This window comes from Phascolarctos cinereus, unplaced genomic scaffold (genome assembly GCF_003287225.1).
Source record: "Phascolarctos cinereus isolate Bilbo 61053 unplaced genomic scaffold, phaCin_HiC Scaffold_9;HRSCAF=440, whole genome shotgun sequence".
Lineage (NCBI taxonomy): Eukaryota > Metazoa > Chordata > Mammalia > Diprotodontia > Phascolarctidae > Phascolarctos > Phascolarctos cinereus.
In genome coordinates, this window is record NW_027556402.1 from 264,429,655 (window position 1) to 264,570,651 (window position 140,997).

At 52.0% G+C, this 140,997-nt stretch overlaps 1 protein-coding gene and 1 pseudogene across 1 annotated transcript; one reads left to right on the top strand and one right to left on the bottom strand.

The window, feature by feature from the left end:
- Positions 1-1,869: 1,869 nt before the first annotated feature.
- Positions 1,870-59,500, bottom strand: MUC2 (mucin 2, oligomeric mucus/gel-forming). The gene is given in 60 exon segments (XM_078148897.1): positions 1,870-2,263; positions 2,632-2,758; positions 3,692-3,731; positions 4,154-4,282; positions 5,154-5,249; positions 5,940-6,062; positions 6,465-6,505; positions 7,319-7,423; positions 8,276-8,453; positions 9,048-9,079; positions 9,178-9,278; positions 9,652-9,721; positions 10,330-10,508; positions 11,703-11,925; positions 13,009-13,192; positions 14,899-15,146; positions 15,565-15,739; positions 16,710-16,894; positions 17,202-17,400; positions 17,403-17,494; positions 19,260-20,600; positions 21,304-23,701; positions 24,341-25,221; positions 25,644-27,294; positions 27,605-28,026; positions 28,029-28,296; positions 28,969-29,033; positions 29,551-29,747; positions 29,813-31,466; positions 32,113-32,136; positions 32,625-32,822; positions 33,513-33,556; positions 34,929-35,076; positions 35,537-35,668; positions 35,943-36,099; positions 37,138-37,377; positions 38,374-38,553; positions 38,788-38,898; positions 39,216-39,354; positions 40,004-40,155; positions 40,784-40,884; positions 41,585-41,637; positions 42,071-42,323; positions 43,059-43,185; positions 44,243-44,337; positions 44,985-45,149; positions 45,256-45,393; positions 45,897-45,966; positions 46,901-47,011; positions 48,641-48,779; positions 48,919-49,036; positions 49,614-49,739; positions 51,143-51,356; positions 52,585-52,691; positions 52,789-52,879; positions 53,218-53,332; positions 56,530-56,794; positions 58,102-58,442; positions 59,263-59,336; positions 59,450-59,500. Coding segments are annotated over 60 exon segments (15,915 nt in total). The 3' UTR covers positions 1,870-2,031.
- Positions 59,501-74,120: 14,620 nt separating this feature from the next.
- On the top strand, positions 74,121-74,849 carry LOC110202983 (kallikrein-14 pseudogene; annotated as a pseudogene).
- Positions 74,850-140,997: the final 66,148 nt, after the last annotated feature.

A 140,997-nucleotide genomic window follows, 5' to 3' on the forward strand; every position in this document is an offset into this window, starting at 1 on the left:
TGTCCACTGAGGAGATGGGAAAGTGTTGGAGTCTGAGGGGCTTCCGCTGCTCCCCCTCCCCTGCCCCAGCTCTTGGATCTGCATCCTCTCCTTTCTTTGTGCCCTTGGGCCTAGCATGCTGCCTGGTACACAGCAGGCACTTAATTAGTACTTGTTGAACTGGATTGGCCTGCTAGCTTGCTGGCCCTGGCTGAGGAGCTAGGTTTGATCCTAACATCTGAGGGCAGCAGGTAGCCCAGTGCCAGGCAGCTTGTCTGCCTCCCCAGGGGAGGGGCAGGGACAGGAGGAGGCTTCAGGTCTCGGCTCCTTGCCAGGGGTGACCAGAAGGTTTGTAATAAGAAAGTTCTTGGTCTGGCAGGCAAGGACCAAGGCAGACACAGCTCCTGGCTGCTGGGAGATATGGGGCGCCCTTGTGGCCTGGCCCCAGGCATCTGAGATTCAGAGCTGAGCCAAGACATGGACTCAATATGGGCTTGTTTCTCCCCAAGGGAGGGTAAGAAGGAGGCTGAAGCAGGCCATGAGTGCATAGCTCATTCAGGCGAAGGGTTCATTTCCCCCATGGGAAGCCACGCCTTCATACTCTACTCACACCGGCTCTTCCCCTTGGGTCTACTGTGGATGTCCACTGGGAGCACAGACAGGCACCCACTTAAAGCTGGGGAGCAGCCTAGCACTGGGAGGGCAGGCTACAGAGGAGCCTCCTGCCAGAGGCTGAGTCCCAGCAGCACCCCACTTCCACCCCTGATCCCCTCCCTAGAGGCTGCCCTGCCAGGGTGAAAGGGACAGACATTGCTTCTGCTGCCTAGCCATGGGTTGCCAGGAATAGAGAAGCCTAGGGATGGGGCAGAGAGCATCCTGACTTAGCATGGACCAGGCTAGATGCCTCTGAGGTCCTTTTCTTCTCCAAAGTCTGGGATTCCAGAGTCCTGTGGGTGACATCTAGTGGCTGCAAGGAGACATCCCCTCACTGTCCACTCAGCCAGTATTTCCTTAGCACATGCCGTAGGTGAAGGCACCGGGGGGAGGTGGGGGTTACAAGCTCAGTTCTGACCCCCATAGACCCTCTCCCTTTGACCAAATGGATGATGCAGACTGAGCACCTTCTGCAGTGAGAGCGCTGGACACAGCTGTGGGCATGGGGAACACTTTATGAAGAACTCTAGACAGCATCCAGAGGTGATTAATAGAGACCTGGAGAAGAGAAGGCTAAGGGGGCTTATATCTGAAGGATGGTCCGGGGTGGGGGGCCTTGTCCTGCTCGGCCCTGAAGAGCAGGGCAAGAAGCCAGGAGAGGAGGTTGCTGAGAGAGCCAGAGTTCACCATTCTTAGGTTAGAGACTGGCTCGGTAAAGTCCTGTTAACATCTCCACCGGGCCCCTCAAGATTCTGGGAGCACCTCAGCACCAGGGCTGAGGGCTACGGCCTACAACAGGCAGAAGGTGTGCTGCTCCTTCCCTGAAGAAGTGCAGACCCATAGCGGGAGTGCAATCACACAGACTCAGGAAAGAAGGGCAGATACCCGAGAGCCAGACCAAAGCCGTTAGAGGATTCCAGCTGCCCCTGTCCTGGGAGCTCCAAAGCGGGGTGGTGGCCAGCCAGAGCTCCCTGGAGCTTGGTGGGGCCTTGGCAGCTGATGAGGAGAGAGCCTATGGGGTGCCCCTTGGCATGCCTGCCTGCTTGGTGAGCCCCCCCCCCAGGCTCCTCTGGGTCATCCTGTCCCCACTGCTCTCTGTGGGGGAGAGGGCTGCAGCATGGTCTGGCTCACGCCATCGCTGCCCCTGCCTTCTATCTGGGCACAGGTGGCAGGCCCCTCCTCTCACCCTTACCCTTACCATCCCTCCCCTTACCCCAACACAAAACACTCTCACACTGGCTCTCTCACGATTTTATTAGTTAAGAGTAAAAAGAGTTTGACAAGATCAGAAAATAAATATTTTCTTTAAAAGAATAAAAGGAAAGACGAGAAAGTCTTGAGGATTCGGGGATGCAGAGACAGAGGCTTAAGAGGACGACTGAGTGCCCAAGCAGGCGCTCACACTCTGGACCTCCGCAGGGCTCGGCGGGCGCGACTCTGAGAGACTGTCCCATCGCTCTCCAGAGGAATTCCACAGACGGTGTCCTGACATCCACAGCTCTCGATGTAAGTGTAGTTGTGGGCAAGCTTGCCCCCTCCCTCACAGTCCAGTTCCACCACCTTCTGGCTGGTCTTCACCTCCTTGCAGCAAGAACATTGATGGTCCATGCTCTGGGCCTCCTCTGAGTACCTGGAGGGGGGGTCACCAATGGCTAAGTCACCATTTCCGGGGCCCAGGAAGAGAACAGGGGCTAGCCACCCCTTCTCCACCAACCTTGCAGGTCCTGACAGACTCTTCCATGCAGCAGCTAAGTCTCCTGGATTTCTTCCCACCAAATCCCAAAGAGAGCCAAAGCTCTGCCCCAACCCCAGGCTCTCTTTCACCAGGGGAGATGGAAGAAGCCCTAGGCACAGGAGCTGAGTTCTAATGCTTCCTTCAGGCCCGCCTCCTCAGGGTTTCCTGGGCCAACCCAGCCTACCAAAGGGGCACTAGAGGAGCCACTGTATGAATGGTCCCACCCAAGGCCAGGGGTGCTCACCCTCAGTCCCTCCACTTACCTGGCAAACGTCTCACAGGCACCCTCGCAGTGATTGATCAGCAGCTCCCTCATGCAGTTCCCCACGGAAATCACCTCCTTTTTCGGCACCATCGAACAAGGTACCATGGTCTCATTTCGGAATGTGCCTTTGAAGGGAGGGAGGGGGAAGGACAGAGGAACAGATACTCAGGAACTGTGGAGTGTCAGAGAGGTGACAGAAGTAAAATCCCTCCGGGCTCTCCGGGCCCTCCCTAATCCCCAGCATCCCCCAGTCAGCCTTCCTGCTTCTGAGCTTGCCCAGCTAAACACTGGCTTAAAGGTCCACATCTCAGCTGAACGGGGCATTGTCCCCTGCACACACCTAGCATGGTGCCCTATGGACACAGAAGTTACTTTAATATTTGAGGAAGAAAAGCAAAGTAGGAAGGAACAGAGAGACGGAGGGAGGGAGGGAGGGAGGAAGGGAGGGAGGAAGGCAGGAAGGAAGGCAGGAAAGAAGGAAGGAAGGAAGGAAGGAAGGAAGGAAGGAAGGAAGGAAGGAAGGAAGGAAGGAAGGAAGGAAGGAAGGAAGGAAGGAAGGAAGGAAGGAAGGAAGGAAGGAAGAAGGAAGGAAGGAAGGAAGGAAGGAAGGAAGGAAGGAAGGAAGGAAGGAAGGGAAAGAGGAAGGAAGGGAGGGAGGGAGGAAGGGAGGAAGGAAGGAAGGGAGGAAGGAAGGAAGGGAGGGAAGGAGGGAGGAAGGAAGGGAGAGAGGGAGGAAAGAAAGAAGGAAAGGAAGAAGGAAGCAAGGAAGGAAGGAATAGGAGGTGGCTGCTTCCAAGGTGAAAGACTCATTTGACCCACAGAAGGCGAGAGGGGTACCCATCCCCCTCCTGTCCTGGACCTGTCCACATATCCTCCAACTTGCACTTGGCTCAGCCCTGCCCCCATCTCAGTCTGGCAAATGAGCAGGCAGCTCTTTCCCCTGCACCCCCCACCCCCTCCCAGAGACAGACTTTGTCCACTTGTGCCCAAGTCCAAGCTGGCCAGTCAGACTGGCGGGCAGGCAGGCTCCTTCACACCAACAGGAGCTGGGTACTCACATGTCTTACAACAACCATTAGGCATCAGCTTAATCGTGCCCTAGAAAAGAAGGTAAGAAACCATATCTGACACCCCCAAAGGGCCAGGAACAGAGTTCCCACTTCTATGCCTTAAGGGGCCTGGAGTGTCCTTTGAAGGAGCATGGGGTCTTTCCTCTGGAGGGGAACCAAGTTGTGTAAAGGAAGAATGAGGCTCCTTCTGCTTGGCACTGGAGGACATAGGTCCCTTCTAATGCTGAGATTCTGTGATAGTTTGCCAAGGAAGTGACCAGAGCAGCAGGCAGGTCAGGTTCTCATCCGCCTAGACAGGGTCCTCCCTCGAGCATCCCCAGACAAGGCGAGGGAGGGTCTGAGCCCCTATGAGCATCAGGTGCTCTACCTCCTATCCTACCTTAGCACTTGGAAAGGGAATTCTGGGGAAGGGGGCAGCTGGGGCTGGGGCTGGGGCCAGGGGACACTCACAGTCTGGCAGGATCCCAAGTCCAGGTCAGGACAAGTGATTTCTGAGACAGACGAGATGAGAAGGTCTTGAAGCTTCATACAGCTATAGACGGTGCAGTTGTCCTTAGGGTCATTCTGCATCTCACCAGGCTGTATGGGCAGAAAGGAGGGGAGGAGAAGGGAGGGGAGAAGGAAAGGATAGAGGAGAGGAAAAGATCAGGGGAAGGGAGAAGGGAGGGGAGAAGGAAAGGATAGAGGGGAGGGAAGGATCAGAGGGGAGGGGAGAAGAAGGGAGGGGAGGAGGAAAGGATAGAGGGGAGGAGAGGGTCAGAGGGGAAGAGAGGAGAAGGTAGGGGAGAAGGAAAGGATAGAGGGGAGGGGAGGAGAGGGGAGGGGAGGAGAGGGAGGGGAGGAGGAGGGAGAGGAGAAGGAAAGGATAGAGGGGAGGGGAAGATCAGAGGTGAGGGGAGGGGAAGATCAGAGGGGAGGGGAGGACAGAGGGGAAGAGAGGGAAGAGATAGAGGGGAGAGGAAGGGAAGGACAGAGGGAAGGAGGAGGGGAGGAGGAAAGGATAGAGGGGAGGGGAGGATCAGAAGGGAGGGGAGGAGAAGGGAGAGGAGAAGGAAAGGACAGAGGGGAGAAGAGGATCAGAGGGAAGGGGAGGGGAGAAGAAGGGAAAGGAGGAGGAAAGGATAGAAGGGAGGAGAGGATCAGAGGTGAAGGGAGGAGAGGATCAGAGGTGAGGGGAGGAGAAGGGAGGGGAGGAGAAGGGAGAGGAGAAGGAAAGGATAGAGGGGAGGGGAAGATCAGAGGGGAGGAGAGGAACAGAGGGGAAGAGAGGGAAGAGATAGAGGGGAGAGGAAGGGGAAGGACAGAGGGAAGGAGGAGGGGAGGAGAGGGGATTAGGGAAGAGATGCAGTCTGGCTGTCAGCTTTGTCTCTTCACATCCCCTTACACCTAGAGCTTTTCTGCACATTTGCCAAGCCCGTTATAATGATTGGGGGGGGGGGTCCACACTGACCTTGAGAAGGATTAGGTTGCCAGTCTGTTGTATCACACAGTGGGTCTGCTCACACTTGGGACAGCACTGGTCTGTCACTTTCACAGGTTCAAACCCCTAGGAAAGGCCCAACACAGAGCATGGGGGTCTGGCCCACAGCCCAGGGGCAATATGACAGGCACAGGTTCCCCTCCCCCAAGTCCAACTACTCTCCTCTCTTGAATTCCCAGGGAGGAGGAAAAAGGAGTTCTGACTTATCCAGTAGTCTGTGAGGTCAGAGGTGCAGGTGGTCTCCTCCCATTTTACAGATGAGGAAACCGAGGCTCAGAGAGATGGAATGCCTTGCCTGGACTTACAGGTAGAAAGAATCATAACTGAGACTGAAATCAAATCTTAGGCTGAAACTTCAATTCCACAGTCTTTGTGCTGTACTAACAAGCCAGTCTGGAGGAAAGGAAAGGAAACCCAGAGCCCAGGCTCAAAGTTAGATTTGGAACACATCGACTTTCACACATGAAAACCTGGGAGGAGGGAGGGGGTAGAAAACTGGTCAGGAAATGAGGTCCAAGGGAAGAAACTGGCTCAACACTTGTGGATCAGCCCTCTACCCCTGGGCTCAAGGTTGGATGTCCTAAGTCAAATATAGAAATTGTTCCCAGGAAAACAACAGGGCACCAGAAAAGCAGAGAAGAGCACAATGCCAGGTCTGCTTCCCTGGCAGAAAAGGTTTAGGGGCTTGAGAGGGACACTAGGACAGGTCAGGAGACCCCCTGAGTGTCAGGAAGCCCCCTGGCTGCTGACACTCACAGGTTGGCAAGAGTTGTTGCAGGGCACGTGGCTGCAGGAAATGATATTCAGGTGAGTGGAGTCATTGACCATGTTGGTACAAATACATTCTTGGCATTTCTCAGAGTACACTGGAGATCCCGGCTGTGAGGGCAAGAAGGAAAGAGAGGGAGAGTGAGAGAGGGAGAAAGGGAGAGGGGGGAGAGAGAGAAAGAGAGAGAGAGAGAGAGAGAGAGAGAGAGAGAGAGAGAGAGAGAGAGAGAGAGAGAGAGAGAGAGAGAGAGAGAGAGATAGCTGTGAGCGGCTGGAAGGAGGCAGGGCACTCAGTGCCCATTCAGAAGCTGGGAGTATGGTGAGAAGCCACACCCCCACTGGTACCACATCCGGCCCCCTCAAGCCCACAGGCAGGGCTGAAGGGAAACTTGCCTCTCAGCTGAGCTGGGGCTCCCAGCCCCCCCCATCCCCCACCCCCCCACCCCCGTCCACCCTACTTCCCCTCCTGAGGTGGCCTGCCCTGTGCATTTCCAGGGATACTGGAGAGCTCACCTTGTATTCAGCCTGGCCCAGGACACAAACACCCTTGGGCTCTAGAGGAAGGAAGGAAAAGAGGTCATCAGAACACATTGTTTGCAGATGCTTGGTCAACGGGATCCAGCCCACCATGACCTTAGCTAATAATACTCCAAATTAAGTCTAGAAGGAACTGGCCCCAGGTTTCTGTTTTCTGAGCTCCCCACTCACGGACATTCGGCAGTGCCCTCCAACACCTCCCAACCCCAAACAGGGTAGATACTGATGACTGGGGGAGACTGGTGGTCAAACTGCTTGCAGTTCCTTCCATCTCCAAACCATTTGACCAGGGTGCCCTGTTGGCCCTGAGGCCTCCAATGACCAGAATCTCCCCGGAGCACTTGGCCTGGGTCTCTCCTCTGCCCCAGCCACTCCACCCCTTGTGTTGATCCCCTGCTCTATCAATGGGGCAGGAACCCTCCCTAGGGGCAGCCTTTGTTGGGCTTTTGTCTCCAGGTCACCAGTACCTAGCCAGGGCCTGGAGAAATGCGTGTTGTATTGAAATATATTAAATGTTGTCCAATTGTTGTAAAATGGGGAGGGAGATGGGTCACTGGGCCCACCGACTCTGCCTGCCCTCAGTGGCCTTCTGTCATTAGATCTCAACAGTGGCCATGTCCCTCCACAGATGTCATCACCCCAAGTCCCTAAGCCAGAATGGCCCAACAACTGCCTATTCCTTCGCTGGAGACCACCCGGGAGCAGAGGCCAGGCTGCCTTGCTCAGCCTCTCTCAAGCCGCTGGCATAGCCAGTACAGCTGGGAAGCAGCAGAGAGGGGACCCTCTCCCCCCTACCCTACCTCAAGCAGGTCCTGGCGAGGAAGACTTACCACAAGAGTGGACAGGGCAGCACTTGTCAGGGACAAGCTGTGTCTTTAGCTCAAATCCCACAGAGCACACAGGCAGCTCGGTTTGGCATAGGCTCATATCGCATTCTGTGAGGGCAGAAAGAAATTCAGAAGAAAGGTGGAAATGGCCCTGGTAAGAAGGAGCAGGGAGCCCTGCCCCAGGGGCTCCTCCATGCCAAGGCGCCTGCTGTCTCCAGCCCTACACCCATCGCTGCCACAGAATACGGATGTCTGACCTCATCTGTCCAGACGGAGCCACTGAGGCTGGACCAGCCCTGAGCAGAGCCTCTGGCTCCCCCCAGGGTTTGGACAAGCCACTTGGCATTGGGGATCCAATGGGCACGGGGCTGACAACCATAAGAGACAGAAGGAACCGTCTCATTTGGCTTCGAATGGGGCTCCATGCCAAGCAGACCACCAGCCCTCACAGTCCCTCCCCTCCTGGCAGCAACTTCCTGTCCTCAGCTCGGCCAGACATTTCTAGAAGTTGTGCCCTATGAGAGCATGGCTCTGAGAAATGACACCTAAAGGGAAGTCACATGTGTGTTCACAGGACCCTGTGCTTGTTAGCATGCCATGGTGAACAGGGCATCCTGCTACCATGAGCCCCAGAGTAAGGCACCAGGGGACTTGGGTGCAAGTCCTGACTCTGACAGTCTTGCACTTCTGAGGCTTACCATCCTTCTCTATAAAAAGGGGAATGAGAATTTGTGTTACGGCTACCTCTGAGGGCTGCTTTGCAGAACATGCTTTCTATCGAGGGCAGTGCTCTGGCTATCCACTCCACAGGAAGGGTTCAAGTAAGCTGAGCACATCTCCAGGGTGATGTACATATAGCAAGCTCCCCAGAGCCCAGGGGAGGGACCCTGCCCCTCAGAGAGGGTTATTGGCCACCCCCAGACTCTTGGCTTGGCCAGCCCACGCCCAGCCCCCTCTTACTGCAGTAGGTCCTATTGCAGCAGGTGTCGTTGGGGTCCACCTCAATGACAGGGTAGGTGCCCTCCTCCTGGCATGAGTCAGGCTGCAGCTCACTGCACTCCCTGGCCTCACACACGATGCCACTGCCTCCTTCCAGGCAGACACAGGTGTTGCAGTCAAGCTCAAAGCTTTCCCCAAACTAGCGGGACAAAAAGGACACGGTAGGTGATGGAGGGAGGCAGGGAGGGACAGAGCAGTGAGGGGTGGCCCTAGCAGGGCCACTGGCTTCCCTGGGCTCTGGTTCCAGCACCAGGGCACAGAGCCAGAAGGCTGAGGCCCACAGGCTGACTGACCTCCACGCCCCTGCTTGGACACACCAAGAGCCTACTGAGTCCCCCACTGGCCAGATTAAAGACATGGTGGCTTTGATCTCTTCCATGGAAATCATTTCCAGTTCAGCCTCCCAAGACCCCTCCATGTAATTGAAAGGGATAGGAGCAGAGAGGAGGTGGGGCCTGGAGGAGGTCACCAGTCTGCCGCAGACCCAAGACCTAGCACAGGCAGTAGGAGACAGCTGGGACTCAGCACTCTCTCAGAAAAGGCAGCATTTCCCCTTTAAGGGGGAAAGATGCCAGGTTTGCCCCAGTGAGACAGAGTGCCAATCCCCACAGCAGTGTCTACACAACATGGCCAACGACTTCAGTCTGGATTCTTCTATGGGGGTGCCAGCTTCCCCCGGCCCCTCACCCCAACCCATGTACAAGATTACAAAGGGCACGGAGCTAGGACAGACCTCTCTGGGCACGTTGTCTGGTCCCACACAGCCTGGAGAGAAAGAGAAAGGAATTGGCTTATGGTGGTGGGGAAAATTCACAGTCCCAGACTCCACACAAAGCTTCCACTCAAAAGCCCACCCAACCTACCACAAGTCTGCACACAGACATCGATGCCAGGGGCAAAGCTGATGGTGCCATCAGGACAGAAGCAACCTTCTATCATCCTCTTGTCCATGGTCGCCTCTGAGCTGGAAGGAGAGCACAGAGAGGGTCAGGCCATGCCAGGCTCCCCTGGCTTCGGGCCCGGGGCCTAATGGTGTCTCTTCAGAGCCTTCCTGCCTTTCCGGCCAATGTCCTAAGAGCATCAGGCCAACAGCTTTGGAAAGGAACACGGGCTATGTCAGGACATGGAATAGTCAGAGATTTTAGATAGGCTTTGGGAGGGGGGAGGGCCACAGGACGCTGACAGAGGCCCCGAGCCACAGCGGCTGGCAGGCCCCTCCAACACTGGGCACCATAGCTGTGGCCACTAGCAGAGGGGCCAGGAGGAATGGAAGGGCAGAGGGCAGGGAGATGGGGCAGAGGACGAGGCTGCAGCCTCCTCCAAGAAGGGCCCCTCACCTGGATTTGCAGGTCTGCTCCTCAACAGGACTACACGCCTTATACTCTTTATGAGATGGGCATGTCACATCTGGGGGGCAGAAGACAACCCCCCAATGCTGACATTGCCCAGGAGAGCAAGCTGCCAAGCTTTCCCCTAGCTGGCCCAGTCCAGCTTCCTCCTCTTGTGAGAAAGAGGCCTCCAGTTCCAGACCAAGCAGCCATCCCAGTCCTTCGCCCACCCACCCACCTGTCATCTTCCCAGTTCTCTGCTAACTCATCCATTCACCTGTCTATCCCACCATGCATCTCTCCATCTCTACCCAGAGCCATGAGAGAGAAGCTCAGCAGACCATGGACACACGTGGCCCTGACATTTCCCCTCAGGCCACCTCTGTTCAGAGCCAGCAGGCCCTAAGCTCAGACGAGGCTGAGACAGAAGGAGGCGAACTCAGACCCACCTCCCTCTCCTTCCTTCCCAAATCTTTCTGTTCTCACCTTCCCCTCACCCTGAACTCTTCTCCCCATGGGCCTGAAAGGACACCCCACCCCCACCCCCACCCCAGCCGAAACGGGCAGCCCTCTGATGGGCTGGGCACAGGCTGGGATCCCCAGCAGGCAGCGAAGCCCAGCCACAGGGTCTGGGAAGGCAGTGATCCCAGAGCTCAGCCCCACCTGCTGCTACAGAGCCCTACTCACCACAGACGCCGTCAGTGTGCTCTCGCCAGCTAATGCAGATGCCCTCCTGTGCACAGAGGGCTGCATAGGTCTGCAGACTGGCACACTCCATGCCAGAGTCAGGCACAAAGCAGCTGTCAAAGATGCAGGCATCATAGTAGTACTGGGGTGAGGCATATTCGTGGCACTCGGCAAATAGGCTGAAGGGAGAAACAGAGGTGCCTGGTCTGCCTGCCTGGTGTCTGCCTCAGACACCATGCACTGGAACCCTCAAGCTCACTCCTAAGTGTGGGACCCACCCCAAGCTGACATCACCTTGGTCGTGCCAGGCACATCGTCCCCAGAGCACTGGGGAGGCCAGGAGACATGCCTGGCAGACTTGTCTCCCCCAAGGAATGTGGGGGCCTTTGGGGAAGCACAAACAAGCATGAAAGGCAGGAAAAGGGACCTGAGAAAGTGAGAGCCCAAGAACTTCAGACCCTGAATTCTTCCCCATTGAGGCTGTTGGGCAGCTGGAAGGGCCCCCAAGAGCCAGACAACACTTGAATACTTCCCCCAATGGGCAGCTCAGCACTTCACCCCTACCTCATTGTCAGAAAGTCCTTCCTTACACTGAGCTGGTCTGGTTACCACAGGCTCCCCCACCCACCACTGCCTTCCCATGGCCTCCAGGCTGAATCGCCCCCAATCCTGGTCAGTGGCATGGGGTAACTCAGAAAGAATGTAGGCCCCCTTCCCTTTCCTACTTCTCAGTCTCCTCCTCTGCCAAATTTAGGATTTGATGCAATGTCCTCTCACGGCCCTCCCAGCTCTAAATCTCTGACCTGATGAATTTTTCAAGTCCGCCCCTAACTCTGAGTGACCTCGGCCAAGTCCCCTCAAAGCTCTGAAGCTCTATAAGATGAATCCCAGGTTTCGCGGAAGCAGGAGCCCTGGACTCACTCCAGGACCAGGTACAGGCCGCTGACCTCCCTAGTAAGATTTCCCATCTGTACATGGGTTCCTGACGCTGAGATACCTTATGCCATAGGGATGGTAGGTGGACAGAGCTGAGGACCCCAACCGTCCTTCAGAAGGAAGGTGCAGAAGCGCCAGCCAGATGGGGAGGGAGGGGGCCAGCAAAGTCACAGCCCCACCTCCTTCTGTCTTCCCACCACCCTATGAGGCAGGAAGGCTGCAGGCTGCCACAACTGTACCCATTTGCAAAGCAGAAAACTGAGGCTCAGCCCGGTCAGGGGCTTGCCCAGGACCACTAGATAGTGGGTGACCTGGCATTACAGCTCAGGGGTCTCGATTCCCTGGCATTGGTGCTTGGTCCTCCGAGGGAAAGAAGGGGCAGGACTGAGAAGGTGGGGCCTGGAAGAGGCAGCCGGGGGTCAGGACCCCGCGGTTACCTGCCCTTGATGAGCTCACAGAGAGGCGATGGGATGCAGTCCGAGGGGAGAGGTGTTACTCCGGGCTTGGGGGCAGAGGAAGATCCACTCATTAAGCCAGTGTTGGGGCAGTAGGGCTTCGAAGGGTCATTCACCACCCATTCATTGGCCATGATTTCACAGTCAGAGATGACCTCTCCACTGGGCAGCATGCAGTCATCAGTCTGGTTGTTAGTGCAGGTGCCTGGAGTGGGAGAAAACCCTCCAGGATTTCAAAAGACAAGGCCTGGAGCTGGCAGCTCCTCCCCAGGGGGCCAGAACATACCCAGCCAGCCACTGGCCCTTCGGGGTTTGCTGGCAGCCTGCCAGGGGCTACCACTGGGCACCACGGCCCGAGGTCTGCCTCCACCCAGGTTCTACTCGGTCAATGTCTGAATGGATGCATAGGAAGGAAGGGGGTTGGAGGCCACAACCTGGCCTCGGGGGCTCCCCATGGTGACCAGGTTGCCTCAGGCCCACTAGTGGGTGCCTGCAGAGTCAGCCCTCCCTCTCCTTTGGGGCAGAGCAGCCCAGGCAGCCACAGGGCACAGGCCACAGTTCCAAGGCCCTTCCAAAGGTGTGGCAGGGGGTCCCAGGGGCTTCTTCTAGGATGCTCCAATGCCGTGCTCTCCCCATCCCCAGTATCTCCCCTGGGCCTAGCACAGGGCCCCCATTGGATGCATCCCCATCAGCCTAGAAGGCTCCCCATAAAAAAGTCAAAGGAGGGGAGAAAATCTTAGAGCATCTAACAGCAGATACCTCAGTGGGGAACACTGAGCCGGCAGCTAGATGGGAGCCAGGCCCTTTGGCCATGGGTCAGAGCACTGGGGTCCTGGGCATCATTTGGCAAGAGACAACCTCTCAGCCCCCTTTGGACCTGCTTGCTCCTAATCTCCGCTGGTGCTCACTTGTCCCTGACCCTGCCTCCCATATCATGATCCCAACAGGCTATGCCAAAGGGTAGCCAGGAAAAGAAGCTGACCAGAAACCTTGGAGGGAGAAAGCAAGAGGAAGTCCATACCCACGCACGCACATCCACACATGTACATGTTTACACACGCCCACATATGCACACACAAAACCCACACTCACATATGTGCTCGCATGCACATGCACACGCACACGTACACAACCAGACCCATGCTGTATTCTCCAGGCTGGGAGAGAGCTCAGAGGTTCTAGTCTGACCTGGAGCTGCTGAAAATCCCCAGGGAGGAGAAGCCCACCCCACCCCCAACAGCCCCTTCTGCACCAGGAGGCCCCCGAGGCTCAGGACAAATTTCCTTACCACACTGGCCTTTGGTGTTGCTGCCAAATTTGTTATAAGGCATCTTGATACCAAAGGAGAGACCATTGTAAGACACCAGCACGTCAAGCTCCGGGATGTACACCTCATAGTTAATGCCAGCCTCGTAGACCTGGACGCCGTACTTCTCATAAGGCAGCGCCACCGTCTGATTGTTCACCAGCACCTGCAGCAGAGAGGAGTCAGGAAGGGGGCCAAGGGCTCACCGAGCAGCTGGGCCAGGGCCTTGGAGGGCCTGGCTTTGAAGCGCAGCTCTGCCTCTCAGGTGCAGAGAGACCACCCTGAGCAGTCCCCTCATTCTCAGATTCGTCTGCATGAAATGAAGGGGGTTGAACCCAATCCAAAGTCTAACACACACTAGCAGCCCAGCCGGGGGGGGGGGGGGGCTGGCTCTGCTGACCTGGCTGTTTATTGTTGGGTAATGAGGGAGGCAGGCAGGCAGCTCCATGGGCCCCGGGTTCTGAGGAGCCAACAATGAGAAGACAGGCACTCCTGGGTCCAAGAGACAGCCAGTGGAAAAGTGGGTGCTTTGCCGTGGGAAGCCCAGGGTTCAATATTCCCAGAGAGATCTCCTTGGAGCTGTCCCTCAGGAGACCCAAATGGAAAGGCCCACAAGGCTGCCAGCTGCCCCACCCAGCTCTCAGGCCACAGTTCTCCCTCACCCTTCCTTCCCTGCCTCAGTGGACATACTCCACTCTTTGTCTGACAGGCAGGCGCCCCGGAGGAGGCGACTTCCACTCCCCCCTCCCCCTGTCCCCTTCCCCAGAAGTCTAAGCCATGGACAGACCTCACACCAGCTGCTGACCTTGTCCCTCCACTCCACTCCCCCAGGCTCTGAGGAGCCCCCTGGGCTACGCTTGGCTTCCTGGGGGTCTCCCTAGGGAGAGACTGCAGTCTCTTCCCCCTCCCAGCCTGCCTCTCCTAAAGAGCAGGTTAGGAAACCTCTCTTGCTTAAGAAATTTCACTGCCTCTGGAATTGAACAGGAATGCCTCTGCTGGTCACTAAGCTTCTTAGAACCTTGGTCCTTCCCTTTTCAGCCTTCTTAACATAGTGCTTCTCTTCCTGGACCCTGCGGTCCAGACACACTGACCTCCTTGCTGTTCCTCACACAGGACACTGATCTCCCACTGCCATGCCTTTGCACCTGCTGTCCCCCATGCCTGGAAAGCCTTCCCTCCTCACCTCCACTTCTTAGAACCCCTGAATTCCTTGAGACTTGACCCCAAGTCCCCCTTCTGCAGAAGGCCTTTCTGGTCCGCTCCCCCTCAACTGCTAGGGGCCTTTCTCCCCTAGGACACCTTGTATCCACTCTGAATGTATCCTCTATGTACCCACTATGTATGTCTCTTGTATGTGTCCATTTTGCATGTGTCTTATATGTATCCACTCTGCATGTATCTTGTATGTACCCACTATGTATGTGTCTTATATTTATCCACTCTTCATGTATCTTACATGCGCCCACTCTGTATGTATCGTATAGGTATCCACTTTGTATGTGTCTACTCTGTATCTTGTATGTACCCACTCTGTATGTGTCTTATATGTATTCACTCTGCATGTATATTTTGTGTATCTACTCTGTATGTATCTTGCATGTACCCACTCTGTGTCTTATATGTACCCACTCTGCATGTATCTTGTATGTACCCACTATGTATGTGTCTTATATTTATCCACTCTTCATGCATCTCATATGTGCCCACTCTGTATGTAACTTAGTATCCCTAGCACCCAGCACAGTGCCTGGCACGCAGCAGGTCCTTCATAAATGTTTGCTGATTCACTGAGAGTCCCTCGCCCAGCGGAGTCGCCCTTGCCCCATGCCTTGGGCACCAGACGTGGGCAAGCTGAGCCATCCCACACCGCACCTGGACCTTCATGGGTGCCATCTGGATGGTCTCGAGGAGAACCTCATGGGTCTCGTGCCTCACAATGAGGGTGCGTGGGCAGGACACCTTGTCGTTGACGTCACAGTTGTAGTTGTCGATGTAAACACCGAAGTTGTCCACGGTGGGAGAGATCTCTTCCACGAGCACATAAGTGCAGTTTCCTTGGAAGCTGTAGTACAGCCCGTCAAAGGTGGTGTAATGGGGGTCTCCCCAGCCAGTACAGTAGCCTGAAAAAGCAGCATTTGCCCTCAGCTGGCACCAGGGGGAGCCTCTCGGGGGGTAGAAGGGGAGGAGGCCCCCAGATCCTCATTTGGGGCAGGGGCATCAGACACTATTTGCATATGAGGTGGCCGGGTTAGCTCTTGGCCTGAGAAATGCTCTCCCCAAACTCCCCAAAGGAGTCCCCCAGTCAGTTAAGCTCTTGTGGGGCACTTAGTACTTCATTTTTGTCTTTGGAGGTCTAGCACCAAAGACAGTTCCTGGCACACAGTGGGTACGTCACTTACTTGTCAATGCCTGTTAAATTGAATGAGATCTGGCCCCCCTGCAACACCACCTGTCACTCTTCCGTCTTGGGGGATGAAAGGCCCGGCCTCCAGAACAAGCATAGGGGACAGCTGATGCAGGAAAGGGCTGGCTACTTACAATCACACTCCCAGTGGCCACAGCAGCCATCAGGGTCCAGGACCCACACGGGGTTGAGGCCATTGCTGCACACAGGCTTGGGTGGTGGGTCGCACACCTTCTCAAAAATCTCCACTGTGTTATCGTGCTTACACATAGCCATGGTACAGTTGCATAGCCACCAAATTTCATTCTTCTACAACCATGGGAGTGGCATGGAAGGAAAAAAAAAATCAGCTGGGATCCACACTATGGGCTTGGGACCAGGAGATCTGGGACCCCAGCCTAGTTCTATCCCTGACACTCCATGGGGACTCTGGCAAATCCTTTCTCCTTTCTGGCTTCCTACAATATAGAAGAAAGGGCCCTGTCCCTGCAATCAGTGCTGAGCTGGAGGCCAGTCCCTTTCCCCCTCCATCTGTCAAATGGGACTAATACGGGCACCACTAATACCTGGGAATGGTGTGGGGGCACAATTGGCGTGAGCCTCTTTTGCTTGTTAGCAGTAATCTCCCAATACCGGGCTGTGAACTTCAGGAGGGTAGGGCTAGCCACACCTCAGCCAGGCCTGGTAGCCCAGGGCTCTGGACCCAGGAGCCCCACTCACATGATAGAGATAAAATCAAAATGACTTTGGAGGCAACATATAACACTATGTTTATCCCCATTGTTTGAGGGGAAGAATGGGAAGGATCCTTTCAACAGACTGGAGCCATAGTCTCTTTCAGTGGGTGAATGAGCCTGAATCCTGAGCTTGGGCCCTTTCTGGGCCACTTAGCTTGGAAGTGACTTGGTCACAGGCCATACCCCACACCCTGAGCACTCTTATAAAAAATAAACAAACAAACAACTTTGAGCTCATGGGCATAGAGCTGGAAAGATCTTAGCAGCCACCTGGTCCTGCTCCCTTATATTACAGAGGGGTGAACTGAGGCCCAGAGGAGGGAAGGGACTGGTCAGGCTCGTTCACAAGGAGGCCAGGAGAGAATGGATGGATCAGCACAAATCTATTCCCATGCCCAAGAGGAAAAAGACTCAGGGCAGCTGGTGAAGCAGAGGGCTCATCTTCGTACACGAAGATGACAAATTCCTACACACTCTTCAAGGTCTGGGAGTGGTGTGTGGTGTGGGCACTGGCCCCGTCCCTAGCACGAGCAGCCACCGACCTGCCGTGGCGGCACAAAGTTAGGGCAGGCTGGAGAGGGTATGGTCGGGCTTGACTGGCTCGGTGCTGGGGTTGAGGGCCGGGGCGTGGAAGGGCAGGACCAGTTGAAGATCTCAATTGTGCAGTCCAGAGAGCAGTTGACAAAGTAGCAGTAGTCTCCGTGTGTCCCGCTGTATATCACTTCGCCTGCCGAGGAAGAGAACCGCACCCCCCCCCCGTAACCGTGAGGCCAAAAGGCAGAGAACTGGAAATGCCCAGCAAATCAGGTGTGGACAAGGCCCCTGCAGGCTGTGCTGCACCAAAGCGCCAGGGCAGCTCCCCTCCCCCAGCCCACCACAGGGCCTGGCTCCGGGGGCAGCCGTCGGGGCTCGGGGCTGCAGGGATACCAAGCCGGTACACAAGCCGCACTTCGCAGCTGCTGCCCTGGGAACGGCAGCACGCTTAGCATCTCCCCAAGAAGCCTTACAGAGTGAAGCTGCTCGTTGCTTCTCACCTCTCCCATAATATGTGTCATTCAAGAAACAGCAGGACTTGGAGTGGGATGTCGGTATGCTGGTGCCAGTGCTGATGCTGACTATGGGAGCCGTGAGCGGGCTGGCGGTGGCTTTGGTGGAGAGCCCCGTGCTGTGCACTGGGATGGAGGTGGTGCACACTGTGGTTGGGATGCTCACACTGGAAGTGCTGTGGGGAGGCTGAGTGGGCATCGTGATCTCCGGGGAAGTGGGGGAGGTGGGGGAGTGGAAGGAGGTGGGGTCCCCCTTGTTGTCGTCATTGTGGGGCTCGTGCCTAGAAATAGAAGGTTCAAAGGACATTCATTAATCTCACCCACTAAAGTCAAATCAAGGTAAGGCAGAGGTGGGCTGGCTGGCAAGTCTGACCAGGAGCTGGAAAGAATCAAGAAATGACCTGAAAGTTTTCAACTCTCTGCTGGTTCTTTCAGCCAGCCCAAGCACACCCCATCCTAGCCAACTGGCCGCCCAGGGCATCAAGTTGAGAGCATGCTCTTGGATCTGTCTATATGTCTCTGTCTACCTCCCTTCCCCGACACAGCCATGCATCTCCCCACCACCACTAGAGATGGCTGGAGTTTCACTGGGCTCAAGGCAGGTAGGGGCAGAGGCTCCTGTGGAGTCTTTCAAACCAGCCATTCTCCAATGCCAGGGTCACTAAGTATGTTCCCCAAACCATCGGTGGTTCCCAAGGCTCTCTGGGCAGCCTGCATTCTGGACCCAGAGGCTGCAGTAGGAACATGCCAATGAGAGCCCAGGCCCCACATCACCCTGGAGAGAAGAGGTGGACAGGCACTTCGATGCAGTTACCTTCCCACTGGAAGCATATTCTGTGTTCCAAGAGCTTCCTTTCTATGCCACTGACTCTAAAGTGCTAACCCCACCTGTCCCAGCTCTGTTCCCACTGAGGAACAATAGAACATCTTGCAGAGTGATCTCCCAGAATGCAGGGGTGGCTTAGGGAAGTGGCCTTTTGGATCTGTGCAAAGAGCATAGGACTTGGAATTCTACTCACTAGCTGTGTGATCTTGGGCAATACCCTGAGGCTCCTTGAACCTTGGTTTCTTTATCTTTCCAAAAAGAGCATTTGACAAGAAAGTTTCTATACTGGCACCCTTCTAGAAGTCCTATAAAGCTAGAATTTTCTGCCATGACAAAAGGGATTCAGGTGGAGAGAAGTTTGGAAACCTGTGATGAGTTAACCGCTTCCCTTTGTACTCAAAAAGCCTTGAGGATGAGACTAGGCAGAGGAATCGGGCTCAGTGGGCAGGGAAGGGATGAATAAGATGAAGGGAGAGTGGCCTTTGAACGAAGCCAATTCACAAGATACGTCATCCCCAAACCCCAGACCTGTGCCTCTTGTACAACCCATACCTGAGCACGTATGGTCAGGACTCTCCTTTACAACCTTCCAACAACGGGCCATCCAGCCTCTACTAAAAGACCTTCAGTGAGAAGCTCATCACCTTTTGAAGCAGCCTATTCCACTAACTCTAATTGTTAGGAGGTTCTCCCTTATATGAGGGGTAAATCTGCTTGTTTGTGAGCCTAGCCCCCATCGCACCTGCTCCTGATTATTCCCTTCCAGGCCAAATAAAATGAAGTTGATCTCTCTTCCACAGGACAGTCCTTCCAGTTTTTGAAGGCAGTTCTCAGGTGCCCACCAAAACTTTTCACTCCCAAGCTAAACCTCTCTTGAACATCACCAAACACCTACTCAAATCTCCAATACCTTGGTAGGTTCTGAATCTAATTGGAAAGCTGCACTCCAAGCAGTGAGATAGAAACAGTTACCTGGGAAATGTGATGCCCTCAAATATCTGGAATCCTATGGGATTTTGTGTTACAATATTGTTCCTCTATTGAATGAACAAATGGGACCATTAACTCTAAGAGAATTAAAGGAAAGGCTTCTTCGCTCATTTTTACCTGGAATGGGAAAGTAGGCAATGACAGGACAGGCACAATACTTAGAATGAAGTTTAAAGTGCAGGGAAACTTGGGTGCAGGGAAAAGGGAAAGGCCTAAAAGAGGTACCTCACCTGGAATGCTTGTTCCTGTTGGAGTTGGAGTCTCTCTTGTAGTTCTGGATGGTGTCTCTGCGGTGCTCATAGTTGGGGTTGTAGTCTCTACAGCTATGATTGTTGTTGTTCCTATTTCTTTTGTGGTTGTGGATAAAATTGAAGTTGGAGTCCCCCTTCCGGTGGTGGTTGGGGTGGTAGTGGGTGTCTCTGGGAAGGAGGTGGTAGTTGTGTGAGGTGTTGGAGTCCTTGGGGTGGCTGTGGGATGGGGTGGAGTCTCGGTGGTTACACTGGTGGTAGGTGTTGGAGTGGAAGTCTCTGTGGCAGTAGTGGTAGTGATGGGTGTGGGTGTTGGAGTTGGAGTCTCTGTGGTAGTGGTGGTTGTAGAGGGTGGTGAACTCCCTATGGTAGTTGTGTGCGATGTGGGAGTTGCAGTCTCTGGGGTACTTGTGTATGGTGTTGGACTTGGGGGCCTTGGGGTGGTGGTTGTGGTGGGTGCAGGTTTAGGAGTCTCAGTGACAGTGGTGGTGGTAGAGGAGGAAGGTGATGGGGTCTCTGGGGTGGTTGTGTGGGGTGTCTCTGCGGTGGAAGTGGTGGTATGAGGAGGTGTTGGGATCTCAGTGGTGGTGGTGGTAGAGGATGGTGAAGTCCCTGAGGTGGCTGTGGGTGGGGGTGGAGTCTCTGGGCTTACACTGGTGGTAGGTGTTGGAGGGGAAGTCTCTGTGGCAGTAGTGGTAGTGATGGGTGTGGGTGTTGGAGTGGAAGTCTCTGGGGTAGTAGTGGTAGTGATGGGTGTGGGTGTTGGAGTGGGAGTCTCTGTGGTAGTAGTGGTAGTGATGGGTGTGAGTGTTGGAGTGGAAGTCTCTGGGGTAGTAGTGGTAGTGATGGGTGTGGGTGTTGTAGGTGGAGTCTCTGTGGTAGTAGTGGTAGTGATGGGTGTGGGGGTTGGAGTGGAAGTCTCTGGGGTAGTAGTGGTAGTGATGGGTGTGGGTGTTGTAGGTGGAGTCTCTGTGGTAGTAGTGGTAGTGATGGGTGTGGGGGTTGGAGTGGAAGTCTCTGGGGTAGTGGTGGTAGTGATGGGTGTGGGTGTTGTAGTGGGAGTCTCTGTGGTAGTAGTGGTAGTGATGGGTGTGGGGGTTGGAGTGGAAGTCTCTGGGGTAGTGGTGGTAGTGATGGGTGTGGGTGTTGTAGTGGGAGTCTCTGTGGTAGTAGTGGTAGTGATGGGTGTGGGGGTTGGAGTGGAAGTCTCTGTGGTAGTAGTGGTAGTGATGGGTGTGGGTGTTGGAGTGGGAGTCTCTGTGGTAGTAGTGGTAGTGATGGGTGTGGGTGTTGTAGGTGGAGTCTCTGTGGTGGTACTGGTAGTGATGGGTGTGGGTGTTGGAGTGGAAGTCTCTGGGGTAGTAGTGGTAGTGATGGGTGTGGGGGTTGTAGTGGCAGTCTGTGTGGTAGTAGTGGTAGTGATTGGTGTGGGTGTTGTAGGTGGAGTCTCTGTGGTAGTAGTGGTAGTGATGGGTGTGGGTGTTGGAGTGGGAGTCTCTGTGGTAGTAGTGGTACTGATGGGTTTGGGTGTTGTAGGTGGAGTCTCTGTGGTAGTAGTGGTAGTGATGGGTGTGGGTGTTGGAGTGAAAGTCTGTGTGGTAGTAGTGGTAGTGATGGGTGTGGGTTTTGTAGGTAGAGTCTCTGGAGTAGTGGTGGTAGTGATGGGTGTGGGTGTTGTAGTGGGAGTCTCTGTGGTAGTAGTGGTAGTGATGGGTGTGGGGGTTGGAGTGGAAGTCTCTGGGGTAGTGGTGGTAGTGATGGGTGTGGGTGTTGGAGTGGAAGTCTCTGTGGTAGTAGCGGTAGTGATGGGTGTGGGTGTTGGAGTGGGAGTCTCTGTGGTAGTAGTGGTAGTGATGGGTGTGGGTGTTGTAGGTGGAGTCTCTGTGGTGGTAGTGGCAGTGATGGGTGTGGGTGTTGTAGGTGGAGTCTCTGTGGTGGTAGTGGTAGTGATGGGTGTGGGTGTTGGAGTGGAAGTCTCTGGGTAGTAGTGGTAGTGATGGGTGTGGGTGTTGGTGTGGGAGTCTCTGGGTAGTAGTGGTAGTGATGGGTGTGGGTGTTGTAGGTGGAGTCTCTGTGGTGGTAGTGGTAGTGATGGGTGTGGGTGTTGGAGTGGAAGTCTCTGGGGTAGTAGTGGTAGTGATGGGTGTGGGTGTTGTAGTGGCAGTCTGTGTGGTAGTAGTGGTAGTGATTGGTGTGGGTGTTGTAGGTGGAGTCTCTGTGGTAGTAGTGGTAGTGATGGGTGTGGGTGTTGGAGTGGGAGTCTCTGTGGTAGTAGTGGTACTGATGGGTTTGGGTGTTGTAGGTGGAGTCTCTGTGGTAGTAGTGGTAGTGATGGGTGTGGGTGTTGGAGTGAAAGTCTGTGTGGTAGTAGTGGTAGTGATGGGTGTGGGTTTTGTAGGTGGAGTCTCTGGAGTAGAGGTGGTAGTGATGGGTGTGGGTGTTGTAGTGGGAGTCTCTGTGGTAGTAGTGGTAGTGATGGGTGTGGGGGTTGGAGTGGAAGTCTCTGGGGTAGTGGTAGTGATGGGTGTGGGTGTTGGAGTGGAAGTCTCTGTGGTAGTAGTGGTAGTGATGGGTGTGGGTGTTGGAGTGGGAGTCTCTGTGGTAGTAGTGGTAGTGATGGGTGTGGGTGTTGTAGGTGGAGTCTCTGTGGTGGTAGTGGCAGTGATGGGTGTGGGTGTTGTAGGTGGAGTCTCTGTGGTGGTAGTGGTAGTGATGGGTGTGGGTGTTGGAGTGGAAGTCTCTGGGGTAGTAGTGGTAGTGATGGGTGTGGGTGTTGGTGTGGGAGTCTCTGGGGTAGTAGTGGTAGTGATGGGTGTGGGTGTTGTAGGTGGAGTCTCTGTGGTGGTAGTGGTAGTGATGGGTGTGGGTGTTGGAGTGGAAGTCTCTGGGGTAGTAGTGGTAGTGATGGGTGTGGGTGTTGTAGTGGCAGTCTGTGTGGTGGTAGTGGTAGTGATTGGTGTGGGTGTTGTAGGTGGAGTCTCTGTGGTAGTAGTGGTAGTGATGGGTGTGGGTGTTGGTGTGGGAGTCTCTGGGGTAGTAGTGGTAGTGATGGGTGTGGGTGTTGGAGTGGAAGTCTCTGTGGTAGTAGTGGTAGTGATGGGTGTGGGTGTTGGAGTGGAAGTCTCTGTGGTGGTAGTGGTAGTGATGGGTGTGGGTGTTGGAGTGGAAGTCTCTGTGGTGGTAGTGGTAGTGATGGGTGTGGGTGTTGGAGTTGGAGTCTCTGTGGTAGTGGTGGTAGTGGTGGGTGTGGGTGTTGTAGGTGGAGTCTCTGTGGTAGTGGTGGTAGTGATGGGTGTGGGTTTTGTAGGTGGAGTCTTTGTGGTAGTGGTGGTAGTGATGGGTGTGGGTTTTGTTGGTGGAGTCTCTGTGGTAGTGGTGGTAGTGATGGGTGTGGGTTTTGTAGGTGGAGTCTCTGTGGTAGTGGTGGTAGTGATGGGTGTGGGTGTTGGAGTGGAAGTCTCTGTGGTGGTAGTGGTAGTCATGGGTGTGGGTGTTGGAGTTGGAGTCTCTGTGGTAGTAGTGGTAGTGATGGGTTTGGGTGTTGTAGTTGGAGTCTCTGTGGTAGTACTGGTAGTGATGGGTGTGGGTGTTGTAGGTGGAGACTCTGTGGTAGTAGTGGTAGTGATGTGTGTGGGTTTTGTAGGTGGAGTCTTTCTGGTAGTGGTGGTAGTGATGGGTGTGGGTTTTGTAGGTGGAGTCTTTGTGGTAGTGGTGGTAGTGATGGGTGTGGGTTTTGTTGGTGGAGTCTTTGTGGTAGTGGTGGTAGTGATGGGTGTGGGTTTTGTAGGTGGAGTCTTTGTGGTAGTGGTGGTAGTGATGGGTGTGGGTTTTGTAGGTGGAGTCTCTGTGGTAGTGGTGGTAGTGATGGGTGTGGGTGTTGGAGTGGAAGTCTCTGTGGTGGTAGTGGTAGTCATGGGTGTGGGTGTTGGAGTTGGAGTCTCTATGGTAGTAGTGGTAGTGATGGGTGTGGGTGTTGTAGGTGGAGTCTCTGTGGTAGTAGTGGTAGTGATAGGTGTGGGTGTTGTAGGTGGAGTCTTTGTGGTAGTGGTGGTAGTGATAGGTGTGGGTTTTGTAGGTGGAGTCTTTGTGGTAGTGGTGGTAGTGATGGGTGTGGGTTTTGTTGGTGGAGTCATTGTGGTAGTGGTGGTAGTGATGGGTGTGGGTGTTGTAGGTGGAGTCTTTGTGGTAGTGGTGGTAGTGATGGGTGTGGGTTTTGTAGGTGGAGTCTCTGTGGTAGTGGTGGTAGTGATGGGTGTGGGTGTTGGAGTGGAAGTCTCTGTGGTGGTAGTGGTAGTCATGGGTGTGGGTGTTGGAGTTGGAGTCTCTGTGGTAGTAGTGGTAGTGATGGGTTTGGGTGTTGTAGTTGGAGTCTCTGTGGTAGTGGTGGTAGTGATGGGTGTGGGTGTTGTAGGTGGAGTCTCTGTGGTAGTGGTGGTAGTGATGGGTGTGGGTTTTGTAGGTGGAGTCTTTGTGGTAGTGGTGGTAGTGATGGGTGTGGGTTTTGTAGGTGGAGTCTTTGTGGTAGTGGTGGTAGTGATGGGTGTGGGTTTTGTTGGTGGAGTCTTTGTGGTAGTGGTGGTAGTGATGGGTGTGGGTTTTGTAGGTGGAGTCTCTGTGGTAGTGGTGGTAGTGATGGGTGTGGGTGTTGGAGTGGAAGTCTCTGTGGTGGTAGTGGTAGTGGTGGGTGTGGGTTTTGTAGGTGGAGTCTTTGTGGTAGTGGTGGTAGTGATGGGTGTGGGTTTTGTAGGTGGAGTCTTTGTGGTAGTGGTGGTAGTGATGGGTGTGGGTTTTGTTGGTGGAGTCTCTGTGGTAGTGGTGGTAGTGATGGGTGTGGGTTTTGTAGGTGGAGTCTCTGTGGTAGTGGTGGTAGTGATGGGTGTGGGTTTTGTAGGTGGAGTCTCTGTGGTAGTGGTGGTAGTGATGGGTGTGGGTTTTGTAGGTGGAGTCTCTGTGGTAGTGGTGGTAGTGATGGGTGTGGGTGTTGGAGTGGAAGTCTCTGTGGTAGTAGTGGTAGTGATGGGTGTGGGTGTTGTAGGTGGAGTCTCTGTGGTAGTAGTGGTAGTGATGGGTGTGGGTTTTGTAGGTGGAGTCTTTGTGGTAGTGGTGGTAGTGATGGGTGTGGGTTTTGTTGGTGGAGTCTTTGTGGTAGTGGTGGTAGTGATGGGTGTGGGTTTTGTAGGTGGAGTCTTTGTGGTAGTGGTGGTAGTGATGGGTGTGGGTTTTGTAGGTGGAGTCTCTGTGGTAGTGGTGGTACTGATGGGTGTGGGTGTTGAAGTGGAAGTCTCTGTGGTGGTAGTGGTAGTCATGGGTGTGGGTGTTGGAGTGGAAGTCTCTGTGGTAGTAGTGGTAGTGATGGGTTTGGGTGTTGTAGTTGGAGTCTCTGTGGTAGTGGTGGTAGTGATGGGTGTGGGTGTTGTAGGTGGAGTCTCTGTGGTAGTAGTGGTAGTGATGGGTGTGGGTTTTGTAGGTGGAGTCTTTGTGGTAGTGGTGGTAGTGATGGGTGTGGGTGTTGTAGGTGGAGTCTCTGTGGTAGTGGTGGTAGTGATGGGTGTGGGTGTTGTAGGTGAAGTCTCTGTGGTAGTAGTGGTAGTGATGGCTGTGGGTGTTGTAGGTGGAGTCTCTGTGGTAGTGGTGGTAGTGGTGGGTGTGGGTGTTGGAGTGGAAGTCTCTGTGGTAGTAGTGGTAGTGGTGGGTGTGGGTGTTGGAGTGGAAGTCTCTGTGGTAGTGGTGGTAGTGATGGGTGTGGGTGTTGTAGGTGGAGTCTCTGTGGTAGTGGTGGTAGTGATGGGTGTGGGTGTTGGAGTGGAAGTCTCTGTGGTAGTAGTGGTAGTGATGGGTGTGGGGGTTGGAGTGGAAGTCTCTGGGGTAGTGGTGGTAGTGATGGGTGTGGGTGTTGGAGTGGAAGTCTCTGTGGTAGTAGTGGTAGTGATGGGTGTGGGTGTTGGAGTGGGAGTCTCTGTGGTAGTAGTGGTAGTGATGGGTGTGGGTGTTGTAGGTGGAGTCTCTGTGGTAGTAGTGGTAGTGATGGGTGTGGGTTTTGTAGGTGGAGTCTTTGTGGTAGTGGTGGTAGTGATGGGTGTGGGTTTTGTAGGTGGAGTCTTTGTGGTAGTGGTGGTAGTGATGGTGTGGGTTTTGTAGGTGGAGTCTTTGTGGTAGTGGTGGTAGTGATGGGTGTGGGTTTTGTAGGTGGAGTCTTTGTGGTAGTGGTGGTAGTGATGGGTGTGGGTTTTGTAGGTGGAGTCTCTGTGGTAGTGGTGGTAGTGATGGGTGTGGGTGTTGGAGTGGAAGTCTCTGTGGTGGTAGTGGTAGTCATGGGTGTGGGTGTTGGAGTTGGAGTCTCTGTGGTAGTAGTGGTAGTGATGGGTGTGGGTGTTGTAGGTGGAGTCTCTGTGGTAGTAGTGGTAGTGATGGGTGTGGGTTTTGTAGGTGGAGTCTCTGTGGTAGTGGTGGTAGTGATGGGTGTGGGTTTTGTAGGTGGAGTCTCTGTGGTAGTGGTGGTAGTGATGGGTGTGGGTGTTGGAGTGGAAGTCTCTGTGGTGGTAGTGGTAGTCATGGGTGTGGGTGTTGGAGTTGGAGTCTCTGTGGTAGTAGTGGTAGTGATGGGTTTGGGTGTTGTAGTTGGAGTCTCTGTGGTAGTAGTGGTAGTGATGGGTGTGGGTGTTGTAGGTGGAGTCTCTGTGGTAGTGGTGGTAGTGATGGGTGTAGGTGTTGTAGGTGGAATCTCTGTGGTAGTGGTGGTAGTGATGGGTGTGGGTGTTGGAGTGGAAGTCTCTGGGGTCGTGGTGGTAGTGATGGGTGTGGGTTTTGTTGGTGGAGTCTTTGTGGTAGTGGTGGTAGTGATGGGTGTGGGTGTTGTAGGTGGAGTCTCTGTGGTAGTGGTGGTAGTGATGGGTGTGGGTGTTGTAGGTGAAGTCTCTGTGGTAGTAGTGGTAGTGATGGGTGTGGGTGTTGGAGTGGAAGTCTCTGTGGTAGTAGTGGTAGTGATGGGTGTGGGGGTTGGAGTGGAAGTCTCTGGGGTAGTGGTGGTAGTGATGGGTGTGGGTGTTGGAGTGGAAGTCTCTGTGGTAGTAGTGGTAGTGATGGGTGTGGGTGTTGGAGTGGGAGTCTCTGTGGTAGTAGTGGTAGTGATGGGTGTGGGTGTTGTAGGTGGAGTCTCTGTGGTGGTAGTGGCAGTGATGGGTGTGGGTGTTGTAGGTGGAGTCTCTGTGGTGGTAGTGGTAGTGATGGGTGTGGGTGTTGGAGTGGAAGTCTCTGGGGTAGTAGTGGTAGTGATGGGTGTGGGTGTTGGTGTGGGAGTCTCTGGGGTAGTAGTGGTAGTGATGGGTGTGGGTGTTGTAGGTGGAGTCTCTGTGGTGGTAGTGGTAGTGATGGGTGTGGGTGTTGGAGTGGAAGTCTCTGGGGTAGTAGTGGTAGTGATGGGTGTGGGTGTTGTAGTGGCAGTCTGTGTGGTGGTAGTGGTAGTGATTGGTGTGGGTGTTGTAGGTGGAGTCTCTGTGGTAGTAGTGGTAGTGATGGGTGTGGGTGTTGGAGTGGGAGTTTCTGTGGTAGTAGTGGTACTGATGGGTGTGGGTGTTGTAGGTGGAGTCTCTGTGGTAGTAGTGGTAGTGATGGGTGTGGGTGTTGGAGTGAAAGTCTGTGTGGTAGTAGTGGTAGTGATGGGTGTGGGTTTTGTAGGTGGAGTCTCTGGAGTAGTGGTGGTAGTGATGGGTGTGGGTGTTGTAGTGAGAGTCTCTGTGGTAGTAGTGGTAGTGATGGGTGTGGGTGTTGGAGTGGGAGTCTCTGTGGTGGTAGTGGTAGTGATGGGTGTGGGTGTTGGTGTGGGAGTCTCTGGGGTAGTAGTGGTAGTGATGGGTGTGGGTGTTGGAGTGGAAGTCTCTGTGGTAGTAGTGGTAGTGATGGGTGTGGGTGTTGGAGTGGAAGTCTCTGTGGTGGTAGTGGTAGTGATGGGTGTGGGTGTTGGAGTGGAAGTCTCTGTGGTGGTAGTGGTAGTGATGGGTGTGGGTGTTGGAGTTGGAGTCTCTGTGGGTAGTGGTGTAGTGTGGGTGTGGGTTTGTAGGTGGAGTCTTGTGGTAGTGGTGGTAGTGATGGGTGTGGGTTTTGTAGGTGGAGTCTTTGTGGTAGTGGTGGTAGTGATGGGTGTGGGTTTTGTTGGTGGAGTCTCTGTGGTAGTGGTGGTAGTGATGGGTGTGGGTTTTGTAGTGGAGTCTTTGTGGTAGTGGTGGTAGTGATGGGTGTGGGTTTGTAGGTGGAGTCTCTGTGGTAGTAGTGGTGTAGTGATGGTGTGGGTGTTGGAGTGGAGTCTCTGTGGTAGTAGTGGTAGTGATGGCTGTGGGTGTTGTAGGTGGAGTCTCTGTGGTAGTGGTGGTAGTGATGGGTGTGGGTGTTGGAGTGGAAGTCTCTGTGGTAGTAGTGGTAGTGGTGGGTGTGGGTGTTGGAGGTGGAGTCTCTGTGGTAGTGGTGGTAGTGATGGGTGTGGGTGTTGGAGTGGAAGTCTCTGTGGTAGTGGTGGTAGTGGTGGGTGTGGGTGTTGGAGTGGAAGTCTCTGTGGTAGTGGTGGTAGTGATGGGTGTGGGTGTTGTAGGTGGAGTCTCTGTGGTAGTGGTGGTAGTGATGGGTGTGGGTGTTGGAGTGGAAGTCTCTGTGGTAGTGGTGGTAGTGATGGGTGTGGGTGTTGGAGTGGAAGTCTCTGTGGTAGTGGTGGTAGTGGTGGGTGTGGGTGTTGGAGTGGAAGTCTCTGTGGTAGTGGTGTAGTGGTGGGTGTGGGTGTTGGAGTGGGAGTCTCTGTGGTAGTGGTGGTAGTGATGGGTGTGGGTGTTGGAGTTGGAGTCTCTGTGGTAGTGGTGGTAGTGGTGGGTGTGGGTGTTGTAGGTGGAGTCTCTGTGGTAGTGGTGGTAGTGATGGGTGTGGGTGTTGGAGTGGAAGTCTGTGTGGTAGTAGTGGTAGTGATGTGTGTGGGTGTTGTAGGTGAAGTCTCTGTGGCAGTAGTGGTAGTGATGGTTGTGGGTGTTGGAGTTGGAGTCTCTGTGGTAGTGGTGGTTGTGGAGGGTGGTGAACTCCCTGTGGTGGTTATGTGTGGTGTGGGAGTTGGGGGCCTTGGGGTGGTGGTTGTGGTGGGTGTGGGTTTTGGAGTCTCAGTGGTGGTGATAGTAAACGTGGTTGTTGGAGTGGGTGTCTCTGTGGTGGTTGGCATGTTAGCTGTACTACAGTCATACTGCTCACAGCAATAAACCTTGACTTCATAATTGAGACAGAAAGCCATGTGTATATATCCTGGCCTCTGATCTTCATTTTTACATACCAGTCCCACTGAGGCATTACACACTACAACTTGTCCCAGTTCTTCAATTGTCTTGTCTGGAAACATCACGGCTCTGCATGTGATGTTGGCTGCCCAGCCAGATTCCTTGCAAATATCTTTAACCAGTTCAAAGTCACCAATACCATTTGGCTTCCTTGAATCAACCCAATCAGTCCACTCACAGACAGGCCCAGAATCACATTGTGGATGGGTTGGGGTCTCTCTAGTGGAGATGGTGGTGGGTGGAGTGGTGCTTGTTGGAATACTGGCAGTCTCACTGGTGGTGATGACAGTTGGAGTGGAGCTTTCTCTGACAGTAGTAGTGCTGGTGGTGGTGGAGGGTGGTGGAGGCACTGAGGTGACTGTGGGCGGGGGTGGAGTCTCTGTGGTTACACTGGTGGTAGGTGTTGGAGGGGAAGTCTCTGGGGTAGTGGTGGCAGTGATGGGTGTGGGTGTTGGAGTGGAAGTCTCTGTGGTAGTAGTGGTAGTGATGGGTGTGGGTTTGTAGGTGGAGTCTTTGTGGTAGTGGTGGTAGTGGTGGGTGTGGGTTTTGTAGGTGGAGTCTTTGTGGTAGTGGTGGTAGTGATGGGTGTGGGTTTTGTAGGTGGAGTCTCTGTGGTAGTGGTGGTAGTGGTGGGTGTGGGTGTTGGAGTGGAAGTCTCTGTGGTAGTGGTGGTACTGATGGGTGTGGGTTTTGTAGGTGGAGTCTCTGTGGTAGTGGTGGTACTGATGGGTGTGGGTGTTGGAGTGGAAGTCTGTGTGGTAGTGGTGGTAGTGATGGGTGTGGGTGTTGTAGGTGGAGTCTCTGTGGTAGTGGTGGTAGTGATGGGTGTGGGTGTTGGAGTGGAAGTCTCTGTGGTAGGAGTGGTAGTGTGGGTGTGGGTGTTGGAGTGGAAGTCTCTGTGGTAGTAGTGGTAGTGATGGGTGTGGGTTTTGTAGGTGGAGTCTTTGTGGTAGTGGTGGTAGTGATGGGTGTGGGTTTTGTAGGTGGAGTCTTTGTGGTAGTGGTGGTAGTGGTGGGTGTGGGTTTTGTAGGTGGAGTCTCTGTGGTAGTGGTGGTAGTGGTGGGTGTGGGTGTTGGAGTGGAAGTCTCTGTGGTAGGAGTGGTAGTGGTGGGTGTGGGTGTTGGAGTGGAAGTCTCTGTGGTAGTAGTGGTAGTGATGGGTGTGGGTTTTGTAGGTGGAGTCTTTGTGGTAGTGGTGGTAGTGATGGGTGTGGGTTTGTAGGTGGAGTCTTTGTGGTAGTGGTGGTAGTGGTGGGTGTGGGTTTTGTAGGTGGAGTCTCTGTGGTAGTGGTGGTAGTGGTGGGTGTGGGTGTTGGAGTGGAAGTCTCTGGGGTAGTGGTGGTAGTGATGGGTGTCGGTTTTGTAGGTGGAGTCTCTGTGGTAGTGGTGGTAGTGATGGGTGTGGGTGTTGTAGGTGGAGTCTCTGTGGTAGTGGTGGTAGTGGTGGGTGTGGGTGTTGGAGTTGGAGTCTCTGTGGTAGTGGTGGTAGTGGTGGGTGTGGGTGTTGTAGGTGGAGTCTTTGTGGTAGTGGTGGTAGTGGTGGGTGTGGGTGTTGGAGTGGAAGTCTCTGGGGTAGTAGTGGTAGTGATGGGTTTGGGTGTTGTAGGTGGAGTCTCTGTGGTAGTAGTGGTACTGATGGGTGTGGGTTTTGTAGGTGGAGTCTCTGTGGTAGTAGTGGTAGTGAAGGGTGTGGGTGTTGTAGGTGGAGTCTCTGTGGTAGTAGTGGTAGTGATGGGTGTGGGTGTTGTAGGTGGAGTCTCTGTGGTAGTAGTGGTAGTGATGGGTGTGGGTGTTGTAGGTGGAGTCTCTGTGGTAGTGGTCGTAGTGGTGGGTGTGGGTGTTGGAGTGGAAGTCTCTGTGGTAGTAGTGGCAGTGATGGGTGTGGGTTTTGTAGTTGGAGTCTCTGTGGTAGTGGTGGTAGTGATGGGTGTGGGTGTTGTAGGTGGAGTCTCTGTGGTAGTGGTGGTAGTGAAGGGTGTGGGTGTTGTAGGTGGAGTCTCTGTGGTAGTAGTGCTAGTGATGGGTGTGGGTGTTGTAGGTGGAGTCTCTGTGGTAGTAGTGGTAGTGATGGGTGTGGGTGTTGTAGGTGGAGTCTCTGTGGTAGTGGTGGTAGTGGTGGGTGTGGGTGTTGGAGTGGAAGTCTCTGTGGTAGTAGTGGCAGTGATGGGTGTGGGTTTTGGAGTGGAAGTCTCTGTGGTAGTGGTGGTAGTGATGGGTGTGGGTGTTGTAGGTGGAGTCTCTGTGGTAGTAGTGGTAGTGATGGGTGTGGGTGTTGGAGTTGGAGTCTCTGTGGTAGTGGTGGTAGTGGTGGGTGTGGGTGTTGTAGTTGGAATCTCTGTGGTAGTAGTGGTAGTGGTGGGTGTGGATGTTGGAGTGGACATCTCTGAGGTAGTAGTGGTAGTGATGGGTGTGGGTGTTGTAGCTGGAGTCTCTGTGGTAGTAGTGGTAGTAATGGGTGGAATAGTGGAGGTCTTGGTTGTGGGGGTTGATGACATAGTTGAGACAGTGGTTGGAGTTGTAGCAGTAAGCGTCGCAGGTGTCGTTCCGGTTGTAGGACTGACGGTTCTCACCGTAGTCGTCGTACCTGGTGCTGATGTTGGGCAATGATCCATGGGCAGACAACAGTTGACCCGGATTTCATAGTCAAAACAACGGTCAAATGGTTCATTTTCAAGCTGGTCTTCATTGTTGCAGATGAGTCCAAAAGAGACATTACACTGTACCTTCTGACCAAGCTGGTCCCAGCTCAGATGGGGTTCCTTTGCTAACCTGCACTCAATGTTTTCAGGGGCACTGCATACTCCATCAAATCTTTCCCAGTCACCATCATTGTCGCCAGTGCTGGGATGATCCTCATTAATCCAGTCAGACCAAAAACAGCAAATTTCTAGGAAGGAAAATAAAAGTCACTATTTGATATTTGCACCTGGCTGGGGGTGGGGAAAGGGAAGAGAACCCAAAGAGGGGGGAGTAGCTTGTGCCCTTAGTATACTGCAAGGGTCTTTGCCACATCATGGTAAAATGGCCCCCCTTCCAAGCTTTTGATTTCTCACAGACTCCTAGGACCACAGAGGTCATCTAGTGAAAGCCTTTCATCAGACAAATGGGGAAACTGAGGCCCATTCCAAAACTACCACTTAAGGATTCTAGTAAAACCCAGCTTCCCTGTCATGGAGCTGAGCCTCTTCTAGCACCCCCGCCCCAGCTTCAGCATCACCTGGTTTGCTTTTATTTAGAAGTACGTTGTGGCCTCTAAGGCTAGGTGTAGAGAGATTCTACTCTCAACAGGGGGTTGGGCAGGGGGATTGTTGGCTACATCCTCCCTTCCTTGCACATTATCAGTCATCAAAAGCTATGGGGGGGGCAGCTAGGTGGCCCCGTAGATAGAGCACTGGCTCTAAAGTCAGGAGGACCTGAGTTCAAATCCGGTCTCAGACATATAACACTTAATAGCTGGGTGACCCTGTCCCTTAACCCCAATTGCCTAAAAATTAAAAAAAAAAAATTAGAACACTATCCTGAATGTGACTTACTTAGAGTAGTAGATGGAGGAGAGACTGCAGCCAAAAATAAAAAAGGAAAAGAAATAACATTGTGTCACACGCATGTCAGAGCTCTGCAATGGGCCCAGGTCATCCCTTCTCCCCACCTAGGGCACGCTGGCCATGGGACAGAGCTCAGACTCCAGCCCGATGTGTGGCCCTTCAGCTCTCACAGACAAGCCCACCCCTCTGCCTCTCCCAAAGTTTTCAGCTTCCTGGACCATTCATGGGGACCACCCAGAGCTGCTTCCATTAAAGGCCTTCTCTAGGGTTGGGGGCCTGGAGCCCTGGCATTGCTATCTCAGCTGGAGAGTCTGGAGACCAGAGGGATCACTGACACTGGGCTAGGGATGTGGAGATTCCCAGACTCTGACCTTCCCCTCCCCCAACCTCCTCCAAGGCTCACCTCATGCCTGTCTCTGCCACTTGAAGTCACTGGGCACAGCCCTGCCCTCAGAGAACCTCTACCCCATTCACCAGGTGGCAGGAGATGGGGACTATACCTGTGCTGGTGGTGGTGGTGGTGGTGGTAGGGAGAGACGTGGTGGGAGAAGTGGTGGTCACCGAGGTGGTTGACACAGTCGAGATGGGAGGAGGTGAGGTTGGAGCACAGATGTTGAAATACTGTGTCACAGTGCCATTGGGACCACACAGCTCCCAAAAGCAGAAGGACCCGTTCTGAGTCTGGTTAATGACTGCCCCTAAGAGAACAAGATGCAAGAAAGGAGCCGACTAAGAGGATGCTGCCCACCAGTCTTCAATCAGGCCATGGCAAAGCCAGATGCCCTCACAACACATTCAGCCCAAAAAGAGTCCCTCCTTCTCTCCTGTGCAGACCTTGAGGTCCCTCAAACCATAGATCTGCATAATCCTGAGAGTAAAGGCAGAGCCAGGACATAGAGATGCTTCAGGACACACGTGGGACTGGAGGGGAACCCTGGACAGGAATAGCCTGAGGGGCAACTGAAATGAGGAAGGACCCTGAGGCCGGCAGAGGAAAGGGCCTGTTCAGAGGAGCAGAGGCTAAGAGGGCCCAGGGTCAATCCCCTTGATTCACTGATGTACATCGAGGTCCAACACAGATAGTCTCAGTGGCCAGGCCTCTGGCCCACAGGCCCTGACTTCAAATCCCAGACTTGGGAGGAAGATGCTACCAGAGAGATGGAGCACCTCTGATCCCGGAGCCTGCTCCCTGGGGCTGTTCTCAGCATGTCACCTTCCATTCTCTCAAGGCATTGTTTTCAATTACTCAGTTTAGCTGCTGGTGCTACAGGATGGGGTGGAGCCCCTCCTCAGGTAGACCATTCATTCATTCATTCATTCATTCATTCATTCATTCATTCAGCCTATGGGCAGTAAATTCCGCATGGAAAGATGGAAAAGCACATTACCTATCTCCTCCTTACATGCGACCTCAGAAGATGACGTGCAAATGCTGTAAAGAAAGAAAAGGATTCAGAGAGCCCAGGCTCTGGGCCCCAAGTCTGCCAGCTGCCTGGGGTTCATGCCAGAAGGCCGGCATTCCCCTGAGGCACCAGAGCAGGCTGCAGCCAAATGGCAGAGTGGACAGAGTGCAGCCACTCACTGTGGCTGGCTTTCTCACCTCCTTTCTCACTCCTCAGCCACCTCCTGGCATTCTCTTTCCATTCCCACCCAAGATATTCATTTTTTCCTCTGGCTTTCCAAAGACCCCACTGCAGCCCTCTACCCCGACCTGTCCTCCCTCAAGTGCCCAGTTCCAGTATTCCCCCTGTCTCCACATCCCTCACTCCTCCTACTGCCAGTTCACAAATCTGATAACTTGGTTGGTTTAATTCACACTAAGGAGTTAATAATGTTAGATAGCTTTAATTTAACAGTAATGACTTTATATATATATATATATATATATATATATATATATATATATATATATATATATGTATATATATATGTATATATATGTATATATATGTATGTATGTATGTACGTATGTATGTATAATACATTAGATAATACAATACATTATTATAGAATAATATATTAATATAATACATAATAAATGGTAATAAACTTTAGACTTCGCCTCCAGAAGGTGCTGGCAAGTGGCTCTTTAACTGGTGGGATATGAGGAGGAGATCAGCTTCTTGAAGCTACAATGGGATAGCCGAACCCAAGCTGGGCAGACAACTTGTAAAAGGCTGTAGACCCTCGGTCTCAGCCCTTACACGTACAGTCCTTACCCATTGCTCTCAGCCTCCACTTGGCACCTGCTGGAACAAGAGGTCCCCGGCGCCCGATGCCCCAGGGGTCATCCCCCCGACCCCACCCCTGGCTTTTCTGCCTCCTTGGTATGGTGCTTCCCTCCCTCCCTATGAGTGGAAGCTCTTGGGGGGCAGGGACGGTCTTTCTTCTTATTAATTATATCCCTATCGCTTAGCATGGTGTCTGGCACGTGGTACGTGCTTAATAAATGTTGATTGGGATGGAATGAAATGACAGAGTAACTGTGACTGGGGTTACAGGCCCCCTCTACTGCCCATCAGGAGCTCTGGTTAATGGATTCTCCCTTGCTGCCCACCCCCCACCTCCAATGCTCTGCATTGGGAAGCAAGTTGAGCAGAAAGGGACCAAGGCAACTAGAAGCTTCTGCCCATCTCCCCTTTCTCTGCGTCCAGGAGGCAGTGGGGGACAAAAGGGGACAAGAGGCGGAAGATGGGAGACTTGGAGGGGCTGGGGGAGGCCAACTTCCCTCCCAGAAAGGGCCTCAAAGAAGGGACTGAGGCAAGCTGATACTGCAGGCCCAGCACAACAGGCAGCTTCCTCACCAAGACTGGCAGACATCCTCTGTGGGGACCTTCTCATTGACTTCATAATGCTCATCATTCACGTAGCAGCCACACTGGTGGGCAGGCACGCACTTTTTCTTGTCTTCATCAAAGATAGGCCTTTTTGGAGGGCACCTGGGATAGCAGCCTACGGGTGACAGAAGGCAGAAGGAGCCAGGTTTGTGGCTCACACAATGAAGGAAGGGGAAGGGCCTCCTTTGATTCTCCGCTGAAACTCCTCATCTACCCATTCCTGAAAATACATTCCTGGAGGGTCGCCCTGCATGCGTGTTCTGGTCACTGTTCCAAACTGCTGTCCTCCCAAGACATCACAATGCTAGACATTACCCCTCCACTCCCAGGATACAAAGGGGATCTCTCTCCTCCGGCCAGGGAGACTTTTCCCTCTCACTGAGGAGGATTCTGCCTTGGCTTTCCACCCTCCCTGAGCAGGCTGAGGATGGGGCAGGGGGTGGGGATGCCCCTTCAGCAATCACCCCCCAGGTGGTAAGAAGTGGGGAAAGAGTGCGGGTTGACAGCCCCCTCCAGCCCCAGAGTCCAGGCCTCATCCCCAGCAAGGCCCTCAGGGTGGAAGGAGGGGACTCTACCTTCCAGGAAGGACAGGGAGATGTTGGAATGGATGCCATTGACAGTGCGGCACGTCTCAAGGATTCGGCTCCCACAGGGTTCGTAGTGCCATTCACACTCGTTGGGGGGGTTGTAATAGTCACAGAATATAGCTGGGAGGGAGCGGAGGGAGAGAGGAGCTAGTCACCAAACTGTGAGCAGCCGGAAGGAAAAGGACCCCGCCACGGGACCCGGGAGGGTGGGGAGGAGGCGAGGATAGAAGCGGCCACGACTCGCTTCCACCCTGCCAGCCTCTAGGGGCGAACGTCCTTGTTCCTTAGACTCAGAAACCCAGGCATTGACCCACAGAAGGGACGATGGCAAAGCAGCGCCTCCCCCACCTCCCTGGGAAGGAGAGGTCCCCGCTCCACGGAAGCCGGAACTTACGGCACAGGTCGGGGCTCCGCCAATAGACACAAGCCCCCTCCTTGGTGCACTCCTGGGCGTAGGAGGCCACGGCGGAGCAGAAGCATTCGCAGTCACCCCCGGTGTCGCAGGAGCAGGAATCATAGACGCAGGCCTCGTAGAAAGGAACGGGATCCACCTGTCAGCGAAACATTCCTACGCGTCCCTCCAGCGCCGAGATGCCCCGGGATGTCCCTCCCTGGACGCCCAGGAGTCCCGGCGTCTGACTGCTCCAACCCTCCTTCTGAGCCAATCCACTACTCAGACTCCAACTTGTGTGAGACTTATCTGCTTCTCACCCCGTCACCTTTCTCTGCCCCTCCCCCTTCTCTGTCTCTGTCTCTCTGCCTCCCTCTCTGTGTGTCTCCATCTCTGTGTGTCTCTGTCTGTCTCTCTTTCTGTCCCCATCTCTCTTTCTCTGTCTTTCTCTCTGTCTCTCTGTCTCTCTCCCCCTCCCTCCCTCCTTTCCTCCCTCCCTCTCCCTCTTCTGTTTCCTTCTGTCTCTGTCTCTGTCTCTCTCTGTCTCTGTCTCTGTCTGTCTGTCTGTCTGTCTGTCTGTCTCTCTCTCTCTCTCTCTCACACACACACACACACACACACACACACACACAAAATGGTGAGCTTGAAAGAAAGAACTGTGTTGTTTTTCCTTGAATTGAAAGAACGGGATGCTGCCTCCAGATGACTCCCAAAGTCTCAGCAGCCAGGGTAACTACCAAGGGGGCCAGCAATAACGTTTCTCTGGCCCAAATCTTGCCCATCTTATCAGAGGGCAGGTCAAGCATAGTCTCCAAGATCACATCAGGGTGACCATCTATCCATGCATCCTCTTCTTTCAGAATTCAGCATGAAAGGTCTGCTTGTGGTGTGCAGAGCACAGTGTCCTAGGCAGTGAGGGTGATGGAGGATCTCCAGAAATGGTACCTGCCCACTAGGACATGTGGTAACTGTGTGATGACTGCCTGGGCCCTGAACAAGCTCTTCCTTAGACTCTAAGGCCGAGGAGACTAGTCCACAGCCAGGGCATAGAGGTTATGGAGTAGCTGTCCAGCCACGTCTCCCTTGGCCATCTGTGTTGATGAATTGCCTTCATCATCCCCCCCGCACTGGGGAAGTGGGGCAGCAACCCGTCCTCCTTCCCATCCTGCCTGTATTCCCCCCAGGACTGCCCACCCACCTTGCTGTGGCAGACACCAAATACTTGGCTCTTCAGAATGCTGCACTGTTTCTCTGCCCAGGATTGGCGGTGAGGGTTCACAGTGCATGGTTCAAAGGTCTGGTCCACATCTGAACAGGTGTGGGCCTCCTTCCAGCTATTCCCGAACTCCAGGACACTGGTGACAATCATGTGATCCCTTGTGGTGAAGTCATTGCTAGAGCGGTCATCAAAGTTGCCACACAGGCCACACACGGTATTCTATGAAGGCAATCTGGGGTCACCTCAGGACTATGCACATGTGTGTATGTGTGTACATGTGTAGTCTTGTGTCAGAAGCCAGGAGGGGAGGGCAGGGAGGAATTCTGGTCTCGCTCCCAGTTTCAGCCTCTGTCTAGCACATGTCAGCCGTCTTCTTGCCTGGACAGTCATGTGGCCAGAACTGCAGCCCACCCTCACCTCCTGCTCCTCTAGTGCACATTCCCCCTCCAGGCCCATCCCTCCTGAGGGCCCAAAGTAGCCCCTGCGACATGCCCCAAGCTAGATCAGGAAAGCTGGGCTCTTGTTTTGTGGCAGGGTTAGTCCATGATGGCAGAGAGGTCAGATGCCCATTGCCCCAAAGTGGGGCTGCTCTCAAAATGGGTCAGGCTCAGGGGGAAGGCCTTTCCTTCCTCATCCTCCCCCAACATACACATTCCTCCTTTCATGTTGGTGGGGCCAAGAAGCAGGGCTTCCCTGATTGCACACCATGAGATGGGACATATCTTTTGGATTAGCACTCTGCCAGTACGACATGCCAAGGTTAAAGGGGTGCCTGCATTTGGAATCAGAGGGCCTGGCTTCAAATATCACCTCTGCTGCTTACTTCCTATGTGACCCTTGGCCAAGTCATCTCCTTCTTCAGGTTTTGATGTGCTCCTCTGTAAGTTGTGGGGGGTGGCACTCAATGGTGGCTGAGGTCCCCTCAGCTCTAAATCCTGAGGTAGGACTAGGACTAACACTGATGGAGGATAAAGTGAAATTCTCAGAGACATAATGGGATAAATATGTCACTGAACTTGGACTCAGAAAGACCTGGGTGCAAATTCTACCTCAGACTCTGGGCAGGCCTTTAGCCTCTCAGGACGTCAGTTTCCTCATCTGTAAACTAAGGAGTTTGGGCTCAATGGCTCTCTATCCCTGGTCCTAGGGGAGTCTCCCCCTTGGGGGAGGCTCAGCCTCAAAGAGGAGGCTCAGCTGAGGTTCTGAAACTCTCACCTTGAAGGTCGGGGCAAGCTTGATGAACATAGTCGTCCTCTTGTCCCAGATGACAATGATGCCATTGCTGGCCTCAATGACCAGGTACTGGCCCACCTCCCGGGTGATGTAAGACACATGCTCCCCAACGTCCCGGTGAATCACCCATAGATGCTTCTCCTCCAGTTTTAGCTCAGTTCTCTGCAGGGCACCAAGTAGAGCAGCTTCATTGGCTGGTATCAGCAGGGGCGCCCCTTCCCCTCAACACACACTGAGGGCCCCCGGGAGACAGAATGCACATGTGCATGCACACACACACACACACACACACACACACACACACACACACACACACACACGAGCACCCCTGGTGGACAGAGCCGAAAGGGCCACTGCCTTGCTCCCATGTCTGAACCACAGCACTGCAGTACTTACTCCCAGGAAGATCTTAATGGCTTTCGAGCAGGTCACCCCTGTGGTTCCACAGGGTACATTTTCTGTGATGATGCTGAAGGAGCCCTGAGAGTCTTTCTGACCACAGTAGTCCTTGAGAGGGAGGAAGTCAGGAGTGAGTGAGAGTGGAGGCAGCACCCTCCCTGATGTGCTGGGGGGAAGGGGAAGGGAGGAGCGCAGTTGGACAGGGGAACATGGGCACAGCCAGGCCTTGTGGCTGTCAGCTGGCCAAAGCATGCCTGAAGCAGGAGGCTATGCTCCTTGGCAGGCTAGAGACAACCTCTCATGTTTCTTTATATCTCCCACCACCACAAAGTAGGCGCTTAATGGATGCTTGTGGCCCTGGCTTGGGCGTGCTAAAGAGGCCCTACCTGGGCAGGCAGAGAACTCATCCTGCTTCCTGGCCTCACCTGGACTGCCACGTAGGAGCAGTGTCCATCGAAGTCATAGTACTTTCCGTCAAATGTGATGTAATGGCCGCTTCCATAGATGGAGCACGTCCCATGGCACACAGACTTGGTGCACACCCAGCTCCCTCTCTGGCAGGTGCTGGGGAGACAGAGGAGGCTTAAGGGGTCCAGGGAGCCAGGCCATGCATCAGCTTGGAGGGAAGCACTGGCTCCTCTCAGCTGGGGAGAAGTGCGGCCTTCGGCCTCAGCTAGGAGCCCCCATTTCTTGGGCATACCAAGATTCACACAAGAGCCCTCTGAGGTCAGGACTGCAGCTGGCATGGTCTCCATCTCAGGGATGGGGGAACTGAGGCCTTGTCCAAGGTCACACAGTCAGCAATCGGCACAGCCGGGATCCTAGCCCAGCGCTCCTCTGGCTTTACAGGAAGCCTGTGTGCATGAGACCTTTCCACGGGCAGGCCAGGCAAGAAAGTGTTCACCATCTCACAGGCTGCCTGCCAAGCCCACTCCACCAGGTGCCAGGGGCAAAGGTCCCTATCCCCAGGCCTGGAAGTGTCTGCTTAGGGGAGCCACTCCTAGGACCCTGCCTTGCCCACAGGCTTGGCTCATACCAGTCAACTGAGCTCCCTGGGAAAGGGCTGGATCCTGGCCCAGTCAGTGATGCAGAGGGAGCAGAAGCAGGGCTGGGGAACTCCTCTGTCCTTCCAATGGGAGGGCCCTGACTCAGGTGTGCTACCGTCCCATTAACAGGGTCTCTGAGGTCTGGAGGCAGCCCCCGCTTCTCTCACCATGTATTACAGTCCACGGTGATGTTCTGTCCAGGTGAATAGAGCTCTTTGTTGTGGACACACGGGCACTCTTCCTCCACGACGCAGCCACCTCGGCCGTCATCGATCAGCCCAGGGGGGCACATGCAGCCACTGATGCATTCGGTTTGGTACTAGAGGATGGGCAAAGGGAGCCCGAGTTACAGCCCCCTCCAGGGAGGCCACCAAGCTGAGCCCAGGCATCTGTCCCCAGGAGAGGGCAGCTCCTGCCGGGGCACCCCACAAAACATCCAGCTTCTAGGCAGAAGCCTGGGCCTAATGAGCATCATGCAGACCTTTTGTCCTAGCCCGGCCTGGGCTCCCTCTGCCCTCAGGCCCTCAGGCTGCCTGAGCTGTACAGAACCAAGGGAACTTTCAGGAGGATTGGCCGATGAGAGCCGGCCCTGCAGGATGCTAAACGGGTCTGGACTACGGAGCACTCCACCATGGGGCGGAGAGGCATGTGGGAGACCCTGTATAACCTCCCTGCAGCAAAGGACAGGTCTCCGCCAGCCCCATGTCCCAGGTGTCCCAGACATCAAGACTGAGGCCAGTGGGACCCCAGGACTGCTGACAGAAGCTACCTCCTACCCCTCTACCCCAGTCTGAGCCTCGGGCCTCCACCAGGAGCAGCAAAAACAGACAAGAACTGGACTCAAGGAGTGAGAAAAGCCCAGCTGAGGAGCAAAAGGCCAGGGCGACTGGAGGAGCCCAGGTCTGGCCTGCTCAGGAGGCCGGCGACAGCGTTTTCTCCCAACTCACATAGCCGCCCCCCAGGCTCTGGCAGCTGATGGGGTGAGGCGTCCGGGTGGCCAACGCTGTGAGATTGTCACAGTCTACGTGGATCTTGGGGAAAGCACAGCCTGTCGTGGGGAGAGAACTGATCAGATGGAGCCCAGCCTTCAGGCCTTGGGGATGAGAGGGCACCAGGAACAGGAGAGGGAGAGCCAGAGAAGTGGGGGATGTGGGCGTGAGGGCACCTGGGCATGAGAAGGGTGGTCCCAGGGTGCCAGAGAGGAGCAGAATGAGAGCCAGAGAAGTGGGGGATGTGAGCGTGAGGGCACCCGGGCATGAGAAGGACGGCTCCCAGGGTCACAGAATGGAGGAGAGGGAAAGCCAGAGAAGTGGGGCATGTAAGCATGAGGGCACCTGGGCATGAGAAGGCCCCCAGGGTGCCAGAGAGGAGCAGAATGAGAGCCAGAGAAGTGGGGCATGTGGGCACAAGGGCACCTGGGCATGAGAAGGATGGCCCCCAGGGTCCCAGAATGGAGGAGAGGGAAAGCCAGAGAAGTGGGGGACATGGGCATGAGGGCACCTGGGCATGAGAATGACAGCTCCCAGGGTCCCAGAATGGAGGAGAGGGAAAGCCAGAGAAGTGGGGGGGGGGGCATGAGGGCACCTGGATGTGAGAAGGGTGGTCCCAGGGTCCCAGAAAGGAGGAGAAGGATAGCCAGAGATGTGGGGGTTGTGGACAAGTTGGCATGAGGCCCAAGAGAAAAGAAGGAGCATGAACAGCCAGGGGAGCCCCATCAATAACTTCCCCAGGCTGAGGTGCCTACTTACTCTGACCAATAAGCTTCACTTGAATACAATGCAGCCTCCCATTCTGACAGACACTGGAAAGAACAAAGGACCATGAGTCAAACAGATAGAAGGAGCAGCCACTTGCTCTGCACCTCCAAACCAGCAGCAGAGAGGAGACAGCCAATATCTCAGCTCCTCCCACAAAGACCTGACGCAGTGCCCTCTGGATCCATCCCTGCCCCCACCCTGGTACCCAGAGGCAAGAGCAGAAAGAATTTCACTGGGCCAGGCTTGAGTTCCACTTCTCTGCTCACTAGCTGCAAGACTGTGCCACAGCGGTCCTCACAGCTCTAAGCCAAGCTATACTGAGGCAAAGTAGAGCCAATGGAGAGGGGCCCTTGCTTCTCCCTGCATTCTCCCCCAGTCAAACCTCTGTCCAAGTAGCTACCCCAAGGGACCCTCTCTGATTCCCTTCTCCCAGCCCAGGTGAAGGATGACTGGAGCAGAGCCCAGCAGGGCACCCACCAGCGCTCATCCTGCTTTAGAACCACTTCTCCTGCTTCCAGGTACAAGCCTCTGTGGTAGCAGGAGCATTTCGAGAGGAGCACACAACGCCCTTTCTCATCCATGTAGGTGCCATCAGGACAGCCACAGCCATCCACAGGAGCAAAGCCCCTGAGACAATGCTTGTCTGCCTCTGAGAGTGAGTGGCAGGTCTGGCATGTGGTCAGGTTGTACAGGAAGATTTGGGAATTGGGGCAAGATGTGACGTCCTCGTCTGGGTGGGAAAATGGGAAAAATAGTGAGTGATCCAGAAAGTAATTGATACCCAGCCTCCAGACTGAGCCAAGCACAGCAGCCAGTCACCTACATCTCTCTCATCTCTGAATCTAGCAGAAACATCACCTGCCAAAGGGATAGGCCAAGCTAGGATACTACCAGACTTTTCTCCATCTCATCCCCACAGAGGCGAGACGGAGAGCAGAGTCAACTCTTTCGCGTTCGCACCAGGGGCCCCCTGCTCTGTCTCCCTGCACCACAAGCCTCGGTCAGAGAGCATCATGCTGGGGTGGGGTTGGGGGGCTCATGGCTGAGAAGCCAGGGCCAGGGGCCAACACTCAGGTCCCTGAGGATAGAAGCTTAAGTCTCATTGCCACCTTTCTATCCACACTTAAAGCACCTCTCTGCTTTTCCCAGAGTGGAACTGAGACAACGCGTCTCTGGCACTTTGGGCGTTATACCTGCAAGGCTGCCTTAACTCCACTTGAGCAGATTTGCTTTCTAGGACATCTTTAGAAATCCCTGCATGCTCCAGCAAGGAAACATGAGGGCTTGCACATAAGCGAATGGCATTGGGCTTCCCGGGAAGCTCTCAGGTGTGGCCTTCCTCTCCCCCACCCCCATGCCCAAAAACTCAGGTCAGTGTCTGTGGCCACGATGGAGCCTCAGACGTCACCGTGTCCTCCCCTCCCCCGTCGCAGCCAGCCGGTTGTGGATGGAGCTGCGCACTTACTGCAGACTAGCTCCCGCCAGCCCCACAGTACAACCCCCTTGGTAGAGCAGGCTCTGGCATAGGAGAAGAGAGCGGCGCACATGCAGTCCTCATTGTTCTCACAGTTGCAGGTGTCATATTTGCACCTCTAGAATCACAAAACAAGGAAAATGAGGGTTAAGGACCCCTGAGAGACGGAGGATAGAGGAGCCGAGGGCTAGGAAGAATTGCGGTGACCACCAAGAGTCTTTCTTCCCTTTTCCCTCCCTGCCAGGCTTAGGTTTCTGGAGGCTGCTGAGCCCCCTAGGATCAATACAACACTGGAGAGAATGGGCAGACCCAGCCACAAACAGGTCGCCTTCCCTGCCAGGGGGTGCAAACAGCCCAGCCTCTCTGCGGCTGCCTGCCCTGGCTAGCACCTCGGGCAGAGCACCCTGTGCCAGTCCCTCCCCTGCTGCTCGGCACCTCATCCCGACACAATGCTCATGGAGGGGAGCTCTCACCCAGATTCTCTGCACTGTCTGGAGTGTGTCCCCCCCCTCCCCCTTGTGCCGGGCCTGATCCTCTGCCCCCTCCTTCAAGGGCCATCTCAAGGGCCACTTCTCCCATGAAGCTTCCCAGATTCCCTCCTCCGTGAGCCCAGGGTCAGTTCACTTTGCTCAGTCCCAATTTCTGCACCGTGTAGTGGATAGAGGACTGGACCTGACACCAGGAAGACCTGAATTCGAATCTGACCTCAGACTCTTACTAGCTGGATGACCCTGTGCAAGTCACTTCACCTCTGCCTGCCTCAGTTTCCTCAACTGTAAAATGGGGATAATAGCAGCACCCGCCTCCCAGGGTAGTTGTGAAGATCAGACCAGAGAGTATTTGGTGCCACTCAGCACAGAGCCCAGCACACAGTAGGTGCTTCATAAAGTCCTGTTCTCTCCCTCACGCCAGACCTTGTACTAGTGAAGATGGGGAGGACGGAGACATGATGGGGTCCCGGGTCATGTTTGTTTCCGTCTCTCAGGATAGCGCCTCCCACCCTGTGGCACTCGGGTCAATCACACAGCCTTCCCCAACCCAGCCACAGCCCTCACTCTGCGAGGCCTGCCTTCCGCCTAATAATCATCCATAAGTGTCTTCAGGACCAGATCCGGTCAGATCAGCCTGGCCCGGCCTCAGGTGAGCTGTCGCAGATTGAATCCCAGACCTCTCACCTTGTAATATTCCACAGGATCCACAACTGAGTGGCACCTGGCAAAGGGAGTTTCTGTCTTCTTCAGCAGCGAGCACCAATGCTCTGCATAATTGGCTGAGGAGGAAGGAGAAGAGTGGAGGGAAGGAGTGGTTAAATTTCTCAGGTCCACCGAGAGACCCAGGAGCTCTGAGAACCCCATTCTGTTGTTACAGCACACTCATCATCTTCAGAGATGGGGGGAGGGGGAGGGAGAAAGAGGAGAAGGAGAGGGGAGGGAGAGAGTATAGTGAAAGTGGGTATAAGTGTGAAAGTGTGTGTGAGTGTGTAAGGATGGGAGTCTACCCTGGGGGTGGGGCAGAAAGCAGGGCAGACACTGTTTCAGGTCCATCCATTCCGGGAGAAGGAAAGGGGCACAACACTCCTCCTCATACTGCGTCTGTGGCCCAAGAAGCGCATGCACTTGGACTGGCCCGGGTCCCAGCCTCTCAGCTTGTGCCCCTTGGCAGAGCACCCTCTGGGCTCTTCTCTACCCCTATGTGCCAAAGGAGGCCATGGGGACAGGAAGTGCGGGCAGACAGATCTGTAGAGTTCAATTATGAACAGAAAGCTTGCCCACCACCCGCTTCTCCTGGACAAACCACCCTGGCCCAGACCACTTGCCACCCCAAGTGGGCATCCACGTGCTTGGCAGCTTGCTGGAGATAAAGGACCCAGAGGTGAAGAGAGGCAGACAAGGGCTTGGAAGGCAGAGCCAACCTTACCATTCTCAATGCTGAGAGAGCAAGGGTCATCCAGCCAGTCTAGTTTGTCCTGGCAGCTGGACTGGGCCTTCCAAGTGTTAGCAAAGCCAGAGCCAGTGGCCTCAATGAGGCCTCCTGCCGTTTGGAAGTCATCACTTTCTAGACCGTTGAAATTCCCACAAAGACCTGACGCAGAAAAGAAAGGAAGCAAATGGGCGGCAGTGATCCAGGAGGGAAGCCCCCAGGCCCAGGTTTGGGGCAGACTACAGAGAGAATGCCTGAGAGCCCCCACCTTGAACTTTGCCCTGGAAATCCTGGTCCATGGTCACAAACAGCTGCATGAGGGGCACCAGCTGGATCTGCAACCTGAAGCCATAGGCTGTGTGCACGATGAGGTGGTAGGAGGAGGGCTGGAAGATGGAGAAGCTTGCTGCAAGTCAGAGCAACAGGGGAAAACAGGAGTCACTCTTTGAGAGGGCAGTAAGCCAAGGAGGGAAGAAGGCACCGGCCTCGCACTGGGGGCCTCGGCCTGAGTCCTGCCTTCGGGACCCTGGACAAGCTGGCTTCTCTCTTTTGGCCTCAGTGGAGGTGACTTACCTTCCCCAACAGCCCAACAGCTGTTGATGCTCCCTCCCCCAAGCAACAGCTGGGAAGGCCTACTTGAGGAGCTGTGGACAGCTTCAGAGTAATGCTGTGACACTTAACACTTACTAACTGTGTGACCCTGGGCAAGTCACTTAACCCCAATTGCCTTAAAAACAAAAAAAAAGAGTAATGCTGTGGATGTCCAAGATGCATCCTGAGGAATTCCCCAAAGTCCTTTCCCCCCTCACTAGGATGGGGCTCCCCTGCCCCATGTGCCTTCCCTGCTTCTGGGCTCTGCTTGGCAGAGGGAATAGAGACTTTGCCCCTGCCTTCTATGGCCAGGCTCACCAGTGATGTGTGGTAGGTGGACTTCCAAGTCATTCAGGAGCACGCTGCCATCAGACTTGAACACCACAATCTGCAGGGAAATAGAGGAGGCAGGAAAGTGCTCGTGTGGCCAGCATCCCCTATTGCACAGCCCCAGGGGAAGGTCTCGTGTTTCAGTTCCATCTACTCCAGGACTTTGGAGGAGGGAAGGAGCTTGAGGAGGTGAGTGATGTCCTTGGAAAAGGACAGCCTTGCATTGGAGATGCTTCACTGAGCTGAGCTCTCTGGCTCTGAAGCGTTCAGAGAGATGCATAGACATGGCTCACCACCAGGCAATGCCCACCAGGCAGCCTGACACATGGGTATCCTGGATACTGAGTTCAGGTGAGAGCCTGGCCACTGAAATCTTGCCACATCGCTGCAGCATAGCCCCTTGGGCTCACCCATCCCATAAGATCTTAACACGTTAGATTACACAGCCCCCTGGTAGCTATGTCTCCTGCAGGGTGGGTATCACCCTAATTAAACACCTCCAGAGGTTTTATAGGCCACATGGTATCTGATAAGGGCCTGCTGTACTGAAGTCCAAGGAGGTACCTGCCCTGTATGTCCTGGGACCCCACAAAGCTCCTGTACTGGTCCCCGAGTGGCTGGACAAGGTTTGGCAGCCTCAGCCCCTGGGAGCTAACTCTGTTTTTTGTTTGTTTGTTTGTTTTTTCCTTAATATAAATTTATTTATTTTTAGTTTTCAACATTCACTTCCACAAGTTTTTGAGTTCCATATTTTCACCCCATCTCCCCCCTCCCCCACCCCAAGATGTCATGCATTCTGACTATCCCTTCCCCTACTCTGTCCTCTCTTCTATCTCTCTCCCCTTCTCTTATCCCCTTCCCCTTCTATTTTCCTGTAGGGCAGGATAGACTTCTGCACCCCATTTCCTATATTATTTCCCTGGGAGCTAACTCTGGAGAAGCCAGCCAGCTGAACAGGCTGGGGCCACCCATGGGCAGAGAGGGACACTCACGTTCTTCTTCTTGTCAGTCAGCAACACAACCGTCTTCAAGCAGGTCTGCTTGTCTGTGGAACCACAAGGCACCAGCTCTCCCAGGAGGGCATAGGAGTCATTGCTGTCCCCCTGCAGCCAAGGTGAGTAGAGGATGCTGCTAAAGCTGGGACCCATGAGAAGCCCTGCGTGGACCCAACATGTGCCCTCTGGTCCCCACGGGTGCCCCAAGAGATCCAGGCCTGGGCCCCTGCCCTAGTCAAGCTCCTGGTCATTCAGGGATGAGACACAAACACAATGACCCATGATCCCAGCCTCCAAGAGGGGCAAGCACAGTCCTCTGTGCAGGGCTGAGCACATAATCCTTAAAGGGTGAGTAAGGATTCACCAAGCGAAGAAGGGCCAGGGAGGGCATTACAGGTGGGGGGATGGCCTGAACAAAGGTGTAGAGGTGGGGCAATGCAAGGTATGTTTGGGAGGCAAACGGTTCTCCTGTTCAGGTGGAATCTAGTGCATGTAGAGAAGTTTTATAAAGAAGGCTGGTGCCAGGCTATGGTGGAGAAGAGATGCCAAGCAGAAAGTTCAGAATGTAACTTGAAAACAATTGGGAGCTGCTGGAGGCTTCTGACCTGTAGGAAGCCTTTCCAGTCAAAAGACATTTCATATTTCTGCCAAGGAAGTATTGTTCTGTCTAGGACTTTTGGTCACCAAAACTTTCTTAGACATCAGAACAGAAGGATCAACCTTGACCATCATCACAGGAGTTCCCAGAGGGCACTGAAATGAGCAATGTGTCCATGGTATGGAAGATGAGGGATAAAAGTAAAGGTGACCTTCCTCCCCAAAATGTGGCCTCCCAGCTGGCTGGCCTCCCAACAGCTCTTGTAGGGAAGGGAAGGGCAGAGGGAATATGCATTTATACAGCACCTATTATATACCAGGCACTGTGCTTAGTACTTTTTACAAATATGATCTCATTTGGTCCTTACAACAACCTGGGGAGGTAGATGCTATTATTATCCCTATTTTTCAGTTGAAGGAACTGAGGCAGACAGAAAATAAGTGACTTGCCCAAGGTCATACAACTAATGTCTGAGACTGGATTTGAACTCAGATCTTCCTCACTTCATCTCTCTGTGTACTGTGGTACTCTCTAGCTTCCCCATGCCGTACTTAAGTAGAGTCAACAAGGTGGGCACAGCAGTCTCCTCTAAACTCTGTGATCCCTCGATGCCTAATGATGCTTTGGACCCAGTGGTCCAAAGTGAGGGACCAGTGGTTCCTTCATCAAGGTTTCACTGGATGGATGGATGGATGGGTGGGTGGGTGGATGGGTGAATGAATAGACAGACAGATGGGTGGATGGATGGATAAAAAAAAGCACTGTATAGTTTGCAAAGTGCTTTACATACGTCCTTTCATTTGACCTAGATGACATTGTTAGACTGAATAAATGTGGACCAAACTCCTGCCCACAGACTTTGAGGAAGGAAGCTGCTACCTGTTACCCCAGAGCCCAAAGTCTCAGGACCCCCATGACTCACCCTGAGTGGTCTCTGGGCCCTACATTGACTCTGGGGCGGCCCAAGCCCTGTCAGCTCCCAGTATTCCCAGGGTGAGTGCCCAAGGCTCTGTGCAGCTGAAAGGTGGGCAGCCACATGCTGGGATCTCTCAAGGCCCTGAGCAAGGATGGAGTGCTCAGAGCACTCCAAGCCATCACTTGCTACACCACCATCCAGGCACATAGGACTCCCTTGGTACCTTGGTCAGAATGTAGTAGCAGTCTCCATGAAAGGTGTATTTCTTCCCATCAAAAGTGGTGATGTGGGCTCCACCTTCCAAGGCACACGTGCCAGGACAAGACAGGTCCTTGCACACCCACCGGCCAGCATCACAGATGCTGCACAGATAGACAGCAGAAGGGGGAGTCAGCAGACCGTCACTCCCACACCCTGATGCCCCCTCTGCCTCTGCTCCCTGGCCCTCACCTCCGAGGCCAAGAACAAGGCCCGGGAAGGGCAGCCCCATGTTGTACTCACCACTCCTCACAGTTGCTGGTAATCTGCTTCCCGGGGGCATAGATGTGTCCATGCAGTTTGCAGCCGCACTGACTCACCTGGATGCAGCCTTTGCCCATGATGTCATCATACACAGTTCCTGGGCAAGGGAGAAGAGGGCTGAGCTGAGCCTAAAGCCTGCAGCAGGCAGGGGGCAGCTGAGGCCCTTCTGCTGGAGGCCTTGCCCCAGGGGGCTTCAAGGGAGCCTCACAGGGCTGCTGAGAGAGAGCCAGCCCCTCAGCATAGGCATCTCAGTTCTTGGGACTTTGTCTCACCCTGTTCCTCCTCCAGCACCACCACCTCTAGTGCCCAGACTCTCTGCACATACCAAGCACTCAGGGAATGGTGCTGAAATGACAAATCTCTGATCGTTCATGATTAGGAAAGTCAGGCACCCAGATGTAGGGAGCCAAGGACTTGCTGCTTACAGGTTAGGCATTTCTCTCTCTCTTTATAGCAAGTGGGCACTCAGGGATAGAAGGAGGGGGCTGTTTAAAGGCCCTCCCACCAGTTCTCTGGATTTGGGCTCTGCCTCTCTGGAGCAGTGTGGATAGCCCTGGAAGGGATCCTCCCAACAAATGTGGGCCCTGTCTTCAACGCCAGCCTCTTCCAGGCAGAAGCAGCCAGAAGAAGATGAGACTGGGTACTAGGAGCCCCACCCACTGGCAGCTGCTCACCCTCCGGGCAGAAGCAGCCATCCAAGTAGTGCTCCTCACAGAGGTTGCTGACCTCCAAGTGGGAGCAGGTGTCCATGCAGGGAGAGCCACTCTCCAGGTAGACCATGTTACCAGGGCAGGTCTTGGCTGGAATGCACAGAGACAAGGCCTAATGAGTTTGGGAAACTCAGTGGGCACATTCTTGTGGACTCTACCTACATGACGGGCTCCTGAGGCTGAGCATGGAAGCACGAGAGCCAGGTGCAGACTATGCCAAAGGAAGAAGCCTTCATGGTGTATAGGTCTCCATAATTGGGTAACAAGCCTCAGGCAGGAGTTGGGGCCCGAGAAGTCATGTCTCCCCTGAAGCTCCGGGCTGGTCTGGGATGGCCAGCTCAGCCAGCTGGCATAATGCCGATGAGGCCAAGCTTAGAGACATCATCTCCACACAAGCCTGTCAACTCCCAGACTTGGAAAAGTACTCTCAGGTCACAGGCCACACCTCTTCCCCAGAAACCTTCTTTGCCGGTCCTCCAAGGCTTTTGTAGCCCTGGAGACTCACCCCAAGGCTGGCCCACTGCCAGCCCACCCACAGGGGTCTTGGTGTAAGGACCATGGACAGCACCAAGCTTCTGCCTCTTTCCCTCCCTGCCACCCTGGGAATTCACCAAAAATGCCTACGTATCACTCACTTGAGGCCCTCCCTGGGAAAACCTGACTGGTTAAGGAAATGGCCCTGCAGATTTACCCAGCCACAAACAAAGGAAGACCAAGGAATGTACCCTCCAAAGAGGCCAAAGTCAGGGATACAATTCCCATCTGCCCATTCTAGTCCCTTTCTTCTCCCTCTACCAGAGGTGTAAGCTTCTCTCTAGACCAGTTCTAGGTCCCCTCCCCCTCCAGACCCAGCTCAGTGTTCTAAGCTGCCCTCCAGAGACAAAGGAAAGAGGAGAGAGTAGAATAGTCATCATTCCTCCTACTGGGAAGGAGGGAAGTTGATATTCAGGGAGCAGCAGCAGCAGTGCCAGGATCAAGGATTATTCCTGGGAGCAGCAGAGAGGGCAAGGCTCCCCCTCAACCCTCTACAAAGCATCTTCTCATGGGCCTGCTTCTCTGCCATGCCTTGGGGGCAGGGATCTGGTCCTGGGTCAGGCAGGTTGGGGGAGAGCAATGGGGGAGCAGAAATGAAGGGAAGGGTCTGACTGAGCCATAAGAGGAGCTGCTGGCCCTTCAGCTGGGGAGACCCCCCCAGAACCCACAGAGTGCCCGAGCCACATCTGGAATGACTGCGACATGGGAGAATGGGCTTTTGTCCCCATACCTGTACTGCCTGGTGTAGACAGCCAGACTGGGCCCTTCAGAACCCAAAGGGGAATTGTGGGCCAGGAAGAGTGAGGCCAGCTGTCTTCACTGTCTCCAAGACACAGAGACACTATCCAGAGAATGGACAGTTGCCCCAGCTCTTCCACCTCGGGCAGTAGAGATTGCTCAGCCAGTGCTCCTGAAGGGCTCTCCCACGGCCCCAGCCCTGGCCCTCCATGGACACTTACGGCAGAATGTGTCATTCCTCCAGGTGTGGGGCTGGCCTCCAGCATGTGAGCACTGGCGGGAAAACTCTGAGACAGTACTACACAGGCAGAAGGAGGTGTTCTTCTCACACTGACACAGGTCCTGCATACAGGCCTGGACGTACATCTCCACTGGTACAACAGCCTGGCAGTCGTCAAAGGCCGCTGACATCAAGAGATTCTCACACTGGGTGTGCTGGTGGAGAGAGGGGAGGACCACATTCGTAAGTCTACTCCGTCCTTGAGCTGACCCTAGCACCTTTCTGGCTCCTGCCTCAGCAGAGCTTTTAGCAGACCTAGGCCCACATCAGGGTGTAAGCTCTCTGCTGTTCCTCCTTGGGCATTTTGGAGAGGATGGAGGCAGGTAGGCAGGCAGGCAGGCAGGAAGGAAGGGAGTTAGGAAGGAAGGGAGGGAGAAAGGAAGGAAGGGAGGGAAAGAGAGAGAAGTTAGGAAAGAAGGAAGGAAAGGAGGAATGGAGGGAGGAAGGGGGGAGAAAAGGAGGAAAAGAGGGAGTTAGGAAGGAAGTGAGGGGGGAAAAGAAGGAAGGAAGGAAAGAAGGGAGGGAGGGAAGAAGGGAAGGAGGAAGGAAAGGAAGGAAAGAAGGAAGGGAGGGAGGGAGGGAGGAAGGAAGGAAGCAAGGAAGGAAGGAAGGAAGGGAGGGAGAGAGAGTTAGGAAGGAAGGAAAGGAGGAATGGAGGGAGGAAGGGGAGGGAGAAAGGAGGAAAAGAGGGAGTTAGGAAGGAAGGAAGGGAGGGAAGGAAAAAAAAAGGAAGGAAGGAAGGAAAGAAGGGAGGGATGGATAGTGGGAGAAAGGAAGGAAGAAGGAAGGAAAGAAGGGAGGGAGGGAGGAAGGAAGGCAGGAGGAAGGAAGGGAAGGAGGAATGGAGGGAGGGAGGAAAGGAGGAAGAAAGGGAAGAAGGGAGAGAAGAAGAGAGGAAGGAAAGAAGAAAGAGAAGAAGGAAGGAAAGGAGGGAGGGAGGAAGGAAAGAAGGAAGGAAAGGAGGGAGGGAGGAAGGAAAGAAGAAAGGGAAGGAGGAAGGAAAGAAGGGAGGTTGAGGGAAAGAAGGAAGGGAACATGCACACAAGTGTGTAGGAGCCATCTTCAACTACCTCACAAGAGCCAGTTGTTAAATTTTCAGTGTGAGCATTTACACATCAGAAATTGACAAATTCTCTAAATCAGGACTTGAATTGGTGTTCTATCGATGGTCTAGATTTTAGGAAGTGATGAGAACATGTTAATCACAGAGACTAAACCTAAAAGTGTTTCGCCCCCAGATTTTATTTTTGGAGAACTGGTTGTTAAACATTCGCCAGCACACCTCTGCATCGCCATCTCGTCGGCTCCCCCCGCCACAGCCTTCCAGGAGTCCTGGCCATCCACCAGCCCAGCCCCCAGACTCCTCCTCCAGGAATTGCTTACGTGCTCTGAGCAGTTCTCAGGGGCCTTCTCTTCTGGGTCCTCACACACATCATCCGGCTGGTTAATCTTCTGCATGTTCCCAAATTCTATGGGGCTGAAGATAAGTCCTGGCGGGGAGAGCGGGGAGCCGCGTGTATCTGGGCCCCCCTCCCTCCCTCTCCCGCCCCTGCTGAGCCCCCTGGGTGGGGGAGGGGGGCCACCTACCATCATCGTTGAACTGGGAGTCCATCTGCCTGCCGTCGTAGTCCCCGCACAAACCACAGGTATGGTTGCGGAATTTACCGTGCAGCTCGAGCTGAGCAGAGCAGAAGGAAGAGCAAGAAGTGGAAAAAGAAGACAGAGGCAGTAAGACTGGCAGCCCGCACGCAAGGGACGGTCAGCTCCCTGCAGCGCTGCTGGCTGGAGCAGGCCTGGGGCAGAGAGAGCGAGAGCGACACACTCCAGCGTGCTACCCATCCCCCACCCCGAGGCCACTGGCCCCTTCCAGGCCTTCCCCTCCTGCTCTCCTGGGGTACGCTGATGCACTCCCCTCTGGGAGCCTTGCTGGCAGGCTTCCCCTCACCTTCTCTTGCCCTGAGCATCCTGGGGACTAGTGGCCAGGGAAGCTGCTGTGCCCAGAGAGAGTTCATTTACCATGAGGGAATCCTGGAGGTTCCACATGAGGGAAAAGCCCACTCGGGCGTAAATCTTGGTGTAGACATCATTCTTCTCAATGAGGAGCCCGGAGCTGTAGTAGGGCACCTGGACTCTGCAAGAAAGCATTACAGTGTATCTGGGCTGAGCCACACTGAGGAACTCCCAGAAATTGTGGGCCCCAGCAACTGGCCAAGGCCCCCGAGCCTCCCAGGAGATGTGGGGAGATGGGGCAGGGGAGGCTGGGGGAAGGGAGTCCTTGGCCTGGACTCCTAGCTGCTAAGACCTTTCCTTGGAGGCTCATCCGCATGACAGAAGTGGCAAGGGCAGCTGGGTGATTTGGGTTATCAGGTACTGCCATGGGCAAGATGCTGTTCTCTCATTGCCCCAATAAGAGGCTTCTCTGTTTTCCCCAGTGGGTCTGCTGCCCCTCCCCACCACTGATCTCACACACCTGGGCCACAAGCACACCAGCCCCTTGGGGGGGCCTCTGGAAAGTGTCTGTCTGCTCCCAGCCTTCAGCCTCCTCCCCATCCCAACCCTTGAGCCTGATTTCCTCCCTCCCTCTTCTCTCTCTCTCTCTCTCCCCCACCACTGTGTTTGTTTGTCTCTCTCTCTGTCTCTCTGCCTCTCTTCTCTCTGTCTCTGTCTCTCTCTGTCTCTCTCTCTCCCCCCCATTGTATGTCTGTCTCTCTGTCTCTGTCTCTGTCTGTCTCTCTCTCTCTTTCTCTCTGTCTCCCTCACTGTGTGTGTCTCTCTCTTTCTCTGAATCTGTCTCTGTCTGTCTCTCTCTCTCTTTCTCTCTCTCTCTCCCCCACTGTGTGTCTGTCTCTCTGTCTCTCTTTCTCTCTCCCTCGCTGTGTGTGTCTGTCTCTCTCTGAATCTGTCTCTGTCTCTGTCTCTCTCTCTCCTCTCTCTGTCTCTCTGTCTCTCTCTCTCTTCTTCCCTCCCTCCCTCCCTCCCTTGCACTAAGCCCAGAGCTTAGGGAAACTCAACCAGGATACCCCAAGGTCTTTAGAAAGCAAAGGAAAGTGGTGCCAGGCTTCCACCGCTCTTTTTTTGTCCTTGCCAAAGATTTCTTTCTGGAGACTTATTCTTGGACATTGGTTCCTTCGGGTATCTACATTAGCTTGGGCAAGTCACTCCCTCTCTTTGGAGCTCAGTTTCCTCCTCTGTAAGATGAGAGAGCTAGAGAGACCATGTCTGGTGCCTCAGGTTCACGCAGGCTGCCTGCTGCTGCGGCTGTGGCCTCACTGCTGATCCCCACCCTCTGCCGCCTCAGACTGGGCCCAGGCTTTCAGCTGTTGTGCCCAGTCCCTTGCTAGTGATAGCTGGAGCTTGTGCACACAGGCAGATGGAGCAGGGCAGGGAGCAAAGAGGAGTCCTTTCTTTGTCCCATGCTGGCTACCCCGCCCCCATTGGCTAGAACCCACCACAATGCGTGGACCTTTTTGCTAGGAGCCAACATCTAGAATGCGAACCAACCCCAGCGGAGAGCATTCATTCTAGAGAGCCCAGGCCATGGTGTCTGAGCCCCGCACACGGTATCTGGGCAGTCTAGAGCTGGGTCTGCAGCCTCAGCTTTCTCATCTAAAGTGGAGAGTTTATAATCCCTGCTCTGCCTGCGACACCCATGGGAAGGCAGCCGAAGAGCTGCTCTGGAGAGCAAGGGAAGAAATTCTGTGTGGAAGGGGTTTCGACACAGAAAGTTGCTCTGTAGGTGTGAGACATTCCTGGGAAATCCGTCTTTTCCCATTTTCGCTCAGCTCTCCATGCCTAGGGAAAGTCTCCTTGGCTGGACCATGAAACTAGTCAAACCCAGCCCACCACCACCACCTAGTGGCAATTGCCTGAACTGCAGGTCTTGGGCTGGGGGGCAGGGGAAGGGGGGCGGGGAATGGCATCCTGCAAAGGCTAGCCTTCACATGCACAAGTCAATCAAAGACCAGCACTCGCTGATATTGCTACAGCATTGTAAGGCTGACAATACATTCCTCAGCACAGTCCTGGAGACAGATGGTGCACACGCGATTATCCCTATTTCACAGAGGAGGAAGATGATGGTGATCCAAGGGAAATGACTTGCCCAGGGCCACCCGGTTGACCCCTTCCAACACAGACCAACAGAGTCATTCACCAGCTCAGGAGCGATGTCCCACAGCTGGGAATTTAAAGGGGGCACGGAGAGCTGGGGTCGCAGCTTCCAGGGCATGACAATGGATGCCCTTAACAGCTTCCATCTGGACGGGGAGCCCAGCCTCATCCCATGACCCCAGCAAAGGTGCTGAGGGCTGCGACACGAGGACAGCAAGGCAATGAAATCTTAGGAAAGAGATGCTCCTCCTGCTCTGGCCAGCCAGCCCAACGGGTCCACAATGAAGTCTTTGTCTTAGGAACAATCTCGAGGCCAGGAGAAGGTGGGAGCTGTCCTCTGCTCTTTGTCCCTTTAAACAGGACACTTCCTTGGTAACTTTACCTCGGTGTGAATTACACCAATCCCTTTGTCCTTTACAAACAGCCATGTCTGAGGCCAGCACAGCTCACAGAGCAGGAATGGAGTCCTGGGATTGGGCTTCATCCCTGCCCCTCTTCCTCATCTGCTCCTGAGCCCCACAACCCTGCCCCAGGCTGTGGAACAGCAGCGATTTCCAGAGGAAGCAGGGAGCACGCTGTACCTCGATTCATTGGAGTTGAGACACTCACCTCAGAGGCAGCAGAGAAAAATACAATTGATGGAAACAGTCCGACAGATGACGCACACACAGCCCTGGGTCAGCTACCCATTGATGCTGTGTGACCCTGGTCAAGTCTCCTCCCCATTCTTTTTGGAGATTCCATTTGCTACTCTGTCAACTAAAGGCCTTTCTAGCTCTGCCGTCTGAAGAGCCTAGGACCTGCTTATCTCTGAAGTCGACTTTTCCCCTGGCCTGGGATATGGTGGGGTGTGGTAGAAAGGCCCTGGTTTGAGAGCTGGATATCCTAGTTCAAACCCTGGTTCTGCTCTGTATTAGCTGTGAGATCCTGGACAAGTTCCCCACCACCACTCCCGCCCAGGCCTCCTCCTCTGTAAAGGGACAATATTGGATGAGACAACCCCCAGTACCTCCTAACCAGGAGCCCAAGCCTGTCTCCAGGCCCCAGGTCTAGAACCAGGTCTTCCTGCCCATGGGCACCAGGTATGGGTGCTGTCGCGGTGATGTGTGTGGTGGGTAGATGCCTCTTTGCTAGGATATTGGGTGGGGCAACAGGAACTGAGCACGCCAAGATGGCGGCCTCCACTCTCTTTTCAACCCTCCCCCTCCCATGACTCACATTTCCCCATCTACAACCACGAGCTGGTAGGTGAGGTAGATGGTGACGTCCTTGACTGTGACCAGGATGTAGGCGATATGGGGGTGGCCATCCTCATTCAGGCCACGCTGGATGTGGACAGCAAACTCCTTGTATGTGTCAAGGCAGTCCGAAGCAAAGTTGTATTCACAGAGTCCAGGGAACTGGTAGACAACCCCATCAAAGGTCTTGTAATGGTTGTTGCCCCAGGTGCTGCAGACATCTTGGCCATGGTTGAGACTCCTGCCTGCAGTAAGCCAGATTGAAGCTTGAAATCAAAGTCTGCAGAGCTGGTGGGCAGGTGTGTCCCTCAGATGGCCTGGGGTCTGGGCCAGACACTGGCCTCCCGTGGGTACATCCCTAGCAACCCTGAAGACCAAAGCCTTATGGGCCCCTGAGGGGATCACAATGAATACTGGGGATCCCCAAAGTCAAGGAGAGGGGGATTCCAGAAAGTAGTCTGAGCTTCCTCTTTCCCTCCTCAGCCTGGCATCCAGGCTTCCCCTCCATCTGTCAGGCTGCAGGGTCTGTAGGCACAGAGCACACTCCACATTCCCCAAAGCCTCCAAATAGGCACTCGAGGCTCCTCCCATACCTTCCCCCAGTCAGCAGGGAGGATCCCCTTCCTTCTGTTCAGGCTGCAAAGCCAAGGGCATTTGGGGGCCTCAGACCTGTCTTGCACTGAGGTTTCTGCTGTGGGACCCCATTCTGGTAAATGCCTTGTGAATGTGCATTAAAAATACAGCAGCCCGGTTCCATATACAGCCATACAGCTGCCACCCTATCACCCACTTCTGAAGAGACGTCTGGTGGGTTTCTAACACATGTCAGCTCCCCTCAGCCACCCCAGGATACCACTTCCTTGGAATGAAGCCAAAGCCTATGGGCTGGTACTGCCCCAAGCCAGTTGGCTAGCCAAAAGGTAGCCCTTCTGCCAGACTCACTGCCTTGCTAAGTGCCAGCCACCCAGCCCACTCCTGCAGGGTCCCCATCACTCCTGCTGTTAGCTGTCTCTCCTCTCCCCTCAGGCTGCCCCCCATTCCACTCCCTCTCTCACTGGGTTGGCAGAAGCCATGAAGGGCCTGAGTCAGAGGAGAGAGCTATAGAACTTTCAAGGTTGTGTCTAGCCCACCAAGTTCCTTCATTTCATAGCAGATTAAAGTGGGAGCCCAGAGAGAAGGGATTTTCCTGAGGTCACAGAAGGACCAAAATTTAAAGCCAGGCAGGTGGTCAGGGGTGGTACCCAAAGCCAGACCCCTCACACTAGCCCAGGACTCCTCACACCTGTCTGGAGCCCTTCACACCAGCCCAGGGCTCCTGACACCTTTGCTGGGGTCCTCACACCAGCCCAGGACTCCTCACACCAGTCTGGGGCCCTTCACACCAGCCCAGGGCTCCTGACACCTTTGCTGGGGTCCTCACACCAGCCCAGGACTCCTCACACTAGCCCAGGGCCCCTCACAACAGCTGCACATGGGTCTTGGCTCTTTGCCAGCCCACAGGGCTCAGGATCCAGGAGGGCATGCTAGGGCCAGGGGAGAGATCCAACAGTGCCTCTGATCAGGCAGGCAGCACAGGAATGGCACCAGGGCACCTGCACCACCTCAGAAGAGGCTGCTTTCTCCTGGTCAGTGGGCACGGCATCAAATTCCCAAAGTCCCAGGAAGGGATTGTCTCCCAGCCTCCCCAGTGTCCAGGCCAGGATTGTGCAGTAGCTGGCGTCAGTCACTGGGTGATGGTTACAAGAATATTCATCAAACTCACCACCATGGGCTGAACTCTGCAGTGTTCGGACCCCACCCATCCACCCAAGGTCAAGCTCACTGGCTGGCGCCTTAGGATGCTGGGATCTACAGTCGAGCAGTGCCTTAATGGAGACCTGGTCCAGCCCCCACCTTCAGCATGTGGGAAACCGAAAAGACGTGAAAGGACAAGGCTGCCCACCTCCCCAAGGAACTGCCCGTGGCCCTGTCATCTGGAGCTTCCTCAGAGCCTTTACTGAACCTGTCTCCAATTTCATTCTGTGGCTTACCCTGGAGCGGCAGAAGAGAGGATGCAGGAGGCAGGAACCTCGAGACTGTTCACTCACCACCATATAAGTATGCACTAGTTCCTTTTCAGTCCTGAATGTCCCTGTGGCTCTGGAGGGCCTCTTTGGAGCCTCAGATGAGGATCCCCTGAAGCCGGAAAGGATTCCCCCCCCCCACTTGGTTTCCATCATGATTTTAATATTTCTACTTTTCCTGTCTCAGTCACCTTCCCAGGCTGAGGAGCCCTCACAACTTTGCTTCCCAGAGGACCAACTGCCCAGGACTCCTTATGAAGGCTGAGAGCCAGGGACCAGTCCCCCAGGGCACAGCTCCTGCCTATGCCCAGCTCCAGGTCACAATGAGGTGAGTGATGGTCCTGAGAGCCAGGAGGGAAGGAGGAGACCTGCTGAGAGCCATGTTCTCACCTTTCCTGGGAGTAAGCTGCCCCCTTCCTATCTGCTATCCCCCTCCTGCCTGCCCTCCCCTGCCCCAGACTCATGCAACACTCCAAGGTGACTGACCTCCTCACCAGGAGCATCACCTCCTTCCGGGAGACCCAGCTGACCTGAGGGAGCTGGTGATGCCTGAAGCCCAGTGAGGCTCGGCAGCTCTGGGCTGCCACCCTAGGCTCCGCTCTCTTCCCCCTGCCTTGCTCTGCTAGCCCCCCACCAAAGATTCACTTCACCTGATGACCAGGGAGTGACTAGGGCAGCGGGCAGGGCCATGACAGCCCCAGCCCTGGTCCAGTTCCTGAGGAAGCTGTGGGCAGGCGACCCACAGGGGAGGAGAGCCCCCACTCTCTTGCTTTCTCTACCATGGGACCACCCAGTGGCTTTGAAGGTCTTACCTTTCTGAAGGTCTGCTGTCCCTACCGAGGACAGAGCCAGCCAGACTACCAGGAGACTGGCTAGGCTCAACCCCATGTTGGCTCAGCTGGGTGGGCTGGCTGGAGAATGACTTTGTGGAGGGGCGCTGGCTTTATATTCAGGCTACTGGTCGGCCAGGTGTCGCCTTTAGAGGGGAGGGGAAGGGGAAGAGGAGGGGTCAGGAATGGGTGTAACATTTGCCAGATTAATGAGCAAACAGTAGTGGGGCTCGTGGGCTGGGGTGCCAGCTCGGCTTTTGTGGGCAGTGGTGGGGAAATATTGGTTCAGTTATCAGGTAATCATCTTTTATAGCTCTCAGTAAACCAAGTAATGCTGCAGGATGCCCCAGGCCCAACTGCTCCAATTCCAGCACACGCCCAAGGAGAACCTGCCCCTCTCCTCCCAGCGACTAGCGGGCAAGCAGCTGGTGGCACAATGACCTTGGCAGGGCCCCTGAAGGAAGTCAGACACCTCGGCTCAGTCCAGACCATGCCTCCATCCCTCCCCAGGGCCACCCTCACTAAGGGCCTGAAGGGCCTCTTCTACGCGCAACTGAACAGTTCCTGGGTAGGTTCTGCTGATAGAGACCCCAGGGGGCGGACTCTGGCCCAGCCTTTCCTGAATCAAAGGCCCAAACGGGCCCATCCTGGCCCCAGGCTCTGCTGCCTCCTCTTCTCTCTGGGGAAGACTTGGATGACTGCCTCACCCCCCATGCCTGTCACCAATCTGACTGACATTTCTCCCACAATAAGGAGAGGTCTCAGGCTTTCTCTAAGCCTGCAGCTCTGAGTCTGCCTGGACAGTGCAGCTGCAGGGGAAGCGGGCAGGGCCCTCCTGCTGCTGCCCAGACCCACAGATTTCTTTGTTGACATGCAGCGGGTCTTCAATCCTCTCTGGCTGCCTAATCCCCTCCAGAATTACATGTAATCAAAACTTGTCAGAAATGGGCAGGGAACCCAGCTTAGGGACACAGCTGCCCACTAGGGCACAGAATTCACATGCAGCTCAAGGATTTTTCTTCCAGCCTCCCCATTTTGCAATTGAGGAAACTGAGGCATAGAGGTGAAGCGACTTGCTCAGGGTCCCAAGTCCAGGGCTCCCAACCAGCCCTGTCTTCACTGGAGGCTTCACAGGCCAGAGAAGGGAATAATCCTGGACTGACCAGAAGTCAAAAGCACAGGTTCAAGTACTGGGTTGGCTGGTGAGCAGCTGCAAGACTTTGAATAAGTGAGCTCCCCTTTCTGGGCCTCAGTTTCCTGCTCTATCCCCCAGCACCTTCCTCCAGTTGGGCTCCCAACTGGGCTGTTGGGAGGATTAAATAACACAGGGAACAGAGACCTCTCCAGACATGGCCCCGCTGAAATTGACAATGCCTCAAGCCAGAAACAATCTCTGCTGTGTTCCCTGGGGCCCCTCACCTTCCCCTCTCTTGGCCCTCAATGTTGTCCTCCTTCATCGTGCCTGGAGGCAGGTGGCTAAGGAGGCCGAGTGGCATGTCCTCAGAGTCAAGGAGGCCTCCAACAAAGTCAGGGCTGACGCCCTCAAAAGCAGGAGGATCCTCTGAGAAGCCCACAACTAGCCTGGTGGTCAGCCCAAGGGTTCTGGCCTCCGTGCTCAACATTCTTGGGTATTGGGATTCAGCATCTCTTCTAGGGAAATGAGAAGAAGGGTCCTGGGTCTTTCTGATGTCCCTGCGCTGTCAGATGACATGGTTCACAAGCTGCTGTGTCCACTAAGAGTCCATCTAAAAGCCCCACTTAGGGGCACTTGTGACCAGGAAAGGAGGTTAGCTCCCCGAGGATGCTCCTCCATGCTGCATGGGTCCCCTTGTCAGAGAAAGGAAGGCAGGAGTCTCGGGGGGCAGCTTAGAGGAGGTCAGTACCCTAGTAAGAGCCACAAAGCATGAGAAGTCCTAGGAGGGTGCCCTTCTGTGCTTTTGGAGAAACTATCCACTCCAAGTTGGTCACCAAGTCTCAGAAGATGAGTGAGATCAAGAGACAGACCTTCCTAGGACACCACCTTCTCCCCAGGGGAAGTATCTCTCTGGAAAACCCTAGATAGGCCACTAAAGGCTTCATTTACCAAGAGGAACCCCAGTAGCCCAGAGGAGATGGGAGGAAGGACGCAGCATTTGTTTTAAGAGGTCCTGGATTCAGCTCCCACTTTTGCTTCTTACTCCCTGTGAGACCTTGGTCAGGTCATTCCTCTTGGGTGATGCAGTGCCCTTTGTGGGCACAATACTCTCTCCATGATGAGGCTGAGAAGCCAATGTAGGTCCAACTTTGGGGCTGATAAGCAGGGCACAGGGGGCCACTGAAAGAGGACATTCCCAGGCAGGATCAGACCAAGGATTCAGGGACCCAGGACAAGGACAAGGAGGTTCCTGGAGCTGGTGACCCTTCACCTGTGGAAAATCCCAGACCCTTAAGGGCCCTGGGAAAGCCTGAGAAGGTGGCATCCTCAGGTTTCCTTGGTGCCTCTAAAGGGCTGGGAGGGAGAAAGGATACAATAGGTCAGGAGCCCTGCTCATGTTACTACCTGGAATTCAGATCCCAATTTCCTCCTCAACCATGAAAGTGTTAGCCTTTGTAAAGGTGCTGCCCTTACCAGCCAGGTGAGCTCAGAATGAGGGTGCTTTGGAAGAGGAAGGCTGCATCAAAGGATCACGTATGTGGGTCTGGAAGGGGCCCTAGAGACTGCCTAGTCCAAAAATCTTTTATAGAAGGGGAAACTGTGGCACGGAGAAAGAAGGAATGAAGAAAGGAAGGAAGGAAGGAAGGAAGGAAGGAAGGAAGGAAGGAAGGAAGGAAGGAAGGAAGGAAGGAGGGAGGGAGGGAGGGAGGGAGGGAGGGAGGAGGGAGGAAGGGAGGAAGGAAGGAAGAAGGAAGGAAGGAAGGAAGAAGGAAGGAAGGAAGGAAGGAAGGAAGGAAGGAAGGAAGAAGGAAGGAAGGAAGGAAAGGAGAGAGGAAGGCATGAAGGGAGGGAGGAAGGCATGAAGGGAGGGAGGAGGGAGGGAAGAAAGGGAAGGAGGAGGGAGGGAAGAAGGGAGGGATGGAGGAAGGAAGGAGGGAGGAAGAAGGAAGGGAGGGAGGAGAAAGGGAGGAGGAGGAGGGAGTGAGGGAGAAAGGGAAGGAGAGGAGGGAAGAAGGGAGGGATGGAGGAAGGAAGGAAGGAAGGAAGGAAGGAAGGAAGGAAGGGAGGAAGGAAGGAAGGAATGGAGGAGGGAGAAGGAAGGAAGGAAGGAAGGAAGAAGGAAGGAAGGAAGGAAGGAAGAAGGAGGAAGGAAGGAAGGAAGGAAGAGGAAGGAGGAAGGAAGGAAGAAGGAGGGAGGAGGAAGGGAGGGAGGAAGGGAGGAAGGAAGGGAGGAAGGGAGGAAGGGAGGAAGGAAGGGAGGAAGGAAGGGAGGAAGGAAGGGAGGAAGGAAGGAAGGAAGGAAGGAAGGAAGGAAGGGAGGAAGGAAGGAAGGAATGGAGGGAGGGAGGAAGGAAGGAAGGAAGGAAGGAAGGAAGGAAGGAAGGAAGGGAGGAAGGAAGGAAGGAATGGAGGGAGGGAGGGGGTAGGGGGACAGAGGGAGGTAGGGGGAAAGGCGGAAGGAGGGAGGTAGGGAGGAAGGAAGGAACGGAGGGAGGGAGGGAGGAGGGAGGGAGGAGGGAGGGAGGGAGGAAGGAAGGAAGGAAGGAAGGAAGTAGGGTAGGAAGGAAGGAAGGAAGGATTTCTTAAGTGCCTACTATATGACAGGTTTTGTGCATTTTAGGAATATCTTATTTGACCCTCACAACAACTGTGAAAGTTAAATGCTATTAATATCCCAATTTTACAGATGAGGAAACTTAGGCAGGCAGAAGTTAAGTGACTTGCCCACCATCACACAGCTAGTAAGTGCCTAAGGTGGAATTTAAATTCAGGTCTTCCTAACTCCAGACCCACTGTGCACTGTGATGCCCCCTATCTGCTTCGAATGACTGAAAGTATGAGCGGAGAGGAAGGCACTCAGTCTACTGCTCTTGTGGGTCCTTCTTTTCGAAGAGGACCATGACATCAGGAAGCTGATACCATGACATGCAGGCGAACTGGCTTTAAGTGGGGCAGGGCTGGGCACCGTCACCAGCCTCACTCTCTTCTCTGGCGCCAGCTGGGTCCAGTGGCCAGACACACATCAGGTGCCTGGAGACAGCCCCGGATGCTGGGGGAGCTCTGCCTTTTTAAATGAGGGTCTTTCCCAGATCTCAGTTTGCTTGCTAAGCACCTGGAGAAGGAAGCCAGCTCCTCATGTCCCCAGGATGAGAACAGTCAGAACAGTCCTGATCCAGCCCCCCCCCCCGCCTTCTATGGCCAGGTAGCCTCTCAACTCTTCACCCACCCTCCCACAGCCTCATTGCCAGCTCCAAGCTGAGAGGCCTTTCTAGGACAAAATGAAGTCAGGTGCACAGGCTGCTTCCCTTTGTCAGGAAAAGTCCTTGTGGCCCAATATAACTGAAGGTCACAGTGGATAGAGTACTGGTCCTGGAGTTAGGAAGACCTGGGTTTGAATCCTGCCCTTGATACTTACTGTGTGACCCTGGACAGGTCACTTCATGTGCCTGAGCCTCAGTTTGCTAATCTGTAATATGGGGGTGATAAATCCCTCATAAGACTGTAGTGAGTCCCAAGTGACCTCGTGTGTGTAAAGGGCTTTGAAAGCATTGAGAGTAATGTAGGGATGTCCAGTACTCCTGGAAAGGCTGATCACAGGCTGCACCAGGCCTGGGTACACGGCTCCCCTCCTCCCCTGGAGGAATCTCCCTGCTGTGTCTGCTCAGAAGATAGGTGTCTGTGGACAGTAATATCAGGAGGGAGGGGACTGGAGAGGAATAACAGTCATCAGGAACAACAGCCAGCCACCCCTGGGATGATGACTAGCAGACCCTTGGCTCGCCAGGAACAGGTCAGATAAGTCCAGCAGAGCCCAGAGAGCAGGGCTCGTGGAGGGGGGCTCTGTTCCCTTCTCCCCAACTGGCCAAGCCACTCCCTGCCCTGTGCTCAGACTCCCCCAGCCCAGTGTAGCCTGTAGCCGAGCGTGGGCTTCAGACACTCCCACTGCAGAGAGACGCTTCCTGATCTGTGCCAGGGAACGTGGGGAGGGGGAGAAGAGGCCTCCTGACCTGTTCATCAGGGGGCCACTCACAGCAGACACTCATTGGGAAATGGGGACAAAGGAGGCCACGCTGACAACCCACCCTGCATGCAGGACAGATCTGGTGTTAACGGCATCTTGGGACAGCCAAGCAGGAGAGATGCAAATACTGGCCTCAAGACTGCAAAGCCCAGCCCCCAGCCCCTCCTCAGATGCCCCAGTGCCATGTTCTGTGGCAGGAAGGACCCCGTGGCCCAAAGCTCACTCCTGCTTAGGTAACTCTCATTATCTCTCCAGAACGCCTCTTATCTGATTCCTTCTCACCAGTGACCTGGCCGTCCTCTTTGCCTTTCCCCTGGACTGTTATGATAGCCTTTTTAGTAGTTTCCCAGCTTCTGGCCTTATCCCTCTCCAATCCATCCTCCACATAGATCCAAATATAATCTTACTAGGGCACAATCCCACGTTGCTTCCTCCCCTCAAGAATCTCCCGTGGGGAGAAGGGGACAAGAGAATAGAGGGATGATAGAGAGGAGGGCAGATTGGGAAAGGGGGCAATCAGAAGCAAAAACTTCTGAGGAGGGACAGGGAATAGAATAGAATAAATTGGGGGGGCAGGATAGGATTAAGGGAAATAGAGTTAGTTTTCACATATCCACTAAGGAAGTGTTTTGCATAACTGCACATGTATAACCTATATTGAGTTGCTTGCCTTTTCAATGAGGGTGGGTGGGGAGGGAGGAAGGGAGAAAATTTGGAATCCAAAGTTTTAAAAACACATGTTTGAAAAAAAAATGTATTCACATGCAACTGGGAAATAAGAAACACAGGAAATGGGGTACAGAAGTCTATCCTGCTCTACAGGGAAATACAAGGGGAAGGAGATAAGAGAAGGTGGGGGAGAGATAGAAGAGAGGGCGGACTAGGGGAAAGGGTATTCAGAATGCATGCTATCTTGGGGTGGGGGAGGGGCAAGATGGGGTGAAAACTTGGAACTCAAAATCTTGTGGAAGTCAATGTTGAAAACTAAAAATAAATAAATTTATTTTTTAAAAAAATCTCCCATGACTGCCTAGTGCCCTTAGTAAAAAGTATCTTATTGTCTGACTTGGTATTTAAAGCCCTTCACAGTCTGGCTCCAATCTGTCTGGAAACAGGCTTGTTGCAGTCCTGCAATGTCCTTTCACACAGGCTATGCTACAACCAAAATCCCCTCCTTAAACTTGGCATCCCATCTCCAACCTCCAAGTCTTTGTCCAGGCTGTCACCCAGACTCCTCCTCACCTACACCCATTAGAATCCAGCACAGTTTGGTTGCTTCCTTCTGAGCAAGATCCTTCAGGCTCTTCCTCTACCTCCAACTCTCAGCTATTCAGGCTCTCTTCTCCTTCCAATTATTTTGTTGAGTCTCATATAGATGCCTGTTATACACCTGATAATATAGATGCCTGTAGTACACCTCTTCCCCCTAGAACGTAAGCCCCTTGAGGGCCTGGGCAACACTTCAGGATGGAGCACAGGGCTTTGTATACAGTAGGTGCTTAATGAATGTGTACAGGATTCAATTGATCCAAGTCTCTCTGAGCTGGAAGGGGCTTCAGAGTCTTTGGGGTCAGATTGTATATGACCAAGAATTCCTTATCTCCAATTTCCCTGGCAGATGGGTATCCAGCCCTTGGCTGCAGACCTGGGGGTGGGGGGAGGCTGCCCCATGCTAATTCATATAGGAGGGTTTTTCCTTCTATCATACTAAAACCTGCCTTTCTGTGGCTCACTCAGTCTTCTCTCTTCCCCCCAAATGCTTCCAGCTCTGCCTTCCAGGGCTGAACAAAATCCCTCTTCCATGTGACAGTCCTCCCAATGCCAAATCACTTTGAGCAGGTGCATTAAGGTTTGAAGAGCACTTTTCTTACTATGACCCCATGAGGTTCCCAGTATACCCTGTGGTTCTATGATTTTACAAACGAGGGGAAAAGTGACTCACCCAGGGTCACCCAGCTAATAAGTGTTGGCATCATCAGGACTCCAAATGCAGAATTTCTCCTGGCTCCTTTCCCACTGCCCACAAATTTGTCCCTATCTCTCTCATCCTTAAAAAACTTTCACTTAACCCTAACATCCCTCAGGCTATTATTCCTTAGCTCACCTCCCCTTCACTGCCAAAGTGCTGGAAAAAGCTGCTACTCACTCCCTGAGTCCTTGTCCTTCTGGACTCCATCTCTGCAGCCCACTCAATCAGTCAGTCAATAAGTATTGACATGAGCAGCTCCTTCTGGATCATCTCTCCTCCATCAGACTTCCAGGGAGAAGGACCACCACGATCATGGTGCCATGATACTGCTGCCTGACCAATTCCTCCTTATCTTCCTTTGCTGGCTCATCATCCAGGCCCTGCCTCCTTTACCTGGGGACCCCACACACACCATAGTCCAGGGCCCTCTTCACCCCTCACTCCACACTTTCTCTCTCAGTGACCTGGCAAGTTTCTATGGCTTCAAGTATCATCTCTGACTGACAACTCCCATATCTACCTATTCAGGTGTCATCTCTCTCCTGAGCTGGAATCTTCCATCACTGGCTGTATGCTACGCATATAGCCTACAAGCATCCCAAACACCACCAGTCTGAAACAATCCATTATCTTCCCCCAACAAAAAGCCCTCGCTCTTTTTCTACCTTCCTTAGTTCTCTCCTGGAGGTCATCGTTCTCCCAGGCCCCCAGATTGGCCATCTCTGAGTCAGCCTCTGCTCCTCACTTCACATGACCAATCAGGTACCGAATATTACCATTCCACCTCCCCTCCCAGCCACTGCTCTAGTTAAGTCTACCTCCACCTCTCACCTGAACTATTGTACTAGTCTCCTCACTGGCCTGCCTGACTCTGGTCGCTCCCCTCTCTGGTCCATCCTCCACTTGGCGACCATCACAACTTTCTTAAAGCACAGGTGTAACCAAGTCACTCTCCTCTTAAAAAAGCTCTAATGTCTCCCCATTACCACTAGAGAAAACAAACTTTTTGGTCAGTTATTTAGAGCCCTCGCCAGGTTGGCTCCATCTACCTTCACAACTGTACACACATCACTCCACCAAGCTCACTCTGCATGTCAGTCTAACTTGCCTCCTTACTGTTCCTCTATCTCCAGTCTTTGTCTTTGCACTGGCTGTCCCCTATGCCTAGCATGCCTTCCTTCCTCATCTCTGTTCCCTGGAAGCTCTGGCTTTCTTCAAGACACAGCTAAGAGCGACTTTGTGCACAGGGCCTTTCCTGCCAAGCCCAATCTCCCTTCATGCTCTCCCTATCCTCCCAAGTGACTTTATGTTTATTCTTAGTGTCCATTGGATCTGATTATCTGTGTACCTGCTGCTTCCCTAAGTAGAACTGCCTGAGGGCATGGGGCTGGTTAGTATTGGTTGGCACTCAGCATCTCGAGGGCAGGGGATTCCTTCACAGCAAGTCCTTTGGTGCATTTTCTAAGGTTTGGGAGCTTGTTCTCTGAGATGTTCCTAGCAGCCCCTTGGAGAAATCCCCTAGCCTACTGCATGAGTGTCCGTGGAACCTAAAATCTCCCCTGAACCTCAGCAGTGGAGCAGGAGCTACGCAATGCCCTTCAGATTGACTCTTGACTGGAAAACTATGCCCAGTTCAGAGCCATGCTCAGTACCAGGGACAGTGCCCTGCTTACTTTACTCTTGGATTTCCTACAGAGTCTTTGACAGGGCTAGAATGAAGCCCAGACCATCCCAGGCAAACTAATTAGGGCAAGGGCACTGGAACTGGTGGGAAAAGTGAGGGCAAATCTTCTCTCATGGAAGGACCATACATCAAGAAGATGGCTAAAAAGCTATGGGTGGGAGCCTCCGACCACAGCCAATGACTCGGCTGACATCAATCATGGCATATTCAGAAAGAACTTGGGAGAGCATTCAGCCAGCTCCTTCATTTTACAAGGGAGGAAACTGAGGCCCAGAGAGGGGCAAAGCCTTTCCCAAGGTGGGAGAGCAGTGAGCTGTGAAGCCGGGTCATCTTCTGAGGCCAAGTCCAGACTCTTTCTGCTAGGCCACATGATCCCTCTCTCTTCTTGTCCATCAGAGCTCAGTAAAGGAAAGCACCTGAAAGCCAAGACACCAAGAGCTACCTACAGGACATTGGGCTTGGAGAGATCCGAGTTTCCTGTGGTTGGGGCTCACTGCAGCTGGGCTGGCACCCAGGGAACAACAGGAGGGATCTATCAAAGCCCACCAAAACCCAGAACCTCTGGGGTTCTGAGGAATTGAGGGGTGGGAAAGCTGTGTGCAGGCCGTGAGGAAGAGGCTGCGTCCTACTGTGTGAGAGCTTAGGCAGGGCCTTCCCCCACAGAGGGCAAAGAGTAGGGAGAGATCTGTCTGCTTAGTGACCCTACACGGGTGACATGGATGAAGCACCAAAAAAACTCCTTATGGCCCAAAAGCATCCTGACTGGGTGGCCCCCTCTGAGACTCACTTTCCACATCTATACAATGGGAGTCATAATGTTCACCCTACCTATCACACAAGGGGGCTTCAAGGAAGGTGCTTTGTCACTTAGGCATTGTTATTATTTCCATTTTACAGGTGAGGAAATGAGGCAAAAAGAGGCTAAGTGACTTTACCCAGGGTCACAGGGTCACATCACAGGTCCATCACAGGTTACAGTGTCTGAAGCTGGATTTGAACTCGTCTTCCTGACCCAAAGTCTAGATCTCTATTCACTGAACTACATGGCTGTCATATCTATATTACTCAGCCATCTAATCAATATTTCTCTGCTCACATATTGCTGGCTGAGTTCATGGGAAGGTTGCTCATGGAGAGCCTTTTGATTTCACACTTGGATCTTACTTGCATGTTACAAACCCAACGTCCTTTGCTCTTGATTTGTGAAATGAGATCTGTTGGTGCCAAAAGTATTTGTGTTCATTTTTAGCCTGCCTTGGGATGACAGTCTCTGCATTATATGAACATCGTACAACCTTGTATTTGAACGACTTCCAGATTCATTTCACTTTGCTTCTAGCATATTCTGGCTGGTGTTGGACAAATGTTAATTGCTCTAAACGTGGTTTTCCTATTAAGCTTTGGCCATCAAGTGCCAAGAGTCAGTCACTTGACTCACACAAATAAGGATTTGAATAAGAGATCATGTGAAGCATTTTGCAAACCTTGAGTGCCCCATAAATGCTTGCTAGTTACTAGCTATTATTCCTTTTCCTTAGTGCACATTAAGAAGTTCATACTTACCAAGTCCCAGTGACATTTTCATGTCATTGGAGAAAGTTTCCATCAGACAAAGTAGCTTTCCAGTGGCGCCATGTTCCTAGATGTCTTCCATGGGCATTAAGTCACCAATGTGAGGTTTGGGTATTTGATGTTACTGCTCTTTTTGTGGGTACTGTAATTGCTAGTATCTCTCAGCATCCCCACTGATGCTCCTTTAAACTCGCTGGCCTCCTGGCTCCTCAGCCTTTTGAGATCTCATGGTATGGTCCTTCACTCCTGCCACACACAAGGACTGTCATCCATCGGAGTTCACCATAAGTGCCACGCTTCCTTGATCAAAACTTCTGATGGTCCTCCATTTGACCTTGATCTCTTGTCATTCCATCTCTAGGTCTCACCCCTCCTAAAGTTCTTCTTCAGCTTCATGAGGAACTCTCAGCCCTCCATCCCTCACTTCTTCCTTGGATCAATAGCCCTGCTTTGAGTCATTCCAACCCTATACTGTTTTCTGCTTTCAAATCCCTCACCCCCTTGACCTATAATTGCTCACCACTTGCCAAGGCCAGCCCTGAGTTACACCCACCATCTGCTTCCTTTGTTTCTACTCACACACAGCTTAACAGAGCTGGAGAAGTCACACAACTGAACTGACAGAGCCCATGACCAATTGATGTTATCTGAACTCATAGTAAGGCAATCTCTTCACTCCTTTCTAATTGATTTACTATCCCATTCCCCACAAAGGTTCATCCAAATCTCTCATCTCCTCAAGAACTCCCCTCAGCCTGCCTTTCCATTTATCTTAACATTATCTCCCACTCTCTTCTCCTTTTCTTTAATCCCTGATAATGATGTAGCTCTTTTTCCTGCCAAGGCCAACCCCTATATATGAGCCCTTGGTCCCATCCCTTCCAACTTGTCCAGAAGATTATCCCCTCAATCACCCCACCTCCCTTTCTAAGTTTCAATTTTTATCTGCTTGTTCCTTCCTTCCTTTTCTCAAATGTGGCCATCTCCACAAGCTTTAAAAATTCTTCACTTGACCCTACCGTTCCCTCAAGCTATTATCCTATATCTGTCCTCCCTTTCTCAGCTAAACTCCTAGAAAATGCTGCCTCTTCTTTCTCTTCTCCCCTCACTCACTTCTTAACCCTTTGTGACCTGGTTTTGACCTCAGTATCCAACTGAAACTCATCCATGCAAAGTTGCTGAAAGATCTTTTAATGGCCAAATCAGACAGCCTCGTCTCAGTCCTCATCCTTCTTAATCCTCTGCTGCATTTGACTAGACCACCCTCTCCTCCTGCATACTTTCCTTTCTCTGGGGGACAGAGACAGATGCAGAAGCAGAGGCAGAGAGAAGAGAGGAGAGAAGAGGAGAGGAAAGGAGGGGAGGGGAGGGAAGGGGAGGAGAGAGAGAGAAGAGAGAGAGAGAGAGAGAGAGAGAGAGAGAGAGAGAGAGAGAGAGAGAGAGAGAACACAGACTGAGACACAGAGAGAACTTCAATAGAGACTCATGGTTATATCTAGGACTATTTATCCAGTGGTTCCCCTTCCCCTTAATGTGGTTTACTCATTCATGCAAATGATCATTTAAGGATACAATAAAAATTACTTTGTATTTACCTGGAAGCAATACCCATTATAAAAATGAAGACATATTTAAGGAAAGAAGGAAAACCAGAAGCAATGCCAGTTCACCAGGAAGCAGTTGGGAGAGGAGGAAGAGAAGAGGGGAATCCATTTACTTGATTCCAGTGCAGCAGCAAATTCTGACTAGGCAGATCACTCTTGAATCAAATCAGTGTGCCAAACAAGGGGCCAGATGCTCATGATCTTACTCAGTTCAAGGTAGTAGCATCTTTCTCTTGCAAAGGGCTGGTCATGTGGCCACCTCCATGCTCCAGCATGCTCAGGGTGTCCCCATCCCATGAGGCTTCTGCTTCCTATGATCCTTCAGTTCCTCCTTCCAGGTGGAAAACCCATGTCAATAAAAGGTTACATTCATTATCACCATCCTCAACCTCACCATTATTCTACCAGAGTTCCCAGTTGGTCCAATCCTAATTCTGTGAGGAGCATTTTTGGGTTGGGAATGTCCATCCCTATCTAGGCGCATGAGCTCATTCAAGCCTAGAAGGTAGTTAAGAAATTATTTATACTTTGTCCATCTGGGGGGAGAGGGGAAGGGGGTTCCCTTGTGTGCCCTGGCAGGTGACTTCTGAATCTGCAGCTTCTCTCTTCACTTGTAAACCAACGCTGGAGGGCAAGACAAGCCTGGTGAGCTGGCAAAGGAGACGGGGGGGGCAGTCGGAAGGGGGGCAGGATAGTGGGGAGCCAGGACAGAACAGGGTCATGGCAGCCAAAGCTGGAGAACATACCCAGGAAGATGGGGATCAGATAACTGTGCCAGAAGCTCCAGAGACACCAAGAAGAGAGAAGCTGGGGAAAGCCATCAGATCCAGCTGCTGAGAGATCCCTGGGAACCTTGGAGACAATCATTCCAGTCAATGGATGGAGTCAAAAGTTGCGTTGTGAGGAGCCAAGAACTGAGTGACAAGTGAAGAAACAGACAAAAAGCACGTAGCTGACCCTCTCTTAGGGAGATTTCAAAATCAGGTGAAGGATTTTTAAGAACGGGGGAGATCTGGGCCTGTTTTTAGACAACAGGTAAAGAGATGAAGAGACTGTACCACAGCCTCCAGGCATCGCCATTGGGGGGGGGGGCACAAGTTGAACCTGAATGGTGTCAGCCCTCCCACACTCCCCAATCCATCTCCATCTTCCTTTTAGACCATGCAGGTCATTCGGGCGGGGCATCCTTTGCTTCCTCGGCTTCTTCCCGAGTCCTTCTCTGTCCTCATGGCAGCTGTCCAGGGCACCAACCTCGGGGCTCCTCCATCAGCATGTAAGTGACTTGAGAGTAAGGATGGCTTCAATCTTTGTATCTGGATCTCAGTAGCGCATGCCTAGCACAGTGCCCAGCACACAAGTGGTATTTAATCCATGCTTGTCAGCTGCCCTCCGGCTGATTTCATTTATTTCTGATTCTTCAGAGACTTCCGCATCCCATTTCTCACAGCCGAGTGACCATGCTAGACTGCTGACAGTCATTAAAGGACCTTTTATTTTCCCAAAGGCAACCCAAGCCCCCTCTATCTTCTGTTTAATTTAGGCCCTGATTCCTTGGTAGTATGTCTTCAGTGTATATATACACATGTGTCATGTGTGTATATACACATGTATAGGTGTACATGAGTGTGTATATACATGTGTGTCTATATACACATATTCTCACGTGCATGGGTGTGTTTATGCACACTGTCATGTATGTTTGTATATATGCATGTGCACAAGTTTGTGTGTGTACATATGGCATGTGTGTTTGTCTATGCATGTGTGTGTACATGCACTGTGTCATGTGTGTTTGTCTATATTTATGTGTGAGTATATTCATTGATCCCTCTAACTTTTTGTCATTGAATGGACAGTAATCATCCTTCTCCAGTTGGTCTTTCCTACGTGGCTGGTCAGGCCAAGCTCTCTCCCAGAAGTCTCTGCAATGGTGCTGGGGCCATATCATCAGCCAATGTCATTCACAAACAACCACGTCTGGAGGACCTCACCGACCCACAGGGAATCCCTTTTCAGCCTAGACTTTGCACTGAATCTCCTCTATGTCAGTGCTGACCATCTCTGGCTCACGCACGCCTTCCTGTCTTATACCCAGCTGGACAGTAATATAGCCATGGCTTCTCTTTTATTACATCTTCCAAGGAATCTTGCTTAGCCTTCAATGCTCTTAGGGTAACTTTGTTTACTTGGGTCTCCCAACAAGCTTTTTAAAAACTGGCCCTACAGGCTGCTTCTTTCTGTCTTATGAGATGCTGCTGCTCCCATCTCTCCCCATCTTTTTCCATCAGATTTTATAAACAAGTCCAGGTTCTAAGCCAGTGTTTCTCTGCCACCATATCTTTCTACTTAGTGAGCAGTTCATGTGTTTGCTGATAGTGATGGTTTTTGGGTTCCTTTGGCTTCCTGATTCTAGCAGTTACTTATGTGGTTTAAACTTTTGTGTCAAATGATTGTAAGGAGACAGAGAAAGAGCCTCCCCTCTGCCAGACCTTCTCTGCTTTTCTTTTCTCTGAATGTTGACCTCTATCTGCTTGTCCGGCCTCAGTCTCCTGGTCTCTACAAATCTCTCCATGGGAGCCAGGCTGTATCTTCTGTCTAGGGCACCATCCCTCTGCCTCTGCTACTCTCTTTGTCCCACTCCATCAATTTTTATACCTGTTTCTGTCACTTACTTTTTCTCTGTTTCTCTCAGAATGTCCCCTCCATCCCCCTTCGATAGGTTGCTCCTGATCACATCACTGCCTCTCCTATGGGTCACTGCCAGAGCCAAGGGAATTGAAGACAAGATCATTGGTGGCCAAACGTATGTTCCCTACTCCCAGCCCTGGCAGGCTGTGTTGTCCATCTATCAAAGGTTCCACTGTGGAGATATCCTGCTGTCCTCACTGCAGCTCCCTGGGCCCAGGGAGATTTTGGTGGTGGTCCCGAGGAAACACAACCTCCCACGCTGGGAGCCCCCACAGCAATTGGTCAAAGTGGACCACCTAGTGCTGTACCCCAAGTATAACCCCCAAACCAACAACCATTACCTCATGTTACTCTGCCTCGAGAAGCCAGTGAATCTGACCTTGGAAGTTTCAGGAGGCAAAAGACTGTGCCAATCTGGTGTCAGACTGGGGGACCATTTCCAGTCCTTTCGCAAATTTCCTAGCACCCTACAATGCGTGAACATCAGTATCTCATCTGAGGGAAAATGCCAAAATGCCTGCCCAGAAGCCATCACTCCAGGCATGGTCTGTGTTGGGGACAAGAAGGGTGGGAAGGATTCTTGCCAGGGTGACTCTATGGGTGCTAGGGAGGCCCCTTGGTATGCAATGTGTCCTGGGACATAGAACACTGCACCCTGGCCAGGTATCTTGGTGTCTGTACCAACCTATGCCATCACCAGACCTTGGATCCAAAATGAAATGCAGAAGCAGTGACATGCCCCGCAGCCCCCAACTGCCAGTCCTGCCCTGAGGGACAGGTGGCCCTGCACCCTTCAAAGGAACCCAAGCATCCTGATCTTCAACCCAGCTGATCTCCCCTCCCCCAGGGACAGGACTCAGGTCTTCCTGACCATGGACCTTTGGTGGACCCAGGGTTCCTAGGCCCCATCTCCATTTAGACTTTGATGTGTGGGAAGGAGATCAAAAGGATTTAGAGATGGAAAGGACTTTAGAGCACAAAACAGCAGGTCTGGAAAGAACCTTTTAGAAAGACTATGTATATACTGCAATTTTTACAAATGGGGAAACTGAGGATAAAGTGACTCCTAATGTCACATAGCAAGGATATAACAGAGCCAGATTCAGGACAGTGTTCTCTCCCTGATGCAGGGTCTGAAGGCCCAGATCTAGCCTCAACCTCCCAGTACCCAAGCCCCTTTCCCCCACTGCTCACACATCCAAAGTGACAGACACACCAAGCTGGTCCCTCCCCATGGTCACCCCTCCTCCAACAGCCTTAGATTAATGAAACCTACAACACATGAAAAAAAGAAATTATTTTAAGTGAGATCTGTGCCATTCCTCCTGCCATCCTGTATTCCATTATTAATAACTTGTTAAGTATGTTCTGACTGGAGTTATTTTAACTCCAATGTATGCTGTATCTTTCTCTTATTTTTATTCTTTCTTCTGGACTTGTACTGACTTTTATCTTTGTTCTAAGATGTCGGTGGTCTAACTACAAGACCCAACCAAGTAATCCAGGAATTGTTCCCACCTCAGTAAAGTCATTTCCTGTTCAAAAATAATCGATTTCCCTTATGATAATGTCATTTGGTGCCCAGAATAGACAGAGAAATTACCTTGAAACCAGTCCACCTCTGACACCCATGGGCTGTGTGACCCTGAGCAGCTCTTTGTAAGTTGCAGAGGTGTTGCTGACCTGCACTGAAAGAGGGACTGTCCTTATCTGGCAGTTCCCGATACCAACAAAATCCCAGGTGCAGTCTCTGTCCCTATTGTTATCTGGTGCCTTCCAATCACTTTACCCAATAAAAGTCTTCATGATGAAAAGGCTTCTGTGCGTTCCACGAGGCTGTGCCCTCTCATTCCCCATCCTCACCCATTCCTGTATCGTCACTGGAGTCCCCAAGCATCAGAGTCTGCTGTTACTGTTGTTGACTCATGTGACCCTGGGAATCATCCAAAAATCCCAGGATGCATTGCCATTTCCTTCTCCAAGGAATCCAGGCAAACGGAGGTGAAGTGACCTGCCCAGAGTTACACATCCAGCGAGTATCTGAGGCTGGATTTGAACTCGGGTCTTCCTGAGTCCAAGCCCAGCGCTTTCTACCCTAAGTCACCTCAATACCTTCGTTGCTAGCTCTCAAAATCACTCAGATGTATAATGCATTTCTCTCTATTCTCCTGCTGCCCTCCTCTCTTTCATGTACAGGCATACCTCAGAGACTGTTGTGGGTTCGGTTCCAGATGACCACAATAAAGCAAGCATTGAAATAAAGCAAGGCACATGAATCATTTGGTTTCCCAGTGTGTATAAAAGTTATGTTTCCGTCAGACTGTAGTCTATCAAGTATGCAATAATATTATGTCTAAGAGAAAAACAATGTACATATCTTAATTTAAAAATACTTTATTGCAAGTTGTGAATTGATCCAACCATTCTGGAAAGCAATTTGGAACTATGCCCAAAGGGCTATAAAAATGTGCAATCCTTTGACCCAGTAATATCACTCCTAGGTCTGTATCCCAAAGAGATCATACAAATGGGAAAAGGACCCACATGCACAAAAATATTCATAGCAGCTCTCTTTGTGGTAGCAAAGAATTGGAAATTGAGGGGATGCCCATCCACTGGGGAATGGCTGAGCAAGCTGTAGTATATGAATGTAATGGAATGCTATTGTGCTGTAAGAAATGATGAACAGGCTGACTTCAGAAAAACCTGGAAAGACTTGTATGGTCTGATGCTGAGTGAAGTGAGCAGAACCAGGAGAACATTGTACACAATAACAGCCACGTTGTGCGATGACTAATATTGATGAACTTAACCCTTCCCAGCAATACACGAATCTAAGATATCTCCAAAGGCCTCGTGATGAAAAATGCTATCCACATCCAAAGAAAGAACTATGGAAGTTGAATTGCAATTTTTTTTTCTCCTCTGTTGAGTTTTGTTTCCTCTTTCTGGTGGTTCCTCCTATTGGTTCTAATTTTTACTTACAACATCACTAATGTGAAAATTTTAAACTCAAAAGCGTATGGAAGTGATTGTTGATAAATGAAAATAAGTTAATAAAAATTTTTAAAAATACTTCATTGCTAAAAAATGCTAGCCATCATCTGAGTCTTCGAGTCACACTCTTTTTGCTGGTGGAGGGTCTTGCCTCGGTGTTGGTGGCTGCTGACTGATGGTGGGATTGGGGGGTTTGCTGAAGGCTTGGGGGACTGTAGCAATTTCTTCAAATAAGACAAGGAACTTTGCCACAGCAATTGGCTCTGCCTTTCACTTGAATACTTCGAGGCCATTGTAGGGTTATTAATTGGTTAATTTCAATACTGCTCTGTCTTAGGGGCCAGTCAGTGGAGCAGTCAGAATTCATGATACCCCAAAACAATTCCAATAGTAACGTCAAAGATCACTGATCACAGATCATGATAACAGATATGGTAATAATGAAAAAGTGTGAAATATTGAGAGAATTATCAAAGTATGATGTACAGACATGATGTGAGCACATGCTATTGGGAAAATGGCACCAATAGATTGGCTCAACGTAGGGCTGCCTTCGATTTGTTTAAAAAAAAAACTAAACAAAACAAAGTTCAATAAAAGGAGGTCTGCCTATACACTGCTATGTTGCAATGTATTCCCACAAAAACAGTGATTCATGGGGCAGCTAGGTGATGCAGTGGATACAGCACCAGTCCTGAAGTCAGGAGGACCTGAGTTCAATCTGGCCTCAGACCAAACACTTGACACTTACTAGCTGTGTGACCCTGGGTAAGTCACTTAACCCCAATTGCCTAAAAAAAAAAAACAGTGATTCATTTATAGACAGGGGTTCTATCCATCATGCACCAGGCCCACCTGTTACCTGCACCTGACTTCTGCCTTCACCCCTCCCTCCTTGTGTACATTGGGAAAGCAGTCTCTTACTGGTCTCTCTGCTGTCCTTGGTTGCTGCCAAAGGACATTCACTCCTCCTGCATTTCTGTTGTTTGGGGTGTCTGAGAAGCCAGTAATCTCTACAGGTCTAGTTTCTTTCTAAAAATGTTTCAAACACCTCTTTATTATTAAATATGTACTTTTTTTCATTTACAGTTAAACTCAGATTTGCAGGGTAGGTCACCCTGGGCTGTATCCTGAGCTTCATTGATTTTCGGAATACATGATTTCCTTGTGGGTGAAGAATATCTTGTGTTATTCAAATTTCCTTTTCTTTCTCCTGTTTCCTTGCAGAATTTGTTTCTGAATTGTTCAATTTGACCACTATGTGTCTTGGAGTTTTCAGCCTTAGGTTTCTGCCCAGAGGTGATCTAGGAATTCTTTCTATTGGCTTTTCATTTCTGTGTTCAGCAGTTCTGGGCAGTTTTCTCCTGCATTGTGGTGGGGAGGGTTTTTGTCCTGTTGTGTTCTGGGGGACCAATGACCCTTATATTATCTCTCAGCATTTCTCTGTGATCAGCATGTTTTGCTTGCACAATGAACAGATTTTCTTTTCTTTTTCTTTTTTTTTCTTTTAGCTAGGCAATGGGGTTGTGACTTGCCCAAGGTCATACATCTAGGAAGTGTACTAGCTGCCCCAAGCAGATTTTCTTCTCACAACACTGCCCTTTGCTCTCTTCTGGATTGTCTTTCATTTCTATATATTTGCATTCACAATCCATTGTTCTTTCTTTCATTTTTTTGGTGAAGGCCATAAATTCTGCTTTCATCCTTCCATTTTTTTCAATCACTCAAGAATCAAAGTGCAAATGCTGCCTTAATTTGGATGGTCTGATTAGGTTCCTTATAGAATTTCTCTTCCTTTATCCTCTGCACTAGATGTGGGTCCATAAGGTGAAGTCATCTGGTCTCTTTGTGAGTGTTGACCAGTGAGGAGAGATGACTGAGTGCCCCAAAAAATGTTACTGCTTGTTGCTTTGGATACATGATAAAGCCAACTTTGCCCACTCCTTTATTTGCCTTTCCAAGGAAAACGTGTGAGTCACCCTTCCATCAAGGTGCAGCTTCCTTCTGTCTTTTGGTTTTATTTATAGCAAGAAAGTCAAGATTGATTCCATTCTGGTCTCATGGCAAATAAGTGCACTCACTGGGCCTCAGACAAGGATCTCACATCTGAATCTCCCACTGACAGCTATGTTAGAATTCCTAGGGTCATAGATGACTAACATCTCTTGCTCCTTTTCTACCAATCTTTTATTGGTTCTGTAGAAGTGGCCAAGGTCCACAGAGGAGGGTCACTTTGCATTTTCTTTTTTTGTTTCATGGGTTTCAACGGCTGAAGAAGTCATGGCTAAGGGGCCAGTCTATCACCAGTGCTGACTGAGGCATTATATTTATCAGATCCTTCAGTCTCCCCAAGGCAGTTTTCTTTCCAGCATTGTTCAGAGGGTAGACATTATTTTCCTGGTTCTATTCCCCTCACTCACCTTCACTATACGGTTCTTCCCACATTTCTCTGGACCACCCTCTTCCTCAGTTCTTACAGTACAATAATGCTCCATCCGACTCATAGACCAGAACCGGTTCGGTCATTCCTCAGGGGATGGCAGCCTCTCAGGTCTTTGCCACCACAGAAAGAAGTGCCTTCAACAGCCCCATGCCCTTTTCCTCTGTTCTTTATCACTGTGGAGAACAAGCCCAAACCTGGGTTTTCTTTGAACAGTTCCTGTTTCCTTCCAACAATCACCACAAGCATTTTTTGACAAAGTCTCTGGTCCTCTGTGTGACTGGGATGAAATGGAAGACGGCAGCAGCCTTTTAAATTCTATTTTCCTTTAAAAAGAAAAGATCTTTATCAAAGCAGCTCAGTACAAATATTATTCCCATATAGACATATACATACATATATATATATATATGTATGTATGCATGTATGCATGTATATGCATGATCTTTGAGCTCATTGATGAGGGCATTCTCTCTAATGGCACAGCTCATAGCCCACCCATGCCCTCCTATCACATGCCCCTCTTGCCCAAGCCTTAAGTTCGGTGGAAATCCATCACTCAGTCAACAAGCAGTTTATTAAGCACCTACTACGTACCAGGCACTGTGCTAAATACTGGGGGTACAAAAAGGGGCAAAAGCAGTCCCTGACCCCCAGGAGCTCACAACTTAATAAGGCAGATGACTTGGAAATGTCTGTGTACATACACTATGGGTACAAGGCCAGTGGAAGTCTCTTGGTTACACAGGTCCCTTCCCTGAATTCCCACTAAATTATACTCACTCCCACTTCTGAGTCTTTGCTTGGGCTCCTTCCCCTCTCACCACCCCTCCCCCAGTCCAGCCTTCCTTCTTGGCCCAATCTCCAGTTCTGCCTTCCCCCCTCAAGTCTTCCCCAGCTGTGGACATCCCTCCTTTCCCTGAGCTCCGGGAGTACTCCATGCCACGGATGCATTTTAACTATAGCTCCCATAGAAATCTATAGTCACTGGCTTTGCATCTGTGCATTTTATCTTCCCCACAAGAATGTAAAGTCTTCAAAGGCAGAATTCCCATGTCCTCCAGAGATCCTTGTACAAGGCTGAGCATCTAGTAGGTGGTCAATAATTTAATTCAAAATTCCGATTTATCCAATATTTATCAGGTGCCTCCAACACACAGGGCTCAGTGCCAGGAGCCAGAAGCACAGGGTGACCTGAATAGGCTCAAATTTTCACAGTTAGTGAGCCTGAGTGGGCTTCTGAGCACAGGAATGGGATTGCTGGGACATGGCTTAAAATATAGGGATGGCAAATTCTTGTCTCTGGGTGGAGCAAATTAAGCAGGACCAGTAAAAATAGATCTGCCTGGAGTTGGGTGACTCTGAACAAGACTGGTTTTAAAACTGTCTGACCTCATTGATGTGATGTGCCTGGTGGCAGGAAAGCACAGCGGCTACTGCACAGCATAGAATGAAGGAGCAGGAACTCAAGGCAGTCAACATCCAGGAAGACTGCCAGCAATGCGCCAAGCATCAGCACCGCCCAGAAGGCCCCGCGGAGGCTCGTGCCCTCAAGCTGCATTTCACCTTCACGGTCCCCTTCATGGCTGCTACAGCTAATCCAGCTTTCTTCCTGTTCCTAGTACATAGTACCCCATTTCCCATGCCATGCTCTTGTACTTCTTCTTCCCCACATCTAAAACAAACTTTCCTCTCCCCTGCTTGGAATCCCTTGTTTCTGGTGACACTCAACTGGAACACTCCCTTCCAAGAGAACCCCTGGCACCCAAACCATCCTCAATTAATAGATAATTGGGAAGAGAGAGAAGAGGGGATAGGAGAGAGGCAAATGGAATGGGATGGGATGGGATAAGCATTTATTAAGCACCTGCTATGTGTCAGGCACTATTAAGGACTTTACAAATATTACCTCATTTGAGAAGAGACAGAGACAGAAGCAAATACGCAGAGGCAGGAAGAAAATATTCAGCGAGAACTCTCAAGCGCTGTGAAGGAGAATCTGAGCTCAGAACAAACATGCCCCATTGGAGATGCCCCCCACAGACTGACATAGACCTGTAAGACTAAGGCGCAAGCTCCTCAATCCACTGGCCTTCAAAGGATACAAAGGATGTAGGATTATAAAATGGAAGGTATAAATGGGCACGGCCACACCAAGAGATTTTAAAATAGCTACTGATCTGAAGAATGCAAATGAAGATTACCTCAAGAAAGCCTCTCAGCCCTGGGGTAAAGAGGTCTTTTCAAACACAGACTAGGGGAATAAACCTCAGGTGGGGCCAGAGTTTGGGGAGCCTGGTGGAGGAGGGCCCCAAAGGTCAAATAACTGAGCAGACCTTTCAGGCCAGCGACTGTGGGTCAGGATCTGAACGCAGGGCTCATTCCCTGCCCCAGAGCATCTTTTATCCTCCCTTATTCCTGGCTCCTTCTCTACCCTCTACAAACTGTGCTATCTCCCCATCTTAAAATAAACTTTCACTTGATCCCCTTAAGGGGATCTCTTCTTCCTTTTGCAGCCAAATTCCTAAAACAAACTGTGCGCACTTGGCACTTCCTAGGTCTCACCTCCCACTCTCTTCCTATCATCTGGCTGCTGGCCTCACCAAGACTCTCTCCCTGCTACACACACACACACACACACACACACACACACACACACATACACGCATACACACACGTACACTCATGCATACACATATACACACATACACATACATAACACACACACTAACAATCTCTGGGTCTGGACAGCTTTTGACTGCATCAACCTTTTCTCCTCCACTCCAACTAGATCCAATCCAAAAAATGGCTTGGGCACCTACTGTGGGCAATATACCTCTGGGCCCCAGGGATGCAAAGACAATTATTTTAATAATCCCATTCTCCTCGGAGATTCCACTCTACTCTGAGACAAAACCTGGAAATATCCCACAAGTCTGTGAGAGGGAAAGAGGAAGCACAAGAGCAGGGATATGAAAGGTCCTGAATTGAGCTTTAAAGGAAGCTGGGGGTTTTAGGAGGTAGAGGGAGTGCAGCCTGTGTAGACAGGATGGCCCATGCTGAGGCAGAAAATGGAATGAACACCAAGCCGATGCTCTGATTGGAATGGGAGGACATGAAGGGGAATGATGTGCAATAAGCCTAGAAAAGTCAGCTGGAGTCATACTGCAAAGGTCTGCCACACCACAGCCTGGGTATTTGATCCAAAAGCCAATAGGGAGCCACCAAAACTTCCCACAGAGAGAGGGGACCTGGTCACACATGTGCTTTGAGAAGGTCATGGTGGGGCGGGGGGGAGTGAAGAGAGGCAGGAGGCCAGAGGACCACTAAAGAGATCATTGCAATGTCCAAGAGAGCTATGATGAGGGCCTGGAATCAGGGAGTGGCCATGTGAGGAGAGAAGGGGTGCATTTTGGCAGGTATAGGAAGAAGGAAAGGGGGATTTACACAAAAAAGAAAAATAGCTCAGAAACTAGTCCAAAGCAAAACAAATTCCATAATTAGGAAAGGAAGCATGAAAAGAGAAATAAGAGAAAGAAAAGAAGAGGAAGAGGAAGAGACAGAGTAAAAACTTATGATCAAGGTCAGGACATGGAGAAGAGAAGAGAGTCAGTGGAACAGAAATAGATTGCATCATTCAAAGATATCATTAGGCAAACTCTTCTTTCACCACTTTCTTCCTCTTTGTAAATAGTGGGGCAGAAACAAAGAGAAGAAATAGTACAAGAAAGTAGGATGGAGGGAAATACATAACTGACAATCGTGACTATAAAGGTGAATGGGATGAATTTACCCATAAAAAGGAAGAAGTTAGCAGAATGGATTAGCAAGTTGAATCCAACAATATGTCGTTTACAAGATAATTTGCAATATGCTCTTTACTTCTCTAAGCACAGAAATGCAGCTGATAGCCATAATTACAGCTCTGAATTTAAGGATCATGAAGCATTTCTCTAAAAGACTTTTGGAGGGAGAGAGTTCAAGGATTATTGTTCCCCATTCTACAGGGAAAGAGATATGCATTTATTAAATGTCTGCTACGGGCCAATGGGGTGTTCAGGAAGGACTCGCCCCTCTGATATTAAAGCTTGCTAAGCTCTTTTCAGGGCTGCTCATCCACCTTTGGTGTCCATCTTTTACCCAACTCTCACCTGTGGCTCCAAGAAGCTGTAGCATGCACAGTGGCCACACCCTAAGAAACCGTCTTGGCAGACAGGCTAAACCAGATTGTGGGTAACTGATGGGCCTCAAATATGTTGGTGAGTTAGGAGGATGTCTACCCCAAGCATGTGAAGACTTCCCCCAGTGGAATGAGTGGATAAGAACAATTTGTTCCAATGGTCATGAAGGTGCCTGAAGAAGGTGATGTGGAGTGCTTAGAGCTTGGTCAGACATAGAAGATGCCAAGGTCATCCACTACATCCCAGACCATCACCAGTCATCTTGATTTTTGTCTTGCTTCTGGACTTCAACGACTCTGGAAAAGTGAGGCTGATAACTTTGTGCAACTCTGCCTCACTTAAACCCAATTCAGGTGCGAGTCAAGATATCACCCCATGACATCATTGGTCCTTTTTGAAACTGAAGGATGAACAATACCTATGTGCCAGGCACTGTGCTAACCACTTGACAAGTATAACTTCATTTGATCCTCACAACAATCCTGGGAGGGAGACACTATCATTATTCCTATTTTACAGTTGAGAAAATGAGACAAATAGAGGTTCAGTGACTTGCCTAGGGTCACACAGCTAAGGAAGTATCTGAGGCTGGATTTGAACTCAGGTCTTGATGATTCCAGACCCACCACAGCCACTGCACCACCTAGCTGTCTCTAGATGATAGATAAATTAGTTTTAAAAAGTAGAGTGAGGGACAGCTATGTGGTGCAGTGGATAGAGCACCAGCCCTGGAGTCAGGAGGACCTGAGTTCAAATCTGGCCTCAGACACATCACACTTACTAGCTGTGTGACCCTGGGCAAGTTACTTAATTCCAATTGCCTAAAAAAAAAAATAGAGTGACCTGACCAAGATCAAACAGCTAGAATGGGAGGTGATATTTGAACCTAGGTATTTATAGAAGCTGGCATTTCCTTGGTGGTGACCTATGGTTAGGGGTAGCATGTTTGCCATGTTGTAAAGTCCTCTGGTCCTCACATAAAACCATATGCACGTCATGGATGTCATGTGCTGGGGAGAAGGCACTGAGCCAAAAGCCACCTGCTCATGCAGCACCTAAAACAGGGTAGCAGAGCCTTCCCAGAGATGACTCACAGTAATTGTATTATTCATCATAGGTACAGTAGGAAATGACCAATTGTTATATCTATTCCTTGCCCCAGGAGCAAACAAAGCCATGTTTCCTGTAGCTCCCTACAAGACCAATTTAATAGCCAATTAACAAGTTAGGGTGGCTCAAGGAAGGCACTCTAGCCTGACAATGGGCAGGGGGATAGACAAGGTGACCTCTGGAGGCCCCTTAAAGTTAAAAAACTGATTCTGAGTCTGCTGAGCCTTGTGGAGGTCCCTAGATTCAGAGGTGTGACGAATATTGGGACATCCTTTCCAGCCACAGACCACCCACCACCATATACTTCACTTGTGTTAGAGGGCCCTGTCCAAGGTGCTGAGTGACTGCCCTGCTGCTCACGGTGGTGAATCTGCCCAAACATGGGGAAGCCTGCGGCAGGCCAAAGAGAGCACAGCTTCAGACACATTTCATAGGCAGGCTTCACAGTAGCCACAGTGAAGAACCTGGGCTCAGAAGGCAGAGACTGATGAGCCAAGGGTCACACACTACCCTAAAGATGAAGGAGGAATAGCCGGTTAACTAAACTTCAAGGCATAAGTATGAAAGACCTGCCACTGCAGGCCCACCAGGGGAACCCCCAAAGAGAAGCTAGTCAGAAACATGTCAGAGAGTGTGGAGAAGGATGGAGCGTGGGCTGCTGGGAAGGGCACTGGGTTTGAAGGCAGAGGATCCAGGTCCAAATCCCTACTCTGCCACTCATCTACCCCCACCCCTGTGTGATGGGGGACAAGCCCCTTCCAGCTTCCTGATCTGGAAAATGAGGACCTTGGAAGCTCCCCCAATTCTCCATTCAGGGATAGTTGGCTCATTCTTCATGCCCCCAAACCACACTGGCGTCATTGACCAATGCTTCCTGGAGGAAAAGCAGTGATTTGTGAGGAGTCTTGAAGATTCTGAAAAGGCTCTGAGCATGACAGCGTAGTCATTAGGACTCTGCAAGGAAGCAGCTGCTCTGGTCTGGCTGGAACTCAGGTTTGTGAACCATGGGGAGGTGGAGAAGTCACAGTTAGGATGTCAGGCCTTCCTTGTCCCCCTGCTGGTGACCTCCCCTGTGAGCCTGAGCCTGGCAGCTGCCCTGCCCCTGGCATCATTAGTCCCCAGCGCAATAAAGGGGAGAAATGGTGCCTTAGTGTCCTCATCTGTAAAATGAGAATGAGCATAATTTATATATATACATACATATATGTGTGTGTGTGTGTGTGTGTCTGTGTGTGTGTGTGTGTGTGTGTGTGTGTGTGTGTGTGTGTGTAGCCCTCTAGGTCCTCAAGTGTATCCTTTTGACTGAATCTTAACTTCACAGAACAAATCCCCTTCATAAAAGGATTTCTTCAGTAAAACTTGGACTCAGTGGAAAAGCCACACCCACAGACCTATTGGGTCACATGCGGCCTCGAGGCCGAAGGTTCCCCCCGCCCCAGTTTACACTAACACATCCCTTGGTGGACCCTCAAAATCCTCTCCAAATGGGAGCTACTGCTGAGTATGCTTCTTCCCAGCAGCCTGGTGGCTCAGCAAGAGGTCCTGAGCCCCCATCCCTTCTGGGTTTTGAGGGACGTTCTGGGGAGATACAGAAAAAGAGGGAAGGCCGAGCAGCCAGAGGGAGCAGGGGCGACAACCGGGCCTCTGTCCAGCCCAGCGTTGATGCTTCTGTGCTGGGTGAGCCTGGGCAAGGCCTGTATGAGCCTTTGTTCCCTACCTGCAACGAGAAAAGTGGGGCTGCCTCCCGGGCTTGTGCTGCTATGTCCACGAAGGACTCTCTAACCCTTAGGAGGGTGGATGAGACTGCTCCACTGCCCCAGCCTCATCAGCACCCATGCCCATCCCCCAGCTTGTCGGGAGCCATGGGAGCCATTCCGGCTGATGAAGCCCAGTTGGGAGGCAGAACCCGAGATGGCAGCCAGCTGCGTGCAGCCCTGCAGCAACTCAAGGGAAGGCAGGAGGAAAAAGCCATTGTCCACCAACCCTCACTCCTTGGTAGCTAGCAGTGGTAGGTACTGGGCTGCAGCTGGGGCTGCGGCTGGGAGCAGGCTAAAGAAACTAGCCTTATATTCCTTGACAATGCTGCTTGGATCCTGCCTGGAATCCCTTGGAGGTGATCAGCCAGAGCAGGGCTTCATAATGCTTCCCCCCCCCCCTCCCCAGTGGATCCTGGGACATGCTGAAGCTGTGGGAGCTTGGTGTTTCCACTCAGCCTCCCAGCCTGGGTAGCAGGAGCTATGGGTAGGAAGAAAGCTGGGGGGGGCGGGGGGAGCAGAGCCAATGCAACCTGCCCAATGGGGAGGGGATGGATCTGAGGGTGCTGTAGGCCTCAGACCAAGGCCCTTCAATTCAGCCTCCAGAGCAGGTCTTAAACAGACACCCCACCCAGCTCAGCACCACCCCACCCAGACCCAGCCAGGCCAGGTTTACTGCTTTAGGGAATTCTCCAGATCTACAGGGAAGGTGAGACACAGGCAGGTAGCACCCAGCTTCCTAGAGGAACAAGCTATAAACGTTCCTGGCAATGCCAAAGGAGCTCCCAACAGCTGCTACCCAGGGAAAGAGGAAGAGTCACCTCCTGGGGCAGGGGAGGTGGCCACCTTGTGCCCCACCTACCACCATCCTGGCACTGATGATTTATGTCCAGGTCCTGTTGGGCTGGGCTCCGGATGAGCAGGAGCACACACACACACACACACACACACACACACACACACATACACACTTCCTCAACAGGCAAGGCTCCAGACTTGCTGAGCACCTTCCCTGGAAATGGGCCTCCTCTATCTTTGGGAACTCTGAGGCCCAGAGGGGGAAAAAAACTGAGAAAGGAAGGAAGGAAGGAAGGAAGGAAGGAAGGAAGGAAGGAAGGAAGGAAGGAAGGAAGGAAGGAAGGAAGGAGGGAGGGAGGGAGGGAGGGAGGAAGAAAGGAAAGAAGGAACCAGGCATTTATTAAGCATTTACTAGGGGCAGCTAGGTGGTGCAGTGGATAAAACTGGATCTGGAGTCAAGAAGACTAATCTTCATGAGTTCAAATCTGGCCTCAGACACATACTGGCTGTGTGACCCTGGGCAAGTCACTTAATCCTATTTGCCTCAGTCTCCTCATCTGAAAATGAGCTGGAGAAGGAAAGGCAAACCAGTATCTTTGCCAGGCAAATGTCTGACGGGGAAGTGATGGAACAAGAACAAAGGGGAGGCCACATCCTCCTTTTGACTCCCCCCTCTTCCTGCCCTGCCCCCCACCTTCCTAGTAGAAGCCATATGCCAAAGAGAAGAGGACCCAAAGTGGAGGAGGTGTATGGAGTCCTGCTCAGGAGGCCTGCCCTCCATCCTCCCCGCAGGAGGATAAAGGCCACAATGCTGGGGCTCCTCCCCTTCTGAGCCTGAGCTTCCAGTGTTAGGCTCCATGGGCTAGGTCCCAGAAGTACCACAGATTTCTCCCCGGGAGCTCACGGCCGAGTCATGGATGCTGGTCCCACAGCAGACTGGGAGCCAGATCTGTCGTCTCTCTGGCACATCCTTCCAGTCTGACAGTGAGACCTTAACCTTCAGACCCCCCTGAATGCAAGCTGTGCCCCACTGGGAGAGCTCACAGTCCAGTGAGGGGCCCTTCTCTGGAGCCCCCTCTTAGGGGTCCTGCTTTGAAGCTCCCCCAAAAAGGGGGGGCCATGCAGGGAAAAGGCAAGAGCCCTGGGAAAGGAGAAGTCACAGCCTGTTCAGTGAATCTGCTCCTTCCCAGCTGGTGGCCTCCCCAGGCCCGGCCTCTTCTCCCTCACTGGGAGGGCTGGACCTCCATGGACTTGCCACAGAGGCAGCTTCCTCAGCCCCAAGATGCCCCAGCCTAACATTAAAGTCAACAAACATTCGTGAAGCACCTACTAGGTGCCAGCCGGGTGACCCTGAGCAAATCACTTCACCTCAGAAGGAAGGGAATGAGCATTTATTAAGCACCTACTGTGGGCCGGGCACTGTGCTAAATAAGTGCTTTACAATGATGATCACCTTTGAACCTCACCATGATCCTGTGAGGTTGGTGCTGTTATCCTCCCCACTTTACAGAGGAGGAAACTGAGGCAGATAGCGGTTAAGTGATTTGCCCAGGAGCATCCAGCTAGGAAGTGCCTAAGGCAGGATTCGAATCCAGGTCTTCCTGACTCCTGACCAGTGTTCCCTCCACTGTGGCCCCCCCCCAAAGTGCCCCAGGCAGCTGGCCAAGGCAAAGCAGCAGCTGAGTGCCTGAACAGAATCGGGGCTCCTGTGTGAGGCCGGAGAGGCAGTGTGGCCTAGTGGACAGAGTGCACGTGACCCTGGGCATGTCACTGACCATCTCAGAGCCTCAGGCAGCTCTGACTCTGCCATCCCAAGGCACATACATGGGCCGCAGCCTGCATCCCACAAGGACTGCACTGAAGATCCAATCATGTGTATGTGTGTGCGCGTGCGTGCATGCCTGCCTGGCTCAATGCTGGGCTCTAGGCATACACTGGTAAAGTGGAAACAGGCTGGACCATCAGAGGCCTAACACTGGACTGGGGACAAATGTACAAGGCAGCAATGGGGAGCCAGGGCAGGGGCAAAGGGGGACCCAGATCCAGGCAAACTGCTATAGGAATGTGTAGGAGGGAGAGGACATTGATGAAGGAGGTGGGGTGGATCCAGGAAGGCTTCTCAGAAGAGGCCACAGGGGGCAACTAGATGGTGCAGTGGATAGAGCACCAGCCCTGCAGTCAGGAGGACCTGAGTTCAAATCCAGCCTCAGGCACATAACACTTATTAGCTGTGTGACTCTGGGTCCCGCGTGTTCCTGTTAGTGTTGGGCGTGTGTCCCCTGGCTTGTCCCATACCACACACAAGACTGGAGGCCTAGCCCAGGATTTCCTCTTCTCAGTTTGGAACCTTTTACATCACATCACAGTGCCTTAGGCCAACTTCAACACACCCCTGGCCTCTGACCTTGCTGTTTCTCCTCCCTCCACTGAGCAGATGGCACCCCATCCTAGCTCTCTCTGGTGGAGCTGGCCACATCCTCGAGTAAACTTTGCTAGTGGAAGTGGGAGGGGAGTGTTGGGGCCTTGGCGTGCCAGGGGATCCACCCTCTCAGTACCTGACCAGCCCACCTCCTCCTCTCCCGAGTGCTGCACTGACGTCTCTCGGGCCCTGCTGGTGCCCAGGGCCTGCTGACCCACCCTCTCCGTTTGTGGTACCCCCAGCACCTAATACAGGAGGGTACTTGGCCCTGCCAGTGACGCCTGGCACACAGTAGATGCCTAACAAATGTTTATTGATACTGTTTGCACCAATCTGCCAGCTCCCCAGGAAAGGGGAAAGAGGCTGTCAAAGCCAGGTATTTCTCTCCCAGGATGTTGGAGGCGGATCCAAGTGGTTGGCAGCCTTCTACTCAGTGAACCCAGCCCAAAAAAGCCCTGTAACAGTCTAAGCTATCCGGCCTGCCAGCCTTGGGCCCCATCCACACCAATCTCTCTTTTCTCCTTCCTGGTCCTTCAGGGTCCATCCTGTTCTTCATCCGGCCCTCCCTCTCCTTCCTCACTTTCCACTGAGTCTAATTCCTGGTTCAGTCACTTACTAACTGGGTTCCTGAGCAAGCTACTACGTGCCCCCCCCAGACCCCCAGCTTCCACAGATGCAAAATGGGAACAATAATCTTTGCCCCCTGACCATAAGGGATGAGAAGTAGGGGCTGATGGGAACAGTCCTCAGCCCTCCCCTCTCTCCATCCCTCCTTGCCCTCCATACTAATAGCCAGTGTTTACATAGCACACTTATGCTTACTACATACACTGCACTGTGCTAAGCACTTTACCATTGTCTCAGCTCATCCTTGCAAAAGCCTTATTAGCCCCATTTTACAGATGAGAAAACTGAGGCAAACAGAGTCTGAGGCCAGACTTGAATGCAGGTGTTACTAACTCCAGGCCCAGGGTTCTATCCACTGTGCCACCCAGCTAACCCTGACCCTACCACACCCGGAAGGCAGCAAGTCCCCAAGAGAGGTTTTCTCCTGATTTCAAAGTGTCCGTCCCCCTCTGGTGGTAGGGGGGCAGGGCAGGACAGAGGGAAGGGCTGGCTCTGAGCCAGTCCCCAAGTTCCCAGGGGGCCTGCATGGTCTCCACAGAAAATATTAGTACTGAGAAGTCAATGCCTCATCTGTCCAGGAGAGGGTGCCATGGTCCTGTTCAACAGCTTCTAATCCAGGAAGCCCCAAACAAAAGGAAATCCTAGTCAGGACTTCCAAACTGGGACAGTGTGTGTGTGTGTGTGTGTGTGTGTGTGTGTGTGTGTGTGTGTGTACCCCATGTGTAAGGATTTGTGCCCCTCTGGGAATGTCTCCATATGTGTGTCTTACACCTGGGTTTGTCCCCACATGGCCAGGCTTCAGGTACACCCCAGGGGGCTCCAGCCAACGCCAGTGGGGTCTGCATTGAGCCCCAGGCATTCCTGGAGATGGAGAGGGGGGAATTACTCCACAAGAGGAAACCGGTGAGCCTGAGTGCAGGGGGGTGCCCCATGCGCCTGACTGGGAGCTGCTCAGAGAATAACCTCGCTTCTGGTATCTGCCAAGTTCTCCTTAAGCATCCCTCTGCATGGTGCTGATAGGGATGGGATCTGAACCCCTTAAAGGAAAAGACCATGTCTTTAGGATCTGGACCCCAGAAAGGAAAAGCCCTGGACTTTCCTCCTGGTCTCTGAGTTTCTGGCTTTTGCCTGAGGCTATAATTATTCCCATCAACTGGCCTTTCATTGGTGGCTGCACCTAATCTCTCAATTCTGTTCTGTTACCTCCTGATCCCCCCTGGCCACCTCCCACCCTTAATCCTATCTAGACTCCATTCTCCCTTGGCCACAAGGTTCAGGTCCCTGGTGTTGTTAGCTCACAGTCACCCCAGTTTACTGGCCACTCCCATCCAGATCCTCCCTAGACCCCTTCTCCCAGTCACCTCAAACTACTTGGCCACTCCTAGATCCCTCTCACAGTCTTTCTGTATATAAGATTCATCTTGGCCATCGTTAAGCTGCTCACATTCTTAAAATCAGGCCAACGGCTCAGATTCCCTAAGAGTCTAGCCAATGGCTGAGATTCAGTCTGGCCCACTTGTCAATACAAGCGTTACAAATGTTCAGATTCCTTAAGAGTCTGGCCAATATGGAGGATCTTTAATAAACCTGACAGAAGGCTTGGGTTGAATTCACTCAGACAGGACCCATATGTTGCTATTTCAGGGTCTCAGCACCCCTAACCCTCTAAACCCCAACAGTATCCATGCAGTCACCAGGACAGACCCTTTAGGAAGGCACCTGGACATCTTTTTGTCCTGTTTCCCTGTCCTGGGCCTCACTGACCCTGCCAAAGAGGCCCTCCCAAGGTAGCCTCTAGGCTGGGCTAATGGGAAGGGCTGAAGGGCCTCAGGAAAACCTGCCCCTGGCACATTCACAGCCCTCACCCCAGTGAAAGCAACATGCCATCACTTAGAAGGAATGCCAAAGAGACATTGACTGCCAGGATACTGGGCCTCATCCAGTGAGGTTACTGGGGAGATTGGCAACACCTGTGGTCCGATTGGCATGGGGAATTCTAAACCTGCCAATGCCAATCATCACCAGCTCTCCAATTTCAGCTCGAGTGATTTATCCTGGGTCCCATGGCAGGATGGCCAAGGCAGGCTTTTCTGTGCCCATGGGCCATGGCCAGCTCTCTAGCTACAATTCAGGGCTGCCTTTAGCAGGGAAAAATGGAAAGTCTTACACATATGGCCAGACCAGAGTTTATCTACCAAAGACGTAGAGATCTTCCTTTACTGCCAATTCAATCTGCCTTGTGTGATGTGAGGGCCACACTAACACCTCTTGGTCTACATTCAGAGACATTCATAGCTGTCAGAAAAGAGAGGCCGCAGACCCTCCGTCCTCTGCCCTGGCCAGACTACAGCTAAAGTTCTATGTTCAGTGCTGGCAAGGCACCCATGTGGCAGGCACCGTGCCAAGTTCTAGGTGCTGTCTCCATCAGAGGGAGGCTGCTCCACCAAGTGTCCTTGTACAGGCCCTGACTGGGGTTATCTAGCCTGAAGTCAGGAAGACAGGGTCTGCTTGGCCCTCAGGGGCAGAACGTGGAGCCAGGAAGGGGAGCTACCCAGAGGCCCAGGTGGCTAAACTGCCCCAACTGCCCCAAGGCCAAGTGGGCTCCTTGGGGCCGTGGGAAGCTCCCCCTCCCTGGAGATCTCCAAGCAGAGGCTGGGGGAGGGGCAATGGTCCCTTGGCAGAGCCTTTGTGGAGGGCAGCCTCGGTCAGGGGCAGGTCCGAATGGAGGCCTCCCAACTCTCCCCTCCAGCTCCACACTGACTTGGTGACCTCTAAAGACCCTTCCCTTGAGCCTGGGGCCTCAGCTCACATTCCAGTCTGTAGAGAGGTAAGACTTAAGCACAGATTTTGGATTGGGAGCTCCAGATGTTATCCCCATGAACAGACCTTCCACTGAAACAGGCCCTGACCCCACCCTCTGCAGCCCAGGAGGTAACCTCAGGTTGCTTCTGAGGCCAGGAAATCTACCATTTCTTGGGGACCCTGACCCACAGTTCTCAGCTTCCCCTCAGCACTGCCCCCTCCCTCCTTAAGGGTGGGAAGAAAAGGTCCCCAGAGACCCTGAGGGAGGGTGACACACTGCAAGTAACGCATGAACCTCTCGGGATCTGATTTGGGTCATAAAATACACACGTGATACAATGTAAAATACACATGTATACAATACGTACAGAGACTTGGAGTGATACAGTGTGTCTGCTCTGTGTGGGATGGAACATACACATTGTCAATGTGGCATAGACCTGAGGTCAAAAAGGTCTGGGTTCAAATCTTCTTTTTTTCTTTTAGGCAATTGAGGTTAAGTGACTTGCCCAGGGTCACACAGCTACTAAGTGTCAAGTGTTTGGTCTGAGGCCGGATTTGAACTCAGGTCCTCCTGACTCCAGGGCTGGTGCTTTATCCACTGTGCCACCTAGCTGCCCTCCTGGGTTCAAATCTTACTGTTGACACTAGCTGTATGACCCTGAACAAGTCACTTCAACTCTGATCTTCAGTTTCTGTATCTGTACAATGAGGCTCTTGGACTAAATGACCTCTAAGTTCCTTCCAGCTCCTTAGACCTTAGCTGATCCCTTCTGAGGACCTGAGAGGTCATGTAGCTCAATCTTCCCATTTTACAAGAAAGGAAACTGAGGCCCAGGTTGGGGAAGGAACTTGGTGAAAGCCACACAGATGGTAAATATGAACCACAAGGTGGCCCTTTCAGTCTTCTTACACCTAACTCTCCCCAACATACTCTTCCATCCAGTACCACTTGACTCCCTCTTGCTCCTCCATCAAGACCCTTCATCTCCAGACTCTACATGCTTTCTCTGGCTGTGCCTCTCTCCTCGACATGGCTGTTGAGAAAGGCAGACAAAAATGTCCCCACTATGACACCCTCCCCTCCTCCTCTCCCTTTCCCCCTCTCCTCCCCCCCCTCCTCTCCCTTCCTTTCTCCCCTCCCACCTCCTGGCTTCCCTGGCCTCCTGAAGTCCCAGTTCAAATCCCACATTCCACAGGAGGCCTTTCCGGATGCCCCTTCATGGAAGGGCCTCCCTCAGGTGCTTATCTCTCATTTTAAGCCTGTCTAGAGCCTGTCTCCAATAAACTGTGAGCTTCCTGAGAGCAGAGACTGATTTCTGCCTTCCTTTGTATCCCCAGATCTTAGCACAGAGCCTGCCATCTCATATCCCAGGGTAGTTCTAAGAAAATGCCAAGGGAGTAGGCCCTGGGCTATTATTGGGACCTTCACCAGCAGCTTACCTTTCTCAACAGCCACGTCACCAGCCTCTATGAGCCAAGGGGGTTTCATGTCAAAAAAGGGAGGCCTCAGGGCACCTAGGTGGCATAATGGATAGAGCACCGGCCCTGAAATCAGGAGGACCTGAGTTCAAATGTGACCTCAGACCAAACACTTGACGTGTACTAGCTGTGTGACCCTGGGCAAGTCACTTAACCCCAGTTGACTAAAAACAAACAAACAAAAAAGGGAGGCATCTCCTCCCCTCCTCTCTCCTCCCCTCTCCCCTCCCCTCCTCCCCTGCCCCCCCTTCTCTTCTTTCTGTCTCTTTCACACTCCCTTCCCCCCCCACACACACATGCATTCCTTCTTTGGAAAGAGAGAAGTATGTCTCATTCTCCGACACAGGAAGTCTAAGGTAGCTGGGATTCTGTCCTCTCTTCTTGCCCTGGATACACGCAGAGGTTTGCTGGGGCAGATTTGAACTGGTTCAGAGCCTATTGTTAAATCTCCACTGTGAGTATTTATACCTCAAAATTGGCAAATACTACAAAGCAGGGTTTGATTTGTTGTTTCCTTGATTGTCTAGACTTAAGGAAGTGATAGAAAAAATGACTAATGCAAATTAAATTAAAAGCATAGCTTTTTTTCCCCCTAGAGAGCCAGTTGTTAAACATTCTCCAGCATGGCCCTGGATACTGATCTGGGCACAGGTTCAGACACCAGTTATGTTGGGCAGGATCCCCCAGCCATTTGGGTTTCATATTGATAGCAAATGAACCCCTCCTAAGTTATTTAACTTTTTAAAATTCAATTTTATTGTATTTTCAGCTCCGAATTTTCTTCCTTCCACCTCCACCTCCCCCAACTGAGAAAATAAGAAAAATAAAGCCTGTTACAAATGTATAGTAAAATAAAGCCCCCCATTAGCCAGGTGCAAATATATAGATATACATATATATGCAAATATATAATGTAAATTGTGTGTGTGTGTGTGTGTGTGTGTGTGTGTGTGTGTGTATGTGTGTGGTGCCCACACACTCTGCACTCTGAGGCCATCACTTCTCTGGAGTTGATGCTTAATAAATGTGTGTTTCTTTCCTGCCTTCCTGCTGGAGGTCCGTATTTCAATTTCTTTTCTGTCAGCTTTAAAAGATACTATCTGGAGAACAGAAGGAGATACCTTTCACAACTCTGGTTAGAAGGAAATTCATAACCATAAGAAGGTTAGAAAATATTAGAAAAGAAAACAAATCATGACTTTGATTATTTAGAATTAAAAAGATTTTGCACAGACAAAATCCACGGTGCTAGCATGAAAAGCAAAGAGACGGTTTGGGGAAGGAATCTTAGCAAGACAAGGTCTGACAGCCCATTTCTGCACAGACCTGAAATGAGCAATTTCCCAATAGAATGCTGAAGGGCAGTATAATAACTAACACTACTCAGCATTTAGAGAGTCACCAAATGGTTTCCACAATTTTTTTTTCATTTCATACAAACAGTTACAAGGGAATTACAGATTCTCAGCAATTATGTGGGCAGGGAGGGGGTGCAGTGGAGAGAGCACAGGACTGGTCTTCCTGAGTTCAAATCTGACCTCAGACTAGCTGTGTGGCCCTGGGGAAGTCACTTAACCCTGTTGGCCTCAGTTTCTTCATCTGTAAAATGAGCTGGAGAAGGAAATGCCAAACCACTCCAGGATCTTTGACCAGAAAACCTCAAAATGGGGTCAAGAAACGTCAAATATGACTGAAAATGGCTGAACAACAGCTACAATCACATGAAATGCTCTAGAGCACTAACAATAACAATGCCAACCTAGACAACTCTGATGTTTTACCTCAGGGCTGGAGGGGCTGGGGAAAGGTGGGCACACTCCTGGTGGAACAGCCAGCCTGGAAAGCAATAGAGAGCCATCTCACAGCTTTCTAGTAACAAGTCCCGCTCCAGGCTGACTCCAAGAAGAGGGAAGACCTAAGGGCTCCACAGATAGCCAAACACTGACAGCGACCCTTCACAGGGGCCAGGAAGCAAAAGGCGTGCTCAGCAATGGCGGGGGCTCAGCAGGTTATGGCGCAGATGTGTCAGAGAGGAAAGAAAGGACAACTGTGAAGAATTTAGGGAAACGAAAAGCCTCTGACGAGCGGATCCAGAGTAAAGGCAACGCGTCAAAAAGGACCGGGAGGATGCTGAGGCTGCAACAATGGATATGCAAACCACCCTCCGAATGAGCTCTTTGAGCAGTGGCTGGAACCCTGGAAGTATCTGGGAAACCTTTGTAGATTAAGTGATAGAAAGCTAGGTCGTGGCCAGTGCTGGTTGCAGATGGATGAAGCTGGAGTACATTGCCTCCCTCTCAGCACATTCTGCAGGCCAGGTACATGCTGGAAGCAGCTAATAATACAGGCTAAGAGCCAGTTGTTAAATGTTCAGGGTAAGTATTTACACCTCGGATATCAGCAAACACTACCAGCCAGGGCTTGATTTGTGGCGCCGCCTAGACTTAAGAAAGTTCGGAGACCATGTTTAAGATGCTCTGCATTTTCAGAGAGCTGGCTGTTAAATACTCCCCAGCACATCCCACTGCCAGTTGGAGGCTTTCCCTGTATTGTGAGCGTTGCTGCTGAAGAAGAGGGTCCCTTCAGGGGAGGAAGTGATCTAACATAAAAGGAGAGGCGAATCAGTGAAAAGACTTGCTGAGGAAACACTTGTCTAGAAGCAGCCCTGGCTGGCTCCAGGCCTCCAGGCCTTTCCCTCCAGCTCACCTTGCCCTGGAGGCGCCCTCGAGGGGCTTCAGTGCAATCCTCTTCTTCCCCTACTCCAACGGGTTGGCAGGTGATTGGGGGGGGAGCTAAGGGGGGAGAGGGCAGCGCTCAGCCTCTTATGATTGGCTGCCCGAGTCTTTAAGGCTGCTGAGAGGGAACCATTCACCCTCCCCTACCATCCATCTTGACTGGTGACTCTTTTCTGTGACTCCTGTGGTGGGAGCCACGAACTGAATCGGGGTGAGGGGAAAGCCTCTCCTCTCCTGCTCCCCATCTTACCAGATTCAGGAAATAGGCTAGGGGGAGAGGTTCTGGGCTGTGATGTTTGTCCTGCTCAGTCTCAGGTGCCCACAGTACCCAGGAGTTCTAGCCATGGCAGTCACGGAACCGACATCGCAGCCAGACAGCCCAGCGTGGAAGGCCACGGGAGCCAGGAGGACAGGCACTGCAGCCCACGAGGAACTTGGGGCATGGAACGGGGGGGCTCTGTGGCAGCCCAGCTAATCTCTGCACCAAATGCCCTCCCCTCCGCAGAGACTAAGTACAGGGGGAGGAAGATTATTCCTCCCACGTGTTGAGGGGCAGAGGGCAAGCTTGAATGTTGAAAAGCCCTGAGAAGGGAGGGCAGGGCACTGGGCCCCTTCAGACTTCACTGGGAGAGGGAGGGAGGCTGGGCTTGGCGCAGGTGTGGGGGAGACAGAGAGAGTGGGGAGCAGGGAAGGTATGTGCGAGGGTGCACACAGGCACTAGAGAAACAGGATGTGACCTTTGAGCTCCCAGATTACAAAACTCTCCAAGTACAAAAGTCAACAAAAGCCTTTTAGTAGCCTGGCATGAGAGAGATCAGTTGGGACCTGGTGGAGAGCCCCCAAGGTGGATGGGCTGGGCCAAGGCTCCCCACTGAGGCTGAGCTCCCCTCCCCCACCACAGACAAACACAAACATGCTCGGGCCAGGCTACACCGTCCCCACCTTCTGGGGCCCGAGGAGGCTGGCACAGGGACCTCCTCAGAGACCCCACGCTGGGCCTCGAGGTCCTGCCAGGGGCTCCCTGCTGCAGGCTCCCGCTGGGGACAAGCCTCAGCCCAGCATTCATTGTTCAGGAGCCCCATGAAAGCCAGGCCAATTTGCCCTCAGCCATAGCACTGGGGAATGAGGGCGGCGCCCAGGAGACTTCTCCCGGCTACCTACCCACCTGTCAGGAAATTAGGGACTTGCCCGGTAATACTGAAAATAATAATAGTAACCAACTAACATTTATATGGAACTCACTATGTGAGGGCTGAGTCCTTTATAATTATTAATTCATGTGATCCTCACAACAACCCTGGGAGGGAGATGCCAGGATGATTCCCATTTTACAAATGAGGGCACCAAGGCAGCGGGGAGTCAACTGCCAAAGTGAATTAGGCCCTACCCTCAATGAGTTTCTATTCTACCAGGTGTAGATGCAAACTATGGACAAGGTAATTAGGGCAGGTGGGAGCACCAGAGGCTGGGGGAGGGGTGGTCCGGTGACACCTGAACTGAACTTGGGAGCGGGAGAGATGGCGAGGCTAAGCCAGTACCATAAGGGGGTGGTGTTCCAGGCACAGGGACAAGCCATGCAAAGGCCATGAGTCTGGAAATGGAGATGGGGTGTCCCGTGGGAGGACCCCAAGAATGACCATTCTTAGCTAGCCCAGAGAGCGCCTCCATGCTGCAGTACACATGCTCCCCACCTCCAGCTCTCTTCTTAGCTGAAGCAGTCTGGCTTCTGACCTCACCATCAGCTGACACCCTGACATAGCCAAATATTGAGAGCAGCTCTTTTCATGGGGCCAAAGAACTGGAAACTGAGAGGATGCCCATGCTTTGGGGAATGGCTGAATAAGTTCTGGTCTCTGAAGGGGATGGAATGTCATTTGTGACACTTTGTGGAGCATTTTGAGGCTCTCATGGCAGAGATTCTGGAGTGGTTTGCCGTTTCCCCCTCCAGCTCATTTTACAGAGAAGAAAACTGAGGCAAACTGGGTGAAGTCCTTGGCCAAGGTCATATAGCCCAGGGTGACATGTGAAACGGCATTTTAATTCAGGTCTTGCTGAGCCCAGACCAGACACTCTATCCACTGAACCACCTAGACAATACATGTGTACCCATGTCAGAGGCTCTCCCAGAAGTCCTTCATATGAATATAGAGAAAACACATAAGTATTTCTCTGTATGAATATAGAAAGAGAATATGTGAGTTCTTCATTTATATGATTTTCAAACCTCCACACCTCTCCGGACATTCAGATATCTAGAATTGGGTGTCCAATAAATACCTTAAATGGCAACTAGGTGGCACCATAGTGCACAGAACCCTAGAGTCAAGAAGACTCATTTTTTGCCGTTCTGACCTCAGACACTTACTAGCAGCATGACTCTGGGCAAGTCACTAAAATGAACTAGAAAAGGAAATGGCAAACCACTCCAGTATCTTTGCCCCCCAAATGAGGTCACCAAGAGCTAGACATGACTGAAATGACTACAAAGAAGAGGTCTTACAGCCAACATGTCCAAAACAGAACTCAGTCTCCCCCACTCCTCCCTTCCCCCTCCCAGGCTCCCAGGCTCCCATCACAGGGGTCATCGGGGCTTTGCCACCACCTCTCACCCCTCCCATCCACACTGGTGCCAGGCCTGTCAATCTCATCTCTCTAAGGTGCCCCCTTCTGTGCTCTGCCCTTGCCCGCACTCTGGTGCAGCCCCTCCCCACCTCACACCTGGATTGTGGCGATGGCCGAAGCCTCCCCGACCCCCCCCAGTCCATCCCCCACTCTGCTGTCAACGTGATTTTCCTAAAGCCCAGGTGCCATATGTCACTCCCTGCAGCTCTCAAATCCCAAATCCTCTGTTTGGCATTCAAAGCCCCTCACAACCAACCCCATCTCCATCCTCTACCTTTGCAGTCTTCTCACATCTTATCCCCAGCCACTGGCCCCCCAAACAAGTCACAATCCCACCTCCTAGCATTTGCTCTGGCTGTGCCGCCTGCCTGGAATGCCCTTCCTGCTTCTCTCTGCCACCACTTTCTCTGTCTTCCACCAAATCCCGGTAATGTTCCACCTTCTAAGAGATGTCTTCCATGGGACTCCTTAATCTCTTCTCTGAGAAGTACATCCTCTGCATAGCCTCATTATCCAGGTGCACATCCACAGCTGTTTGCAGGTTGTGTCCCCTCCCCCGCCCTGGGTAGAATGGGATAGAAAGGGAGCTCCCTGAGGGCAGGGACCGCACTTCTGCTTCTCTTTGTATCGGCAGCCCATACCAGCACGTGGCACATGGCAAGCACTTAGTAAAGCCCTAGTGACTTCACCCACTTTGCTCCTGTCCGTTGTTCCCCCAGCAGCAGGTGGGTCCCTTCCAAGAGCAGAGCCGAGATACCAGAGCATATCAGTGAGACAACAGGGAGGCATTCTGGAGCAGAGAAAAGCGAGAATGTGGATCCAAATGGCTCCTAGCTTCAGGGCTCCAGTCCTCACTGACAGAACAGAGTAGTGCCTTGAGTCTTCTCTGGCAATAGCACAGTTGGAATGGGAACCAAATGGACAGGGTGAGGCTCCCTGCTTCCATGGATGACAGGAAGATTTGGACTGGCAGAGAGGGGAGGGCACTCCAGGGCTCCCTGGGATTGAGGTTTACAGTTGGGAGAGCTCATTCAGGTGGGAAAGAATTCACCTAGACCTTCTTCGTAACCACTTGGAGTTTTATTTTTTTTTAAATTTTATTAATTTATTTTGATTTATCAACAATCACTTCCATATGCTTTTGAGTTGAAAATTTTTCTCCCCCTTCCTCCCCCCCATCCTCCCCAAGAAGGTGCACAATCTGACATAGGCTTTACATTTACATTCCCATGAAACATATTTTCACATTAGTGAAGTTGTAAGTAAAAATTAAAACCAATAGGAGGAACCATCAGAAAGATGAAACAAAACTCAACAGAAGGTAAAAATAAGTGATAGCGATTCTACTGCCATAGTTCTTTCTTTGGATGTGGACAGCATTTTCCATCCTGAGGCCCCTGGAGATGTCTTAGGTCCTCGTAATGCTGAGAAGGGTTCAGTTTAACAATCTTAGTCATTGCATAACGTGGCTGTTATGGTGTACAAAGTCCTCTGGGTTCTGCTCACTTCACTCAGCATCAGACCATACAAGTCTTTCCAGGTTTTTCTGAAGTCAGCCTCACTGGGAGCTTTATTGATGCAAAAGCAGTGGACTAGCCCTGGAAAGAGGACTAGCCACTTACAGAGGGACAGGGGCCTGTTTTATCCAAGATAAGGGGAAGGGTTGTCATGACACAGGATGAGGAAGATGGATGACAAGATAAGGGACCCAAGATAAGGAAGGCAGGGAAAATTTTATGACTCAGAATGAGGGAGACAGGGAATTTTTATGGTCCAGGATGGGGAAAGTTTTATGATATCTCAAGATAAGGGGAAGAGATCTGGGATGCCCTCAAGCTGAGGAGGGGCATCACAAAGTACTGAAAAAACAACCCTTAATTATTTTTAAGCTTTTAGCTTTTAGGGCACTGTTTGCTTTTACACCACTGGAGTCAGCACAGAAGAGCCTAGAAACAGTCTCAGGACACCACTTGGTATAAGCCACCAACCTCCCTTGGCACCCTCTTCTTGCGAATGTATGGCTGACCTTAGCCTCTCGAAGGTCCTACTTAGGGAACACAAGCACAGAAGCTGGAAAGGCCTTGAACATTATGGTGCTGACTGACTGCATGGGCCAGCAGGGTGCCTGCTGAGCAGCCACAACTGTAGGAGGCCATCTCCTCACTCTTAGCTTCCAGGGATTCCAGGAGTGAAATGCCCTTCCCGTACCTTCTCTGTCCTCTCTGCATCACTAGGGGTGTTAGCGGATCCTTCCCAAGCTCTGAGGGGATACTTTGGTGAGCTAGGCAGACACATGCTCCTGCCTCACACTCCTCATCCGTCTCCCTCTGGCATCTACCTTACCTCTTTCTCCCCAACTCCCCAGTTCTCCCATTCTGTCCAGTCTCTCCCGCCCCAGGTCTATCTTCTCTTCCTCTCACCAGATGCCTGGTATCTGTCCCTCCATTTCAGAGGTGCTTTCCAGGGGCAACTCCCCCCAGTACCTACCGCCTGCAGTGCCAACCGGCAGAGGGCTTCCCAACTCCAAAAGCTTCTGGATCCTTCACATGGGGAGACTGAGACTGAGGCTGTGCCAGCCCCGGCCTAACTGGCTCTCGCCTTGTTTACTCCTCGGCCTGGGGCCGGGTGGCCCAATAAGCAGCCTGTCTGCCCACCCTGGCTCCCCAGATACTGGCTCCAGAGGAGCGTGCAGGTGGCCATTGACCCCAGGGAGGGCCCAGGGAAGACAGCAGCCTGCTCCTGGGGTGAGGCTGCTGGTGATTGGGGTGGGGAGACATGCAATGTTGGGCCCACAGTCAAGCAGTCAGTCAATAAACATTTATGAAGCACCCCTGTGCCTAGCTCCAGGGATTCAAAGAAAGGCAAAAGACAGTCCTTTCCCTTGGGGAGCTCCCAGTTTAATGAAGAAGGCCAAATTCAAACAAATTCATACAAACAAGCTCAATACAGGATAAAGAAGAAATAACTAAGTGAAAGAAGGTTGCTAGAGGGGCTGGAGAAGGCTTCCTGTAGAAGACAGGCTTGTAGCTTGTAGAGGGGGCGGAATGGAAGGGCTCACTGGAGCAAGGGGGCAGCCCCCCCCCCCTTAGCATGGGAGATGGGGGAGGGAGGAGACTGGCAGAAGGCCCCTGAGTGACTGGAGGGAGGACCAGAGGAGGACGGGAGCCAAAGGAAGAGCCTCGATCTGTAGAACACGAAGCGGGGTCTCAGTGCAGAGCAGGGGCAGGGGAGCCCCTGGAGAGGGTGAGGGAGGGCCAGGAGACCAGGGAGGGCCCAGCTGCCTTTGTGTCAGGAGGGCTGCAGGATCTTCTTGACCTCCTTCCGGAGCAGCCCAAGGCTGAGGCTTGGCCAGGGTAAGGACCCACGAGGAGGGAAGGCTGAAGGCAGACTGGCCTCCTCTCCCCAAGGGCTGTGATTGCTGCTGGAAGAAGCATTTCCCTCCTGCCTTTGGAGAGACCAGCATGACAAACGCCCTCCTGTTTCTTGGGCATTGCAGCTCACAAAGGCCTTTCTTCATAACAGCCCATAAAGCCAACAAGGTCAGAATCGTTGTCCTCTTTTAACAGATGGGGACACGGAGGCTCTAAGAGAAGGGCCTTGTCCGGGGTCACGCCCCAAGAAATTGGCAGAGCTGAGCCTGGTGCCCAATGCCAGAATCCATTCCGGGCAGCTCACTGCCGTAAAGAACCCTGACGTCCAGGGCTGACCTCCCATGGGACCTCTGTCCCACAGGTTCTCAGAGTAAGAGGGCCAGCGGGGACCAACCCCAAGGGTGCCCCCTACCCTACTAAGCAGCCAAGTCAGTGGCTTTCCAGCCTCCTCTTGCTGGACCTCAGCCAACAGGCTCAGGGCCTTTGGGTTGCTGACAGCAGGGCCTTCTCCAAAGCAATGGCGGCAGTCAGGATCAGCCCAGGGCCAGCGCAAAAAGGTATTGCCAGCAGAAGTGGGTAGGGAGAGGAAGGGCCCCCTCACCCATAGCCTCCCTTCCAGCCATTGATTCAGGCCAGCAAAACATGAAGAGAGGAGACAGGTGAGGCAGGTGAGGCAGGGCTGGGATTTCCAGCCTCTATCCCCACTTAAAGGAGACAGCAGCACGAAGCTGCCAGCCAAGGAGCCCCTCGGACCAGTCATGCTTGGTCATCAGAGGCTGCCCAGGGAACTGCCCTCTTGGCTGCTACTCTGCCAAGGGGGAGGGGCACCATCTAAAGCCATAGGTTTCTCCTCTACTCCCCATAGAAAGGCATCTGCAAATGGCCTCTGGCAAGGAGAGAGAGCCTGGTCTCAATGGGGCTCTGTCACTCTGGCTGGGGCAGATAATAAAGGGACCCTGAATTGGCAGCAGCAGAGCCTCTGAACCCAGGAGGAGGGAACACAGGCCCAGGAGGAGGAGGCAGCCCCATGTAGCCCCAGGGTACTGGGGGAAGGAAAGGAACATGCTCCTTGGTATCCCCAGAAGAAAGAGCTTGGGAGAACCCTCAGTCCAACCAAGGATGTGGGAACCCAACAGGCTCAGCATTCCTGGGGCAGGCGGAAATCCGTGGGATCCTGCAGAGAATCCGTGTGCCCTGGCATGCTTCTGGACAGCCTGGCTTGGCCATCTGGAACTGCTCATTGTGCACACTTGACAAGAGCAGGGCCCGCCACTGCCCCTCTCTTGATAGATGCTTAGAGGAGGGCCCTGGTTTCCAGGCCCACATTTCACAAGGAGGACCCCACTGTGGACCCCAAGGGTTCATGAAGCCACCCACGCTTCCTACAAGGCAACCCAGGGCCTCCCCTCTGCTGGGACCTTCCCTCTGCCCACCTTTGCAGAGTCAGAGGCAGGCAGGAAGCACAGAGAGCAGCCCCCTCCCTCATACCAAATTCTGCTGCTGAGCAAAGCAAGTGAACACCCTGGTTCTAACAGCGTATGTCCCACTTCACGGCCATAGTCCACCACCTCTCTGCTGGAGGCAGGTAATGAGAGCCTGCCATCCCCACTGGTCTCTGCATTGACTTCTGAGGTCTTACAGTGATGGAGGTGGGAGGGAGGCCATTCTGTAAATGGCTCTGGTCCACAATGGGCACCATTTCACAGGAGGCTCCCCAACTTTCTCTTCACTTATCACTTCATTGTTTCTTAAAGCTCAGTCATACTTCACAATATTTCTGGAGACATGATTTGCTCCAATGCCCCCCACCCTCTACTGAGGGGGAGTCCTGCCAGCAGTGGGCCAGTCTCTTGGGGTATACCACTAGCTCTAAGGGCAGGGGCTGGGGGGGCAGGACCTGGGCCCAGGGAGGCAAATGAGTGGTGGGCCTCTGGGGCCCCCAGAATGGGGCTTGGAAGGCCTGAAGCTCCCAGCTGGCCACCTCACCCATTCAGAGCAGCAGGGCCTCCGCTGTCCCCAGACATCCACTGTGGGCCACCCTGGGTGCCCTCCCCATCTTGCAGCCAAATAGCTGCCCCCCAGTTCCAAATCCATACCCGGAGCAGAAGCCTCCTGAGGACGTGGGTGGGGACAGGGGAGACCTTTAAACCCTGGGTCAGACCTAGAAGCCTTCTCGATCCCCACTGCAGCCCCCTTTGGGAAGCCCCAGGCCTGGGGAGAAGGTGGGGCACCCCTCCCCTTGCTGCCTCAGCCAAGACTTAATGGGTTCCCAATCACCTGCCTTTATTTGCTTTTCTGTCCACATCCGTTTCTGCTAGAATTGGGTAGTCGACTTCGCAAGCAGGATTAGGGGCACGTGTGTGGGCATGTATGAAAACAGGGGAAGCTCTGAGGTCTGTGAAGTACAAAGGAACCCACAGACCCCCCCACTTGGGGGCCCCCTGGGGAGGGGAGAGAAGGAAAGGAGGGAGGGAGGAGGGAAAGGAGGAGGGGGGGAGGAGAGAAGGGGAAGAGAGAGAAGAGGAGGGGGGAAGGCCCAGGAGGGGAGGAGGGAGGGAAGCGGAGATCCTGTCCTCACCTCTGCCAGCGCCCCAGACACAAGGAGCTGGGTATGGGGGGCCCAAAGGGGATGGCAGCCCCACCACCAGGCCCAAGGGCCATGGGACCTTGGGGCAGTCCCAGGAGTTTTCAGGCCTGGTCCATCCTCCCACAGAGGTCTCCCCCTACCCACATTCCCAGACTTGGCCTCGGGCTGGGGGTGGGGAGGGTGAGAAAGTGGGCAGTTACTGCTGGCCTAATGTGAGAGCCGGCCAGTGTTTGAGAGATGGGGGTGTAAGACTATGGTCACTCAGTCAATCAGTCAGCAAGTTCGAAGGGGGCTGAGTTCTGTTCCAGACCGGTGATAATCACCCCATTGTCTGACCTAAAGAAGCCAGGCTGGAATAGTCTGGTGACCCACATAGCTGACAACCTCTGGCCTAGCCTATTGGGCCGGGTGTGAGTACACACACACACAACACACACACACACACACACACACACACACACCCCTTGTTTGAATTTGTCTAATTTCCTAGAGATTCACTGGAAACAAGTCCTGCAGCTGGGCTGTGAGCAGCTGGGCCAGATAAGCAGATGAGACACAACTCAGGGGAGGGGAGGCGCTAACCGCAGGATGCCAGAGGCAGGGTCCAAAGGGATTCGTGGGGGAGTCACGAAAGGGCTGGTCCACCTGGACCACCAACCCTGACCCTGCCGAGGGTCTTCCAGCCTCGGCCCCAAGCCCTTAAAGGTGGGGAGCCCGCCCCTCTTACCGTGGGCCGGTCTCATGGTCTTCGAGCTTTTCCTGCCAGCCAACCTATCCCTATTCTGCCCCTGGGACCAAGGACAGCTCCCCTCCCCCACGGCTTCTCCACTCCAGGACAAAAGCCCCGGTCTTTAACCAATCCTCCCCAAGGCCCGGACTCCATCAGGGTAGCTGCCTTGCTAGTCTCCACAAGCTCCAGCTTGTCGACGTCCTCTTTAAATAACGATGCCCACAACTGAGCCTGGTAATCAGCTGGGGTTTGATGAGAACAGAGGGAACAAGGGAAGGAGATGTTATTATTAGCCCCATTTTACAGTTGAGGAAACTGAGGCAGATAGAGGTTAAGTGACTCACCCAGGGTCCCACAGCTAGAAAGTGTCTGAATCTGGATTTGAACTCCTGACTCCAGGCCTAGTACTCTGCGCACTCTGGTGCTCCCTAGCTGCCATGGAGCCCCTCCTCCAGCCTCCCAAGCCTCCTTCAGGCTTGGGACAGTCAGGGGACTCCTGGCAGCTCCTGCATCCTTGGGCCTGGGGCCTGGTCACTACAGTCACCACGGTCACTATAAGCTAGTCTAGTGCGGTCTTAATGCTCATGAAGAGAGGCCTCACAACAAGGTCTGAGGAGCCAGTCAGTCTGCCGATGGCGGGGCGGGGTCCAGTTCTAAGCCCCCTATCTAAGGGTAGCATTTAGTCAGTCAATAACCATTGGTTAAGCTCTTACTAAGTGCCAGGCACTGTACCAAGCGCTGATTAGCAGGAGACCCTACAGAGAAGGCCACCATGTTGGGGAAGGTCCTGGAGTCTACCTGAGGATTCCTTGGAAAGGGGATTCAGGGCCTGCACAGGACAAGCTGGGCGGGCAGGGGCCTAGGGACCTGAGGCAGCTTCCAAGCACTTCGACTGGCTTGGCCTCCGAAGGCCAGAGGCAGGGCACAGAGCGGGAAAGCCCTGGCAGAGTTCCTCAAAGTGGGATGAGCTGTCTGTGCAGGTAGTGAGTCTCCCGTCCCTGGAGATCCTTGAACCAGGCTCGATGACCACTCTGGGGCACTTTGTGAAAGCACTCCTGCTTGGGCTCGGGCTGGGCTGGAGGTGACCATCTCCAATGTCTTCTCTGCTTTCTGTCTTCTTTCACCGAGGCCCCTGAACATGATCGAACTTTTCCAGGAGGAGTGAGTGTTGTAAGCGGGCGCCAGAGGTCAGCTCTGAGTCTGTCCTTCACCAGGCTGCCTTTCCTCACCTCTCCTGGTCACCAAGACTGAGAGCCATCAGTTCTCCTACCCTTTGCCATTTCTAATTTTCTGTGCGCTGGGAAGGCCGAGAACCAGGCTTTGTTAAAAGTGTGTGTTAAATAAAAGTAAATAGGCTTCAGTCCAAGAATGAGGCCAGAAGGACCCAGGCCACTCTGTGAGCCCATCTTTCAGATGAGGAACAATACCAGCCTGACAAGACTTCCCATGGAAAGCCGCCCTGAGCAGGCCCGGGGAAGGGACTGAGGATGGGATTCCCCAAGGCCTCTCCTCCAAGCCAAGGGACAGCCCAGAAGGAGGCACCAGGAAAGCACAAATCAGAACCAAGACCAGGTCTGTCACCTACAGCCGAGAGAGGGGGTAAAGGGAGCAGGTGTGACCAGAGGGATCCTGCCAATGGCTTGGGGCCAAGGGAGAGTGGGAACAGAGGCTGAGGTGGCCAGGAGGAGGGATGGAGGCCAGCATGGAAGGTCAGCCATCCAGGAGGAGGGATGGAGGCTGTGGAGGCTAGAGCAGAGGGCTGGCTGTCCAGGAGAAGGGATGGAGGACAGAGTGGATGGCCAGCCATCCAGGAGGAGGGATGGAGGCCAGAGGAGGGATGGAGGCTGTGGAGGCCAGAGCAGAGGGCCAGGTGGTCAGAAGGAGGGATGGAAGCCAAAGTGGAGGGTCAACCATCCAGGAGGAGGGATGGAGGCTGTGGAGGCCAGAACGGAGGGCCAGGTGGTCAGAAGGAGGGATGGAGGCCATGGAGGCCAGAGTAGAGGGCCGGCCAGCCAGTGGGCACCTCAAAGAAGGAAGGCCACTGACGAAGGACAGCCGGGACTGAGCCAGTCACAGCTAAGCGCTCTGCGGGGTCTGTGTGAGGGAAACTCTGGGTGGCAGGGGCAGAGAGGCCTCTCCTCCAGCTTCTTCCTGCATGAATCACCAAACTAGCATGGGATGCCCTTCCCTTTTCTAAGCCTGCTCATAAACCTCTGGCATAGCCATGCCTTGGAAGCCTCAGGTGCTTGCAAGGAGCCCAGAGAGGAGGGTCTGGAGGGCCCTGAGCCGGAGCCCCATGGTCCCTGGAAGGCCGGGATGGGGCCACAGGGTGTTACTATGCCAGGGGCCAGAAGGCACAGGACCATGGAGGAACAGACAAAAGCTTTGAGACTGACGGATTGAGCGCCCCCTAGCCAGGTCCACGTGGCTGTGAAGCGGGGCAAAGGAATGAGGCTCAAATGGTTCACTGCGGACGTCTTGGCAGATGGGTGGAGCTGGGACCTAGACGCCGGCTCTGAGCCACCTGCTTGGCTGGTGTTCTCTCCTCCCCAGCACAGAGGACACCTTTTGGAGCCTGGCAGACCCTCCGCCCCTGCCCAGCCAGCCAGGTAGCCCTGCATTCCCCCACTCGCTCTTGCCTTCCTTTCTCCTCCCATGACAGGGTGTGCAGGCAATGCCAGGGCCTCCCCAGCTCACACCAGGCAGAGGAGGTCTCCTGAGAGCATTTCCACACGTGGAGTTTGGTCCGCTACCTCCTCGCTGGGGGGTTACGCTCCTCTCCACCCCACATGGCTTCCTGGCTGGTAGCTGAGCTCCCAGACTCAGAAGGGCTCTAGGCTGGGGACCTGCTGACCTATACCTGGTACCTTCTCCTAAGACTCCTGAACTGTGGCAGGGGAGGGGAGGGCACAGTCAAAGGAGCCCAGCCTGGCCCAGCCAGGGAAGGAAGGTGTCCCTGAGCCAGTGCAGGCTTCACAGGGGCCTGGCGCAGCCTGGGAAGGAGCGTGTCCCTGAGGCCCCCTGGGAAATGTCCCTCGGAGCTCCCCTGTGAGTGGCCGTCATTCCTCCTCAGGGCCTGGTTTCTTCACTGTTTCTAAGAATATTGCCAGGTGTGCCCAGCTTCCGCTGCCCTCAGCCCCCAAGATTGTGCCCACAGAAATCACAGTCTGTTCCACCCCCCGGGGCAATTGTTCTCTGGGCATCATTGCCTTTGTCACAGCCACAAAGAGCTATTATTAGCTTTGGGGGCAGGGTACAATGGAAACTGGGCCACCTTTGAGGTCAGAGACATCTGGGCCGTGACTCAGCAGGCGGACAGTAGGCGGGGGTGGGGGGGAGGACAAAGAATGCCGGGGAGGAAAGGTGAGGGGCCAGAAACGTCTCCTCCATCCGTCCGGCCACCTGAGTAGGGGCGCCCATGGCACGCTCGGTGGGAAGCTCTCACCTTCACCCTGACTCAGTACGCCACGGATAGCCTGTTAAGCCCAGACTTTAAGGGTGGAAGGAGCCACGGACGGGTCCAGGCCAAAGCAACAATCTTCAGCGCCACTGACAGGTGGTGAGCCCCCCACACTCTGAGGAAGTCCAGGCCACTCTGGGGCAGCTGCTGGCTTAGGACATGTGCTTTGCATCGAGCCTCAGCCTGCCTCCCCACTGCTGCCCACTCTGCCCGCTGGGGCCAAGCAGAACTAAACCAGTCAGACACCACAGCCCGGGTTTTTCTGGAGGTCACAGTCTCCTCCAGGAAGGTTTCAGGCAAAGTCTGTGCACTCCAAGGTGGCCCAAGACGTGGCCCCTAGGGAGCATAACTAGAATCTTCCCTGCATTCCAAAGAGCAGGCTGAATCTTGGGGCCATTTAGGGGCAGCTACCTGGCAAAGGGGAACTCCAGCCCTGCTTGGAAGAACCCAGCCCCTGGGGAGGGCACAGTGGACAGCTGGCACTGACCTCCCCTCAGAGGGTACCCACTGCAGAAGTCCCAAGGAAGAACACAAGGTCAGCCCAGGTGGAACCAGGCCTGAATATAGACTTGGGCTCCACATTGGACATGCTACTTTCCACTGGAAAGGCAAAATTTGGGGCCTTTCCCACTAGAAAACTTGGTCAGCCAGAGCCCCTGGGTTCTGGCTTCTCTGATCGTTCGTGAACGGGCTATAGACATACCAAGGTCTAGAAAGGGCTCATGACTGTCTAGAACTACCCGTTCTAGGTCCCTCACTAGAAGACCTGCCTTCAGACTGACTCTGGCCCTGTCTGTGTCCATGCAGGTGTCTAGGGGGTCGGGGTAGGGGCTGGACTGGCCATCCTCTGAGGGTTCTCGCCCCAGGAGTCTGGGGTCCATCGGCCTGTCTGAGGCATCTCCCAGGGCACCTTCTCAACCCTCACCCCTCAGAGACTGACACACGCACCCAGAGAAGGCATGCCAGGGGCCTGGGCACAGTGGTCTTGTTGCCAACATCACTAGACTGACAAGTGACGTCCCTGGAGATGGGCTTTCCAGCTGCAGAGGCGGTCTGCACAGGCCTCAAAGGGGGCAGGGTAATTTAATAAGCCAGCCCCCTCTCCTCTCTCTTTGCCAATGACTGAAGGGTCCCCGTTCCTCCTCAGGCTCCAGAGCAAAGCTGTCTCTCGCTGCCCTGCCTGCCCTCCATCCCCATCTGCCCCTTCATCTTTCTTCTCTGGAAGAAAGCATGCCTGGCGCCCCCTACCAAAAGCTGGGTGGGTGGGACCAGGGGATCTGCAAAGAGGGGACTCTGAAGTCTGGCCTGCTGGCTGAGCTGGACCCAGCTTTGGCAGGCATGCCTGATGGGAGAGGTGCCCTTTCTAGTCCACTGACTGTGCCCCTGGGGGGAGGCCAGCAGGCTAGTGCTGTGACTGCACCTGGACACTTGGGGCCTAGAGGAAACCAGACATGGAGGGGGAGGACAGGCTGGGGAGCCTGGGAACATCAGCCTTGGGAGATGGGGAAGAGGCTGAATCAGCACCGGCTTTCTCTGAGGCCAGCAGGAATCTTCACGTCCTGGGATCAGGCCCCCGCACTCCCCATGGCTGATCTTTCATCCCCCAGTGTGGTCCATGGGTCCCTCATAGAGGCTGAGTTCTCCTCCCTGATGTGATCCCCAGTGCTCAGGAGGAGAGCTAGAGTGGGCCCAGGAGGGGCCTGGAGACCACCTCCTTGTCCTCACAGTGCCACACCCAGCCCCCCTCACCTCCTTCAGCAGCACCTTCCCCAACTTCAAGCCTGAATCTGGCCTCTCTGGAGCCTTGCCCCTTCACCCCACAGTGGTTCTCTGCTCTGCCTTCTGGCCTAAGTCTGTCTGTCTCCCTCCAGAGCACAGCCAGCATGCTCCCCCCTCAGTGTCCTCCAGGCCAAACGTGTCCCTTTCCATTAGCCAATTCTCACACAAACTCTGGGCCCTTGAACATCCTGGAGGCCCTGATCTGGACCTTCCTCAGCTCATCTGTGTCCTTCCAGAACGGAACCCAGGAGCCCAGATGTAGCCTCACAAGGAGAAGGTGTTCCAGGGAGGGGATGGGGTGCGGCCCCTATGAAGGAATGAAGGAAGGACCTGGAAGGCTGTGCCTGGGGACAACGAGTCACCGTGGAATTGATTGGAACACAGAGAATGCCAGGGGAAGTAACATGAGCTTGGGCCTGGCCCTGCCTCTCTCTAGGCCTCAGTCTGTGTTCCTGTAAATTGGGGGGGGGGGGGGCGGGGTCTTCTGAGGTCCCTGCCAGCTCCACAGCCACGTGCCTGAGGAAGCCAGGATCCAAGCCGGCAGGTCATTTGCCCTCCCTGCCCCCAATCCTAGACTCTCCTCCAACCACGCCCTCTGCTGTCCTCCGCTCTTCCTCTGCTCCTCAAGACTTCTCCAGGTTCAAGGCGCATGACCAAAGTGCCCTGTGTGCCCAGCACAGTGCTTGAAGCCAGAAGGATGTTTGCAGTCCTTGCCTTTCTGGACCTCAGCACAGAATGAGGGAAGTCAGACCCTGTCCTGAACTGCAGGCCTAAGGTCCCACCCCAGGCCTGGCTGTCCCAGGACAGCCAAAGGCTCCCACGGCATGAGCTTAAAGAGAAGCAGCAGCCAGAGACAAAGGTCCTAGATTGGCCCTCCCTGCAGGCCCCAGCCCCTGGTGGGCCCATAGGTGATGCCCCAGCCCTCTGGTGAGCTCATAGGTGACAGCCCATGCCCTGCTGAGCCCATAGGTGATGCCCAGCCCCTGGTGAGTCTGTAGGTGAAGCCCCGGACCCCAGGGGTCCCCATTGGCTTCTCAAGGTCAAGGCTCCAGCTCAGGTTTCACCTGTGCACACGGCTGGTTGTAGGCACTGCCCCCCAGGAGCAGGAGTGGTCTGCAAGCAGTGCTCCCAGACATGCAGCAGCAGCAGCTCAGGGGCGGAAATCCTTTTCAGCCTTTCAAATAACATCAGTGAACCAGGAAAAGGACCCAACAACTGAGATTTCAACCACTTTGTCAATGTGGAAATAATGAGTAGAGCCCCACCAATGAAACCCCTTTGGCTGAGGATTAGAACTGAGCAAGTGAGGCTTTGCTGTCTTTATGACCCTGTCTGTGTACACAGTGCAACTGACCACAAAGGGCCAGGCGTCACTGGCCAGGTTGCTAGTGGGGAAATCCTAGCTCTGGATGTCGAAACTGAAGTTGTTCTGAGGCCCGGCAGCTGAGCCCTGTCTCCGCAATCAGATTAATGAGCTCCGTGACCCCTGCAGAGAAGGCAGAGGCCAAGCCTGGGGAGGCTGAGCTGGGGCAAGGTGGGCCTGCTTCCTGTGCCAGTGCTTGGACCTGGCTATGCTCACCGAGGAAACGGCCAGTCAGTGCTGATGTCACGGCGCTTGTCCACTTTCTGTGTTTAAATGGCTCAGGGTTACATTGTGTCCATTGCGTGTCTTATATTTTTCTTGTTATTCTCTTTTCTTCTTTTTTTTTATTACTTTTCTCATTCTGATCTTACCTCTAACCACATACAGTTAGTCAGTAAGCACCTTAAGCACCTACTGTGTGCCAGGTACTGTGCTAAGCACCAGGGATCCAAAGAAAGGTAAACAAGAGTTCCAGCCTTCAGGGAGCTCCCAGTTGAATGGGAGGATAATATGCCAAGCAGGTACAAACACTGAAGGGGGGTGATTCTCCCAGCAATAACAAGGCTCTTCTTGTCAGTTCAAATAGGATCTCGTTTCCTTGTCTTATCTGTTTTATTGCCTGTGGTATTATTTGGTGCTTTTGAGATCCAGAGCCTGAGGACAAGTGAAACTCTGCCTTTCTGCAATTTTATCCTCTGGGGCCAAACAGGGATGGAAGGATGCAGATATTTGAAGACACCAGTGTAGCTCTCCCCCTCCCCCCATAGCCAGCAGTGTAGGAGTGCAGCCTGCCAGCTTCCCCCTGTGCTCCTGGATCTGCCCCCTGGGGCCAAGAAGAGCCAGGCTGATCCTTCCTTCCTGGAAAGGCCTTTTGCAATGCATTACACCACCCCTCCCCTGGGCTTGTGCCTCAGGAAACAGAATAACAGCAAAGGACATTTTGGCCCCATTTTAAGGTCTGAAAAATGCTTCCCTTACCACAAGTTGGAGTGGCAGCTGCCCAGGGAGCCTGAGGGTCAGAGAACAAAAATGACTTGCCCGGTTCCCCAGTAAGGTGCTGTTGGAGACGAGATTTGACCTCAGGCCCTCTAGGACTAGGAACACGGCCCCACAGCACCAGGACTCTACAGAGTGTGCTAGAAAGGGATGGAGGTGGACGCCCTTCTGTTCCTACATAACAAACTGGGGCACAGGAGAAGGGGTTCAAGGTTCTGTTCTGCTCCTGATTCTTCTCCCCTCTCTTCTGATGGGGTACCAGGGAGCGTCTTTGAGTTGTGCATGGGGCCAGCCAAGGTCTTTGGAGAGTGCCCCCTACCCCCAGGAAATCCTCACCAGTCCAGAAATGCCCACCCGGGACCAGGAGAGGGAGACGTGAACAATGTGGGCCCCGGGAGCCCAGAGTAAGCTTCATGTGCTTGGAACATGAAAGAAAAGCCTACCACCCCAAAAGCTCCAGCTGAACCAAGAAGCAGAAGCTGCAGCTCAGAATGGTTCTGTCCCAGAATGCCCCTGGGCAGCTTGGCAGTCTAGTGGGCATCAACAGCCCGTAGCTGTGCCCAACAAGGGCTGGCCAAAGCAGACCAGGATGGGCAGGAGCTGAGGGAACACTTGGTCCTGGCCGCGGACTCCTAATTCATCAGCAACCGACAGCCCCGCGGCTTTGAGGAAGAGTCCGACAGCGACCCAGCCACAGTCATTTTTATGTTGGAGCTAAGTGGGCAGGCACAAGCACACAGCCCATTCCCTGGGCACCCCCGTGGCTTTCACAGTGTTCCGTACCCACCCTTGTCTCCCATCGGCACCACGAAACACACCGGGACTCCCTGCAATAAACTGCCTCTCGCTCCTGAAAACTGGTGAAGATTCTATTTGGTTAGTCAGTCAATGAGCATTGGTTAAACATGTCCTGTGCATGCTAGGCTGGGCACAAACGGTCAAAATCCTCCTTCAAAGAGCTCCCGTTCCAATGGCTGCGATGGAAGACCAGCGATCCCATACAAAGCAGCAGTGACCGGCGGGGAGGCTCAGGGCGGGGGAAGGGTCCTGCAGAAGGAGGGGTGATTGGGGATCAGTTCTGCAGGAGGCCGTATGTGAAGGTCCAGAGCAGCATTCCAGGCACCAGGGAAGGCAGGAGAAGGACACACTTAGCACCCAAAACCACAGTGACACGGAATTGTCTCTCATTTACCACGTGCAGATACCATAAAAAGAGCTTGGGTGGGAGTTGCTTGGACACACACCTGTGTCTGTCTGCTGCTGTGGGCAGTGCCCAGCTTATGACCAGTTGGCCTGCGAGCAGTGCCAGCAGCCTTGGCCCCCTGGGTGCAAAGTGGAGGCTATGAAGGCCCCTGCTGCCCACTGTAGGGCAGGGGTGACACCTGACCTCTGGCAATTGTCCTGGTTGAGCTGGGGCTGAAGGGAGGTTAGGCCTGGGGGGCACAGACACACGAGCCCCCTCCCACACACACAGGCTGGATGGGGTACAGGTTCACAGCCGGGGGGGGGTGGACAGGCACAGGATCCCCCTCCCACAGACACACACAGGCACACAGCCTGGGCTCAGGAAAGGTCAGGCAGAGTGCCTGCTCAGAGGAAGCTGACAGTAGAGGAGACAGAGCCAGGCTGATATCACCAAGAGGAAGCTCACCTAAGTGCAGGAAACTTCTGGGGATGCTACTTCTCCTGGGGCAGAGATCAGAGGCAAATGTCTCACTCTGGCCTTGGACTTCCCCTGGCAGCCGTCGCTGTCGGTTCCGGTCTTGGGTCAGACCAGCCTGGTTCCAGGTCAGAACCGGGGGAGTTATGGGGGGTGGGCATGGGAGTGAAAGCTAGTGTGGCTGGAACATGTCCACAGCCTTAGAGGGGAGATAGTTGAACTGTATAGAGGCCAGGCCATGGAAGGCACATGTGCCTTGCTCTGGAAGGCAGGGATGTGAGGAGAGGGCTGAGCAGAACCCAGCTGGAAATAATAATACATAATAGCCAGAAAAAAGTTAAGTGACTTGCTCAGGGCCATAGAGCTAATAAGGCTGAGGCAGGATTTTAACCTGGATCTTCCTGACTCTGGCTTCCACAGACCATGAGGGAGGGAAGGGCAGCACCAGCCAAAGACCCCCATCCCCTGGCACTGCCCACAAAGCTGCACTGCCTCCACCACCAGGCTAACCCCTGGGTCCACAGTGAGTTCCTGTTTCCAGCAATTGGCTCCCTGGCAGCCTCAGGTCCTCTTATCAGCCTTAGATTAATTGCCCAGGTAAACAATAGGGATCATAGCTGGTTATCTCAGGAGACTGATTGCAGGCAGCAGGGCTGGAGCCAGCACTCCCAAAGTTTTCCTATAACTCATTACCAAAACAATCACAGAATGTCAGGGCTGGAAGGACCACAGGCCAGCCCCTCCCTCAACACAGCCCCCCTCTGGGACATACCTCAACTCACAGCCCCGCAGCCCTGCTCAAACACCTCCAGTCATGAGGAACTTCCTCCCTCCCTCCTGAAGCAGTGCATTCCCCTTGGGACAGCTCCAGGTGTTAGGAAGGAAACCCAAACTGCTCTTTGCTGCTTGCCCATCGGCTCCCCGGCCTGGCCTCTAGGGCCAAGTTGGAGCAGCCTCCCTTCCACTGCTCTGACAGGAAGGTTGGCTTCCCATGAGGGACATGGTGGCCATGGGAATGGGGGGGGGGACTCAAAAAATGGGGGTGTTTAGCGTGGAGAAGAGAGAGCTAGGGAGTAGGGGAGCTGTGAAGAGACAGTCAGTTGATGTTGAAGCCTTTGCCAACCCTCTGATATGTGCCAGGCTGTGAGATCCAGATTTGGGCTTGATGCGACAGGAGCCCAAGCAGCTGTCTCCATAGAACTCCAGAGTTGCCAGACCCTGGAGGTCTCCAGCAAAGGCTAGCGAACCCCTTGTTAGTGACGTGTTGGAGAAGGCATTCCTGGCCAAGTATGGGGTGACAAGGGCCCTCAGGGCTTTTCCACCTCAGACAGCCTCTGGCCTTCTGGGCTGGGAACTGCTGTCTTGAGCGCAGCAGCTGGTAAAGAGGTGCTGGAGGCCAAACAGGCCAGTTAGTGTCTGGCCATCCAGGAAGAGGGTCCTCTGACCAGCTCCGAGAGGATCCCTGTCCCCTTGGTGTGTCGAGCAGTCAGCACGCATTTATGAAGCACTTATTAAGTGCCTGGCACTGTGCTCCACGCTGGGGAGACAAAAAAAGGCAAAACCCGTCCCTGCCCTCAAGGAGCCCCCAGCCTACCAGCAAACAGCTCTAGGCAGCATACCCAGGAGCCAATGCACAAGAGGGAAGAGATCACTGTGACTGCTCCAGAGAGTGAGGTGAGGGGGGGCGTGGCTGGAAAGGTAGGTGCTTGAAAGCCCCACAGAGCTGCTGGAGGCCACAGGGAACCACTGGAGTGGGGGGGGGGGAGTGACATACTCAGACCTGCGCTTTAGGAAAACCCCTTTGGAGGCTGAACGAGGGTGGACTGGAGTGGGCAGAGGGTTGCGGCAGGTGACCCTCCAGCAGCTGCTGCAGTGTCCAGGCATGAGGGGACGAGGGTCTGCTCCACGGTGGGGGCAGGGGCACGGGCACATGTGAGAGATGCTACAGACATAGAGTCCATAGGACTGATTGATTGGATGTGAGAGGTGAGAGAGAGTAAGGAGGCCAGAGTGATGTTGGTGTCTCAGTGTAATGAGGAAGCTCAGAGTGGGCAGCGGGCAGGGGGGAAGGGAGGGCGTCAGCACTGTATTAAGACGTCTACAGGACGTCCAGTTTGAGACGCCCAGCAGGCAGCTGAAGGTAGGAGGCTGGGGTTAGGACAGAAGTCAGGATGTAGCACAGAGAAGCCACTTGGATTCCCAGGAATTGAGGAGATCACCACGTGAAGGGGGAGAGAGAAGAGGCTGGGTCCTAATGATGAAAGCTGTCCGAACATGGGATGGGACCCATTGGGAAGTAGTGAGCTCTCCGTCCCTGCAGGGCTCCAAGGCCCATGTGTTAGGGACGTTTGTCCAAGATGTTCATGGCCATCGGCAGATTGGACTAGAGTCCTTTGAGGTCCCTGTCGGTTCTGAGGTCTGGGATTCTGGGAATCAAGCAGGCACAGTCAGCATCTGAGACTAAACCTCTAGAGGCTCTAGACCAGGCCAGGGACTCTGCTGCAGTTGATGATGGCAGAGCAGGGGCCCGGTGGCTCTCTGAAGCCCCCATGGCAGACCCAGGCCAACCTGAGGCTCCCTGGGAGAAAGGTCGTGGGCTGGCCCTGCCTGCTTTTCCCAGAGGCTGCAAACAGCCACGGGGTGATGGGGCCTTTGGCTCAGTTCCCACCCTGGGCCACACAATGGCCACACACCGGCGTCTCTAACTGTGTTTTTCTAAAGCTGTTAACTCACAATCCATGCTTGACATTTCCTCTGCTAATCCTGGGGCTGCTGATCTAGCCCACAGAAGATAAGGCAGAGATACCGGATCATTTTCCTACTAAGTTAGAACATGCTGGTAACAGAAGGGCAGTGGCCCTTTTCCTGGAACCAGGGAGGGCCCCCCTGGAAGGGAAGCTGAGAGCTGGGCTTGGAAAATCACTACAGGAAGGCTGGCCCCACCTTGGGGCTGCCCAGGTTCCTGCTAGAGCCCAAGCATAATCTCACCTCTGGGACCCCCACTCCCAACCCTGCCCTGGGCCTAGGCTGAGCCAGCCTGGGGGAGGGAGCAGGGAAAGTTTGCCTCCCCCCCCCTTCCTAAGAGGCTGACCAGCCTTGCTTCATTCCTTAGATTGAAGTGAATTCAGAACCAGTCTTTCACTCAAAATGCAAGCAGTGCTTTTATTGGGAGTTTGCCCAAAGCTCAGGGTAGTGCTGGGGTGAGCTACAGGGGAAAGGAGGGTTAACTCTACTCCTGAAGAGGACCCAGTTTAGTCAAGGGAAGAAAGAATCCCAGAGCAGCAAGTGGCCTCAGACACCATCCAGAACAATGCTTTGCCAGCTCTTACTGAAACTTCAAGCCCAAATCAGCTCCTCAGGCCCCTGCCCCTCCCAGGGGCCAAGCACAGGGCAGCGAGACCCTCTTCCATAGGATGGAGCTCCAAAGGCTTGGAAGCAGCTGGGACTTCACTTCCTGCCTAAACTGCTAAGGTCTTCAGTCAGAGATGCCAATGAAAACACAACCAATAATTCAAGATAGTGTGAGATCTCCTCCAAATAAATGTCTTGAGGGGAAGAAGGAGGTCACGGGAGGCTTCTCCGGACAGTGGGCTTTATAAGAAAGCCTTTGCTGCAAGTGGAGCAAGTGAGGTGTCCTAGGATGGTGAATGTAGACTGGTTGGGGTGTTCCCCAAAGCTCTGTCCTAGGGTACCTACTCTCTTCTCCTCCAGTCTCTCTCTGTCTCTCTCCCTGTCTCTTTTCCTCTGTTTCTCTCTCTCTAGTTTTCTCCTCCCCCACTCTTTCTTTTTTCTTTTTCTTTCTCTCCTCTCCTCTTTTCTCTCTCCAAGTGTCTGTCTGTCTGCCTGTCTGTCTCTCTCTCACACACACATGCACACACACACACACACACACACGCATCTCATTTTATCTCTCATCAGCTTCCACGGGTTTCATTATTACTTCTATGCTAATGATCTCCAGATATATATAACCTGCCCCAGTCCCTCCCCTGATCTTCCATCTCACATCAACCATTGTCTGTCGGACATTTAAAACTGGACATCCTAATGACATTTCAAATTCAACACGTACAACCCAGAGCTCATTGTCTTTCCCTCCAAACTCCTCCTTTTACAAACTCCCCTACTTCTGATGAAGGTGTCACCATCCTTCCAGTCCCCCAGGGTCACCACTTTGGTGCCACCCTTGAGGATTCTTTCTCCTTTGCCCCGTTTATCAAATCAAATCTTGATGTTTGTACCCACACCACAGTGTTCACCAGCATCCCCTTCTCCATCAGTCACTGGTTCTTTCAATGGATATGGATAGCATTTTCCATCATGAGTCTTTTGGAGTTGTCTTAGATCCTTGCATTGCTGAGAAGAGCTAAGTCTATAAAGTCAGTCATCGCACAATGTGGCTGTTACTGTGTACAATGTTCTCCTGATTCTGCTCCCTTTACTCTCCATCTGCCTAGAACTTTAAAAATAAAATCTGAAATACCGATTGAAAGAATTCATCAAATAGATCCAGAAGGGGAAAAAAACCAAACACTGCAAACTCCAAAACACATAGTAGTTAAACTTACCAATTTAATTCAGAAATAAGTTTAGCAAGTGATCAGAAGAAATACCTTGAAATGAAAAGGAAAGAAAATGTGAATAATACAAAACTATTCTGCAGTCACCAGAAAATGGGGAAGGGAGGAGAATGGAATAATGTGTTCTGAAGAGCAATGGAACTCAGTATGCAGCCCAGGGCAACCTATCCTGCAAATCTGAGATTAACCATAAATGAAAAAAATATATATGTTGAATAATATAGGGACATTTGAAATCTTTTTATAGAGAAAATCAGACTGAAGAGATTATTTGCTTCTCAAATACCCCAAACACCAAAAGTACAGGAGGAGTGAAGAAATGCAGCCGAGGATTCTTTCTCAACTGACACAAAGAGATCTGGGTGAAAGTGGAAATTAGCGGAGGTCAGAGTGAAAAGGCAGACCTGGGACAGTAGGGATGGAACCCAGCCATACCCTACCTGCAGGTGAATCAATGTTGTTTTTGGGGGGGACTCCATTCCAACATCGGAAGGCGTGTGGAAAGGGATGGGAGGGGATCAGGAGGAGAGAGAGGAATGTGTGGGTGTCCCAGGCAAATCCAGGGCTAACAACGAGGGAAGGAGACCCCTTCCCTTCTTAGTAAGAGAAGATCTTGCAGGGGAATGAGTGAGTGAGAAGGAGGGGAGAAGAACTGAAAGCAGGGAAAAGTAAGGGAGGGTTCCCCATTGATGATGCTCCTCTGGGTAAAGAGAGATAGCTTGTGAAGGAAGAGAGGGACTTTGCATTGGGTGTGTTCTAGGGCATTTGGTGCTTGAAAAGTCTATATATCCTACTTTGAGAAGGGGAAGTAGAAACTTCTGGGGGCCCCTGGCACCTGGGAGGGGCAGGAAGACAGAAATCCAGGGCAAAGATTTAGAGATTTAGAAAAAAAGATAACCAGCAGAAGGTCTAGATCAGTGGCAGGCCCCATTAGCAGGGATGTGCAGGGGAGGGTCCCTACCATGGGTCAGTATCCCTTCTGGCATCTGCAATAACTGCATTGTTCTGAGCCTGAGGAACAACAGAAAAGGAGGATTTGTGGGGTAAGTTCCATTAGGCTATGAAAGAAACTAAGTAGAGGGGACACCCTAGAATAGAGACCTGGGAAGTTGTGAATGCATGAGGAATACATAGAACACAGAGAAATTAGATAATCATAGGGCCCATGAGTCAAAGAATAAGAGTCTAGAGGGTTTAGAGTCTAGTCAAAGAGAGAGAATGGGTAACGAAAAGAGTGGGAGAAAGGCTTTTTTGGAAAGAGGTGCAAAAGGTGAAATTTGAAAAACTAATGAAGAAGACTAGCTGAAAGGGAGGAGAGGAAGCGGGAAGCTACTTGACTGAGAGGGGGAAAAGAGTGAGGCAGGAGGATTCCATAACCAGGGAAAGACAAGAGAGAAAATGGAACTAAGAAGCAATGCCCCCAAGGGAGAGGAGGGGACCCAGCGAACGGAACAGAGCCAGGGGGAAGAGGGAACCTTGAAAAAAGCTGAAAGCAACTGAAGGAGCACAGTACTGCGCTTACCCCAGGAAAAAGGAAAAACCATAGTGAAACTAAGGGGAAGGTTTTAAGCTTTCGAAGCTTTGTTTGCACTTTACATCAAAAGATGAAGCTAAATGCTGCCTTTTTTAAACAAAATACTTATTTAGTATTTTATTTTTGCCCAGTCACACGTAAAAACAATTTTAAGGGGCAGCTAGGTGGCACAGTGGATACAGGAGGACCTGAGTTCAAATCCGGCCTCAGACCAGACACTGGACACTTAGTAGCTGTGTGACTCTGGGCAAGTCACTTAACCCCAATTGCCTAAAAACAAAAAATTTTTAAAAAAAATTTAACATTCATTTTTAGAACTTTGAGTTCCAAATTCTCTCTCTTCCTCCCTCCCCACCCCACCCCACCCCCTCATTTAGTAGGCAAGCAATTCGATATAGGCTATACATGTGTAGTCATGCAGAACACTTCTATAGCAGTCATGTTGTGAAAGATGAACTGTATTTCCCTCCATCCTATTTCCCTTCCTGTTCATTCTATTCTCTCTCTCCTTTTACCCTCCTCAAAAGTGTTTTGCTTCTGACTACCACCTCCCCCAATCTGCCCTCCTTTCTATCACCCCCCCCTTTCTCTTATCTCCTTCCTCCCTACTTTTCTATATGGTAAGATTTCTATACCCAATTGAGTGTGTATGTTATTCCCTCTTTAAGCTGGTTCTGATGAGAGTAAGGTTCACTCACTCTTCCTCACCTCCCCCCCCTTCCCCTCTACCGTAAAAGCTTTTTCTTGCTTCTTTTATGTGAGATAATTTACCCCTTTCTACCTTTCCCTTTCTTTTTCTCCCAGTACATTCCTCTCTCACCCCTTAATTTTATTTTTTAGATATCATGCCTTCATATTCAACTCACTCCTGTGTCCTCTGTCTACATATGCTCCTTCTAACTACTCTAATAATGAGAAAGGTCTTATGAGTTACAAATATCATCTTCCCATGTAAGAATGTAAATAGTTTAAACTTATTAAGTCCCTTATGACTTCTCTTTTTTGTTTACCTTTTCATACTTCTCTTGAGTCTTGTATTTGAAAGTCAAATTTTCTATTTAGCTCTGGTCTTTTCCAAGAATGAAATGCTGCCTTTTAAAAAACAATTCATTAATTTATTTATTTTTAGTTTTCAACATTCACTTCCACAAGATTTTGAGTTCCAAATTTTCTCCCCATCTCATCCCTCTCCCAACCCCAAGACAGCAGGCATTCTGAATATCCTTTCTCCTAATTTGCCCTCTCTTCTATCTCCCCTCTCTTTCTCTTATCCCCTTCCTCTTCTATTTTCCTGTAGGGCAGGATAGATTTCTATACCCTATTGCCTGTATATCTTATTTCCCAGTTGCATGTGAAAACAATTTTTTAATATTTCTTTTTAAAACTTTGGGTTCCAAATTTTCTCCCTTCTCCCTCCCCACCCACCCTCATTGAGAAGGCAAGCGACTCGATACAGGTTATACTTGTGCAGTCATGCAACACACTTCCATAGTAGTCATACTGTGGAAAACTAACTATATTTTCCTTCATCCTATCCCAGCTCCCATTTATTCTATTCTCTCTTTTGACCCTGTCCCTCCTCAGAAGTGTTTACTTCTGATTACCCTCTCCCCCAATCTGCCTTCCCCTCTATTATCCCCCCCCTCATTCTCTTATCCCCTTTCCCCCTATTTTCCTGTAGGGTAGGATAGCTTTCTATACCCAATTAAGTGTGTATGTTATTCCCTTCTTAAGCCAAATCTGATGAGAATAAGATTCACTCATTTCCTCTCACCTTCCCTCACTTCCCCTACTTCCCTTCCACTGTAAAAGCCTTTTCTTGCCTGTTTTATGTGAGATAATTTACCCCACTCTACCTCCTTCTTTCTTCTTCTCCCAGTATAATCCTCTCTCACCCTCTAATTTTATTCTCTAGATATTACTCATTCATCTTCAACTCACCCTATGCCTTCTATCTATCAATCTATCTATACATATAACTTTTTCCCCTCCAACTACCCTAATACTAAGAAAGGTCTCATGAGTTACAAATATCATCTTTCCATGTAGGGATGTAAACAGTTCAACCTTAATAAGTCCCTTATGATTTCTCTTTCCTGTTTACCTCTTCATGCTTCTCTTGAGTCTTGTATTTGAAAGTTGAATTTTCTGTTCAGCTCTGGTCTTTTCATCCAGAATGCTTGAAAGTCCTCTATTTCACTGAATATCCATTTTTTACCCCGAAGGATTATACTCAGTTTTGCTGGTAGGTGATTCTTGACTGTGATCCTATTTCCTTTGGCCTCTGGAATATCATATTCCAAGCACTCTGGTCCCTTAATGTAGAAGCTGCAATGCTGCCTTTTTAAAGACTGACAAACTGTCCTGCTGGTAGACCCCGTAATATTCTCATTTTTATTCATTAGTTTCTGACTTTCCCCATCATTTCCAGTTTTGGATAAGCCTAACAGATGAAAGAAGGAAAATATGGGATTGAACAAATTTCTGGATAAATTAGAGTTAAAAGCCTTATGGCATCTTCTAAATGGGACAGGAAAAGAATATGCATACTTCTCAGCCCCACATGGAACTTATACCAAAAAAAGATCAAATACTAGTGCACAAAAGTATTGCAGACAAATGTAAAAAGGTAGAAATAGTTAATACATCCTTTAGAGACCATAACATGATAAAAACAATAATTGGTTCAGGGACCACAAACAAAAGATTCAGATCCAAATGAAGACTTAACAATTAAATCCTAAATAATGAGTAGGTCAAAGAACAAGTCATGGAAACAATTAATAGCTGTATACAAAAAATGATAATGAGGAAATAACATACCAAAATTTCTGGGATGCAGCTAAAGCAATCCATGGTGGGGGAGGGGGGAGGAATTATGTCCTTACAAACATACACTAATAAAATAGAAAAAGAAAGGGTTAATGGACTGAATATGCATTTAAAAAAAAAAAACTAAAATGTCAACAAAAAAACAAACTAAAAATAAGCACAAAAGAGAAGATATTAAAAATTAGAGAGGAAATAGATAAATTGGAAACAAAAAATATAGAAATTATAAATAAAAGTCTTCTTTAAGAAGACTAATAAAATTGCTAAACTGTTAGCTAATCTGACTAAAAAGAGCAGAAAATCAAATTAATAAAATAACAAATGAGCAAAGTGAAATCACAGCAAAACCAGAAGAAATAAAAAGAATAATCAGAACATATTATGCACAGCTATATGCTAACAAAACTAAGAACATAAAATAAGGAGAAGAATACTTTCAAAAATATAAAATACCTAAAAGCAGGGGTGGGGGATCTTCAGCCTCAAAGCCACATGTGGCCCTCTAGGTCCTCAAGTGCAGCCTTTTGACTGAGTCCAAGTTTTACAGAACAAATTGTTTTTACAGAACAAATCCTTTTATGAAGGGGATTTGTTCTGTGAAGTTTGGATTCGGTCAAAGGGCTACACTTGAGGACCTAGAGGGCCACATGTGGCCTCAAGGCCACAGGTTCCCCACCCCGACCTAAACTATCAGAAGACCAGTTAGAGAGCTTAAATAACCCAATCTCAGAAAAGAAAATAGATCTAGTTGTAAAGGAATTACCCATACTTAGTACCCATACTTCAGAAATTATTTCCAAAAATTGAGAAAGCACCATACCCGAATTCTTTTATGAGACAAATATAGTCCTAATATCCAAACCAAGGAAAGATAAAGTGCAGAGAGAAAACTTTAGGTCACTTTCATTAATGAATATTGACTCAAAAAATTTGAAGCAAAATCCTATCAAATAGACTACAGTGATTTATCCAAGAGATCATTCATTATGACAAGTGAGATTTATACCAGAGACATAAGGATGGTTCAGCATTAGGAAAACAATCAACATAGTTATTCATATGAAAAATCAAAACATCCAAAACCAAATGACCATCTCAAAAGATACAGAAGAAAGTCTATGACAAACTACATCTTTTATGCTAAAAACTCTACAAAGTGTAGGCATAGAGGCACCTTTTTAAAAAAATAATATCATAAAAAAAATTTATCTAAAACCAAAAGCAAGCATCACATTCAGTGGGGATACACTAGAACCTTTTCCAGTAAATAGAGAAACGAAGCTAGAACGCCCATTCTCCTCACTGTTTTTGATAAAGTTCTGGAAATGCTAGCAATAACGATAAGACAAGAGAAAGGAATTAAAGGCATAAAGCTAGATAAAGAGGAGATAAAACTATCCCTATTTGTTAATGATATGATGGTAAACTTGAAAAATCATAGGAAATGAGCAAAGATACTAATTGAGACAATTAATATCTTCAGCAAAGTTGCAGGCTGCAAAATAAATCCTGAAAATCAATGTCATTTCTATATAATAATAACAAAACAAAAGGAATAATAATAGGAAAGGAAATCCCATTCCAAATAACTATACAGTCCATAAAACAACTGAGGACCAATGTACAAAAACACACAAAAGACTTGTATAGTTTCAGTTACAAAGTGCTCCTTGGAGAAATAAAGAACAACCTAAATGGTTGGAGGAATATTCAATACTCATGGCAAGGCTGTATCAATATAATAACAATGATAATGCTACTAAAATTAACTTATGCTTTTAATTATATACCTAGAGAAATTAAGAGAATACTTTACATAATCTGATTAAAAAATTACAAAATTCATTGGGAAGAACAAAAGATCTAGAATATCAAAGGAAATTATGAAAAGACATAGGGACAAAGGGGGAATAGCACTTTTAGACCTCAAATTATATTATAAAGTAGCAATCATCAAAATCATCTGGTATGGGTTTAAAAAAAAAGAGATAGATCAATGGAACAGACTAGACAGGGAGAATCAGAAACAATAGAACTGAATAACACAGTGTTTGATAAAGTGAAAAATATAAATTTTTGTTAAATTGTTTCAGCTTTGTCCAATTCCTCCTGAGCGTGTTTGAAATTGTCTTGGCAAAGGTACTAGAGTGGTTAACTATTTCCTTCTCCAGCTTATTTTCAGATGAGGAAACCGAGGCAAATAGGGTTAAGTAACTTACCCAGGGTCACACGGTTAGGAAGTTATCTGAGGCCAGATTTGAACTCAGGAAGATGAGTCTTCCTGACTCGAGGCCAGGCACTCTGTCCACTGCAGGGGCCACCTCACTGCCCCCAAAACATAAACTACTAAGAAAAACCTTCTTACTTGATTTCAAAAAGTGCTAAGAAAATTGGAATTCAGAGTGGAAAAAATTAGACTTAAGTCAACACTGTATATTACATTTCACAATATGTTTGTTCTAAATAGATACATGAACTTAACATTAAATATCATACTGTTAAAAAAAGAGATTTATACTTCTCACCACTATTGGTAAGAACTTTTGTATTCTTAACCAAACAAGAGATAGAGGCAACTACAAAAGATAAAGTAGATACCTTTGACTACTTGAAATTGAAAAGCTTCTGCACATAAAACATTAATGCACCTAAGACAAGAAGGGAAGTAGTATCAGATTTCTCTAATAAGGGTTTGGTATCCAAGACATACACACATATGTGTGCGTGTGTATCTATGTATATACAGAGAGAGAGAGAGAGAGAGAGAGAGAGTCAAAGGATATGAGGAGTTTCCAAAAGGACTGCCAAGTATTCACAACCACATGAAAGAATGCACCAAATCACTAGTAATAAAAGAAATGTAAATCAAAACAACCCTGAGGTTTCACCTCATACACTGCAAATTGGCAAAAATAACAAAAACTGGAGAAGTCAGAGGCGTTGTGGAGTGATAGACGCACTAATACTTTGTTGGGGAAGCTGTGAAATGGTGCCATTTTGGAAAGCAATTAGGAATTATGCAAATAAAATGACTAAAATGTCTATAAACTTTAAGCCAGAGATTCCATTACTGGGCTTATACTCCAGGGAAGCCATCAATAAGAAGAAAGCCCCCATATTTGTCAAAATATTTATAGCAGCACTTTTTGTGATCACTAAGAATTAGAACTAAAATAGATTCCCATAAATTGGGGAATGGCTAACTAAATTGTGGTCCGTGGAATGGGATATTACTGTATGGTAAGAAATGATTGTGGTGGACACGGAGAAGTTTGGAAAGATCCACATGATGTGAAGAAAACAATCTACATAGTAACTTTGACAGCGTAAACAGAAAGAATAACTACGGACCAAAACACCAAAAAGCAAATGTAACAAATAAAGACCAAGCTGAAGAGGGACAAAAAGACCTAGGAGGTCCACGAGTGTGGCCTGTGGAACAGGTTTGGGGCTCTGTTAATGTGGCAGACAGCTGCGCTGACTGTTTTTTCCCCTCTTAAAAAATGCTGTTTGTCACATGGGATGGCTTTCTCGTAGGGAAAGGGGGAGGGATACATGGGATATGATGGTCATCTAAGAAACAGAAGACATCCATAAAAACTTGTTTTTAAATTTTTAGCAGCTCCCAGTTACCTCTAGAATCCAGCTTAAACTCATCTGTTGGGCATTTAAAGCCTTTCCGAGCCCGGCCCCGATCGATATTTCCAGAATCATTGGCTATCCCTCCCCTTCAGGCACGTCATGATCCACACAACCAGTCTTCTCTCCAGTCCGTATACATGACGCTTCATGTCTCATCTCCAAGCCTTTGGACTAAACAGACTCCATGCCTGCCATGGCCTCCCTCCTCACCTCCAATTCAGAGAGCTCTCTTCTTCCTTCAAGCTGCAGGTCAAGCAATGGCTTCTACCAGAAACTCTTACTGATTCACTTTCCAGTTGCTAGCGCCCTCTTTCCCTAACTGCCTTATATTTAGTCACTTGGTATTTATTTGTTCTCTTTATTTTTATTCTGCACACGTGCGCGCACACACACACACACACACACACACACACACACACACACATAAACTTACACTCACTCACATATTCATACACAGACACACAGTCACACTCACATACACATTCACACACATATACACAGTCACACTCACATATATACACATAGACACTCACACTTATGCACTCACACACATCCACACTCGTATACTCTCACACACCCACTCTCACAATACACACACATTCACACACATATGCTTACACTCACACACTCACACATACACACATACGCTTACACCCATACACCTACTCATATACTTTCACACTCACACTCTCACACACATATACACATTCACACACACACACACACACGCACACACACACACTCACTCACCATCCTAATCCAGGTCCTCATCACCTCTGTACTGGTCTATTTCATAGCATACTAATTATCTCCCTGCCTTAATGCTCTCTCTTCCTACAGCGCCTGACGGGATTTTCCTTCTCCCCATCCCAAGCAGCAAATACAACTCCCTACCTGGTGGGCATTTAAAGTGCTTTGCCACCTGGCCCTGCCTACCTCTCCAGCCTTGGTAGACATTCTTCTCCACACACTTGGAGGTCCAACCACATTGTCCGTTGCTCTCCTGGCTGCCCTCCCAGAGCTGACACAATTGTCCCGATGAGGTCTGCCATCTTGTCCCGAAGAAAGCTGTCAGAGGGAGCAATTCACTTCTCCTCTGGAAGCCAGGCCCAGCCTGGCACCCCTGGCCCCAGAAAGAGGCTTCAAGAGGACTGGCTCAAGCCAAAACCTGCCATAGAGAAGAAGAAGGCATCTGCATCCCAAGCAGAAGACTTTTCCAAAGAGGAGCTTGGAGATCTCAGCCCCAACCCGGCCATCGCGCCCCACTTCTCCCAGCCCCCTCCTCCACTCAGCCTCAGGTTTCGTAGCCAAGACCTCACCGCTGCGTTTCTCCCCAGGCTGGGACTTCAGTTGTCCGCCCCACTCTTCTTCTGGCACCTTCCAGGGGTTGTCTTCCTTGGTTAGAATGGGAACTCCTTGAGGGCAGGGCCTGACTCTGCTCGTATTTGCATCCCCAATGCTTAGCAAAGGGCCCAGTACACAGCAAGCGCTTAATCAATGCATGCTGCTGTTGACTGACCCAGACACCTATGGCGCAGAAGGTGCCCAGGGCTTCATTGCTTCATCAGGCAGGTTGGTTCAATGGGCAGAGCGCTTCAGCCAGGAGATCTGGAGGAGGATTCTGCCTCTGATCTTGACCAACCCCTTAACCCTGCCCTCTGAGCCTCAGTTTCCTCAGCTGCATAATGGGCCCAACAATGCTGACAGGGCCTCTTTCGCGGGCCTGCTATAGGGAAAGCAGCAGAGACCCCGGGAGGCAGCTCTCCCGGCCTCCCAATCTTAACAAGGCTCCCATGGAAGCCCTACCAAGGAGGCTCCAGCATCACGCCTCCAGCCGAGCATTGGAAGCCATCTGTCCCTGCAGTGGCGTCTGCACGAGGTGTCTGTACCCCTCACCCGTGGTGAGAACCGGCATCTACACAGCGCCTTGGGGTTGGCCGATCACTTACAGCCCCTCGTTTCATGAGATCCTCACCAAAGCTGCACCCCAAGTGCTAAGGAGCAAGGGCTTGGCACACCCTGGGTGCTCTGGAGAGGGCGTTGCTACCAAGAGGTCCTAGAGGGAGCGATGTGTGCTTACAGCCTCAGGAGGCCCCAGATATCTTACTGGATCTCACCATGCCGGCATCTCCCAGCTGAAGAGACCCAACCCGGAGCCAGCGAGATACCCTCTGGTTCTTCTGCCAGGAGGCCTCCAGCGAGGGGAGCCCACCACCTCCAGAAGCAACCCTGCTCCACGCTGGGACAGCTCTTCTTTCCACATCAAGCACAAACTGGCCTCTCTGATAGCTCCAAGGTGTCCAAAAAGTGTTAGTGCCATTGTAAACTAGGGCAGCTCCAGAATCGACCCAGAGCCACCCAGCAGCCTGGAACTGAGTCTCGCCAACATGGTTGGCAGTGATGCCACTGCAGGAGCTAATCAGATGGACCATATCTTCTTCCATCCTTGGAACCTCGCTCTCATTGTCTATTCTTCATTCATTCATTCATTCATTCATTCATTCACTGATTCAGCAAATATTTGCTAAGCATTTCCCATGTGCCAGGCCAGCTGAAGCTGTGCTGTGGAGATCAGAGAGGATCAAGACACTTCCCCTGCCCACAAGGAGCTGATCTCTGGGGCCCCTCATGGCAGGCAGGACCAGGGTAAACATGTAATGAGTGCCTGCTATGTGCTGGGCAGTGTGCCCATGTGAAATTGGTCTATCCACCAGCAGCAGCCTTGGCAGGTGGTGGGCACATCTTCCTCCTTAGCAGAGGTTGGCAGCCCCTGAGTCAGGGGATGTTGGGGAGGCCGCTACATGTGGGAGGGTTTGGATTGGAGGCTTCTAGGGGCTCCAGCCTGAAGGCTGAAAATTCCTCCCTGGAGGGCTGGCCCTCAACCAAATCAAGAGGGCCATGCTGTCTGCCAATAACAGAGTGGTGCTCTCCATGCTTACCCTTTCCTCAGGCACAGTAGCACCTGCCCTTCTCTTCCCTGCCACAGAGGACATTATTCACTCCTCACCCAATAGGTTTCCCCTTGCCTGAGGCTCAGAATTTCCTCAGAGTATGGTGGGGCTCAAGCCTTTCATGGTCATCTCACTGCCTAGTTGACCAGCCAAGGCCTAGCCAAAGGACTGAGGCTATGATGGCAGCACTTCTGTCCCCAGGACAAACAGTGAAAAGGTGCTTAGGGACAGAACGGCACATTTCACACTCTGGAGATGGATGCCCACTTCATCCACACCTTAATCCAAAGGTAGTGTGCTGGGTGCCACGGGAATGCCAGCAGCTAGAGCCGAGGAGCTGGGGGTGGACAAGAAGGGTACACGCCCCCTCTGACACCCTGCAGCAGCACACAACATTCTGTTTGGAGAGGGCACTTGAGCTCAAGGTGGCACTGTTGGGGGTGATGGTGGGGGAGGGGAGGGGGATGCATGCTGTTTTGCAAACACTGCTGAGGTGTGCTCTCCGATAAAGGACAAATCCTGTTTGGCCAGGACTCGCCTTTGCCAGCTCTTGCAATCACTGAGGATCCTGCGAAGGAGGGAGGGCCCAAACTGCAGTATATAGGGTGTCCCAGCTTCCAGGGGCAGAGTTAAAAGGTGGCGGTATCCTCGGTGCCTGGCAAGAACCATTGTCCGAGGCAGTGGGAGGAGGAGAGCTGAAGAGAAAGAGAGAGAGAGGAAGAGGGTCTCTCTCTTCAGGGGCCCTGCCATGGTCGGCTCATGGGTACCATTCCTTCTGCTCTGCTGGGGGGCTCTGTGTGGTACAGGTGAGTGGGCCAACTTTCCATCCGAGGGGCTGGCTACCCACCTTGGGCAGGAGCTTCTTTCCTGGGCTGGCTGATGAGTGCTGGAGTATTGGGCTCCTAAGCCAGCTCGCAGGGCACAGGGGACCATGGTTATGGGCAGAAGCAGCTGAATGAGGGGGTGGCCCCCTACATCCTGGGCGGTCTCCTGACCCCCGTGGGAATTAGAGCTCAGTACAAGGGCCACCCCACCTCACCTGTGTGTCTCTGGCCAGCAGACAGTCGCTGTGCAAACACCCGTCTCACATGGTTAAGTGTGATGAATGGGACTTCCCAGCATCTAACAAATCACTTGGCGATCTCTCAAGTGACACCCTTTTACCTTGGAGAAGGGTCTCACCTCAGGGTAAGGGACCTGCAGGGCCAAGCCCGCATGGCTTCTCTAGCTCCAGCCAGGACAGCTAAGGAAGCCCTCTGCTCCAGCCTGGGCATCCTCCTGGCCTGTCTCCCCACTGTCCCCTACCATGAACCTGGCACAATAAACCACTGAGAAGTGAAGTCAGGCCTGGCCAGGAGAAGTGAACTCATTTGAGCACACACAGAATTTTAACAATAGCAGAAAAGCTAGAAAGGACTAGCAGGGCACTGGCTAGGGCTCTGGGACACACTGGCCCCGTCTTATCTAGGTGCACTTTCTATCTTTGCTCACCCTGGTTAGGGCAGGCTGGGCAAGTGGATTTCAGAGCTCTGGGCCTACTCCTGGGGGGGTGCCAAGCTCCTGAGCCCTGCCAGCCTGCTGGACACACAGCAGAGGAAGGCATGAGATGCCCTGCACTCAGCCTTCCCTCCCACGGCCCTCTGGGCTTTGCGGCTCCTGAAACCCACTGGCTTCTCCCACACAGAACTGGCTGCTGGGGCTGCCCCTGAGGGCACAGCTAGAATGGGGTCCCCACAGAGCCTCATGGCAGCTCAAACATTCTTGGGCCTTCTCCTGCTCCTCCCTCCTCCGGGTCAGGGAGACAGCCAGCTCCTGCCTTCTCTAACACTCCCATGATGCCTTAGACGGTCTTACAGCCCTTGTGGGTGGGGAATTCCCCCTGTAATCCTGGGCAGGCCGACATACCCCAAAGGCCCTTCCCTACTCTTCTGTTGCACTCTCAAACCTCTATCTGCCTGAGGTTTCTCCTGAGTTTCTCATCCCCTTCCACCCTATCCCCTTGGGGCTGAACCAACCTAGTCTCCCAGGATGGATTTAGACCCAGCAAGGGAGTCTGGGAGGCTCCCAAAGGGCCAGGGTGATGCCCAAGTTCAGCTCCAGGCGGGACCACGGAGGCACACACAGTCCAGATAAGGCAACTCCCAGGGTTCTGGGCACCCCGCCCCCAGGGTGGGGGGGGCTGCTTCCTCTAGGAAGGATGGCTCCTCCACTAGGCAGGCAGGGGACCGGGAAGCCTTTAGCACCACCTGCCTGCCCTCTCTCCTGCGGCACTCCTGGGCTTGGAGGTTGTCTGGCTCCCAAACCTCATTTCCACCTCACAGGGCTTTGGGTGAAGAGAGCTGTAACTGGTGAAGGCACCGAGGAGGGCAGAGCAATCGCCCTGAGGTATTGCAAATCGGCCTTGGTCACAGCCCTGCCTCTGAAGTTCCCTCCCTCCCTAACCTCAGGCAGGTTCCTCTCCCTTTCTGGGCTTCCTCAGTTTCCTTCTCTGCGTTCTCCAGGTTCTATGACCAGATGACGGTCCCCTCCCACCACCAGTCCCAGGGCCCAGAATGAATCAGGTGCTTAGCTCCGGCACAGAAAGACTCCTCTTGAATTCCAGACTCACCAGACCCTTCTCTCTGCTCTTCAACCTGCTCAGGAGGAAGGAGTCGTAACTCAGGTGGCACAGTAGTAGCTTTGCTCTAGGGAGCTGCTGGAGAGGTGGGACTGAGAGTGGTGGGCAGGCCTACCCCCTCCCTGTGTCCACACTGCTGTCCTTTCCTGGCCTCCCCACTCCACAAAAGCAGGGTGAGCCCCTCATTGGCAGTCAGACCCAGAACTACCAGGCCCACTGGCCCACTGCAAGGATGCCGGCAGTCCCTCTGGGGCTCACTCCTAGATGGGTGAGCCTGGGGCAGGCTTTGCTCTGCCGAGGTGACTCTGAACTCCTCCCTCTAGCTGCTCTGGAGCAGGTCGGGGGCCCCTGGGGGCTCTCCTGGGCCAGGACCTGGGGTTGGCAGGCCTCTTCTGCCCTCCACCACCTCAGGAAAGCTATGTTCTGGTTCAAGGGGTTGGCTTGGACCCCAAGGCTGCAGAGGCAGCTCAGAAACTATAAGTGGCCTAAGCCAGACTGAGCCTGCCCCCTCCTCCAGGGAGTCCCCTGGCCTAGGAGGCCACCACAGAGTCTGCCTAGAATGCAGCGGCAGGGGCTGAGAGTACCTGAGGAGGCACTCCAAAGAGCTGCCCGGTGTTCCCAGAGAGAAGCCGGAGACCAGAGCAGAGGCACCAAGCGGGCCAGTGGAAGCTTCCCAAGACCCCATCTTCTCTAGGCCCCCTCCCCATCAATGCTACAGCACTGGCCTGGGGTTTTCTGTTGAGTTCTGCCTACACACCCGGCTTTCTGATGGGCAGGGGAAGGAGGCCAAGCCCCAAGGGTGATGTTCGGAGCCAACATCACCTATGTAAGGTCTGAGGGGAGACTGTTATCAACCTAGGAGATCCAGGTAGGCTTCCTGGAGGAGGCCTCAAAACGGGAGGGAAAGCATCCCAGTGCCAGCAAAGGTCTGGAGGGAAGAGAGAACGACAGAGGTTTGAGATGAGGGGCAAGGCTGGAAAAGTAGATGGGGCCAGATTGTGGAGGGTCTTGGAGGGCAAGCAAAGTTTGACTTTCACTCGGTAGGCAGCAGAATCAGTCAGGATAACTAGGCAGCTAGATGGCACTGCAACAGATAGAGTGCGAAAGACCTGAGTTCAGATTCAGCCTCAGACGTTTACCAGCTGTGGGACCCTGGGCAAGTCACCTCTTTGCCAAACTTGTAAAATGAGGGTCCCAATTCCAGCACCCCCTCGCAGAGCTTTTGAGTCTCAGATGAAATGAGATGTGAAAAGCATTTTGTAGCCCCTCAGGCTCTCTGAGACTAGAAATTGGGATTATGAATTAATAAAGGCAGGAGGTACAGAGCTTTGACTGAGAATTCTGGCTCCTGGCAGGAAGGACCAAGGCAGGGCCGCAGCACCTCCCCTGGGACTCTGGGCAGCTTCAGACCCTCTCTGGGCCTGCCAGCCTGTGTACTCATTGCAGGAGGGCGGGCTTCCCCCCCAGAAGTGTGGCCTGCCTGGGTTCCCCCAGCACAGCAGGCAGCCGGGGTGTCAGGGAGAGCCAGGCTTGGGGAGCTGAGAAGGGAGAGAGAAGACCAAGGCAGAATCTCCTTCGGCCCAGGCAGCAGATAGCCCAGGGCTCGGTGTCTGGGCATGGGGGGGGAGGGGCAGTGACCTAGCTGGGACGTTTGTCCCCCGCATTCTCAGGCTCCTCAGCACTCCTCCCTGCATTCCAGACATCTCTCCCCATTTTTGTTTCCTGTTAGCTTCCCTGCGCCTCAGCCCATAAATGCCAGGTCTCCATCAATGGGTACGTAATCATCCCCATTACATGGGACACTGGGGTTCCTTCCAACTCTCTGCAAGATACATGGTCCTGCTGGGAAAACCTGGAGGCTGCTGTGTGGTTTTCAAGCCAGGGTCCCAGCCATGGAATCATTGGGTCCAGGGTGGAATGTCTCACTTTGTGGCCTCTGTGACACAGCCAGGCTGGAGCAGAAACTGTCAGGAAGAGGCCAGCAGGGTGGAGGGAATGAGGTGCCCTTGAGGGCTGGCTGGGGCTTTGCCAGGAGGCCTGGGGTTAAATGGGGCTGTTGTGATGAGATGTGCTGCTAGAACAGAAGAATCTGGAGCAGGCCTGCAGAGCACAGGGACCCCGGAGCTGCCACAGGATTTTAGGCGGCTAAAAGTGTAGGGCTGCATGAGCCATGGCAACCAAACCTAGTCAGTCTGCCTCTAATCTGTCTGTGGCCTGAAGACATTTAGCCCACTTAAATTTTGGCCTCTCCTTACCGCCAAGTTGTGTAGATCTGGTCTGGAGGATGTTCAGAGCAGCTGTTGTAAGAGGAAGCCCCGGCACACCTCCTAGGAGAGGCCACACCCAGCATGAAGTCAGTGCTTAAGAAATTGTTCCTCCATTGAGCTGAGGCTGGGAGCTAAATTGTCCCTGACTCCCATCAATCCCAACACCCAGGGCTAAGAAGGTCACTTGGGCAGCAGATGATGAATAGACTCAGGAGGAGAGAGTTGGGAGGCAAGAAAATCATTGAGGCAAATGGTAATATTATTGAGGAAGAGAGGAAGGAAGGAAGGAAGGAAGGAAGGAAGGAAGGAAGGAAGGAAGGAAGGAAGGAAGGAAGGAAGGAAGGAAGGAAGGAAGGAAGGAAGGAAGGAAGGAAAGGACGGAGAAGGAAGGAAGGATGGAAGGAGGGAGGGAGGAAAGGAAGAAAGGAAGGGAGGGAGGAAGGAAGAAAGGAAGGAGGGAAGAAAAGGAGGAAGGGAAGAAAGAAGGAACACTGACTGACCCTGTTTTCTAACCCTCTCCCTAACCCAGTGGGCAGGCTATAAGCTGGGCCAGCTTCTGGAGCTGCCACAGGGCAGCAGCCTGAGAGCCAACCCAGGTACACAATGGCCCCTGAAGGGGAGACTGGCCAGAGGGCGCTGAGAGGCAGAGGTAGCAGGTGCAGCAGGCAGGTGGAACCCAACTGGAGGGAGCCAGGAACCCCTCATGGAGAAGAATGAGTCATTGTCATCAGCTAAAGAAGAGCCCCAGAAAGGGGGTAGGTGGGCTCAGCATGACCTTTTCCCATGATCCCATCCCGTCCCATCCATGAAGGGAGCAGAGTTCATGCCAGAGTGGCTGCCTCCCTGGCTCTGACATCAGGAGAGAGGTGACCATGAGAAGGAGGGACCGGCCTTCTTCCGGGATCTTTGTGGGGAGGCAGAGGAAGAAGTGGGGACCTCAGAACTCCTGGCTGAGAAAGAACAATGGGGACAGGAGCCAACCAGCGTCCCTGTGGGTGATGGTAGGGTTTACACAGCCTGGTGCAACCCCCTGGCTGAGGGCGCCAGGCCACCAGCTGAGTCTGTCTTCTTGGGCCTCTGCTGCTGTCTCTGCTGCTCTGCCTGCAGCCCTGGAGAGAACTGTTGCCTTGAACCTGGCTCTTCTGGGGACACCAAACAAGTGTGTTGGCATCATTTGCGGACCCTGCTCCCAAATGGAGGGCCCACTGGCTGCTGGCTGGGGAGGCTTTGGACAAGTACTCACCAAGGGCCTTCCCTGTGCATACTGCCCAGCGAGAAAAAGCAGAGGCTTCGGGGTGCTCCTCTCCACAATCCCAACAGCCAGCACAGCCTCAGGAAATGTGTCTGGGGCGGGAAGCATGTGGGGGCCAGTGACAGGGATGAGAGGCTGGCCACTGTGAGCAAGGATGCCCAGTCTGTACTGCACCCATCACGCCACGACCCCCACACCAGGACCCTCAAATCTGCTGCCAGCAGGAGAGAGGAGAATCCTTATTGAGCCCTGAGCATCACAGGTGAGGAAGGAGGGATGGCCACAAACCGAAGGCGAGGCTAAGAAGGACATCCCAAATTCTGCCAGGCATGTGCTAGTCTCTACAGGGACAAGGTCAGTCATGTCCAACTCTCCACGGCCCCATTTGGGGTTTTCTTGGCAAAGATGCTGGAGTGGTTTGCCATTGCCTTCTCCAGCTCATTTTACAGATGAGGAAACTGAGGCAAACAGGGTGAAGTGACTTGCCCAGGGTCACCCAGCTAAGAACTGTCCAAAGCCAAATTTGAACTCAGGTCTTCCTGACTCTAGGCCTGGCATTCTATCCACTGCAACGTTTAGCTGCCCATAGTATTTAGGTCTGTCTTTATTTCTGCAAACAGAGTTTTGTAGTTGTATTCATATGGTTCCTATGTGCATTTTGGCCAATAGACTCTCAAGTATTTTGTATTGCCTCTAGTTGTTTTAAATGGAATTTCTCTTTTTCTCTCTTCCTCTTGGATTGTATTGGTAATACACAGACATTCGGGTGGATTTCTCTGGGCTGGTTTTTGTCTCTTGCAGTTTTGCTGAAGTTATTTTCTCATTCGTGGCGCGGTTGTCTAAGTAAACCGTCAGAGGTCACCCCCACAAAGCAGCATTTTGCTTCCTCTTTGCCTGCGCTCATTCCCTCGGCTGTTTTCGGTTTGTTGGTTTTATTGCTAAAGTGCAAATTTCTAAAACTATTTCAAATGGCAAAGTTGCTTCTGGATGCCCTTGCTGTGCCACTGACCTCATTCCAGAAGGAGCCCCTTCACATGGACACTGCCTCTCCATTGGAGGCATTCTAACTTGTTGGCATTCTAAGAGAGATGCCACCTACTCCTCTGTTTCCTAGTGGGTTTTTTTTCCTTTTAACAAAAATGGGTGCGGTATCTTGTCAAAAGCATTTGCTGCATCTATTGATACAATCATATGGTTCTGGTGGTTAATATGGTCTATCATGCTGATAGTTTTCCCAGTGTTAAACCAGTGCTACGTTCTTGGTATAAATCCAATCTGGTCATAGCACATAATCTTTGGGAAATGTTGCTGTGTTGTCATTCAGTCATTTCAGTCGTGTCTAACTCTTTGTGACCACATTTGAGGTCTTCTTGGCAAAGATACTGGAGCGGTTTGCCATTTCCTTCTCCAGCTCATTTTACAGATGAGGAAACTGAGACAAACAGGGTGAAGTGACTTATCACTGGTCACACAGCTGATAAGTGTCTGAGACTAGATTTGAACCTCTAGAAAATGAGTCTCCCTGACTTCAGACCCAGCACTCTATCCCCTGGGGTGCCACCCAGCTGCTCATGATATGTTGCTATAATTACTTATTAATATTTTATTTAAATTGCTTGCATCAATATTCATTAGGGATACTGGTCTATAATTCTCCTCTTCTGTTTTGGCTCTCCCTGGTTTAGGTTTCAAGACCATATTAAATCATACAAAGATTTGGTGGGACCCTTTCCTGTCTTTTTGTTTTTAATCAAATAGTTTATGTAACATTGGGATTAATTGTTCTTTTACTGTTTGATACAATCCTCTGGTCCCATGGTCCTTTTTTTGTTGATGTTCTTGGGGCAAGCTCATTTGTGGCTTGTTCAATTTCTTTCTCTGAGATGATGTTAAGTCCTCTCTTGTTGTTAATATGTGCATTTTATATTTTTGTAAATATTCATCAATTTCATTTAGACGGTCAGTTTTACTGGCACATAGTTGGGCAAAATAATTTCTAATGATTTCCTTTATTTTTTCTTCATTTGTTGTGAATTCGTATTTTCCATCTTTGATACTAGTCATTTGGTTCTTCATTTTAAAAACAAATTAGCCAATAGTATATCTATTTTATTGGGTTTCTTAAACAACTCCTGGTTTTATTTATTCATTCCATGGAGGTTTGTTTGATTGTTGGGTTTGTTTGGGGTTTTTTTTGCTTTCAATCTTATTAATTTCTTCTTTGACTTTCAGTATTTCTATTTTAATGTTTAATTGAGTTTTTTAATTTGATTTTCTGGTTTCTTTGTTGCAAGCCCAATTCATTGATTATTTTTTCTACCTTTATTGATGAAAGTATTTAAAGATATAAATTTTCCCCCTAAAGACTGCTTTGGCTGAATCTAAACATTTTTAGTATATCTTCTCATTGCTATTATATTTGATGAAACTTTTTATGGTGTCTAGCATTTGTTCTTTGACTCACCCATTCCTTAGGATTAAGTCATGTAATCTCCAATTAATTTTAATCATTTCCTCAATGGCCCTTTATTAAGTATAATTTTATTGCATTATCATAAAAGATGTGATTAACATTCTGCTTCTCAGCATTTACAAGATTGTATGTCCTTTTGCACGATCACTTTTTCTAAAGGTGGCATTATAAAGCTTAGATGTTAACTCTTTCGTATTACCACTCAGTAATGCTTTGATGTTTACCCTTTTCTATCACTACTCAATAATCGCCAGAGAGCTATCATATCTAACTTTTCTAAAATTCTATTCAGGTCCTTAACTTCTTTCTTGTTTTTTTTGTTTTTGTTTAATTTGTCTAGGTCTAAAAGTGGTATACTGAGGTCCCCCACTATTATAGCTTTACTGTCTATTTCTCTCTATAATTCATTAAACATTCCCATTAAGTATCTAGACACTATGCCTTTTGGTGTATGTGTGTGTGTGTGTGTGTGTGTGTGTGTGTGCACGCGCGTGTGTAATATATTTCCCATATATTTGATGCATATATATTTGGTGTTGTTCAGTGGTTTTTATATGAGATACCTTACATCTCCCATTTTTCAAACTTTTTACTTTGTTTTACTATTTCTTGTTGTGCTGTGGAGTCAGTAACTTTTATTTGGTCCATTCTAATGTTTAGGGAATGTATTTATGTTCCTTGGGCAAGGTGGTTGTGTCTCGTGCTAAGCTTTTGGTTCCCTTTCCAAGTTTCTCCTCCAGAATTCTCCTTTCTTTTCTGTTACATTCCTCTGTCTCTCTCATTTCTTCCAGAAAATCATTTGAAATCTCTTGTCTCATCTC